Genomic DNA, 107,023 nt, shown 5'->3' with positions numbered 1-107,023 from the left:
TTTTCCGCAAATGCTTTTAACGGAAATGTTTTTCCGTTAAAAGCATTTGCGGAAAAGAGCATCTAGATTGGCATGGACGCTTTTCCGCAAAAGCACTTTTTGCGGAAAAGCGTCCGTGCCAATCTAGACGCAGTTTTGCGCAAGAAAGCCCCGATCGCCATTTTCGTGAACGGGGCTCTTTTGCGCAAAACAATACCGCGTTGTCTACACTGGCCCTCTTGCGCAAATGCTTTTGCCCAAACGGGAGCAGCATAGTATTTCCGCAAGAACACTGACAATCTTACATGTGATCGTCAGTGTTCTTGCGGAAATTCAAGTGGCCAGTGTAGACAGCTGGCAAGTTTTTCCGCAAAAGCAGCTGCTTTTGCAGAAAAACTTGCCAGTCTAGACACAGCCATAGAGTGTGTGCTTATACATGTACAGGTTCACCTGTATGCTAGCTCTGATTTCCACATGAATGGAGCGCTACTATTTACAGATGAAAGAACAGCCACAAATCCATTGCAAAGTCCCCCAAAGTTAAATTAATAAAATGTACTTAATTTTGAGTTGGTTGTGGAGTCAAACGGGACCATCTCACCTTCATTTTTCTTGCTGTATGCCATGAAATATACAAACAAATGTACCCAATATGCACAAATATATTGTGCTTTATCTTAACGACAATTCAGTACTTGGATTTCAAGACGGGAGACTTTAGCAAACTCAATGAGTTGGTAAAGTAAGAGCCAAGGGAAGCAACATTAAAGGAAAAACAGTTTGGGAGAGTTGGCAGTTTTTCAAAGAGACATTATTAAGGGGACAAGAGCTAAATATCCCACTGCATAGAAAAGATGGGAATTATGGCCAGAGATCACCCTGGCTTAACCAAGAGGTCATCGGTGAACTGACATTCCAAAAAAAAAGAGAGAAAACTGGGTCACATGACAAGGATAAATATCGACAACACGAGTATGAAGGACAAAATTAGAAAGAGCTAAGCACATAATGAGATTAACTAGCTAAAGACATAAAGGGTAACAAGAAAAGTTTCTGCAAATATATTAGAAGCATGAGGAAGAACAAATATAGGGTAGGCCCTTTACTCAATGAGGAGGGAAAGACAATAACAGAAAATTTAGAAATGGCAGAATTACTAAATGCTTTTTTGTTTCAGTTTTCACCAAAAAAAGATTAGCAGCGATTGGACAACTAACATAGTGAATGCCAGTGAAAGTAAAGTAGGATCTTAGGCTAAAATAGGCAAAGAACAAGTTAAAAGTTACTTAGACAAGTTAAATATCCTCAAGTTGGCAGGGCCTGATGAAAATACATCCCAGAACACTCTGGATACTGACTGAGGTGATATTGGAGCCATTAGTGATTATCATCGAAAACTCATGAAAGATAAAAGAGATTCCAGAGGACAGAGAAAAGGCACATATAGTGCTCACCTATATAAGGAGAATAAAGACAACCCAGGGAATTACAGACCAGTCAGCTTAACTTCAATACCCAGAAAGATAATGGAGCAAATTAAGCAATCAATTTGCAAATACTTTGAAAACAAAATTTGTCAAGAAAAAATCATTCAAACTAACCAAACAGTTTTCTTTGACAAGGTAACAAGCTTTGTGGGTGGGGAGAAGTGGTATAGATGTGATATATCTTGACTTTAGTGGGACTTTTTTACAGTCTCTCACAACCTGCTAAATGGAAATACAACGTATATCGGGGTGGACAATAATTTTTGCCTGGGGGCCACTTCAAAAAATTTTGAAGTAGCCCCAGGCTACCCTGGAAGGGGTGGGGCCTAAACAGGAAGGGGCGGGGCTACCCCACCCCCAGTCTGGGGGTGGGGGAGCCCCTTTGCTCCCCCTTCCCACTAGGCACCCATGCCCTGGAAGAGGCTGGCATGCTCCCCCACCACCGGGCCAATCAGGGCCTGGGGGTGGGGGAGCACGGAAAGCCTCCTCCCACCTTGCGAGGTGCCACGGGCTCCTCGCAGGACCGGGGCAGGGCGAAGGAAACCTCACTCAGTTCCCCCGCCCGTGGGGGTGGGGGAGCACGTGAAGCCTCTTGCACTACCCCCTCCCCTCGCGAGCAGCGTGCAGCATTTCAAAGCACCACATGCTGATGGCAGGGTAGAAGGAGGCTTTGCGCACTCTCCTGCCCCCAGCCAATTAAGGCCTGGGGCGGGGGAGCAGCAGGGCCTCCGCAGGCCAGATCCACCCTCTTGTGAAGGCCCTTTTGCCCACCCCTGATGTAGATGGAGCTATAAGGTGAATACATACCTGGGTAGAAAACCATTCCCAGATAACAGTTTATCAGTGGTTCACAATATTGCTTGGTGTTCCACAAGTATCAATCCTGGGTCCAGTTCTGTTCAATATCTTCATCAATGATTTTGATAATGGCATTGAGAATACATTTATAGAGGTTGCAGACAATACCAAGATGGGAGGGCTTGCAAGTACTTTGCAGGACAGGATTAAAATTCAAAATGATGTGGTCAAACTGGAAAAATGGTCTGACATAAATAGAATGAAATTCAATAAGATCAAATATAAAGTACTCCACTTAGGGAGGAACAATCAATTGTACACTTACAAAGTGAGAAATGACCGCTTCGGAAGGAGTACTCCAGAAAAGGGTCTGGAGTCATAGTAGATCACAACCTAAACATGAATCAACAGTGTAACCTTGTTGCAAAAAAAAGCAAACACTATTCTCAGATATATTATCAGGAACATCATAAGCAAGACACGAGAAGTCATTCTTCCATTCGATTCTTCAATGCTAACGCCTCACCTGGAGTATTGTGTCCGTTCTGGATGCCACGTTTCAAGAAAGATAAGGACAAATTGAAGACGGTCCGGAAGAGAGCAACGAAAGTGATTAAAATCTAGAAAACATGACCTATGAGGGAAGATTGAAAAAAAGGATTTGTTGGGTCTCCAGAAGAAAAGACTGGGGCATGGGAGGGCAGAGATACAACAGTTTTCATTTCAAATACATAAAAGGAAGAGGAGAAATTGTTTTCCTTAACCTCTGAGGATAGGACAAGAAGCAATGGGCTTAAATTGTACAAAGGCCAGTTTAGTTTGGAGGTTAGGGAAAAAATACTAACTTTCAGGGTGGTAAAGCACTAGAATAAATTGCCTAGGGAGGTTGTTTCTATGACTGGTTACTTTCAAGAATAGGTTAGACATACACCTGTTAGGAACGGTCTGGTTATTACTTAGTCCTGCCTTATGTGCAGGGCATTTGACTAGACCTATTGAGGTCTCCTCCAGTTCTACACTTCAATAATTCTATACCATTAAATACATATGCTATTTGTATTGTTTTTTCCCAAATACAATCTATGAAAATTGGAGCTTTCATAAACGGATTTCACAGTCAATGAGTCACTTTGCTGACTCAAAATATAATCATGTTGCCTATCTGAAATGACCCAGCCTCAATGACTCCATACTTTGTGGGATAGATTGTGGCCTCCCTCATTAAAAGGTACTTTAGAGGAATATATCTGCAAGGATTCCCTCACAGAGACTCCCCACAAACGGTCCCATCACAGGTTATGGTTTGACCCTGCAAGAAAGAAAGTGTGCAGGGTACATAAACCTTGTGGATCTTAGGGGGCGTCAGCACCAAAATGGCCAGCAGGCAGCACCAGTGTGGTGAGTGGAGCCATGTCACATTCCCCTCTTCTACTGAAAGAGGCCTCCACAGCATGCTGTCTTTTCGTGGTCCAAGAACTTTGCTTGGAAAGGATGTGAAAACTGGGCAGACCAGGTGGTCAGGTTTAGGACGGATGCAGATTATCCGACACCCCATCCAGCTTTGTGGACATTGTAGGAACATGTAATTAGTCCATAAGTGCGAGAGACAAGGCCCCATGGCCACAGCACCGTCCTTAGTCTCAGCAGCCCATCTTCTAGAGCTCCTTCTTCCTTTCCTGGGTTCCTGCCTGCACTGCTCTGTCCAAGGTGCTGCAGTTGCAGGCTACTCCAGACACCTTCCTCCCTCCTCAAGAACCAGGTCACTACTGTGTGCTCTGCTCTGCAACTCTTCTCATATGTGCCTGCTTGGCCCTCGATGACTGCTCCTCACAGAGCCTTGCCTATTGGTTGCTTCCTGCTCAGCCTCCATTGGGCTTTAACAACCCAGTGTGGGGCAGACACCGCATCACCGGGCGATCTACTCATGGAAACCCCACACATGAAGACTTGCAGATTCATGTCCTGTCTTTTTATGTGGGAGAAGAGAAAAAACGGCAAGAGAAATGGAAGCTTTGCTGCTACAGAAAGTCACACCATTTGAAAATAAAAATATATGGCTTTTACCTTGCAGGCCTCACAGGCCTATCACTACAAAGCATCAGAGGGGTAGCCGTGTTAGTCTGGATCTGCGAAAGCGACAAGGAGTCCTGTGGCACCTTATAGACCAACAGATGTATTGGAGCATAAGCTTTCGTGGGCAAAGACCCACTTCGTCAGATGCATGCAGTGGAAATTTCCAGAGACAGGTATAAATATGCAGGCAAGAATAAGGCTAGAGATAACGAGGTTAATTCAGTCAGAGAGGATGAGGCCCACTTCTAGCAGCTGATCTGGAGGTGTGAACACCAAGAGAGCAGAAGCTGTTTTTGTAGTTGTAGCATTCACGGTCTTTGTTTAATCCTAAAATGATGGTGTCAAATTTGCAGATGAACTGTAGCTCAGCAGTTTCTCTTTGAAGTCTGATCTTGAAGTTTTTTTGCTCCAGGATGGCTACCTTTAATTCTGCTACTGTGTCCAGGAAGATTGAAAGGTTCTCCTACAGGTTTTTGTATACTGCCATTCCTAATATCTGATTTGTGTCTGTTTATTCTTTTACATAGGGACTGTCCAGTTTGGCTGATGTATATAGCAGAGGGGCAACGGATTTTTCACCTTCAGTCCATTTGGTATGATGTTCAACCATTTGCAGTCCATTTGGTATGATGTCCATCCGTACATGGTGGCACATGATGGCACAGCGTATATTACATTGGTAGATATACAGGTGAATGAACCAGTGAAACAGTGATGTCTGTTTATTCTTTTACATAGGGACTGTCCAGTTTGGCTGATGTATATAGCAGAGGGGCAACGGATTTTTCACCTTCAGTCCATTTGGTATGATGTTCAACCATTTGCAGTCCATTTGGTATGATGTCCACCCGTACATGGTGGCACATGATGGCACAGCGTATATTACATTGGTAGATGTACAGGTGAATGAACCAGTGATGGGGGCTGGGAGCCAGGGCTGTGGCTGAGGGCAGGGCCAGAGCAGAACTGGAGGCAGAGCAGAGCTGGGTGTTTCTACATCCCTGCCTCATGTGGAGGCAGTCATGGGCCCTGCCATGTCCCCAAAATGTTCCTCTGTGCCCCACAGTGTGAGGCCCTCTGCTCTAGCTACTGGAAAGCGCACTGACTAGCAGGGTTGGTACAGGCGGTAGAATCAGAAACAAAAGGCTAGTGAACCAAATACTCCTAGTCTTATAATTTACTGTTTAGATGTCCCCTTAACATGCCTTGCTTGCTCTCCAATGAAAAATGTTCTGCTGACCACTAATTCATTGTCCACTTTGCTTCTTTTAGAATGAACTGAAGGAAACCCCTGGAAATTATAGACTCCTGCTCATTTCTATCATCCAGCATACACCCATTAAAACTTTTCCATTAAGAGCTTTTGCGGAAAATCATGCCAGTCTAGACGTAGCCTTTGGGTTTTTCATCAAAAGTTAATTGATATTTTTCTTAGCTGATTCTGGGCTGTACAAGACCACGTGCCCATTGCCTCTGAGTACAATTTGGCTACGTATCATTACTTCTCACCTGTAAGCAAGCCAAAGCCATCTCTGACGCTGAGCTGTTCCTCCTAATAGATTTTCCATGACTTTTGCATCTCTGACTAGTCATAGCAGCACTGCAGACAGATCTTCCTGTGGAGCTGTGATCAGTCCCACGCTTGTCATGGCCAGGAAGAATCACTCTAGCCTGAGTCTTTTTACCTTCCTCACTCCCTTTTATTCTTCCTTTGACCAAACTGTGCACAGAAAGCCCTACCACAAAGCATAGTGCTGCATACATGGCAGGATAGGGTCACTCAGAAGAGCTATGAAGAGCAGAACTTTTCAGTTGATTGCAGCAGCGCAAGGCTGGAAATTAGTAACAGTCCAAGCAGTGACATTGCTCATCACAATTCTTGGTTGATTGCGTGCAATGCCCATTGGAATTAAGTGAGAAAGGCAGCTGGAGTCGTGGGGATGCTGCTTTCTTAGTAATAGCAGGGATATTATAAAAAAAACTCACTTTGGAAGCTTTTCTGGGGGGCTCTTGCAGGTCCTGAGATGGATACTGAGAGTGTTAACTGCATCCTTTTCACGGATGTTGAACACACTTCCCAAGGCACTGTGCTATGTAGTATAGGCAGCACTTGGGCCCTAAAGCGGTTGATCTCCAGACCAAGGTGAAAATCTTAATCATACATTTCTTTTGTCCACACTACAATCCCACCAGAGTTGATACATTAAATCCCTCAGTGAATACTCATTTTCTTCTTTTCCCTGATGACTAACGTGCTCAGCAGACTCCTCCAGCAATTGCTCCAGCAGGGCTCGTGTATTGGCTACACTATTTCATTCAGCAGTAAGGGTCTGGGTCCCACAGTGGCGATAGCTTCTCCTTTCCCTGGAATCAGAGACACCATTCAGAACTGAGCCAGTCTTGAAGCATTTGTTCCATGCAGCAAGAAGCAAGTGCACTCTGCAAACAGAAATAACTTCTGCACTATAAAAGAGCCACTCCTGGAGGAAGTCAAGCGGTATAGTCCAAGTGGTTTCTCCAGTAATCAGAATAAGTAATGACTCTGATCCATCCGTGAAAAGGGGTTGACAAAGCAACTCACTGCCTCTCATCCCTCGATGTCTGTGTATTAAGAAAATGAAAGCAGATTAAAAGTCCAATCCCCACCTATGCCATTGGTCCATGTTAAATTGCTGACCTAGTCTATTTATTAACATCTATAAGGATCTTCGGCTTTCTCCTGCCTTAGACAAACAAATGTATATTGGTTTATTTTTATTGGAGAGGTTGCTCTTTTTCTTGGTAATGACTAGATGATGACTATTATTTGAAAATCTACATAAATAATGATTATTTCAGTGATGTGTTTTCTCACCAGTTCAAAGCTGAATGCCAGGCAAATCTTTTCCTTTGGTCATGCACACCCATCCATCGTGTAAACAGAGACTCACCTGGAGACAAGTTTACCTTTGCACAGATGACTGTCCTGGGAGGCACAACTCAGTGGAAAAAGACAGTACGAACATTTCTCAGTTCCAGTTACACCATTGTAAATCTTAGCAACTCAACGGACTTCTAAGGTGCAACAGGTACTCGAGAATTGTGGATCGGGGTGCTGCTTCTGGTGGCATCTGTCCCTCTGATGCCCACTGAGAGAAGCACTTCCATTTCTGTATATAGATTTTGCAGGTGGATTGGGCTTGCCTATGAAGTGGAACCAGCTGAACTGGTTCAGGGCATTCTAGTTCTTGAGCAGAGAACCATCGAGGTACCATGCCTTGAGGTGAAGCATGGGTAGGCTGGGGTGCTGTGTTGTTATCCCTGGTTGCTAGAAGAGATCAGGGTGGGAGGAAAGATGTTTGGGGGAAAGACTGACATCTTTGTGAGGAAGGGATACCAGGGTTGCCTGGGCCATGAGGGAACTATGAGTATGACTCTTTGCCCTGTCTGATTGTCTGTACTATTTTGTTTAACAGTAGGATGGGTGGGAAGTGTATAGTAGGTGGGAATTCCACTTGGGGAAAAAGGCATCTCCTAGGGATCCCCATGGTAGAGCAAAAGAGATTGCACTTTTTGTTGTAGGTGGTGAAAAGATCTATTGCGGGGTGACCCCAATGGTGGAAGACGGATTTCAGAATATCATCATTCAGCTGCCATACGTATTCCAGAGGCAAGGCTCTGCTGAGAGTGTCTGTGGTGGTATTGAGGGCTCCTGGAAGACAGAAGGTATTTATGGTGATCTTGTGTGTGAGACACCAGTTCCATAGGGTGATGACAGGCAGCCATGAAGCACAGGGGGCTCCAAAGCACATGGCTGCAGCGTGTGCAGGGGCAGGGCAGGCAGGGAGGCTGATTCAGGAACCACTGCTGTCTACTAAGTCTCCTGGCAGAGCCTACCTCTGGCACCCCAGTCCCTTCTTCCCCCAAACCTCTGCCCCCCACTCTTGCACCCTTTCTGTACCCCAATTCCCTACTCTCGGTCATTATCCAACCCCCTCCAGTCCAGTCCTCCAGGTCACAACTGCCTCCTTCACCCAGACCCTCTCCCTTACCCAAATCTCCCTTCTGCACCCAACCTCCCCCCTTAATATAATGGAAGTGTGTGGCTCTCGACCACTTTCCAAATTCTTGGAGTGCCTCCCTCCGTCAAAAATTATTGCCCAATCTTTATGTAGGTGGTATCAAAAGCTTTCATGGGCACAACCCACTTCTCAGGATACCATCTACATATTTTATTAGTCTCTAAGGTGCTGTAAGACAACTTGTTGCTTTTTAAGTTTTTCCAGTTACAGACTAACTCAGATACCCCTCTAAACCCAAAAGACTGTTATACATTACTAAGGTAGGAAATGTATTCCTATTGTTAAGACTGCCTTACAAAGCATTCAGTGATAAGCTAATACTGGGCTCTTCCATTGCTGACAATATTATAAAATCACTCAAATACTAAATAAATAAAAATGTTATTTGTCGTGCAAAGGCATCTGTGTCATGTAAATACCAAACCTGAATTTCATCAAACTAAATGATAAAAAGCCAAGGAGAAACTCAAGGAAGTTATAAGGAACATTAAAATATAATTCAGGAACTTTCTGATGGTTATAGACACAACTGTTTTGTGGTAAGTATAGATTGTAAAATAGTCAATAGGACACACTATAAGGAAACCCATTGCAAATAGAGCAAAAATGCAGCATGATACGGCATGGAAAATAAACTGATTTATAAAAGGTTTCCAACAGAAACCAAACTTTATGGTAAAATCAATAGCAGTGGAGATAATAAATGCTGCTACAGTTATCCACCTTATTCGTTTGTCAAACTGATCTAGAAGGTATATCATTTCTAAATAGTCCCATGGAACATCTTTAGCTATACAGTGAAGAGAAAGTTATCAACAGATCACTAAACAGAATAATGCTAAATCCCCAAGAATATATAGAATTACCAATTATATTAGGATTACCATATATTGTTACAGCCTGAAAACTTAAGACCACCACAGTCACATATTTATCAAAAGAAATGCCCTGCTTATTTTTCTTTCTGTTGGCAATGTTATTCAAAAGTTCTGTAACATCTTGACCATGGGCACCATGTAACCTTTCATTTCTACCAGAAGATCCCAGGGAAATTTGTGAATCAATAAACAGACTGGCTTTTGTCTCAGTTTACTGTCTACTTCATACCATTCAGAGAAAGGAGTAGGAAGATCTTATTGTTCAGATGAAGCAGAAATACTTTCAGAAGGCTTATAGGAATAATATAACTGAGAACAATAGGAAGTTCATAGTCCACTACGCTGAAGTTTGAAAAATCTGCTAATAAATTGGTCTTGAGCAATGTTCCTCTAATTTTTTCCCTTCAACATGTGGAATACATTTTGGTATGTGCACCAAGACATGCATAGATGTGCACCAGCAGTAGAAATACATGCTGCCATATGCAGGCTCTCTACTAATCAGCTGGTTGACATTTGAATCTCTCCTGGGTGGTCACTCAAGCACTCAGCTTACAGGGAACACTGGCAAGGTATTCCTGATATGTAGAGAGAGCTAAGGCACAAAGACACTGGGCAACATGAACACAGAGGCTATTATAAGTAGAGACGACCATCTTTACATGTTCATTTTAATAATCAGCGTTAGGAAAAACGGAAGCAGAAACAGGGAAGGCGTTTGCCTAGTCACATGACAGAGATATCCAAACTGTAAAGGGTGGAAACACAATGGCAGGAAAGAGACCAGAGACATTTTGGCAGCTGTCAGGAAAAATGAAAACTCTCTCATAGCTTTTACTCTTCTTGCAAGTCCCAAAGCCTTCCTCCCTGGCTATTTTTGTTTATATTTTCCTGGTCTGATTTAATATGATTAACCTCCCCTTAATGGGAGTACAGACTTCTTGTTCTGTGTTTTCACCCTGCCTCTCTGGCAAACAGCTCATTTTTCTTCTCAACTCCTGTTGGCGTGAGGCCATTTTAAAGTTTCCACTTAAAATACATAAAGTAGATCCCAAGCTCCCATGAGCTGGGAGTCAATGAGGAGCAGTTTCGCCTTCTTTCCCTTGCAAGCTCAGGGGCTCTGAGGAAACACAGGGTCAAGCTGGGGTAGGGGCCTGAACTGCGTTTGACAGGATTTCCTTCTCACCCCCGCCTTTCCTTCTGAGGCGGAGGTGGGGTTGAAGATGGAATAGCCTGAGGGAAAGCTGGGCTAAAAACTTTTCAGTGACTGCTGCCCCCAAGCAGTGCCCTGCCCCGGGGAATGCTGAACAATGTGGGCGGGGTGTCAGAGAATCTCGCCTGCCCCGTGAGGGCGGGATGGGGGCAAGGACGTTATTTTGGTGCCTTATCAGCTACCAGCGTAATGACTAGTGGTCAAGGCGTGAGCTAGTGGGGGACGAGTCCGCCAAAACCAATCTGAGCCCGCGCTCCTCTCAGCCGTGGAACATCCAACGGCTGCCCTGCCAGAGCGCGCGTTCCCCCCAGCTGTGGAACATCCAACGGCTGCCCTGCCAGAGCGCGCGCTCCTTTCGGCTGTGGAATATCCAAGGGCTGCCCTGCCAGAGCGTGCGCTCCTTTCGGCTGTGGAATATCCAACGGCTGCCCTGCCAGAGCGCGCGTTCCCCCCAGCTGTGGAACATCCAACGGCTGCCCTGCTAGAGCGCGCGCTCCTCTCGGCTGTGGAATATCCAAGGGCTGCCCTGCCAGCGCGCGCGTTCCCCCCAGCTGTGGAACATCCAACGGCTGCCCTGCCAGAGGGCGCGTTCCCCCCAGCTGTGGAACATCCAACGGCTGCCCTGCCAGAGCGCGAGTTCCCCCCAGCTGTGGAACATCCAACGGCTGCCCTGCCAGAGTGCGCGCTCTTCCCGGCTGTGGAATATCCAAGGGCTGCTTGAGCGCGTGCTCCCCTCAGCTGCGGAATATCCAACGGCTGCTTGAGCGCGCGTTCCCCCCAGCTGTGGAACATCCAACGGCTGCCCTGCCAGAGCGCGCGCTCCTCTCGGCTGTGGAATATCCTAGGGCTGCCCTGCTTGAGCGCGTGCTCCCCTCAGCTGTGGAATATCCAAGGGCTGCTTGAGCGCGTGCTCCCCTCAGCTGCGGAATATCCAACGGCTGCCCTGCCCCAGCGTGCGCTCCCCTCAGCTAAGGAACATCCAACGGCTGCCCTGCCAGAGCGCGCGCTCCCCTCAGCTGTGGAACATCCAACGGCTGCCCTGCCAGAGCGCGCGCTCCCCTCAGCTGTGGAACATCCAACGGCTGCCCTGCCAGAGCGCGCGCTCCCCTCAGCTGTGGAACATCCAATGGCTGCCCTGCCAGAGCGCAGTCCCTGGCCTGAGTGTGAGGCACAGCTGACAGTACTTGAAAAGGCAGCTGCTGCACAGTTAATAAAACGTGACATTCCCAGTGCAACACCAGGTGTCTGACATGTATTGGATTACTTGTTAAATCAGCCCTCACCAAGGAAGATGCTTTTAAAATAGTACCTCAAAATTTAAATTTAATCATCAGTTTGGGAGCAGGTGGCTCTCTAACTCCCTCACTACCAGAACTGGGGCTGTTTGACTCATTCAAGTAATTGAGGACCCTTACCTCCGGATTAGACATGTTGGCACCATTCCCGATTACCTATAATGTTGATTTCCCCCAGGTCCCTGAACAGTGTTACTTGTGGCTTGATCGCTTGGCTTTGCTTTGCATTCCCTGCCTTTCAGCAGTGAGGCTGAGGCACTGCAGACTGTAGGTTTCTTTCATCAGCTCTTCCTTAAAGATTAAAACAATTTGAATGCATTTTAGCTCCAATGGTCTTTTAATGAATAGTTCCTTTTTATGTGGACAGCAGAAGTACCTCCTAATCTATTGTGATTAGAGTAAAGCATTATATGGTGGCTGGGCTGTCTTAAGAGTCTTGCTAGTTCTAGGCAAACTAAGCAGCTATGGAGTGCGAGGGCAGTGAAGGAAGCAACTACACAAGGGTCTGGTGTTTCTGGAGCTCCTGGCTACCACCACTGCTACTTCAGTGGAAGTACTTGCTGTGGAAGTGCCACGGCTTCAGTGGCCACACCTGCCACTAACGCCTTCCACCTTGCCCTGAGGCCTGCAGTGGCTGTCGGCTCTGCTACAAGGGGGTCAGATTTTGTATAGGGCAGCAGGAATGGCCAGGCCAAACCTGAGGGTTGCTGGGATCCCGTGCAGCAAATTGTAATACTACTCACTCAGAAACTGGACAAACCTGAGTGAGTTCCACTGAAACCCTGATGCTCCCTCCCCCTCTTTTCTCCCATAATCACAGAACTAATCGAAGGCTTAACGCACCCTCCACAGAAGGTTCAACATGCCCCCTCTGATTGAGAACCTGTTCCAGGAAGTAGGATGGGGTGTCCTCCTTGAAGTTTTGCCTAGCAACACAGGTTGTCATGAGCAGCCGCTGGTCCATTTTATTTAGGGTGTGTCTAGACTAGAGTTTTGTCGACAAAAATGGACTTTTGTCGACAAAACTATACCTGCGTCTACACTACCGCTGAGTTCTGTCGACATAACGTCGACAGAACTCAGCAGTTTTGTCGACGCTGGTAAACCTCATTTTACGAGGCATAGCACCTTTTGTCAACAGAGTTCTGTCGACAGAAGGTGTTATCGCATCTAGGGTTGTGTCTAGACTACAGGGTTTTGTCGACAAAGCAGCTTGCTTTGTCGACAGAACTGAATGTAGTCTAGACACTCTTTGTCGACAGAAGCTTTGTCGACAGTATCTGTCGACAAAACTTCTGTCGACAAAAGCCTGTATTCTAGACGTACCCCTAGACAGGTAAATTTAAGAATTCTGGGTGAACTCTTGAGCTCGCTGGCTCTATGGTGGTGGTCACCAACCAGTAGATCAGGATCTACTGGTAGATCTTGGAGCCTCTGACAAGTGATCCTGTCTAGTTTGGCTGGGAGGCTATCAAGTGCCGGCACGTCAACTGCCCCTCCCCACACTGCCTGCTACTTATGCTCAGAGCCTCAGAGCTGCCCCCTTGGAGCCTACTGTTTGTTGTGCAGGGTGGGGGAGATAGAGGCAGGAGGGTGCTGATGTCACTTTGGCCCCCTTTCCTGTACCTCATCTTCACAGAGTAAGGAGGGTGGGGCCTCAGCAAAGAGGTGGGGCAGGACTTTGGCGAAGGAGTGAGTCAGGGGTATTTGTGTTTGCGGTAGATCCTGGACTGACTTAAATTCAAAAAGTGATCTTGTGCTTTAAAAGGTAGGAGACCACTGCCTATGGTAAATTTTACCACAGAACTTCTTGATTGCACCCGGTAAGATTTTCCCTTCGGGTGCTCACAAGAAGTATGGTATAAAGAGTCATAGTTCTATGACATATGTGTAGCACTAGCTAGGGGTTGCTCCCTTCATGTATTTTAAGTCTGAGAAAAAAAAATTGTCGTAAAAGTTTGCACATAAATTTGTTTTGTTGACGTATAGCAAATTAATAGACAAAGCTAAACTAAACAGGAATTTTAACACATTTTCTGTTCCTGAAATGAATCCACACATGTTGAACAATAATCTAAAAGTTTAATGAAAATGCTTTAGAATATGAAAGCCACTGCAGCAGATGGCATATTATTCATTTAAACTATCCTTATAAACCATATCAAAATATATCCAGCAATCAAAACCCCATTTTCACTTACAGGTTTTGCACAGATTTCCTCTTTTGACTTTTTAAATGTCCATATAGTGAAAAAATACTATACACTTTTCACTAAAATGTTGGAAATTGTAAAGAATGTACAAGAATGTGCAATGTTAAGAGCAGTGGTGACTTCAGCTTTACTTGTAACATATCTGAGTTCCTTAAATGTGCTGATGTCTCTAAGAAAGTGTAACCATGATGCTGCTAATCAGCACTGATATTTATCGCTGCCCCTCAGAGAAGCCCTATATATTCTCTGAGGACCATTCTTGGAAGCATTACAATAAATTGTGAAGGTTTAAGGTAAAGATCAATCATTTCATATGCATCTTCCCCTGTAAAAGAGGCTCTTACAAGTGCCATCCTACTTATTTAGCAGCATGGTCATTCTATACTGGAACAGGTGAGCTCTGCACCAGTAATTAAAGCACGAATAATTGCTGAATGAGTGAAATTACATTTTAATACATTTTGGAATTGCTCCACGTAGCAAACCGTGGGGTTTTTTTCTTTATGCAAAAAGGAAGAGAAACGTTGTGTTCAACCCAAATGAAATTTCTTGGTTCAGACACTGAACAAAGAAATAATTTTTTTTTCAACTGAGTCCTGACCACAGAACTTTCTATTGGCTGAACATTGAACCAAAGAGACAACAAGCACAGCTCAATATTACAATAAGCATTGTGCAAAGCAGTAGCCTGCTTCCTTATAGGCAAAGGAACTGAGATCCAAGTAAGTAATATAAAAGAATTGCAAAGATGTTATTAAAAATGTTGATAGGTGTGAAACCAAGCTGTGTTCATATAGTGACACGCACACCACTGACACAAAGTCCATGTTTGTTTGCATGTCTGTCTTCTGAACTTGGGAGAAGGCCTGTCTTTCGGGTTGATATCAGTTATCCTATTTTTTCATTAATATTATTTTGAACCATGTTGTTTTTTCAGTTATTTCCAACATCATCTAGACGACCTTGCATCAAATGGAAATGTTGCATCAAATGTTTTTAGGAAATTATGAGTCACATTAAGGGGAAAAAACTGCAACCTTAAAAAGGGGATGCATTGATATTTGATGCAGTAAGACACTAGCCGTTCAGAACTGTAAAAAGCCAATATTCATTACTGTAAGGCTCCCTCACTGTCAGGCTGGCTGGGGAGGCTAGAGGGTTGGCCAGGTATTTAGTGGGAATGTTTATAAAGGAATTCAATAAAAGTTGACTTCCAGGGTGCAGAAGTTTTGTACAACTCTAGGCCCCATGGCAAAGAGCCTTATCCACTGCAGTCTCGTGGTGCAAGTACACAAGAAGGCAGAGCATACCAAGCTGTCTTAGTGAGTGAAGCCTCTAGCCATTGCACAGAAATTGGTAGCCAGTAAAAGCTTCTATAGGATATAGTTGTCCAGCTGAAACTCATGGCAGTGGCTTTCTAGGAGGGACAGGGGACAAGTGTTTGTTTTTCATTTCTTTTCTTCCTTGTCTGAAACCTCCACAGAAAGAACCTGTTCATTGCTTTGTGGGATAGGACTCATGCGAATTAAGACTGAGTTATCTGGAGACTTTGAGATGATATCCTCACCAGCTGGGTCATCTGATTTGCAGGAGGCATTAGGTGAGCGACAGTGGACTGGTGATTTTGGTGGAATTGGAGTGGAACTGGAATTCTGGAACACAAATAAAAAAAAGTAAACATGATGGGGCCCTAACCGATGACTGGAATCTTTTGGTACTACTACAGTATTTGTTAACCTGATTTAAAATGTCTGACAGAGAGGGAGAAGAGAATTTCAAGACATTTTACTGTGTCCAAACTTATTATCAAGATTTCACTCCACTATCATGTTTTTCGTTTTAGTAGGGGAAGGTGAATTATGTGCTCAAGAAACAGCTAGAGATCAAAAACTCTCAGACTTTAAGGCAAACCACAGCCAATGGGAACTGTGAGGTTCTGTGGCTGCAGAGCCAGTAAGTAAACAAACCAGAGCGGCCTGGTAGCAGCTTTCTGCAGACCACTTTCAGAAACACTGCTCTAAAAAACATAGGCCTCTCCATTTTACATCAATTAGCTGGAAGCAGCAACAGTCTCCAAAAGTGCTTTACGTAGACCAGCAACTGGAGAAGAACAAAGACTGAATGCAATGCCTTAATTATGGAATTCATTCTTCATTTCTATCCAAAATGTGTAGTATAAGTTAGCATCCATATTTTCTGCTGCTTTTAACTATTCTTTAATCATTCTTACAACATTTAAGTATAAGAAGCCTTGTTATTCTTTTATGAAGGACATTAGAAATACATTTCTTTGTTCTGTGAGTCTTTCTAGGTACTTGTATGGCCCTCTTTACTATTATACCTTAACACTACTAGTAAGCAAACACTTTTGGTTATGATGCATTTCATATAATATACTGATTATAATACTCAAGTATAACTAATTAATAAAAGAAGAGCCTTTTATTATATTAATATTAAGACTTATACTTTCTTAAATTCAGCAAATCATATGCAGATAGAATCACTATGGAATTTTGGAACATGACTTCTGCTACAGTTATACGGATACAAAGTTGCACCGATAGACTTCCGTATGAATGCTGGATGTCTGGCTGTGTACCTGTCGTCACTTTCGCATAACATGGGTCGGCTCTATGAATGTTATACAGTACAGTGGTTGTGTAATGTGAGTATACATCCACTGCAGACTATAATGCAACCTAGTTTTTTCACATAATTACAATCTCCTCAAGTGAAAAACTAATGTGTTCTCCTACTAGGCTACACACCAAGTTGATGAATTAGCTCACTGGCACTGGATTATGATGCCTTTCTGCAAAGGTTTCCTCAATCCTTCGAGGACCACTTTTCCATTTATTCCATATTTCTCTCAAACTTAATTGTACTTCATGTGAAATATTTGGGTCATCTCTGCTGATTTCCTTCTGAACACGTCATTCTTCACATAATCACTATGATTCCCACCGTAGATAGTCCCAGCAGCAAATGAAAGAATAAATTAACATTTGGATTGGGATCAACCAGTGGTTTATTATTAGTCAGCTGAAATATGGACTCTATTCTGTAGAAATCTGGACTCTTCGTTAAGTCTCCATCAACCATGGTGCAAGATGATTGTTTCATTGGGAATAAAAGAACAAAACTGTCAATCCTTTGTCCTTACCTGCATATCTTGCATATCTTGCATTGCTTTCAGCTCCTTCAATTTCCATCTGAGGTGGGCAAGCTTTCCTTTGCCTCCAGTCTTTCCTGCAGCTGCCAGAGCAGCTTGAAAGAGTCTAGGAGTCCCAACTTTTGGAGGAATGATAAGCACATCTTTTGACGTGCCTTTTCCTTCTTTGGGTTTATTGTTTTTTTTCAGCATTTTCCTAAAATAAGAAAAAAAAACCCTAATTGTCTCTAGAGATAGGCAATTTAAGAGTGATTTTCTAACACAGACAGTTCACGTTTTGCAGCAGTTAAAGGCACTCTCGCAACCTTAGGCTTTGTTGAAAAGAAGAGCTGAGAAAATATCGAAAAAACCCCCGTGATTATTTTGTTCAAATTGTTGAAATGCAACAAAGACAAATGTAGGAGAAAGCGCACCAATACAGGATGGGGCGTCAGCAGCTTGACAGCAGCACTGCTAAGAATGAATGGGGAAATGTAGTGGATCACAACCTCAAATGAGTCAGCAATGCAATGTTGTTGCAAAAAAAGCAAATGCGATTGCCCTGCAAGTCATGGGAGGGGATAGTACTGTGTTACTCAGCTGGAATACCATGCCCAGTTTTGTTCACCAATGTATAGAAAGGATGTAGAGAAACTGGAAAAGATCCAGAGGTGAGTGACAGAGATAATCAAAGGGATGGAATGAAAGTCATATCAGCAAAAGCTAAAGGAACTAGGAATGTTTAGTTTGGAAAAGGGGAAATTAAGAGGAGACATGCTAGTGGTCTTCAAAGACTTGAAAGGCAGCCATAAAAAGGTAGAGAATGGTTGGTCTGTCTTGCCACAGAGGGTGGGACTAGAGGCAATGACATCAAACTACAGCATGGCAGATTTAGTTTCAATCTGAGGGAAAAACTTCCTCGCTGTACGAACATTAGGATAATGGAACCAACTACAGTAGACTTCCGATAATCCAGCACCTTTAGGACCTAGGGGGTGCCGGATTATCAGATATGCCAGACTATCAGAAGGGGGGGGCTATGAGGGGACTGGGGTGGAGTGGGGGGGATGCGCCCCTTGGCTCTGCGGGACCAACCTGGCAGCACCCCAGCTGCTCTGCCCCAGGACTAGGGTAGTAAACAGAGAACTGTTCTGCAATGGCAGGGTGATAAACTAGATGCCCTACTCAGAGATTTCCATTCCTGAAGTATAAATGATACCCTGACAGGCCTAAGATGAAAAACAGCAATAAATTAGGAAAGGACATTTATAGCATGTTCCTCAGCAAAACTGATAAGAGAAATACATCTTACACTACGGGTGGGATTTCTAGGAGTCAGAATCTTACGACGTAGGGCATTCAATTGTTCCACCAGCCCCAAAGAAGGATAATTATACTGCCGCACAAGCTGAACAGGAACCAGACTGTGCAAGGTATCCTTCTCTATATACCGAATACGCAGTTGTGTAGGGCACCCACATATTCGAGGCCATATTCATGGAGGTTAGGTCCATCAATGGCCATTAGCCAGGATGGGTAGGAATGGTGTCCCTAGCCTCTGTTTCTCTAGAGGTAGATGACAGGGGAGGGATCACGTGAGGATTACCTGTTGTGTTCCCTATCTTTGGGGCATCTGGCATTGGCCACTGTCAGCAGACAGGATACTGGGCTGGATAGACTTTTGGTCTGACCCAGTTTGGTCATTCTTATGTTCTTATGGGCACCACTAGGCCTTAATGTCCACGAGCCCATCTCTTCCTATCCCTGCTCTGTGGCCCTGCTTCCTCCAGCGAGGATCTAGTTAACTGAAATGTGACAAAGCTTGCCAGACCTATTAGCAGAACACTGACTCCGTGAAAGAGCCATTCAAGTGGTAATGAAGCTCTTTAATAGGCGTTTGCCAACCCCAGGTCTGTACTGCCAGTTTCTGAATCGACTGTATTAGTCGACAGGACCTTAGTTTACAATTTGCTTTCAAAATATTTCATTGGTTTGTTGCTGAAAGTGATAATATCACATCTCTAAAAAACTGTCGCCCCCTCTCCTTCCGTTGAGCATAGGGACACCAGTTCAATATTACTATGTGGGGCTCTATAAATCCCAAGGAGACTGTGATTCTGGAAGTCTTCCTCCCTCTTGGTCCCAGAAGAGGTGGGGACAATCTGCTCCAATCCTATACACGGTGTGGATTACTTCCCCTTGACACGTTGGATCAGCTGCACGGGCCAGTGCATAGGTTTGGGGAGCCGGCTCTGCTCACTCCCCAACCGTAAGTGTGAAACAAGAAGCAGAGGCTGCTCACCCCAACCTCTGTGTTACTACTTGTGATTTGGGTTGTCTGTGCTGAGGGGAGCAAAGAGATCCCTACATTTCCTGAATGGTAGTGCAGCAAGTGTCACAGTTTGGCTTTTACACTGCAATTTGATCGAGGCAGATACATTATATTTTCTTGTGAAAAGTACCCTGGGAGTTTTTAAAAGACCACAAACTATTACGCCTCAGATTAACATCCCCTCTGAAAAACACCAATCCCAGTAGGAAAGCCATTAGTTCAATGCTAACTCAGAGGGAAGAGCAGAATTTGCTGAAACATCAACAATTCCCATAGCACCTATATTTTTCATTTCTATCTAAGTCCAGGTGAGGCTCTCAAGTCTGTTTCATTTAGAGAACTGCTGTAACGGAGGCAAAAAAATAAATCTATTTATACTCTAGCATGCTTAACATTGAACATTTTCCTTGAACGCTTACAGAGCAATTTCTGTAATGTGCAACCCCAAAGACCACATATTCGTCAAGAGATTGAAAATTGTACTACATCTGCATGTTGATGATAAATGACATTTTAGCAGCATCCTGTCACTCACTTAGCCTTTCTACGCAGCAGCTTCTGGGATTCTGGATAATGCACCAAAATTTCATTCAAGTCTTTCTTATCCAAGATGAAAAGGTTAGTAAATCCATGGGCCACAACATTTGCCGTGCGACGATTTCCACCTCCCACTGACAACAAGCTAATGAAAGCAAGAAGTATTAAAATTATTGTATATAGGATCAATACAGCTTTTATTATTTAAAATCTGTGCTTTCACGCGGTTTGATGGCAGAGTTTGCTTCAGGAGTGAATGTACTCAGAGCTCAGCTTTTGCTAACCATGGCATTTTACACATCAAATTTTAAGTATTTTTATGTTACGTTGGCATGAAAGTCACTACATAAAAACGATTTCATTGTAGTCATTTTATAATATCGCTCTTTAAAAAAAACAGGCTAATATAGACAGAAATGTACTCACCATCAGTGTGTTACAAATCACTATTGCACTCTGGGTAGCTACGCACAAGTGTAGGATATTAACAATAGTAGTGACTCTGCTTGACATATTAATGTAATAACCCACTTTATTTAGGATATGCAGGTCAGCATTTTAGTTCCACCCTTCTTAAGTAGACTGCAGAATATGTAGATCATGGCCAATAGGAATGCATAGATTTTTTAAACTAAAATATTCCGTTTTCATGTTTGTATCGCCTGGTCTTTTTTCTGCTTTGGGATCAGATGACCTGAACAGCCAACCTAACTCATTATAAATAGATTATCATCTTGATAATAATGAGCTGTGTTCTCTAGGCGTTGCTTTCACTGATCCTCACCCATATGAATAGAGCTGTGCATGGATCAAAATTTGTATCTGAATCCACATCCATATCTGCAAAAATGAACTGCAGATACCCATGTATGTAATGCGGATATCGGCAAATTTTCAAGGTTCTTGATATAAAACTTGTATCGTCATCCATATTTGCCAAAATGAGTCACAGATCTCTGCATTTACACATGAATTCCCTCCCTGAAGCCTTATCAACAAAAGTCACAAAAGGCCTAGAACAGAAACCGTGCTATGATTTCTTTTCACTCTGTTGGTATTGGAAAGGCATGATCCAAGTTGGAATAGTGAGTTTTCTCCATTTATCTTCCACTTATTTGAAAATCAACAGTATAGTTTACTGATTGATTCAGGATGACTATCCCTGTTGGAGGCCTTTGGTAACCCCGTTTTCATCTATTTCCAACCATATTGTGGTCAGCGATCCTTTCAGCTGAGAAGCACTGCCAATGACTCAGACCCAGGCTGTTTTATCAGCCAGGATGGTTGTTGTTGACCAAATATAAAACACTCGTTCCCTTTTTTGTCTTCCCCAAGGAAGAGTGGCCTTTGCAACTGTCATTGGACAACTAAATCAGTCCATACTGTGTTTATTGGCATAAAATAGAGGCAGAGGGACAATGACAATCTGAAAGTTTAAAATTAAAAAGTGGAATTTATTTGTATTAAGAGATCCCTGTGTCCCTTTTAAATTACAACACCAGATAGGTCCTAGTAATGGACACACTTTCCCAGATCTTATTTCCAAATTTTGTTTCTCTGCCCTTCTGCCTTATTTCCCCAACGTCCTTCTAATTTCATCCCCTGGCTTTCTTCTCCCAGTTCCCCAACGATCCTTTCTCTGACCTTATTTCTCCAAACACAGATCCAGCTTTCAGAGTCACAAGCACAGTTTTGCCATCAGGCCCTCCAAGGACCTGCACCTGTCCAGCTTGAATGATGTACATCTCTCGGCCAATTTCCCCCTGCAATAAAGATTAGAACAAATTGTGCACTGCTCACCCCAAGGTAGCCCAGAAAGAGGGGAAAAAAAAGTATGGAATATATAGAAAGTCCCTCATCCTCCAAGTGAAATGATTCAATTACTCCATTAATAAGTGCCCACGAAACTCATGATACCACCTATATGTTGTCATGATCATGAGGGTTAGCCAGCAGCCTGGGGACTAAGGGGTTAACTGTGTCCCTTACCTAGCCAGGTGGAGTGGCCAATAGGAATGTAGGTAGGAATTTCAAACTGGGACAAAGGAATTTTTGGTTTTTCCCTCCTTTGTTCGGGGCAGTTCTCTCCAGCTATTGAGGGGGGCAGACGCTATGTTTCCCTCCAAGAAAAGATTCTTTCTTCACTTTCTGTAAGTAGGGCAAAGTTTAGATAAATCCGTTAAGTTTTATTGTTTATGGGTTGGGTATGAGATCTGCTGTCTGTGCACTTTTTAAAAGATGTTAGGCTTCTCTTTGTAACTAAGTTCTAGGCCCATGGAGTTTCTCCATGAGTATATTATTTGTTACTCTTCCATCTAGTTATTATGTTTGCAACAGGAATATTGTGGTGATAATAAAAGTTTTCTCTTTTCTTTTTATTAACCTGGTATTGGTTAATAGGGTGTCCTGGTTTGTACTTTAGGGGTAAGATTTCCCAGGTGACCTTTCCCCTTATTTGTCACATCAATACTTGGGTGGTGGCAGCGGAAGTTTTATTCCCAAAATCTAGGGTTTTAAGATTTGGGGGGGAAGTTTTATACAAAAGCCTGGTAGATAAGGTTTTGGGGTACATTTGCTGGCCCCCACTTCTGCATTTATCATGCCAGAGTGGAAAGGGAGCCATGACACATGTTTTGTTAGTCTTTAAAGTGCTACCAGACTATTTGTTGGGTTTTTTTAAGTTTATCCTGTACAGACTAACTTGGCTACCCTCTGTAGCTTCCATTAATATTGTTTTGTTCTGTTTCGTACAGATCTTTTCATAGCTTTCATGACAAGAAACTCGAGGTTCCAAAATGGGGGAATAGATTTTATCATCTGTGTATTTTTGTTAAAATGCTTCTCAACCTTTTTTTTCTAAATTCGTTCCTTTGGTTGTTGTTTAGTCCTGTTTATTCTGCCTTCCCCCTGTACTTTTTTCTATTAGTGTTAATGCTGCACCCATTTAAATCAGCAGAGGTCACTCTTTCCACAATATGATCATTATCACCAAAAGTGATACAGAGAACGTTTTTTGCTTCGAAACTCCCTTGCACAACTTAATCAGCTCCTGATTATCTTCTCATTGCTTGAGGGAACTCTCAGGAAGTGTAGCAAAGGAGGTGAAACACAGGAGTATCCAAAAGTGTCTATACTGTTCTGGGGACTGTTGTGGCTTCTGGCATAACCTGGATGCTGCCTTATTTTCCAGCAACATTGTACGACTGCCTACAGCAGGAGTCAGTAGCCTTTCCAAAGTGGCGTGCCAAGATTTAACCCTCCTTCCCTGGGCTCTCCCAGGATGGTAGGAGGGGCTCTCTCCACCACCCACCCCGTGGACCACCTGGGTCAATGCAAACCTTTCTGCGGACTACCCGTTGCTAATGGAAACTCACTGTTAATTACATAATTACACCCGAGCCATTTTGCTAGGGCTGCAGCTGGGGAGAACGGTTTAATTTAAATTATTAAACAATTAAGTGTTTTCATTTTCTCATGTTAGTCGATCAAACTTCATTTCAAATAAAGTTAAATATTATGTCCAACACAAAAGGTTTCAATGTTTTCTTTATTTATGTCAGGGGTGGGAAACCTTTTTTGGATAGGGAGTCACTGACCCACAGAAAAATCAGGTGGGGACTACACACGTGAGAAGCAAAACAATTCCTCCAACCCTCACTGATGTGGTCCCCAGCTGAGACAACTCACTCCTCTGGTGTTCCAGTCCCCATGGGGTGAGGGGAAGGGACAGGGAGGACTGAGGTTCAGAACTTTCCATAAGCCAGATTTACTTTTCTGGGGTTCCATAGTTAGTGGATTTTATGAACCCCCTTAGGCTCTGGGGTGGAACAGAAAGGAGGGGTTTGATGCGTGGGACAGGGCTGCCAGTGAGTGGGATAGGGATCCAGGACGGGGTGAGGAGGGCAGGGTCTGGAAGGGAGTTGGGCAGCAGGAGAGGGGGTAGGGTGGGGGTACGAGAGGGAGTTTGGGGGCGGGAGGGAGCTGGGGGAGTAACCCAGAAGAGGGGAGAGGGTAAGAACGCAGCCAAATAGCTAGTTGGGGAGGTAGGCAAAGAAGTGGGGAGTAAAAGAAAGTACAGCTTCTGCAAAGTAAAATTGTATCCCCCCCACATCTTCCCTCTGCTCCAGCCTCGTTCCCATGATCCCCACAGTCTGATCCCCTGCATCACCCCATACCCCTCAGTGCAACCCCGCCCCCTCCCATCCTGCTCCTGTCTCCTCCTCCACCCCCCCCCCCTCACATCCCTGTGCCCCCAAGGCACTCACGGGCAGGGCAGCAGCGCTGGTGCAAGGAGAAGTGGGGGGGGAAGAGAGAAGGGGGCGGGCACAGTGTCTTCCCTGCCAAGCTCAGCCCCTGACCTACAGGCTGAGGCTCCGGGGCTGGGGCAGGCAGAGCTCAGGGCTGCCCAGATCTGGCTCCAGCCGGGCTGTGCACAGAGGGGCACTGGGGAAGGGGGTCCCTGACCCCACACATAGCCCATGGGGAGCAGCCAGCCCTGCCCCCTCCCAAAACAAGAAGCCTGTAGCCAGGAAGGGGATGGTTAACCCCTTAGCTCCCGGGAGCTGCACACCCAGGCAGGGCAGGGGCAGTCCCAGGGGGACACATATGCTTCTCTCACCCTCCTCCCAGCAGGAAGTTGGAGTTAGTGCTCCAGCCTGCAGCTATGCGGCTGAGGCTGGAACCACTGTACAAGCTTCCAGCTGCATGGGGGGGTAGAGGGGGAAGGAGAGGTGGGGCTAAGCTCCCACCCAGCATGCTACGGGAAATCAGCTCGCATGCCACTTGTGGCACGCGTGCCGGGGATTGCCGACCCCTGGCTACAGGCTGCTCTACAGCCCAGAACAGGCACAACACTTTGCATGCCATCCCCTCCCACTCTTGTCCCCCACATAACTCTCTGGCTCCTCTTCACACCCTCAGTGCACACTTACCAAGAAGCTGTACAGCAGGGAAGCATGAAATTGCAATGTAAGCCAACCCTACTTCTGCACCGGGAAAATTTCCCAGGAAGCCTAAAGGTTTCTTTATGCCTCTGGGTGGTTGTAGTGGCAACCACAATGTGGTCCCTTCTCTCATTTAGCCTGGTGTATATCCTTGCCAAATGCACTGGCAAGCAAAATCCATATCACTCAAACAATGAGCTTTCACATCAGGCCCTACCTCTTTCCCAGAACAGAGAGAATCACGTTATGCCAGGTCTCTAAACAGAATCGAGGGAAAGAAAATGCTTGTTACCTTCTTGCACACATAGTCATTGGGTAAGTAAACAACAGATCTGAGCCTCTTCAACATGTCGAAAATCATCTGCCTGTCGCAGCCCTGAACCCAAAAGAGGAAGCAGAATTACTGAGTTTGCAGGCACCTCTGAGGAGTCAAGTAATGTATGACCTGAGAAAGCAGACAGTACCTGAAAGAGCGCCACCTTGCTAACTATCTCATAGTTCACATCAACAGCAATATCCAGCCGCATCTTGTCTGGCAGCTGCGCCATCAACTCCGATTCGTCTGTTAAAAGGGGAAACGTAACAAAGAACTTGCCACTTACAAAAATGTACCTAGCTTTCTAATATGGAGCTCAGTAACAAATCAGTGCAAAGACGAAGGGTCAGACTGTGCCTTTCCCCAGCCGGATGAGTTAGCGGGAATTGCAGGTTTTTCCTACACAAGAGGCTGTAATTTGGCCAATTATCTCAATTCAGCTAACTTCATCTATCCTGGGGGTTGCATTGTGATCATGCTTGTTCACAAGCAGACTAGGAAATTGAATTCTGGTAGTGGCGTAGTGTACTGCATCGAAGCATCAGTAAAACAAGGACGAAATATAGTGAAATAAATAAAATGCAAAAGGAAATAAAACAATCCCACAAAATCCTTAAAGTTAGTGGCTTATTGTTGTTCTGTCACCCGTTTTGCAAAATGATTTCAGTGGCTTTCCAAAACTCAGAAATGCCTGCTTGAATGACACATATCTCTTGCTCTAGACCATCTGTAATTGACAACTGATAACAGGTGACAACATTTTGTAAGCTGCCCTCTTACACTGATATAATGTTGATAGACCAAGGTAAAAATATCAGAACTATGTAAACTTAATGCCTTATAAAGACAATAATCCTAAAAGCAGCGAATGCTTACCTAACATGCCTTGTGAATGCCATGTGTATTCATACCATGTTTTGACCCGATTTTGAACGGATTTGGGGATTTTGTAGAAATTCATGTATTTGACGGTGCTGTCCATGCAACTCCGATAATAAGTTTGTCCTGCGGTAGCAGCACCAACAACATCTCTCATCTGAGTTGGAGAAGGGAAAGGAACAGAATGAAGGGAAATAGCTATTTATGCATCATTACTCATAGCTGTTAAATATCCTAAACTCTATTAACAACTAGCTTCTTAGACTGAACATAAATTGTGTACAGGTTAGACCTTCCTGGTCCCGGATGAGGGTTTTGCCACACCAGGGGAGGTCATTTCTGGCCCCCCTGCCACTGCCTTCCCCCCTTCCCCACCCAATTGGGCTTTCCGACTTTCTTGAGCAACCCATCTGGGTCACGCTGGGCTCCCATTCCCTTGCCCCCACAGCACACTGGAACTTTCTGATCCTGGAACATCCATGGTCCTGCTGGACCACAAATGTTGCCAGATCAGAAAGTCCCAATTGACAGAGGTGCCACTTGTATTATGAGAGAGGTTTTTTAGCATCTGCGTCCTCAGACTTAGAAAATGTGTCATGCAGCAGGTCAGGAGACCGTTTATGTTAATAAAATAAACCTTAACATAATGTAAGAATGCACACTGATGGTATTGGAATTTTTCAATATATAAACTGGGAAAGCACAGGGGATGCTATTTAGGAAACTGAAACACGATTTCAGAAAGATTACATTAAAAATAACAGACACTGTGAACCTGTCCTGCATCATACAGAAGGGACGACAGAATGATTATTCATTTACCTGCCCGATCATAACAGAGAAAGCAAAGACCCCAGTGAAGTAGTTCAGAAGCTGGAAGACTATCTCAAACAGAGTTTGAGGGTCAGGCAGACCTCCAATAGTAATCAGAGTCTTGACAGCCCAGTAGTAACAGCGAATATAACTGCAAAGGAAAAAAAGAACAACTTTCCAACCAGTTTCCTTCACCTGAAAAGTCAGCATCTGTTTCATACCATTAGAACTACTCTGACACAGCCACCAAGTGACAACTTGGAAACTGCATGAACAACAAGAAGTCCTGTGGCACCTTATAGACAGAACAGATTTATTGGGGAGTAGTTATTGTGAAATAGACTAATGCTATTTTGAAATATATGTCATGCATCTGATGAAGTGGGTCTTTGCCCACGAAAGCTTAGGCTCCAATAAATCTGTTAGTCTATAAGGACCCGCTATTTCGATTTTGTTATTTCAGGAGTTATTATTTCAAATTGAGTTATTTAAAAATAATTTCTTAGTGTTGACATGCCCTTAGTAGTAGGCAGGGCTGATATAATAAATCAGGTAATGATGATACTGTACTGGAAATGTTAGGCTTTTGACTCATCGATGAACTCGGATGTCAAAAGTCAGGTATTAATTCAGCCTTGGCTGTATCCAGTCTCTCTAAAGCTCCTAGTCTGTTGCACGTGCCTGTTCCAAAACAGAAGACATGCATACTAAGTACCTGTTTCCCTCCCCGTCGTAGACCCAACTGGTGGAACGCAGTCCCTGGTATGATGATGCCCAATAGTACAGGCATGAGTTTATGTGTAAGCTGAATAGTAGATAGGCTGTGGTCCTTATCACTCTGCAAAGCAAGGCAACAATGAAAGAGGAAAGATTACCATGAACCTGATCATGAAAAACACTTTCAACCCCCACCCCCAAAAACATCATTGTTAAAAGTGAAAAATAATTAATGGAAAAACAGGACAAGCTCTGATACTTGTAGTCTTAATAGAAAGAAAAAAGGAGCATTTAAAAACATTTGACACTAATTATTCCAAGATACTCCCCATCAGTTAGACAGTTAAAGCTCTGTACAACGCTTTGGAGAGTTTCTCTGGGGTAAGTGTATTTTTACCTGCTGCTTTACTCTATTTATCCCTATCACTCCAGCACCAAATTGTTTGGAAACAAAAGGATCATCTCGAATAGCGTTGACAGCATTTATTACATGGAGCTTGAACTAGGAAGAGGTTATTGACCAAATGCTATTATTAACAAAGACCATTTTTCTATCAACTTAAAAAAAAAGAATAGTCTGGTAACACTTTAAAGACTAACAAAACATGTAGATGGGATCATGAGCTTTCGTGATCATCTGAAGAAGTGGGCTGTGCCCATGAAAGCTCATGATCCCATCTACATGTTTTGTTAGTCTTAAAAGTGCTACCAGACTATTTGTTGTTTTTTTAAGTTTATCATGTACAGACAAATTTGGCTACTCCCTGAGGCTTCATTTTTCTATAGTCATCTTTCACGTAGTGGAGGAGACATATCCTGGAAGCAGTGCCCTCTAGGTAATAATGCAGAAGATAAGACTTAAGAATGACTGAAAAAGAAGCTCTCGCTTCTTGGCTAAGACGACCTGAAAACGTGACATCTTCTGATGTGCTATTAGGGTCAGCCTGCCAGGAGACATTTTCAGCCACAGCAGAAATCACTACAGTGATAATGATTTATTCACATAGGCGGACAAAGAGGAACTACATCTCCACCAAATTGCACCTCTTTCCCCTCCAATAAAAGATCAATCCAAACATATCTCCCTCCGAAATAGAAATGGATGTGTAGTTTGTCTCACCTGTAAACATATGCCTTGCTCAGGATAGCTTCAAGCCGGTTATTAAACTCAAAGAAAGCCATGTACTATTAAAGAGAATGATACATGTGCATTAACTTTCCATCATTCACAGCTGACAACTAGTTTTCAACAGGGCTTGAATGAGAAACTTTTAACTCAGTGGCTCTCAGCTTTCCAGACAACTGTACTCCTTTCAGGAGTCTGATTTGCTTCACCTACCCCAAGTTTCACCTCCCTTAAAAACTCCTTGCTAACAAAATTAGATATAAAAATACAAAAGTGTGACAGTGCAATATTACTGAACAATTGCATCTGCTCTCATTTTTTACCACATAATTATAAAATAAATTATTATTGTTGGTCCATTAGCCCTGGTCTAGACTAAGGCTTTATTTCAAAATAATCCCCTTTAAGTTGAATTAATAAGCGGAGCGCCCACTGTACCAAGCCCGTTATTTCGAAATAACAGGCCACTTATTTAGAAAACTGTACTCCTGCTTTCCTCAAGGAATAACACTAATTTAAAAATAGTTATTTCGAAATAGTGGTAGTGTGGACACTCCAGTGCTGTTATTTTGAAATAACTACTCCACAGGGTAATTCAAACTTATTACTCCTCCAGTGCTTCCTGCGGCTCTAGGTTGAGGTTGCACATCCACATTAATGGAGCCTGACTTGGAATAATTTCGAGGCTTCCCCGTAGTGTGGACATACTATTTCGATTGTGTTATTTTGGGAGTTATTAAATCAATTTTAGTTATTTTAAAATAGTTTCCTAGTGTAGACATGTCCTCAGGGACCATACTGAGACTAGTGACTCCATCCATCCATCAAATCTTCCAGCTGGAAGTAACTTTCATGTGCACTCTTGTTGCTGCCCTGAAATTTTAAAGCATTATTTTACTGTCATTTAAAACCTCAATTGCTTGAAAAATTTTCTCTGTTTATATCAGATCTCATTCTAGCAATAAGGAAAATTTATAACCCAGTGGGTGTGTCTAGACTATACCTCTCTGATGACAGAGAGATGTAGATTAGGCACGTCAAAATTGCTAATGAAGCTGGGATTTAAATATCCTGCATCTCATTAGCATAAACATGGCTGCCGCCTTTTTTCAAAAAGGAGTTTTTTTCAGGAAAAAAATGGCAGTCTAGACGCAGATCTGTCGAAAACAAAGACTTTTTTGACAGATCCGGTAAACCTAATTATTTGAGGAATACAGGATCTGTTGAAAAAGGCTTTATTTTTGACAGATCCGTGTCTAGACTGCCATTTTTTTCAAAAAAACTCAATTTCGAAAAAAAGCGGCAGCCATGTTTATGCTAATAAGCTGCGGTATATTTAAATCTCAGCTTCATTATCAATTTCAACGTGCTTGATTTGCATCCCTCTGTCGACAGTCTAGACGTAGCCTATGATATGGAATTCATTCCTGTTGCAACTGGAATCAATGGCAAAACTTCCATTATCTTGTATAGAAACAGGATCAGACCCTTAGTATGAACTCTGACAGTTCCTTCCCCACTAAATAAAATAAATTGTGATGCTCCTAATGACAGATAAAATGTAGGCAACTTTTAATATCTTCAAACAGATAAACCTCTTTTCTTCCCTGCCCCCATGTACTGTCACCTACACTTAATCTATTTCTACAGACATAAACAGTCATAAACTGTAATCATAAACAGTACAAGATTCTGTTACATTAATTAAGAATGTAGGTGTCTCTCCCCCACCCCCTTGTTTTTGTACCCTCCTGACTTACCTTTAGGCATCTAGGCAAACGCAAGAGAGAATTTACACCAACTTGGAAGTAAAAGAAATCCAGAGGAAGAAGGCAGATCACATCCATCTAAAGCTCACGTGTCAGACCATAACAGAAAACATGGTGGTGAATCGAAATGATCATGAGCTCTTTTCCTTCTACCAATACTCAGGCAAGGGTATTCTGGAGGGACCCAGTGCTGACTTCATTTAGTAAGCAACTTCCATTGAAATCAATAGCGGGTATTCAGGGGAGCAGTAGGGTAGGCCAATGGAAATAAAATTCATGCTCTATGGACATAATTATGAACAATCTTCCATAAACTTGTGCCCGTAACAACCGGGGCACTGGTGAAGCCAACACTGCAACAGGAACTCAACCATCCTTAAATTGCTGCAGCATGCTCTCATGCTCACCTCCAGTTAGCACTATTCTTCCTGGCCCTGTTTGAGGAGGCTACTGCTGCCAAAGCACCTGTGATCCCCAATTATATATGGCTAGCCCTTGTCCATACACACACCGAGGAGATGAGGAAAGGCTCCTCGCCTCCTTCCCGTTCCTTTCATAGTCAGCCTGGGCCATCCCAAACGTGGCCTACCTCTGTCAAGGTAACTATTGCACCTATTCAGAGGTGGGACTATTAACAGGAGGATATGGATTTCAAAATGTCCATTAAATAATAATAAATACACATAAACATCAAATAAAATGTGTCAGACCTTGAAGCGTCGGGATTTCAGGTAGTTCTGCCGCATGGCCTTTTTATCAGTCTAGATGAGAACAGGAAACAGAGAGAAATATCACTGGTTGGCAGTGAGGTTTACTGCCCTGAACCTGATTGAAAAGGCAGAGAGGACGGCATCTACACAAATAATCAGATACTTCCTTCCATTATATAGACACAGAGGAGAAGAAAAGTCCTAATTGCATGGGAAAAGAATTTGGATGGGAAAGAGGGGCAGAGGGAAATGACATCCCCTCCCCCCACATACACCATACTGCTATGACCTCTTCGCAGTGAATATGCTAGATCTTGTGTATGAGGAAAGCATGGGAACGTGGCTTAATAGAATCATAGACTCCTAGAACTGGAAGGGACCTTGAGAGATCATTGAGTCCAGTCCCCTGCCCTCACGGCAGGACCAAGCACTGTCTAGGTCATCCCTGACAGGTGTCTGTCTAACCTGCTCTTAAATATCTCCAGTGATGGAGATTCCACAACCCCCCTAGGCAATTTATTCCAGTGCTTAGCCACCCTGACAGGAAGTTTTTCCTAATGTCCAACCTAAACCTCCCTTGCTGCAATTTAAGCCCGTTGCTTCTTGTCCTATCCTCAGAGGCCATGGAGAACAATTTTTCTCCCTCCTCCTTGTAACTCCTTTAGATACTTGAAAACCGCTATCATGTCCCCTCTCAGTTTTCCCTTTTCTAAACTAAACAAGCCCAGTTCTTTCAGTCTTCCCTCATAGGTCATGTTCTCTAGACCTTTCATCATTTTTGTTGCTCTTCTCTGGACCTTCTCCAATTTCTCCACATCTTTCTTGAAATGTGGTGTCCAGAACTGGACACAATTCTCCAACTGAGGCCTAATCAGTGCAGAGTAGAGCGGAAGAGTGTGTCGTGCTCACAGCACTCCTGTTAATGCATCCCAGAATCATGTTTGCTTTTTTGCAACAGCGTCACGCTGTTGATTCATGTTTAACTTGTCGTCCACCATGACCCCTAAATCCCTTTCTGCAATACTCCTTCCTAGACAATCACTAGTCATTCTGTAAGTGTGAAACTGTTCCTTCCTAAGTGGAGTATTTTGCATTTATTAAACTTCATCCTGTTCACCATTTCTCCAGTTTGTCCAGATCATTTTGAATAATGATGACCCTATCCTCCAAAGCACTTGCAACCCCTCTCAGCGTGGTATCATCTACAAACTTAATAAGCATCCTCTCTATGCCATTATCTAAATCTGTATTGAATGGAACCGGTCCCAAAACTGCGAACCCTACTTGTTATGCCCTTCCAGCATGATTGTGAACCGTTAATAACTACTCTCTGAGAACGGTTGTCCAGCCAGTTATGCACCCACCTCAGAGTAGCCCCATTTAGGTTGCATTTCCCTAGTTTATTGATAAGAAGGAGGGCAGAGGTGTTGAGACACATTCTTCTCAGGACATGGAGTAAATTGCAATTCCAAAAGCCTCTTGCATAGCTTCTCTGCACAGTGGATAATTTCACTATGCGCCCTGTGTCTCCCATCGGTTGACTCACTAGTGCACTGCTAGATGAAATGAGAGGACGGCAGCACAGCAGGCACTAGAATACAGGCAGTCCTCTGCATGCTGTGGCCCAGTAGCAGTACTACTGCACTTGCATAGATCTGCAAGTTTCATTCTGCCTGTTCCTAGGCTGTCAGCCCTGTGCATGGTTTTCTCAGTCATTTCTTCCCATTCTGTTCCATGACCAGCATTCGAATTCTGAAGGACTGCTACAGCATGATGTCAGGACCCCTAAAGCCACAGATCTTTACAGGCAAAACCTCTGCTTTTGTAATTTTTATATGTAATAGGAAGAATATAGCTGTTAGATACTGTTTAGCACAGCTCATTTAGTTGAATATAGGAAGTAAATCAAACCTATCAACTTCATTCTGCATCTCAAGTGCACAATCCAAACCGGTTTTGTTATCACTTTCATCATATTATTACTGGCAGTTAATTTGGGTTTAAGGTGCACTTGAGAAAAAACAACAAGAGAATGTATGGTGCTTTCAGCCCTCAGCTAGGGTTGCCAAGTGTCCGGTATTGAATCGGACAGCCTGGTATTTGCGCCTTCCGTCCAGTAAAAAAAATTCAGAAAATACCGGACACGTAAAATGCCTGGTATTTTCTGTTTTTCCCAGATCAGATGGTAGGAACATGCAGCGCAGCTCGGGCTGGCTGGGGAGGGAGGAGAATGGAGTGGGCCAGGAATTAAAGGCCCATATTTCGGCTCCGGTCAGTTTCTTTTTTTTTTTTTTTTTGCTGTGCTTTTTTTTCCTCAACAGAATTTTTTCCCCTTTTTGGGGGGAGAGGGTTTGATATGTTTTGTTAAACCATTTGGCAACCCTAACTACAGGTAATAGAGGATGAAGGCTTTTCACAGAAGCTTGGTTGGGGAAGGGGAACATTTAAATATACCATGATGCTGAACAGCACTAGCTTATCTGTGGATATCTCTGTGCCTTGCGGAGTAGCTCTGTACTGATGAGTAAAAAAAATTCACTCAGGGCCAACTAAATAAATAAGGGATGTAGTCGAAGAGCTGCCTTTTTGTTGTATTTTAACCTCCGACATTTGCAAAAAAAAACACACCCCACAACACTTTTCTATGGACTTCAGAGGAGGAGGTACTCAAAGCAAGTGAACGTCCTGTTTGAAACTTTGCCTCAAGAGGGAAGCGCAACTAGCTGCCACTTACAATTATGTCGCCTCCTTGAACAAACTGCAGGCGGACCTGAAAGACAATGATGTCCAGAAAGTAGATGAGGTCACAGAGATAGTCTACAATTAGCCAGCAATGGAGATTTTCAGGTGTCTGGTATCGAAAGGTGCAGCGTACTGGAATTAGCCAGCAGTTCCAATTCCAGGCCAGAACAACAAAGAACAGCCACAGCACATACATCAAATCTAAGCAGAGGGAAGCACAGGTCAAAATTAGTGAGCAGTTGACAGGGAATAACCACATATTATCAACAGGGTTGATAGTAAGGATGAACAGAAGACGCTAAAAATTAAAGGGAACAAAACTTCCTAAATTTCAAGCACTTTATGTTAAGCTACCTTTGCTCTGCTTCCAGAATATATTCCCTTTTTTCCCTTCTTCCTTGCACTTTGAGACTACAGTGAAATAGCTGCTGGCTTTTGAAAAGAGCTGACTCTGAATGAACCAGATGGTTAAGAAAGGGGCCAGGCAGAGTACCTAAAAGAATGTCTCTCTTCCCTCTGCTCTTCTAAATGAAAAAAATCAGTCATAGACAAGAGCTAAATCACTCTTCTCTTCCGATGTCCTTTCCACTCTCTCTTTTCTTTCTCCTCCTTTCGTTCCATTCCATTTCATCTTGTACCATCCTTTTCTCATAAATGGAGCAGTAGCATTATCTCAAACAATAATCTTTTTCAATTACTTACTGGTGAGAGGGTCTATACTGCTTGGGAACCGGTAATTTTTTACACGGTCTAACCAGGGGCGGCGTTTGAATTTGCAGCACAGCATCTCACAGTAATGTTCTTCCACTTCAGCTTTCGCGGCGTCAGTTGCTTTTTCTTCCGCTGGTGGTGGTTCTTGAGAGGTTTTCTTGGAAGGAGCTATGAACATTCATAGAATTATTGAGAGCGGTGCACACTTCTCTGACAGGCTGAAGTTCTCGAGTTTGTGCGTGGCCTTTAATTTTTTCTCTTATTAAAAATAGCCACTTCACAAAAAAACAGTCTGCATTACTAGCTAAGGGTGTGTCTACACCGCCACCCTTGTTCGAACTAGGTTGGCTAATGTAGGCATTCAAACTTCCAAACGAAGCCCGGGATTTAAATATCCCAGGTTTTATTCGCATGTTCCCGGGCGCCGCCATTTTTAAATGCCCCGTAGTTCAAACTCCCTGCCCGCGGCTACAGGCGGCACGGACTAGGTAGTTCGAATTAAAGCTCCTAATTTGAACTACTGTTATGCCTCCTGCAAGGAGGGAGTTCGAACTACGGGACATTTAAAAATGGAGGTGCCTGGAAACATGCAAATAAAGCCCGGGATATTTAAATCCCGGGCTTCATTTGCAACTTCGAATGCATACATTAGCCACCCTAGTTTGAACTAGGATGGCAGTGTAGACATACCCTAAGAGTTTTGTTAATGTTCATGACTTTCACTATCTCTTCACCGATTGGCCTCTCTTAGAACATAAGAGCATATGAACGGCCATAACAGGTCAGTCAAAGGTCCATCTAGCCCAATATCCTGTCTGCCGACAGTGGCCCAAAGGGAGTGAACACAACAGGTAATCATCACATGATCCCTCTCCTGTCATCCATCTTAGACTATGTCTTGGGCTATGTTTACATTGCAATGCTATTTCAGGACACTGGAGAATCCTGAAATCGCTATCTTGTGTCTTCACAGCAAGCCCATTATTTCGAAATATAACAGGCTCGCTATTCCGACGTCCCTGTAAACCTCATTCCATGAGGAGTAAGGGACATTTCAGAATAGCAGGTTATTTCAAAATTTGGTGCTGTGTAGACAGCGCCAAATTACAAAATAAGCTATTGCAAAATAAGATTGAAATAAGATACCCAATTTGCGTAGCTCAAGTTGCGTATCTTATTTCGAGCTACGGTGCAGTGTAGATGCACCTCAGGAGTCTGAGTATCTGCACAGGATTTGTGCCAGTTAATTCCTGTGTCCTTCGTAATTAGTCATAGTATAATAGTATAATATTCTTCACTTATACAGCTGTACATTTTCAAAGCATTGTCCAACTATCAGTATAGTTACCCTCATAACACTCTGTTGTAGTATGGAATTGTAAGTTTTCCATTTCACAGATGAAACAGCTGAGGAACAAAGATATTAACCTCAATTGCCCAAGGTCACACAATTCCAGCAGAGTATGGAATAGATCCCAATTCTCCTAAATCCCTGCCTTTTGCCTTAGGCAGAAGACCTTCCTCCCTCCCTTTTTATTAGGTAAAAGATCGCTGTGGTTTTTGTTTGTGTGCAATGTGCCTTTTTTTTTTTTTTTTTTCATAAGGAATTAGACTTTTGTTTGTGTGCAATGTGCCTTTTTTTTTTTTTTTTTTTTTTTTTGCATAAGGAATTAGACTAAAATCACTGAGGACCTTACAATAGATTTGAACACCACTTTAAGAGGGCTGCTCATGTCCACACACTTCTACTCAAGAATTCTGTGTTGTTTCATGTCCCCTTTCATTTTTCTTGAAAGGCAGGTATGTTGTTGAGTTTCCAGGTTACAAAACCAAATAATAATTTTTATTGCTTGGGCTTTTATGAAGCCAGTTCCTCTGGCTCCATAACTTCTACCTCTTGCCCAGCACTCTGCCTGTCTATAGAGAGGCCCTGCACCCAGCTGTAACTCACATGCCACAGGGGTGTCGTCATCATCATCAGAAGTAACATCTGGATCAATCAGTTTCTCTTTCACTTTCTCAGTCCTTTCTTTAAAGAGCCTCACAAGCTCCTGCAGCCGGTCATTGATGACTGTACTGTTCTGGCTTGCTGATGACCCTGCTCGCTCTGGCGAGCTGCAGAAAAACCATCACGGTGTATATAATTGTACACGGTCAAGTGTGACAACATGGATTACCATCAATCAGAGAATCACAGAGCTGGAAGGGACCTCAAGAGATCATAGCCCCCCCCCATCAAATTTACCTTTAGACCATCCATAACAGGTAGTTATCTAATCTCCTCTTAAAATTCTCCAGTGACAGGGATTCTACCACCTACGTCATGGTAACTCATTCTGCTATGTAACTATACTGACCGATAGAAGTTTCTCCTAATATCTAACCAGAGGTTCTCAAACTGCATTGTGCCACGACCCCCTTCTGACAACACAAATTACTGCATTACCCCAGAAGGAAGGACCAGAGCCTGATCCCCAGCACCCCGGTCAGGGGGCCTGTAACCTAGTCCTGCCACCCAGCCCCAGGTGCTGGGTCTGGGACTCCAGCTTTGGCTCCAGCCCCCGCAGCTCTAAGCCAGCCCAGATGACCCCAATAAAATGAGGATCACTTTGGGGTCCTGACCCACAGTTTGAGAACTGCTGATCTAACCTAAATCTCTCGAGCTGCAGATTAAGCTGGTTATTTCTTGTCCTACCTTCTGTGGACATGGAGAACCACTGATCACTATCCTCTTTGTAATAGCCCTTAAGGTATCTGAGGAGTTACCGGGTCCCTCCTGAGTCTTCTTTTCTCAAGATTAAATATGCCCACATGTTACCCTTTCCTAGTAGATCACATTTTCTAAATCGTTTAATATTTTTGTGGCTCTCCTCTGAATTGTCTCCAGTCTGTCTACGCCTTTCTTAAAATGTGGCACAGACACAAAACTGACCACAGTACTCCAGCTGAGGCCCTTGTGTGGAAGGAGCGGGGAGCAAACCCTTTCACCCAGTCAGAGCCGGTCTTAGGGGCGGGTGAGCTGAGCAGTCATTGAGGGCCGCCATTTTCACGGGGCCGCTGACAGAGCCGGTCTTAGGGGAGCACCGCAACCGCATTTCAGCCTGACCTCCCCGATCCTCTCCCCAGGTCTCCCTGGTTACTCCCCAACCCTTTTTTTTTTTAAATTTTTTGCTTGACAAATTTTCCTCAGCTTTTTTTTCCCCTCACTCATTTACCCCCCCCCCCCCACTCATTTACACCGAACGAAATCCCAGGTAGCCATCCATCTATCCATTTCTCTGTTGTACGTTAGGTATTTCTTAGGCACCAGTCACTTTTGTATCTATGCACCAACATATAAAATCCTAATAACTACATCCAGTGCTTTTTTTGTTTAAAAAAAAAAAAAAGGTGCCGGTACTCCAGAGAAAAGTTGTTGAGCTCTGACTGGCGGTGCTAGTACTGCGGCTGGAGGTGCCGGTACTGAGTATGAGGCAATGTCATCACAAAAAAAGCCCTGACTACACCGATTCATGAAACTGGACCTCTCATTCTCGCAGGATACCCAACTCACTCTTTTCTCTCGCCAGGTGAGGCTCTGTCTGGAGACTCAAGTGGGGATGGCACGATTAAATCCTCTAGGCTGTCGTCCTGGGAAGGCAGCTTCTTCCTAAAGAAAAATGAGTAGCTGACATTAGTAACAAAGACAACCAGAAAGAAAATTCAGGAGGTAGCCGAGTTAGTCTGTACAGGATAAACTTAAAAAACAACAAATGGTCTGGTAGCACTTTATAGACTAACAAAACGTGTCGATGGGATCATGAACTTTCGTGGGCACAGCCCACTTCTTCAGATGACCTAAACTCAAAACTCCGGTCATCTGACGAAGTGGGTTGTGCCCACGAAAGCTCATGATCCCATCTACATGTTTTGTTAGTCTATAAAGTGCTACCAGACCAGGAGGAAAATGTTCTTTGCTCCTTTCCCTCCACACACACACACACTGTCTGTCTCTGTCTCTGTCTCTCTCTCTCTCATTCTCTCTCATAAACTTCCCCATAAGGTTTTAAAAAAGTAAACCAAATCAGAGTAATTTACACTGTAAAATAACAGAATTTCAGAGAGAGCTTCAGGGTTGTCTCTTGTACTTCAGCAGCTCACGGTGTCGGACGCCATCAAGTGGTCACAGGATGTCTATTTAGAACATATCACTGAACGCTGGCCATACGAGGACAGATGAACGGGAGTGCCAGTGAGACCTGAGGTCAGAACAATCATTGAAATACTTCTCTGATGGATTGTAATTACTGAGAGACAATCCTCACTCATTGCTATATTTACTTTGCATAAGCTACCTTTAGTATAATGTTTTATGAGGAATGTATCCTGATAGTTGGATGCTAATATCTAAACTGTATCATTAAATATATTCACCTAAATTTGGGATACTGTAGATTATGTACTGCCTGTATTTTATGACTTCTAAACTAAACTTTGTATTTTGGGATAATTTAAGCATTATACTCTTTCCTTAACCTGTGTACTGTACTGTATTTGATCGTTTTAACATTAGCTTTAACAAAAAATGTGAAGTCTGTTCTTAACTCATATCTCAGCTACAGAATGCACTTAGAACTAGGGGCTCGGATTGCTATTGAGATGCTATTTCATGTACATAATAAATACATATAATTATAATCATAAAATAAAATGAGCCTCTCTCAGTATCAGTTGGCTGTGCACAGCCCTCCCACGCAGGAAACTCTGGTTCGAGAGTTGCCTTGGGGATTCTTGCTTATTGTGCAAGAGAAAGTTGTAATCAACATACAGTGGGCAATGTACTAGCTCTGGGTATGTCTACACTACAAAGTTAGTTCGAACTAACGGACGTTAGTTCGAACTAACTTTAATAGGTGCTACACTAGCGCTCCGCTAGTTCGAATTTGAATCGAACTAGCGGAGCGCTTAGTTCGAACTAGGTAAACCTCATTTTACGAGGACTAACGCCTAGTTCGAACTAGCTAGTTCGAACTAAGGGCTGTGTAGCCCTTTAGTTCGAACTAGTGGGAGGCTAGCCCTCCCCAGGTTTCCCTGGTGGCCACTCTGGCCAACACCAGGAAAACTCTATGCCCCCCTCCCTGCCCCGGACCCCTTAAAGGGGCACGGGCTGGCTGCGGTGCCCGTGCCAGGTGCAAGCCTGCCAGCACCCAGCTAGCAGACCCTGCACCTGGCACGGCACAGAGCCACCCACCCGATGCCCCCCAGCCCACCCCCTCTTGCCGGGACCAGGTTGGCGGCTCCCGGGAGCTTGCCCTGGACCACAAGAGGCGGGCACCTTCCTGGGCTAGTGCGGACATCGTGGACCTCGTCCACGATCTCCGCACTAGGCACAGGAAAGTGGCCGTCTAGGGCAGGAGAGCTGCCAGCCTGGCCACCCAGGACCAGGTGTGCATGAAAATCAAGGGGGTCCACTGAGACCCCCGACACTGAGCCCTGAGCTTACAATGGCCGTCCTGGGTCAGACCAAAGGTCCATCTAGCCCAGTAGCCTGTCTGCCAACAGCGGCCAACCCTAGGGACCCTGGAGGGGATGGACCGAAGACAATGACCAAGCCATTTGTCTCGTGCCATCCCTCTCCAGCCTTCCACAAACTTTGGGCAGGGACACCACTCCTACCCTCTGGCTAATAGGACTCCATGGACCCAACCTCCATCACTTTATCTCACTTCCCTTTAAACTCTGTTCTAGTTCTAGCCTTCACAGCCTCCTGCAGCAAGGAGTTCCACAGGTTAACTATTTGCTTTGTCAAGAACAACTTTCTCTTACTAGTTTGAAGCCTGATACCCATTCCTTTCCTTTGGTGTCCTCTAGTCCTTCTTTATGGGAACTCAGGAAGAACTTTTCTGAATGCACCCTCTCCACCCAACCCCTGCTTTTAGAGACCTCTATCCTGTCCCCCCTCCGTCTCCTCTTTTCTAAGCTGAACAGTCCCAGTCTCTGTAGCCTCTCTTCATCTGGGACCTGTTCCCAACCCCTGATCATGTTAGTTGCCCTCCCCTCTCCCAGCCTTTCTCTTCCCCTCTCCCACCTCCTTTTCCCAGTCTCCCCCAGTTTTTTCCAATAAAGACAGAGTCAATGTTGGAAGAAACGGTATCTTTATTTTGTACATCAATAAGAAGGGGGGCTAGGGAAGGGTAAGTGGAAGGAGGTGAGGGAGGAATGGGGTACGAGCCCCCGATGGGGAGGACTGGGCTGGCTCTGCGGGCTTCTGGGGGTGGAAGCTCTCCTGCAGCCCCCCAATTACTCCCTCTCCCCAGATGGCAGCCTGCGGCAAGTGCAGCCGGGCTGATGGCCGAGTGGTGTGATGTGCCCAGTGTGGGCACTCAGGGCACTCCAAGCCAGAACTTCTTTGCAAGCGGGGCACCCCTTAGAACTGTGTGTCCGGGGTGGGGGTCGGGACCCTTTAAGCGCAGCCCTCGGCTAGCCTGAGACAGTATCTCCATGCTCTAAGTCCTCCTTTTATGCCCTGCCGGCACTGCTTCCGGCCATCCTTAAGCCCTGTTCAGAGTCCACTCAATGTGGACTTACTAGTTCGAACTAGCAAAACGCTAGTTCGAACTAGTTTTTAGTTCTAGATGCGTTAGTTCGAACTAGCTTAGTTCGAATTAACTAATTCGAACTAAGTTAGTTCGAACTAGCGCTGTAGTGTAGACATACCCTCTGAGAGTAAGGGCTGGTGTGTGTAAGTGTCGTTTGCACCTACAGCAACAGCCTGAACATTAACATTGGCAACTGGGAGGAGGTTGCTGGACATCCTAGGTACACACATGGTTGGTTTGTTTTTACATGCACCAGGTATGTGAGAAATGTGATTTTTGTGGCAAAATGGAAAACACATAAATTAGTCCTGGGTCTTAATAGCTATGTGGTATACCTGCCAACCCCTCTTTTTCAGAAACTCCCTCCTGGGTTAGCCTTGGTCAAAGGTCAGTCTTGGTGAGCCTCAGTGAATCCCATACACAACTGATTACAGGAAATCAAGGACCAAATTTTCCCCTTAGCTGATTTCAACATGCTGAAACGTAAGACAAACACTTCTCTGAACTAGCGCCTGTCTCTTGCACAACTTTTATGACATCAGACATCATGCAGTTGATAGTTATAAGCAAAGCTAATTCATCAAATAGAGATCTGAACCCTGACTGCACTGTACTGGACTTAAATTTTAAATACAAGACATTCCACTCACTTGGTCCTGGAATATCTCATGTAAATTGTCGCTGGCTTCCTTATTGCATAAGGATGTCTTGCAGTCAAAAAATGAATTGACATTGCACTTAGTAAAAGACAAATTGCACACATAGAGATTCCAACATTTTTTCACTAACTGCATTGGTCCTTTATTATTCAAGCCCGCATGTTTACAAGAACGCGAATGTTATAAACCTGTAAGTCTCGTACAATGGTCTGCAGAGTTGGTCCAAGGTGTTTTTGAAAGTAGCAGTCATTCTTTAAGGAAAAGCGAGCATCCTGCGTTGATGGAAGAGTACAACCCCCTCTATCCACTTCCTTAACTGACACACTTGAAAGTTATCCTTCCCGTCCATCAGCATATGCAATCTGTTTTTGTGTCTCTCACATAGTTTGGAGGAAATGCCTCTAAATTTACATTCAAAGTAACAAAAGTGCCCCTTAGAAAGAAAAGACAGAGAGATCTGTCCGCTGAATGTTTGGTGATGCTATGTCTAGGCTACGTAGAATTTTCGAAAGAGGATATGCAAATTCCGCGGAAATTTGTATATCTTCTTCCGATCTCACTTTCGAAAGAAGTGAGTAGTCTGGTCGCAGTTTTTTGGGGGGAAAACCCCCTTTTTTGAAAAGCACACTCTTCCTTAAAAAAGGAGGTTTACGCATTTTTTTTCAAAAAAGGGGGTTTTTCCCGAAAAAAAAAAATACGTCCAGACTACTTTCACTTTCAAAAGATCCTCTTTTGAAAGTGAGATTGGAAGAAGATATCCAAGTTCCCGCGGAATTTGCATATCCTCTTTTGAAAAAAAAAACCTAGTTTAGACGTGTCCTCAGGGACAAGGCTTATGACAGGCTGCCCTGGGGCAATTTGCCTACTTTCCTGGCACACGTTACAGCCAGAGGGAAAGCAACCAACCAAGAAAGAAATTGAAAGTGCAGCTGCTCATTTTGGAATCGAAAGGGATGGAAAGTTCACTGCTCCATTTGCCTTCTCTACGGCAGCCAATGAGGAGGTGAGGGAGCAAGGTCACTGATGGGGAGGAGAGGGGCAGCTGCCATGGGATGGGACAGTGATTTAAAAGGGCCCAACAGACTCCCCGTTACCACAGCAGCAACCTGAGCTCCACGTCCCTTAAATAGCTGCTGGAGCTCCAGGTGGCATGTGCTGTACAGCACCGAAGGGCTGTCTGGGAGAAGCTGGCCCAGCCCTGCCCCAACTCTACTAGGGGCCTGTGGCCCCTGTACCAGGAAGATTTTTAAATTACTTTCACTGCTGGATTTCACTGCTAAATACCTTGCAGATGAGTATATGTGTGTAAGTGGGTTGAGAAAGTTAGTACAGGTTGATCCTCTCTAGTCCGGCACCCTCGGGAACTGACCGGTTCCGAACCAGAGAATTTTCCGGACGATGGGAGGTCAATATTATCTAGCAGCATTACCAACTCTTCCACTGCTTTTGGGGCTGTTAGAGGTAAATGAGAGCTAAATAACAGCATAGAACACGGAGCTGGGACTGGTGGTTGTAAACAAACTTTATGGGACCGTGGGAAACTTGGCCACACCTGTGAAAAGCGGACATCCGGCTACCTGAAATAATTCTGGACAATGAATGTTTCCAGAGTAGAGAGTTCTGAACTAGAGAGGTTCAACCTGGACTTTCCTAACAGGTCTCAATGTCTTAATTGCCTGAGAAGGAAAAGACTCTCTGTGTGATGCTCTCATTAGAACATAAGAGCAGTCATCCTGGGTCAGGCCAATGGTCTATCTACCAACATTGGCCAGAGCCAGATCCTTGAGAGAGAAAGAACAATACAGGACAATTTCAAGTCCCAGCTTCTGGCAGTTGGATGTTTAGGGATATGCAAAACATGGAGTTGTGTCCCTGATCATCATGGCTCATAGTCATTGATGAACCTCTCGTCCATGAACAGCTGATTATTTTGAACCCAGTCATACTTTTGGACCTTCACAACATCGCACAGCAAAGTGCGATTGACATTTTGACTGTGCACATTGACTGGGCATTGGGTGAAGACGTTCTTCCTTTTGTTTATTATAAACTTGATGCCTGTTAATTTCACAAGTTGATCCTTGTTTCTTGTGTTATGTGAAGGGATAAATAATGCTTCATTGCCTCCATACCGTTCATAATGTTATGGACCTCTATCATATCCCCCCTTAGTTGGAACGTCTCAGTCTTCTTAATCTCTTCTCATATTGAAGATGGTCCATATCACTAATAGCTTTTGTAGCCTTTTTCTGCAAAACTCTATGGGCCACTTTTACCCTAAAATACATTATGACTGCACCTCCACTAGAAGTCAATATGCAATATGTCTCGGTAGCAGAGGTCAAACACGGGATATAAGGCCAACCCATTAAACGAAGAGCGCCGAAACAGCGGTAGAAAAAATGCGAAGAGCTGCCTCAGAATTGTTGACCAAAAAAAAGGGGGGGGGGGGCTGGTGGGTCCATTTATAGAGGCGCAAGGGGCAGCTTCATGAGCTGCAGGTTGGCCACCCCTTAACTAGATTCAAAGCCTATTAAAATCCATTTATCTAAATAGGACTTGGAACAGGTCCTACGTATATGGCTAAGATGGCATAACTATTTAATGGGGAGAGGGTTGTATATGAAGTAAACATTAAACATGAAAGAGATTAAATGAATAATCAAAGATACAAGCTTATTATATTATAAAATATTGCCACTTATTGATTTATAAAGTAGCTTTCACAGTGCTGTACCAGATGAAAACCAAGCCCAACAGAGCCTTGCAGCCATGAATCTAAAAATAACTGAAGGAAAAGAAGATTTTTAAGACACGGGGTGTGATGAGAGGCAAGATATGCTCAAACCATATTACACACATTTGAAGGAACTGAGGTATGAAGGATTTTGAATACAAGTAATAAAAATTTAAATGGCATCTGCAAATTTACCGGTAGCTAAAGTAATTGCCTCAATAAAGCCACCACTTGAGAAATGTGAAGTCTTGGATACAGGGGAAGAAAGGAGTCATTCATTTTGAAGTGTTCTGAAAAGATTATCTGCAGAAACTTGACAAGGCAGGGAAACCAATAAAGAAAATTGTTGCAATGCTTTGGTGAGGAGAGAGCAAAAGCACGAACCAGAATTTCAGCAGGGCCAGAGATATTTCCACTGAAGTTTAAAAAAAATATATTAGCAGAAACACGACCTAGTTAAAGTGTCAGGTTGCATTTCTGCTAGAAATAGATTACCTATTTCTAATTCTAGAGCGGTATGCCTAAAACCAACTGAGTTTGCCCAAATGGCAAAGCCCTTGTCTTATATTGATTGTATACTAGAAATCTGATTGTTTTTTAAATTTAGCTTTGCTATTTTTTTATTGCACTGTGCTCAGATACTTTCGATAGGCACCTTGCAAATATATCATTTGTATTTCTGTAGCAAGAAACACTCTAACCAAGATCAAATAGCACTGTTATAATAGACACAAAATGCAACAAGCAGAATGGGAGATAGTCCCTGCCCTAAACAGCGTACAAGTTAAGTAGAGAAGAAAGACAAAGCCCTATATATTGATCCCATTATATTTTCATGTGACACGAAAATTCACCTCCCTTTCTAAAACTGTTCACAGAGAGACTGTACTGAATGCAAACAGAAAAAATATTATTTTGATGCTATTAATCAGCCTTATTTTATAGGTCGAAAACTAAGACACAGAATGATTAAATGATTTGCTCATGTCTATGGTAGCTAGAAACAGAACCCATAAGAATGGCCATACTGGATCAGACCAAAGGTCCATCCAGCTCTGTACCCTGTCTGCCGACAGTGGCCAATGCCAGATGCCCCAGAGGAAGTGAACCGAACACGTGATGATCAAGTGATCTCTCTCCTGCCATTCATCTCCACCCTCTGACAAACAGGCTAGGGACACTATTCCTTACCCATCCTGGCTAATAGCCATTAATGGACTTAATCTCCATGAATTTATCTAGTTCTCTTTTAAACCCTGTTATAGTCCTAGCCTTCACAACCTCCTCAGGCAAGGAGTTCCACAAGTTGACTGTGCGCTGTGTGAAAAAGAAAAAGAAAAATAACCCATATCTACTGAGTCCCTATCCAGTGCTTTAACCACACCAACACTTTTCCCCTCTAATAAGTATATAAGTAAATATAAAACCTGCTATTGGTACATATGCAGGATCCTGTGAAGGAGAAAGGATGAATGCAGTTCTCTCTGCTCTCTGGGTCCTATTTTACACCTTCATGAAAAGCATTTTGAGCAGTACTAGAAGACTTTTCACACTTATCCTCAACAGTATTTTATTAAACGGTGTCAAAGATCAATGAAATGCTTGACCGTAAGAATCTTCATGAACTGGTTATCAGAGAGATTCAAAGCGAGAGAGAGGCCATCAAAGAATGAGACTTATGATCACTCAAGCAGCTCAGATAGTCCATGAAGGATGAATTTTGCTGATTTTTTTAATCAGCTCAGATAAAACAAAATTTGCCTTGTCATTGCTCAATGCATTACTGGGCTGTCTTTTAGTGCATTAGCCAATGGCCCATGAGGGACTTAATGGACAATGGCAAAGAAGCAACAACAAGAAAAATGTATTAAGATGGGAATCCAGGGATCTAGGACCTGCCCATCTATAAGCACATCTAGATATTTATACTGCTGTCTTCTCCAAAGTAGAGGAACTCATTATAATCCAAGTACTGTTCCTGGGTATGCAACATCCTTTCTTTGGGACTTTGAACAAGTCACATGACATTCTTGTGCCTCAGTTCCCCACATGTAATACAGATAACAATACTGCCATGTTTTACAAGGCTGTTGTTTGATTCATTAAGAGCTGTAAAGTTAGTTGAAATCCTCTGGTGGAAAGTACACCGTGAAGGATCTCGCTGTTGGTGAAAAAGGGTGGGGAGATTTGGGAACATTTTCAACTTTGATATTCTCAACAAAATCCCACCAAATAACTGACACATAGAATCATAGAGCTGGAAGAGAACTCAGGAGGTCATCAAGGCAGGACCAATCCCAACTCAATCAACCCAGCCAGGGCTTTATCAAGCTGAGACTTAAACACCTCTAGGGATGGAGATTCCACCCCCGCCCTAGGGAACCCGTCCCAGTGCTTCACCACCAGCCTAAGCAAATAGCTTTTCCTAATATCCAACCTACACCTCTCCCACTGCAACTTGAGACCATTGCTCCTTGTTCTGCCATCTGTCAGTACTGTGAACAGCCTCTCTCCATCCTCTCTGGTACCTCCCTTCAGGAAGTTGAAGGCTGCTATCAAATCCCCCCTCACTCTTCTCTTCTGCAGACTAAACAAGCCCAAATCCCTCAGCCTCTCCTCATCAGTCATGTGCTCCAACCCCCTCATCATTTTGGTTGCCCTCCGCTGGACCCTCTCCAATGTGTCCACATCCTTTCTATAGTGGGGGGCCCAAAAAGGGACACAATACTCCAGATGTGGCCTCACCAGTGCCGAATAAAGGGGAATAATCACTTCTCTGGCTCTGCTGGCAATGCTCCTCCTAATGCAACCTAATATGCCATTCGCCTTCTTGGCTACAAGGGTGCCCTGTTGACTCATATCCAGCTTCTCATCCACTGTAACCCCCAGGTCCTTTTCTGCCAAACTGCTACTTAGTCAGTCAGTCCCCAGCCTGTAGCAATGCTTGGGATTCTTCCGTCCCAAGTGCAGGACTTTACACTTATCCTCATCAGATTTCTTTTAGCCCAATCCTCTAATCTGTTTAGGTTACAGTGGACCCTATCCCTGCCCTCCAGCGTATCTACCTCTCCCCCTAGCTTAGTGTCATCTGCAAACTTGCTGAGGGTGCAATCCATCCCCTCATCCAGATTACACGGTATGGGGGGAAGAGATAGTTGTTGTGAGGCCCAACCATTCAAAGGGGCACAGGCCTCCTGGCCACCACGCTCTAGGTGGCCGTCTCTCTAAGAATAAATGGGTCGGAGCCAATATTTGGGTCTGATTATTCCTGAACTTTGTGAGGGTTTAGAATCTGAGCCCAATTCTGAAATTTTGGTCTGGTTCTTATCTCGACAACAGCACAAAACTAAACCACAGATCCGAAAGCCTGTGATTTTGGGGTGACTGAACACTGTGTCAAAATTTTGCATCGCAGTCTATCTTTAGTTGACTCTGAATTACAAGCACTAGGAATACAATCCAGGTTTTGGAACGGCTTCAAATATATGGAAGTATCTTCAACTCTCGTCCGAAGCATTAGGTCTTGTTTATTCTAGTCCCTGTTGCTGTGAATCACTGTTAGCAAGGAATATTAATATCCCATGCTAACAATAGAGATCAGCAACAGGTGCAGCTAAAAAGAGATCTGAATTTGGTTTAACTGCAATTACAGGTTCAGCACTGTTTTAGAAACCATATCAGCTTGCAATCAAATCATGTAGGCTACATCTAGACTGGCATGATTTTCCGCAAATGCTTTTAATGGGAAATTTTTCCATTAAAAGCATTTGCAGAAAAGAGCATCTAGATTGGCATGGACGCTTTTGCGCAAAAGCACTTTTTATGGAAAAGTGTCCGTGCCAATCTAGACGCGGTTTTGCGCAAGAAAGCCCCAATTGCCATTTTCGCCATCGGGGCTTTTTTGCACAAAACAGTCCTGAGCTGTCTACACTGGCCCTCTTGTGCAAAAACATTTCCGGAAAAGGGCTTTTGCCCGAACGGGAACGTCAAAGCATTTTCGCAAGAAGCACTGATTTCAGACTGTAGAACGTCAGTGCTTTGTGCAAATTCAAGCGGCCAGTGTAGACAGCTGGCAAGATTTTCCGCAAAAGCAAGTGCTTTTGCGGAAAAACTTGCCAGTCTAGAAGCAGCCGTACAGTATTAGTTCAACACCACTCACTGCTCTGTCATTGCAACAGATTCTTTTCCTAGCTTAGACAAGCGTTTAGAAACCTTTGAAACTGAGTGCCTTCCTTCCTGGTTCATCTCAGTGTTTCCTCTGCTGTGGCAATGTAGCAAGAGAAAAAAGGAACGAGAGTTCTCTATGCTACTGAAGGGAATGGGCAGAGAAGAGCCTTTTCTGCAGATTTTTGTTAATGACATAGGAGCTGCACACAGAGGCTTTGTCTACACTGCAGGGTTTTCATGCAAGAAGCTGTGGAAGAAAACAAGTCCTCACTTTGAGTTTGTTGAAGCCTTTCCAGAAGAGTTCTTGCACAAAGACTTCTTGCGCCAAAGCGCATCCAGACCTCAAAGCGCATCGCAAAAGCCATGTGCTTTTGCGCAAGAGAGCGTCCATACTGCATGGACGCTCTTGCACAAGAAACCTCTAATGGCCATTCACAGAATGGCCATCAGAGCTCCTGTGCTTTTTTCCATAAGGGTTTCTTGCATAAAACCCCCTACAGAGCATTCACACCTGCCTTTTTGTGCAAGAGCTGTAGTGCAAAAAAGAGTTATTCCTCTTGGGGAGAGGAATTACTCTACTGGAAAAAGCCCTCTGTTCCGCCGATTTACTTGTGCAAGAACATGATTAAGGTGTGGATGCTCCGCTGGTTTTTGCACAAAAACCTTGTAGTGTAGACATAACAGAGACAAAACAGACATACGGTACAGGACAATGAGCAAATAAGCAAACCAAAGCCTGGCACACTCGACAGCGTCCATGCAGCTGCTTTTGCAGAAAAACTTGCCAGCTGTCTACACTGGCCGCTTGAATTTGCACAAAAGCACTGACGTTCTACAGTCCGAAATCAGTGCTTCTTGCACAAATGCTTTGACCTTCCCGTTCGGGCAAAAGCCCTTTTCTGGAAATGTTTTTGCGCAAAAGGGCCAGTGTAGACAGCTCAGGACTGTTTTGCGGAAAAAAGCCCCGATGGCGAAAATGGCGATTGGGGCTTTCTTGCGCAAAACCGCGTCTAGATTGGCACGGACGCTTTTCCGCAAAAAGTGCTTTCTGTTTCTGTTAAAAGCATTTGCGGAAAATCATGCCAGTCTAGACGTAGCCATAGTTATTCTCTCTCAAAAAATTATCCCGTTTTCATTCTCCTAAAAGATGAAAAACTCATCCAGGCCAGTTCATTTAACGTGGCACTGATTGCAGCAGGACTATCTTTAAGGTCCTTTTCATTAGCGCTCCCTGGAATTAAGACCAAAGGTAGAAAAGACTACCGACTACAGAAGCAGCACTTGCATAATTTTTTCCCCTGCAAAGCTGAACTTCTTTCACTTACCAGTTACTCAACTCAGCATAGAGGTTCTATTAATCTGTTGTATTGGGGTTTTTTAACCACATGCTGATCTTAAGGCTGTTCAGTGTCAGATTAATGTCACTGGCTCTAGCTGTGATGGGATTGTCACCCAAATACCTTTGTCCTTAGGCTAAGAGAAAAATAAAATCCCCATGTAGTGAAATCCAGTGACTTTTTAACAAGAGATCTTCATAATGTTGTCAACCAATGGCAGGTTGGCTTTTCACTTGATACTCTTGAATCTATTTTTTCCCAATTCTATAAACCTATTCTGTAGACTAGACAAGAGTGATCTTTGCTCTTTCATTGTGGGCAGTCTCGGGGCCTAGAGAACAAAAGATCCATTTAAAGTTAGGACTACAATATGTTTGGTTTAAAAGTGACCTATGCAAGGAAAACATGGTTTTGATGTATAGTGGTCCTACCTTAAGTAGAAAGACAGGGAATTTCACCTCTTTTTTTAAAAGGAAGGTTTTTTCTGCTGCTCTTTTAGGTTGGAAATATCAGACCTGTTTTTGGCGGGGAGGCTAGAAATCTGAAGTTGGGGCTACCTTCCAGTAGACTGAAACCCGAGCTGCAGGTCCCGCACCCCTCAGTTCAGGAGGCAGGGGATATTGTGTCACAGACTGTCTCAACTGAGGCTGAGAAAGGCGCATCTTAGCACGAGAGGCTCAGAGTTGTTACTAGCCCACTCCAGTCCTCCAGTAAACAAGGAAGTGAAGACTGCTGGACTAAGGAGCTAGGCCAGTTTTCACCTGCTGAGGGGATCTGGCCTACTGTATCTGGAGCTGTCCAACCAAGCCATTGTGAACAATTAAACAGGCCATGTCTTCAGGTACGGTGCTATGTTGTAGCTACGTATGAGGTTAGGTCAATCTAACTGCATCGCTGAGGGGTGTTGATTTTTCACACCCCTCAGCGACGTTTCCCCTTAGATCCGAAGCGTAAACCTGGTCTCAAATCTGATACTTTTTTCTGTTCACCAATCATCCAGCAACAGACAGCATTATGCTGACATTGTTAGTCATTGTGCAAGAAGTGGTCTTTATGGCCATTTTAGGGCCTGTGGAGGTTCCATTAACTAGTCAGCATAAGTATCCTTTTGAATATTTGGCAGTCGGAATTTGGAGTTTGAGCGGTGTGACTGGGCACCTCATGTTTCTGTTCCCTGACATGATGCTGTTGCTTGCTGCCCTTTCATTTCTCCCTGGCAATGATGATGAGATTTGCAGCCCTCCTCCCTACCGGCAACCTTTTGACACCAGGCCAGAGGGAGCCTTCCTGACCATACACATGCTCTGTGTCGTGTGCGGTGATGGTTCCAAAAGGGAGTTCCAACCTTCTCAAGAACTGTTCACAGCATAAGCGTGTTCTGAGGCTGGAACATGTTCAGAGTAGCTCGGGCAAAGGATTTCTTTCTGATCTTCGTCTCACTATTGCTCATATCGATGTGGTAGTTGCTGTGGGCTCGTCTACCAGGGGAAATTTACTGGCATAACTGTACTGGTATAAGTCCCCATGTGGACACACTTAAGCTATGTCTACACTATGGGTTTGTCCGGAAGAGGCAATGCAAATGAAGTGCTGATTAGCATTTTCTCATGCTTCATTTGCATAATCTCTTCTGATCCGTTTTTGCAAGGGGGTTTTGCCCCAAAGTAAGCAGGGTGCCCTAGAGGGAGTGAACCGAACAGGTAATGATCAAGTGATCTCTCTCCTGCCTTCCATCTCCACCCCCTGACAAACAGAGGCTAGGGACACACTGGGACTCCCTTTTTGCAAGACCTGGAGCATCAGGATTCCCACACAAAAGATGTTAGGTGATAGCAGAGGTAGCAAGAGGTTCAATGAGCAGCAGTCAAAGGCTATGTCTACACTGCAGGCCTCTTGCGCAAGAAGCTTTTTGCAGAAGAGATCTTCCGCAAAAACTTCTCGTGCAAGAGAGCGTGCACACCGCATGGGCGCTCTCTCGAAAGAAAGCGCTGATAGCTATCCACAGAATGGCTACCAGGGCACCTGTGCTTTTTCCTCTTTCCTGGTTTTGCGCAAAAAAACCCTGTTGCCCGTCCACACACACCTTTTTGCAGAAGAACTCTTGCACAAAAAGCAGTTATTCCTCATAGAAGGAGGAATACCTACACTGGAAAAACCCCTCTGTTCTTTCATTTTACTTGTGCAAAAACACATTTGAGGTGTGGACGCTTCGCGAGTTTTTGTGCAACAACAGCAGGTTTTGCACAAACACTCTGTAGTGTAGACCTAGCCTGAGAATGTATTTCCCCCAAACCTTCTAAGGTCTACTGGTTTGGTTGTCCTGACTTGTGGACCTACTGGGGTTTGCAAGAACAGAGGTAGATACGCTTAAGGGCAGAGATAGGGTCCAGAGTGACTTAGACAAATTGGAGGATTGGGCCACTAGAAATCTCATGAGATTCAACAAAGACAAGTGTAGAGTCCTGCACTTGGGACGGAAGAATCCCAAGCATAGTTACAGGCTGGGGACCAACCAGTTAAGTAGTAGTTCTGCAGAAAAGGACCTGGGGGTTACAGTGGATGAGAAGCTAGATATGAGTCAACAGTGTGCCCTTGTAGCCAAGAAGGCTAATGGCATATTAGGATGCATTAAGAGGAGCATTGCCAGCAGATCCAGAGATGTCATTTTTCCCCTTTATTCGGCTGTGGTGAGGCCGCATCTGGAGTATTGTGTCCAGTTCTGGGCCCCCCACTACAAAAAGGATGCGGAAGCATTGGAGAGGGTCCAGCGGAGGGCAACCAAAATGATTAGGGGTCTGGAGCATATGACCTACGAGGAGAGGCTGAGGGACTTGGGTCTGTTTAGTCTGCAGAAGCGAAGAGTGAGGGGGGATTTGATAGCAGCCTTCAACTTCCTGAAGGGAGGTTCCAAAGAGGATGGAGAGAGGCTGTTCTCAGTACTGACGGATGGCAGAACAAGGAGCAATGGTCTCAAGTTGTGGTGGGAGAGGTCCAGATTGGATATTAGGAAAAACTATTTTACTAGGAGGGTAGTGAAGCATTGGAATGGATTACCTAGGGAAGTAGTGGAGTCTCCATCCCTAGAGGTGTTTAAGTCTCGGCTTGACAAAGCCCTGGCCGGGTTGATTTAGATGGGATTGGTCCTGCCTAGAGCAGGGGGCTGGACTTAACGACCTTCTGAGGTCTCTTCCAGTTCTATGATTCTATGATAAGGGGATGGTTGGATGAAATAACATGATCTTGGTAACTAATTGACCATTCATTATCAGTTCGAAATAGGTCAATGGAGGGGATAGGAGTTGCTATAGGGAACTTTCTGGGTGTCTGGCTCGTGAGTCTTGCCCACATGCTCAGGGTTTAGCTGATCGCCATATTTGGGGTCAGGAAGGAATTTTCCTCCAGGGTAGATTGGCAGAGGCCCTGGAGGTTTTTCGCCTTCCTCTGTAGCATTGGGCACAGATCACAGCTGAAGGACTCTGCATGTTGGGGCCTTCAAAGTATTTGAAGGCTTCAATATCTGAGACATAGGTGAGAGGATTATTCTAAGAGGGGTGGGCGAGATTCTGTGGCCTGCACTGTGCAGGGGGTCAGACTAGATGATCATAATGGTCCCTTCTGACCTTAAAGTCTATGAGTCTATGAAAACACTGCAACCATTTACACAAAATTAAGGATATTCTTCTACAAAACTCCTTGTTCTGGTGAGGTTAAAGCTTCAGGCCCACAGCAGAGATTTGGTACTTGAAATGCAGAATTAAGTCTCCAAACAAGGTACCAAAACTACCTTAACGTTCCTAACCTTCCACCATCCTTTTTTGGTTGTTTGTTTTTGCATGTCATTTCACATTCATGCACCACCGGACACTGGTTTTCTAATCTATTTCCTCTGATGCTAAGCGAGCTACCTTGTCACTTACTGACGTTGGTTCTTCTCAGATAAGCACGTAACTGTATCGTCTCTCCCAGATGGAGTGTGTATCTGGGAGACACTCCAGTTGGGTGGAATATTGGCAGCTACACCAAGTTAACGTCTCCTTAACAAAGTTCTTTGTCTTGATATCTATGACTCTCAAGCATGGAACTTGTGGGCAGACTTGCGGTAGAAAGCAACCCAAGGTAACTGGTTTGAGGTGCTTGTCAGAGGGGATAGTCCCTGGAGTGGAAATCAGGCAGAATGTGATACATTGAAGATATTTCCCAGATCCAATACCTCTTTGGAGCCACAGACACTCCTGGTACGGTGAGAGTGTGGGATTTAGTCCAGGAGATCGGGGACACGGGCGTGACTCGTTTCTGCACCCCTGCAGAGCTGTTTTTGGTGACATCGTCTTTGATGCTTACAGTGGGATATCCATTGGACGATGGCTCTTGGAGAGAAAAACACACACATAAGCAATCAGAAAAAGAAAAGGGGCACAATTCCTTGTGACCAGTGTTTCTGCTCAAAGTCCAAATCTATCAACCTGTTACCATAGAGGTCAATCTAAGCTGTCTCCAGGTCTTATGCATGTACTTATGTGTTTATACTGATATCACATGCAGAAAGGAACTGACAGTCACAAAATTCAAAGTTAAGGTCCATCTTGAAAGGGGGGGGGGGGAGAACAGGCCAGATCCTCAGTGGATATAATACAGCAGATCTTCACTGGCCTACATCAGCTGAAGATCTGGTCCAGTAAGCCTGACACCATGAGTTGGACGAGAGAGGCCAAGTGCAGGATGGGAGAAGTGGGAGGGGGGCTCCCTTGAGGGCTCCAGGAAGTGGAAGAGTCCCAATGCTCACCAGCCATGCTAAGACCTTCTTTGGTGGTTGGGGATGACCAGTGGCCGTGTGTGTGTGTGTGTGTGTGTGTGTGTGCCCGCGCCTCAGAGATGGCAACCCTACCCTCATTGTGATCTCTAAAATTACAGCCAGCAAGTCCTTGCAACTTTACAAAAGGTGAAAATTCACTAGTGTATAGAGGGCAATAGACCACTACCCTCAGTGATTGGCTTTCTGCCCAGGGATGACTGTCACCCAGAAAGCACAGGAGAGCGTCCATATACAAACAATCCCATTCCAACCTCTCCATTGTTTACCGGAAAAGATACTCAGCTAGAAGTGACAAAGCAAGAAAACACAAGAAACGTCACACAACAAACACGACAGAGCCTTAATGGGCCATGAAGGGGCAGGTTCTGCCACCCTTACTCATACAGAGTGGTGAACCGGAATGCCATTTTTGTACATGTGCCAAAAGTAATTCCATTCATTTCAGCGCAGCTGTTTGTGGCACATGCTAATGTTTGACACAAGAGTGGCAGAACCTCACACTTTCATTGTGAAACAGAGCCACAAAAGCCAGGTTAACACATACGGACGAAACTGCTTATCCTGGGGGACACCAAGACTTCCTCGTCCCATCCCTCTGTTTTCACTAAGCCTGGATGGGTGCATCTAGACCAGTGTTTCTTAAACTTTTTAAGACTGAGGAACACCAAACAATAATTTTTTTTATGAGGAACACCAAGGATTTTTTGCTGAGAAAAAAAGAAAGCCGGGAAAAAGTTATTGAGCAAAAAAAAAAAAAAAAGGTCGCCTGCCCCTTTAAGGACAGCCATTTTGAACTCTGTTGTTCTCCGCGGCACACCTCCAACCCCATACCGGTGTACCGCGGAACACAGTTTAAGAGACACTGGTCTAGACTACATTCCTTTTTCGAAAGAGAAATGCAAATGAGGGAAATCAAAAATGCAAATGAAGTGCTGATTTACAAATCTCGTGCTTCATTTGCATAATCTCGCCCGATCGCTTTTTTGGAAGAGATTTTTTCGGAAAAAAAAAGCAGTCTACAAGGGGTTCTTTCGAAAAAAAAAATCATTTTTCGAAAGAACCCTTATTCCTGAAAAAAGGTGTTTTTTTTAAAGAACCCTGTCTAGATTGGTTTTTTTTCGAAATAATCTCTTCCAAAAAAGCAATCGCACGCGATTATGCAAATGAAGCATGAGATTTGTAAATCAGCGCTTCATTTGCATTTTCGATTTCCCTCATTTGCATTCCTCTTTCGAAAGAGGAATGTAGTCTAGACACACCCTGTGTGTGCATGTTAGTGACAGAAAGAGTTATGTGTATTGAAGATGGAATCCTTGAACAATGGATTTGTTTTTGCAATTTTTGATCCGTGAGGAGTGGTGGAATTTTTGTTGTTAGTTTTTGATGTTTGGGGTGTTTATTTTTTTTTACAACCCAGACATTTTTCACATTCTTTGTTATTTCCAATTGAGAATACAGTAATTGTGATACAGTGGTATCAACACAAAATAATACCACTATGTTGCAACATGGAACATATTTAAAATATAAACAGCACCAGAAAAGACACACACAGAGATAAACGCCCATGCCCAAAGCCATGCAAGCACACCAGAAAAGCCATCTTCTATCCTACCTACAGGATGAGAAGGGGACCGTTCCTCATTCAAAAAACTGGGATTCACCACACCAGACTTTTGGTTTCTGGAGGTGAGGATTGGGACGTGGGAAGCGCTGGAGGATCGGTAGCTAGGAACATTGGGTAGCTGCTCTACTATGCCTTGGGAGGAAGGGGAGGCGCTCCTGCGGTCAAGCGGCTGATCGTGCACCAGATGATCTAACTCAACGTCTTTAGTTTGCTTGGACATGCTGCTAGGAGGCTAGGCGCTTCAAGCAAAGGACTGGGCGTCTGAAGCTGCAACAAGAAACACAGAATCATGTGAGACTGTTTTGTGCTATTTCCAGATGAACTGTTTCCTTAACAAGAAATAGGGCTGGAGGGGATTGTGGTTTGTGTGATCACAAAGGCGAAAGCGAATAGCGCTGGTTAGAGCCAGGAATGGAGCTGGCAAGTGCCATTCCTTACACAACTTCACACACAACTTCCTGATGTTCAGCACCCAGTGTTATTTCAATTCTAAACAGAGAATGACAGTCATCACAAAATCACAATGGCAAATGATGCTCCCAGATGGACCAGCTTGAACCCAGAACCCCAGGCTTTCCAGGCTAATGCCCTAACCCCTAGACAACCCATCGCGCCCCACCTCACCTCTCAAGCACCCCTTATCCAGCCTTCCTAATGGGGCACCCTGGAGGTGACGCTCCCCGGTGGGTGGGTCTCAAACCCAGAACCATCAAACCCACATCTCCCCTCTGAGCCAAGCAATGTTCTCCAGAAGCGAAAGGGCAATGAGCCCTTTCCACTGCTTCACTTCTGCCTGACAGCTCAGAGCCGGTAGCTTTCAGTGTAAGGCCTTTCCGGAGCTAACGTCTCTCCTTCGTTAATTGCCCAGAATGTGAAACAAGCCATCTCCAAAGCACAAGTTCCAGTGGGATACGAATAGTTTCAGTCTGAAGAGAAGACATTCGAGGCAAGACCTATCTGTATTCATGACAAGACTTATCTGTATCACAGATACGTAGGGACCCAACGATTAAAAGAAACGCTCGAAAAATCTGTACATTCTAGGTGCCCCATTTTTGGAAGCCCACCTGGAGACACCTGGGTCTGCTGCCACCATTGGCTACCACAGCAGACGGGGGTACTCACCACTTTGGAAATCAGTGCCTAGATCAGGGCTGGGCAGGATGCGGCCCTGGGGCCAGATCCGGCCCGCCTAACACTTTGATCCGGCCCACGGGCTGCATCTGGCTGTTTTCTATTTATGTCCTGCTGCCAGTGCCACCTAATTAAAATTCTGCCCTAGCTGCTCCAGAGCGGACCCCAAAACCTGAAGCAACTGGAATTAATGGACACTTCTGAAAACTTTGGAAGACACGCGACGCTCCCTGTTCTTGTTGCATGGGCGGTAAATTGCAGGTGAGAGAGGTCTCCATCCCTACTCTCGGCCATGGCACGTGTTTTTTAGGGTAGAATAATATGAGTTGCAGCTTCATTTGTCTCTTGCTATGCTATCCTCCTCCACAATGATACCAAACCACAATGTTGATATCACTTTTCTGTTCTTTGGCCTTTTCATACAACGTACAATGGCCATCCACAGTCATCTGCCAACACACTGCTCTTCTCCCACCAGGCAAAAGAAATATGGGCCATGCTGAAGCCACATGGCTCTAGGCGCTAAGAATGATCCACATGGGATTTTATTTTAGAAAAACTAACTCGCTACAAGCAGAGAGCTGCATTCTCTGCTATGCTGAGCTTCCCCGAGACCAGGGACATCACAGAACCGGTGGCAGACCTCGGCTGCCAGGTCATTGGAGTAAGAGGACGCACGTTAGTCATGTGTGTTTCCTGTCCCAAATACAACCCCTGTGCCAGGGTCTCTGCAGGCATTTCCCAAAGGGGACTATGTGGAGAAGAGAATTTGGCCCATAATTCTGGTTAATGGCTACTGGTTTTGAATTCAGATGGTTACCGCTTTTATGTAGAAGGAAGGCCTAAGGAGAATTATTTTGAAACGATCCTTAGGGGAAATTTCACTGAGATGTGGATGCAATAAACTTTTTAAAGCTCTTACTGCAAGGTTTCTGTGGATTTAAGTAGTGCACCGGGACTTGCGAACCACCGAAAAGACATGCCTGTTGAACTGCAACGTTGCAGCTGAATTGTATAATGTTGTTCTGCCCAATGTCACTGCAAGAACACACACTTGGCAGTTAAAAAAAACTCTCAGAAAGTAATAAGGGCAATGGGACACTCAGGTAACTGCACTGAACTCAATGGAGTTATGCCAAGAATTAGCTTGAGCCAGTGCATTTAAGAGAGTTTTATAAACCAAATTCCCCTCTAATTTGTGTTACCAAACTATCATCTCCTAAGAAGTTAAATTAAAATGCATTTTACGTAGCCACATATTTCCCGGCTACAACAAGGTAGCTGAGAAAAAGCCTCTTTTCTTCTCCGTGTCTCCTTTAGCAGAAGAAGAAATTCTTATTTCACAGCAGGGATTACTTACTCAGTGAGATTAAGTGCTGTGTAATACTAGTCTCTGATATGTGGGCATATCAAACAACGCCATTCAGGGCTGGATTACCCAATAGCAGACTAAGCATGTGCTTAGGGCACCAGCAAAGCAGGGGCACCAAAAAAAAAAAGAGATTTTACGGTGCAGTATTGTTTTTATTTTGAATTACATGGGGGGGGGGGGCACCACACGCTTTTCAGTGCTTATGGCCTCTAAAGGTCTTAATCTGGCCCTGACGACATTGCTGCTGTGTTGCTCCTACAGCCAACCACTCACGATGACAAAATGCCTTTATCTCTAAATACCTTAAATACGAAATTATTTATAGTAGGCTACAGAAAACGTGAATACAAAGCTAAAACATAAGGGGGCGTGTATGACAGGCAAGAAAGGAAATATTAGTCATCAAAATCATTCAACAGATTAAGCACTTTAAATGTAATCATGTTAGTTTTCCAAGCTACATTTTAAATAAAGTAAAATATTAATTTATGTTCAAAACAAAAGGTTTCACTATTATCTTTATTGTGAGGGTGGGGGACCGTTTTTGGTTGGGGGCCAACGACAAACAGAAAAATCAGTTGGGGGGCCACACAAAGGTTAGAAAAAAACTCCACCAAAAAACCCAAAACCCAAACCAAAAACCAACATCATTCCTCACTGATGTGGCCTCTAACTGAGACACCTCGCTCCAGCTCCACAGGTTCAAGGCTTCCCGTAGGCAAGATTAACTCTTCTGGAGTCCCAGGGCTAGTAAATTAGGAGTGCCACCTCTATGATCTGGGGTAGGATAAAAAATGAGGGCTTCTCTGTAGGGATGTTACTATTAGATTAATCAACTAATCGAATAGTCGATGGAATTTCCATCAACTATTCGATTAGTCGATAAGGGGGGGCTTCTGCTTTTGGCTGTTGCTACATTTCAAAGGCGGAAGTGCTGTGTGGCACCCCAGCGGGGCTCTTGTGCATTTCAAAGATTGAAACGCCTCTTGGAGTCCGGGGCCAGTGGGGGACTCTGAGTCCTCCGCTGGCCCCAGGCTCCATGTGGTGCTTCTGTTTTGAAATGTACAAGAGTCCGGGGACTCTTGTACATTTCAAAGCTGGAACCCCGCTGCAGTGCCCTGCCCTCTCCCACTGAGCTGGAGCGAACTGGGTTTTAAGCCAGCTCCCCCCCAGAATCCCCTTCTCTTCCTCCCCTTGCTGCCTCTTTCTGATAGAGGCAGGAAATGGGCATGGAAACAACTAGTTGACTAGTGTGTTGACCATCCGATAGCTTTTGCTTACTGGACAGTCGATTAGTCGACTAGTCACGTACATCCCTACTTCACTGTGCGGGAGGGGGCTGCCAGGGAGAGGGTTAGGGATGGGGGTGAAGAGTCTCTGTGGGAGGTGGGGATGCAGGAGGGGGTGAAGGGGGGTCTAGGCAGGTGGGGGTGCAAAGTCTGGGCAGGAGGGAGGGTGCAGGAGCAGGGAGGGGAAGCAGCAGCGTGTGGAACTGCTTCCTCCCCTCACAAGCCCCAGATCCGGCCTCAGAGCTCTTCCCCCCACAGCAGGAAGCTAGTGCTGGTGCTCTAACCTCTTGGGGGAGGGGAGGGGAGAGCTGTGGGGCTGGAACATCCATGCAGGGGAGGGTGCCCAGAGTCCACGGCTCATCTGCAAGATGATCATGGCCCATTAGTTGGGATTGGTCCTGCCTAGAGCAGGGGGCTGGACTTGATGACCTTCTGAGGTCTCGTCCAGTTCTATGATTCTATGATTGCAAATGAAGCGGGGATTTAAATATCCTGCTCTTAATTTGCATAAAAACAGCCACCGTTTTTGCCGACTCAGCACTTTGTTGGCAAAAATGGCAGTCTAGAAGGGGGTCTGTTGAGAAAGAGCCTTTTTCAACAGATTCTGTAAACCTCCTTGCAGGAGGTATAAGAGATCTGTCAAAAAAGGCTTTCCTTCTCGACAGATCCCCCTCTGAACTGCCGCTTTTTGCCAACAAAGTGCTGAGTTGGCAAAAACGGTGGCCATTTTTATGCAAATTAAGCACGGGATATTTAAATCCCCGTTTCGCTTGCAATGTCTACCTGCCTAATCTGCATCCCTCTGCCGACAGAGGGATGCAGTCTAGATATACTCTTAGAAGACATTTAGGGGTAAGTTAGAGCTAAGGATCAGCACAGAACACCGGCTAGGACTGGGGGCTGCAAACAAACTTTATGGGGCTGCAGGAAACTCGGCCACACCCATGATAAGTGGACATCCAGCTCACTCAAATCATGCCAGACCACAGGTGTTGCCGGACCAGAGAGTGCTGGATGAGAGAGGTTCAGCCGGTAGTAACAGACTGCAGAAAGCAGGCCCTTCATGCAGAAGAATCACTTGTTTGTTTCTGTCAAGTAAGAATTCAAGAAGGCGAGTCTATAGTTTATTTTTCACCAGACCTCTCATTGCCACTTTCTAGTTATATAATTTCATGCCATTCTGCATTATATACTGTACCTTCAGCATCAGTTCCAGCTCCTCCACCTTTCTCCGCTTCCACCTTCACAAAACAAACAAACAGTGCTACAGAAAGCCATCCTATTCTGTTTCAAAAAGGGAAACAGGGAAACAAGCCTTTAGACAGAAGGGCTGCATTTTAGTATCGTTTTAGTAGCAAACTGAGGGTTCATCTCTCTAGCCCAGTGTTTCTCAACCAGAGGTACTCGAGAGAAGTCGGGGCGCACGTCAACACAACTGAAATTTGGAGAAAAATGAATTTTTGTTTTAAGTTTTACAGCTCTTTATTATTGTTGTATTTTTTACACCCAAAAATTTCATCGCCTGCCCGGATATGATTAAGTTGTTTAAACAAATGTGTTGTAATGGTAGAAAAAAAATTGTGTGCCTGAAAACTATAGATACTGGGGGTACTTATAATTTTTTTTTTTTTAAAAAGGGGGTACTTTTTTAAAAAGGGGAACTTTATAAAAAGAGGGTGAGAAACACTGCTCTAGACTATGCTGACAAGTTCCCCCTGTATCTGGGGAACAAAAGACAGAGGTTGTCTGTATGATCAACATCTCAGCTGTAAGCTTCTTTCATACAATCCATTCATTTTAGAGCAAAATGTCTTCCTGAAGGTTGTGACAACTTTTTTTTTCCTTTTTGATTTTTTTAAAATACTGTATCATACGCCAGGGCCATGTTGGAAATACTACTACCATGTGATGACCATGAAGTGTATAGATCTACAGTACCCCAAACACAGCTCTGTACATAAATCTTTATCCTTTAATTATGCTGCTTTTTTTTAAGTGGGGCAGGGTGTGGAACCTGTATTGTTTTATAAAATGAAATGCTCTTTATATTCTAATTCAGTACTCTGTGTCCATCCTTCATATCTGTAGTTTTCAAAGTTTTTCATTTTCACTCTGTCTAGCTGCCATATCTTTAGCGTATGTTAATAAAGTAAATAACTGAGCCCTTTGCTTTGGTATTTCATCTGCTCACTTTCCTTTGGACCTTCTGAGTCTGACTTTCTAACTTCACTGCTGAACTGCTCTCTCTAAGGGTATGTCTACACTACAGTCTTTTTCAGAAAAATGGCCATTTTTCCAAAAAAAAAACCCTTCACTTACATCCACACTGCAATCGCGTTCTTTCGAAAAAAAATTGAAAGAACTGAGGGGTTTTCCCGACATTGCTAAACCTCTTTCTACGAGGAAGAAGTCTTTTTCCAAAAGAGCTCTTTCAGAAAAAGGCATGTGTGGATGGGGAAGAGGGAGTTCTTTCGCAAGAAGAGGAAAAAGGAAAAAGCACAGGTGCATTGGTGGCCATTCCACCCATAGTAATCACAGCTTATATGCGAGATAGCATCCATTCAGTGTGGACGCTATCTGCTGATCGCTTTTTCGATGTGCTTTCGCAGTGTGGATGCTTACTTTCGGAAGAAGTTTTTTCGGAAGAGCTCTTCCGGAAAAGCTTCTACCGAAAAAAGCCTGCAATCTAGACATAGCCTTTAGCAATTAAAATACACTCAACTTCTTGGGCTTTCTAGCTTTTCCTTTCCAAAGCAAGTTCACCAAGGCAGAGGAATGGATCGCCCATTATCACTGCTTCTTGCTGCGTGGACGTGTGTTCGTATTTCTTCTATAGTTGCAAAAGCAAACCCTAAATATGGACCCGGAGGCAAATCCTGCTGAAGGTCTGGCACACAGTGGAAGAGCGATGGGCTCCACTCCCCAGAAAAGGGGCTGGAAACCCTTGCAAGACGTTTACGACCTTTGCACATCTCAGAGAACGAGGACATAGGGAAAGCGACCTTGGAAACTACTGCAGCCCACAAGCTGCAAGAATGGCTCAGCTCCTTGAGCTACTTCTCCCACAGCCTGCGGAAAAGAACTGGCAATCTGCCCCTCTCAGAAGCTCCCCGAGCAGAAACCAAAGCTCCACATCCCCATGAGGATCGCCCATACACTTGCAAGTACTTGTCGCACTCCCGGAGAGGGCGGTTAGCAATCTGCAACACCTGCATTGCAAGCATTAGAAGCATTTTTGTACCTGTAGCAAGGGGCCCTTGGGAGCCGTCCACAGGTCTTCTACCTGCTCAAAACCCAGGTCAGCGGCAGCGAAGGCGAACTCATCCTGCACACCACTGCAAGCCACAAAAGGGGAGTGAGGTGGGGATCTACGGAAGGGGAAACAAAATCAGTGAAACAAGAACAGGATTTTTCCAGCCATTTCTGAGTCTGTGTATATTACAGGCAAGAGACATGGGGAGGGGGGTTACATGTCAGGTTGAAAGACCATTGCTTCATAAGCTACCTATCAAAGCCCATTTGCAGATTAATGAGAACACACGACGATGCCAAACACATAATCAGGGGGCTGAAAGGAGAGACCACGGAAATTTTAGCCATCTGGAAAAACCCCCACTCTCAAGAAAATAGATACTGATTAATCCAAAATTTTGACAAAGCACCTAAATAGATGAATATCAACTAAATGTAATTTGTGGGATGAAAGTTTTAACTACAAGAGACTTTCTTTTAATGTTGGTAACAAAAATAAATGGGAGACCAGATGAAAATATCAGAAAGTGTGTAGATCATTTGCAGAAAAATAAACTCATCCCACTATGCTAAATCCATCAAACAACAGCCGAGAGCCCAATTTTCCAACAGGAACACCTGTAGAGCACCATCTAAATCCCTCATTTCTACATCTAAATGATCAATAAAACACATAATGTTCATTTTCTGTTCCAACTGCCAACTTCAGGGATGATGTAGATCGTGCTTGGTCCTGCCATGAGGACAGTGGACTAGACTTGATGACCTCTCGAGTTCCCTTCCAGTTCTAGTGTTCTATGATTCTATGAACTTGAGCGTGCAAATACAGAATCTGTATGTCCTCCTCCACCATCCATATTTGATAAATCAAGCCCACATGATTAATGTTATTAGTTTAATATGCCTGATAAGTTTAAGTAAAAAAAATCATCAGGTGTCCGTGGTTGGTGATCACCTTACTCAATGCTCAGAAGTCACCCCCAAAATCAATATGTTGGTTGTTTTGGTGGCAGTTTTGTGCGTTTGTCGTGGGGTTAATTTGTGAGGGAAAATTGGGATAATTAAGTAAATAAATAAGAAAATAATTAAATAGGCGAAAATTGAAAAGCCCATGTTATCACATATTGAATAGCTCCTTAGCTAGGTAAATGTGTAATCTTATATCTGCATCTAGTTATTACTGCACAGAAGTTGGGTTTTCATTTGGATTAATTAATTATTCAAAATCCAGTCTCAAATCTTTTGATCATATCCTACAACCATTCTCAACCTCTCTCTTTTCCAGTAAAAATCCAAATAGACCGAAACTTAGAAAAATGGCAATCAGACACGAAATATACATTTTCCTAATAACCAATAATAAAGGATTTCACCAGCATGCAAAGTTCACTCAATTACAATGCAGCAGTTACTGAAAAACAGTGTTTGATTAAGTAATAAGCAAAACAATTAAAGTGTAAACATTGAACAATGACACATTTTCAGTTTCCAGTTGAAAATCTAGGAGTTTTGGTTTTTTAACTAAAAAGCAGAGTATAGTATTACAGTAGTCGTAGTATACTAGATAATAAAACTCCAAATGTTTGCACCATGTGGAACCAAAACAAACCACTCAGCTAACCAAAGAAGATTTCTAACGTATTCCTTCCCAATTAAACCATTTATAAAGTTTGTGGATACATCAACCATTTCCTACAAAAGAAAAATGATTTAAAAATTCACCTACTTGTATTAAATTCCATTTCTGGCTCTAATACACAATCCCATCTTTAAATCCAGCTCCCCTATATTCATAACAATCCCGTCTGCATTTTATTAACACATATTTTTTAGAATGATCTGAAACTACTTTGAGACCAAGATTTTTTATTCTCTCTCTCTTGCTTTTGATGTCTGCAGATTAGTGCAAAATCCCATTTCCTGTTAATCGGATCGAGATGTTGTGCAGAGATGGTGCTGCAAAACCCCCTGTGGGAGGGGGTAACAGTTTAGGGTCCAAAGGGCTGCAGTTGCTAGGAGAAGCTGAGCGGTTGCTAAGAAAGAGAACATGTCGCTAGGAGATACTTGCTTGTTACTAGGTACCTCGCGTCATCGATCCGCCAGCCCTTGAATAAGCCAAATTAGCAAAAGCATCCTTTCCAGGCTGGGCTGTAGCAATGATCTCTGAAAATGCTGTCTTCATGAGAGGTCAGCTAGTCCAGTCCCCTGCACTGAGGCAGGACTAAGGATCATTCTAAACCATTCCCTGACAGGTGTTTGTCTAAGCGGTTCTTAAAATCCTCCATTGATGGAGATTCCACCACCTCCCTAGGCAATTAGCTCCAGTGTTTATCCTGAGCTGTAGGAAGATACGGCCATGTCATGCAAAGAGCATATCGGTTGCTACCCGAAAGGACACTAGAAGTTGTGAACCATTTGACCTGAATTCCAACCACATTCAAATTTACGCTGAAGGTTGCATGAGTGCTGCTTTTGCAAACCTGCTCTGGTTCACATGAATTCTGTCTGTGGTTCTAAACTTGCTGACGCATCCAGACATACAAAATGTTTTTCTTCTCTCTGCAGCTAGTTGTAGGCAGCTGTTTGTCACTGCCTTTCAAGTTCAAGTTACAGGGGGAGGTCTAGGTTGGATATTAGGAAAAACAATTTCCCTAGGAGGGTGGGGAAACACTGGGACGGGTTCCCTAGGGAGGGGGTGGAATCTCCATCGCTAGAGGTTTTTAAGTCCTGGCTTGACAAAGCCCTGGCTGGGCTGATAGAGTTGGGGTTGATCCTGCTTTGGGCAGGGGGCTGGACTCGGTGACTCCTGAGGTCTCTTCCAGCCCTAGGATTCTACGATTCAAACAGTGTTCTTGGCCTGTCCTCTCTTCTGGCAAAACACATAACCCACCCCAAAGAGCATGAACCTGAGTCTTGCCGGTGGGTTTGCAGGGAGATTTGGCTTCTGACAAAACCAAGTTTGTTTGAACCCAAATTTGTTAAACTCCCACGGCCCGCAAACTCATGCAAATGATTCTGACATAAAATCATCTATGCACACTGAGTCAAACCGGAAAGAAGTCAAACAATTCTGAATAGCATTTAAGCCTGGTCTACATTACAAACTCAAGTCAATGGAAGCCACTTTACCCTGCGATCTTTATTTCTTCCTCCTCGTTACCAATCTGGGAACATGATGTCTGCAGCCTTGGAAAAGGAAAAGTTTCTTGTATGATTTGTTTGATGCATATTTTGAAAATGAGGTGGGAATTGGAAATCCTTAGACTATAAAAATATAAGTACTTCTCCGAAACTGCAATAAACTTCAGTTCCCCTTTGGGCAGAGGCCAGGGGTATACCTGCTCACTGCCACAAAAGAAATATCTGGAGATATTGGCTTTCTTTCCTCTCCATCATTTGCAGGTTCTTAGTGGGGTATAGAGAAAAGAATGCAGAATATCTTCCGAGGAACAGAGTGAAAATGTTATAAAATGGAGAAACATAGCCCTAGGCACTAACAATTCTACTTGCTCTCAGGAAGCGTGGCATTTTTATAAGACCTCATTGATAGTGGCATTCCCCCTTTAAGCACAGGAAATCAACTGCTGGCCAGGTGGAAAGGTTAGCTTCTAGGACACGGGTGGCCAACAAATTTAACAAAGAGCACCGAACAGCAGTGGAAAAAATGTGAAGAGCAGTACCAGAATTGTCAAGGGGGAGGAAAAAAGGAAAGCTCCCCAGAAGTGTCAAGCCAAAAAAAAAAAATGAGGCTGTCCCTTTAAGAAATGAGCTTAGGCTTTTTGGCTATATCAGGCTCGATGACTGCCATCTTGGGCGCCATTTTGAATTGCCGGCCCGGTGAGCACAGGCGAGCCAGGCTATTGGTGGGGGGGGGGGGGTAGGCGCGCGCAGGAGTGGCTTTGCAAGCCGCACTTTTGGGGGAGAAGAGCCGCATGGTGCTCATGAGCCGCAGGTGGGCCACCCCTGTTCTAGGACTGCACATTAGAAAAAAATGGTGTAATGCATTAGAACAAATCCATAACTATATTTTCTGGATGGTGGCAGGAAACACCATTAAGCAGCAAGTGAATGAATGGAATTCTGTGTCTCGCTGCCTGTTAAGCGCCATTGTTTAGTGTAAGGAAAGCTAAATCATAGAATCCCAGGGCTGGAAGTGACCTCAGAAGGTCGTCAAGTCCAGCCCCCCGCCAAAGCAGGACCATCCCCAACTAAATCAACCTAGACAGGGCTTTGTCAGGGAGAAGGCAGGGGATTCCCAGCTCTAGAACATCTATCAAGAACTGTGCCCTCCAGGTTACATTCACAGAGAGAATTCAGTTTCTCATTTCTGCACTAGCCATGTTTAAACATAGTTCTGGGAACATTGGAATTGTTATACCTGAAACCAGTTTCACTCCCAGGGCATGTCTACACTAGGAACTTATTTCAAAATAACTTAGTTCAAAATAATAACTCCCAGAATAACTATTTCGAAATAGCGTGTTCATGCCACCAGGAAGCCTCAACATTCATCCCTTAAAGTGGACGTGCTACCTTGACTTAGAGTCCCAGATATACATTCCCCCCTCGCCCCCCAAAGACCCATCAGCAAGATGGTGGCTCTGTGGACACTGGTCAGAGTCCGTTCAGGATGGGAATGCATTCAGCATCCTGTTCAGGGGTACCCCAGCTCCCATCCTGAGATGAACTGCCCAAGAAGAGTGAGAACCGAGTTAGCCATCAGGCCTCTGAGGAGATACAGAGACGCCTATCCCTGCCCAAAGCAAGCTGCTGAACATCCTTGCGGAAGCACATTTTAGCAGCCATGTGCTGAAAGGCAATGGAGATAAGGTAAATGCATCTTCTGCAGGTTGCTGATATCCGCTGGCCAGCTAGGCACATCCCACCTTCCCTGGGGAAAGCCAAGAGTGGTAACGTATTGCCACCCCAAGAAATACAGGTCAGCTCCCTTCCTTGTGCAAAGTGTCCAGTTTTCTATGGCTACGCCAGGGCCATGCATCACAGGTACTGGATCCTCTTTTCCTAGCTTCCTCCCGAGATCTGTCTCCAGGTCCTGCCCATTTCTGTTAGCTTGATGTATCCAATGAGAGGTCCAGCAGACAGACTCAGATTTTGATTTTCCTTTGTAAAACCGTCTTTGTCTCATAGGATTAAAAATCCCTACCCAGTCTCTATCCCCATTAGAAAATGCAGATCCCACCTGGTCCCAGAGCTGGCCTCTCCTGCAGCCTTCAATCACACTTGGGTGGGTGGGTTGATTTCCTTTTGTTCTTGTGCAATACGAGCTATAATTTTAAATCATATTTATTCTTGCAGAGGGAAAATTCTAGGGATTGAATCCCTAGCCGCATGGGGCCACTTCCTGCTGGGATTTGTTATTTCGCAATGCTGGTTTACTGAAAACCCAAAATGCAGCACTTGCATGACTTAATATTTTCTCACCACCTGGATAGACTGTTGTTTAACTCCAAGATACTTGCACAATACACTCACTGGAGAATTTCAGTTGCATCCTGGAGCAATGAGAATACATTGTTTGCCCTTATATAGAAACTTTCACCCTGCCACACACACCCCTCGAATTGTGATTTATAGGAGATAGCCATCGCTTCACCCAGTACTGGAATGCAACCAGTTCTGGGGATGAACCTGATGGCTGTGAGATAGCTCAGCAGAACAGGAAGTAAACATCAAGCCTCTATGGAAATGTTTCCAGCTGGACTATACTATTAACTGTCTTTCGGATGCCCATCACACTGGCGATGATAGCTGATTTAATTCTAACCATCGAGTCTTTCCAGCCGAGATTTCAACGCTACAGGCTGGTGGAAAAGTAAGTCTTCAGTTACACAATAGCATATGGGGCTGATCCTGCTTCCATTGAAATCAATGACAAACCTGGCAAAGATTTCAGTGACACAAGATCAGACCCAGGGACAATTTTATTTGGAAGAGTTTAGATGAATTATAAGGAGAAATGGCCAAGAAGTCCCAATTTTCACAGGAACTATTTTTTTAAACAAGCCTTTTGGCTTTTTTCAGGGCATGAGCCAATCTCTAATTATGGGAGAGTAGGAAGAAACTCCCCCCCCCCCACCCGGATATGCTCTCATATAACTGCCTACTACAAGGTTTGTTGCACCTTCCTCTGAAACTGTCAGTGTCGGACTCTGTCAGAGGCAGGATGTCAGACTAACAGAACCACTGCCTCTGATAGGATCCAATACAAATTGGAGGATTGGGCCACAAGAAATCTGATGAGGTTCAACAAGGACAAGTGCAGAGTCCTGCACTTGGGACGGAAGAATCCCAAGCATTGTTACAGCTGGGGACCAACCGGTTAAGTAGTAGTTCTGCAGAAAAGGACCTGGGGATGACAGTGGATGAGAAGCTGGATAGGAGTCAGCAGTGTGCCCTTGTAGCCAAGAAGAGGAGCATTGCCAGCAGATCCAGAGATGTCATTATTCCCCTTTATTCAGCTTGGTGAGGCCACATCTGGAGTATTGTGTCCAGTTCTGGACCCCCCACTACAAAAAGGATGTGGATGCGTTGGAGAGGGTCCAGCGGAGGGCAACCAAAATGATTAGGGGGCTGAAGCGCATGACCTGTGAGGAGAGACTGAGGGAGTTGGGTCTGTTTATTCTGCAGAAGTGAAGAGTGAGGGGGATTTGGTAGCAGCCTTCAACTTCCTGAAGGGGGGTTCCAGAGAGGCTGGAGAAAGGCTGTTCTCGGTGGTGACGGATGGCGGAACAAGGAGTACAGTAATGGTTTCCAGTTGCCGTGGGGGAGGTCTAGGTTGGATATTAGGAAAAACTATTTCCCTAGGAGGGTGGTGAAGCACTGGAATGGGTTCCCTAGGGAAGTAGTGGAGTCTCCATCCCTAGAGGTGTTCAAGTCTCAGCTTGACAAAGCCCTGGCCGGGTTGATTTAGATGGGACTGGTCCTGCCTAGAGCGGGGGGCTGGACTTGACGACCTTCTGAGGTCTCTTCCAGCTCTATGGTTCTATGATTCTATGATACTAGCTGGCTTATGCCCTGAAACTTGAGGGCTTAAATCCCTTCCAAAAGCCTTGTTTAGAAAAATAGTTCCTGTGAAAATTGGGAATTCTTGGCCATTTCTCTTTATAATTCATCCAAACACAACCAGCCCTGGGTCTGATCTTGTGTCTCTGAAATCTTTGCCAATGACTATTTTTAAAAAAGCCTTTTGCAAGGGATCTAAACGGGCATTTCCTCTAACCCAAATCCCGGTGAAATCAAAAGGAAAGCGCTTGGTTTGTGTTAGTAACTTTTGGAGGTTGGCGGTGCATCTCACGTTTGCACACTTACACAAATTAGCATCTGCTAACTAACTCGCACAACGTATTGAATGGATACGATGAAAAATGGGACATAACACTCCAGACTGGAGTACCACTTCATTCTTTACAATATAAACCTTCCAGCATCAACCTTCTCTTCCTACCTCTTTTCTTCTTCCTGCATTTCCTCTGTCCGGGGGTGGCTGGGAGGAGCATACACTGTAAGTTCAACTCCATTGTCCCAGTGCATCACTGCTTCTCGGGTTGCATTATCCCAGTGAGTGGCTACCTCTTCCATCGCAAGATCCACCTGCCCCTCGGGGAGGATACAGACTGAAATGGGAAGGGTGGAGGAAGTGGTGAATGCAGGTAGCAGGTTTTAGAAGAACCTATCCACCCCTGGATATCTTCCCCATGTAGAATGTAATATAAAGAGCACTAAACGGAGAAGTATTGAAATATGCCAGAAATTGGAAAATGGAGCTCAGGCTTTGAATCATTTTCTGTCATACCCGACATTAGGTGTGTGTCGTTTTCCCTGAGGAAGAAGCTCAGCAGTTCCATAATGGTTGCAGAGAGGCTAAAATAAGAAGTCATCCTATCTCTGTACTCCAATGCCAGCTACTGGTGTAAATTGGGTGTGAAATGGTACAGAACTGTTGACTTTGCTGTACTTGGATGCCAGCTATTGGTGTAAATTGGGTGTGAAATGGTACAGAACTGTTGACTTTGCTGTACTTGGATGCCAGCTATTGGTGTAAATTGGGTGTGAAATGGTACAGAACTGTTGACTTTGCTGTACTTGGATGCCAGCTATTGGTGTAAATTGGGTGTAAAATGGTACAGAACTGTTGACTTTGCTGCACTTGGATGCCAGCTATTGGTGTAAATTGGGTGTAAAATGGTACAGAACTGTTGACTTTGCTGCACTCGGATGCCAGCTATTGGTGTAAATTGGGTGTAAAATGGTACGGATCTGTTGACTTTGCTGCGCTCGGATGCCAGCTATTGGTGTAAATTGGGTGTAAATGGTACGGATCTGTTCACTTTGCTGTGCTCGGATGCCAGCTATTGGTGTAAATTGGGTGTAAATGGTACAGGTCTGTTGACTTCCTTGGAGTGACACTGATCTACATCAGGTGAGGAGCCGGCCCATTTTTCTTGTCATAATCTGATTGTCCTTGCAAAAAATATGCCATGGTGGGGAAAGCCCCGGAGAGTCTTACTTGCTTGCACTCTGCTACAAACAGCCGTTGGAATCCCCTCCGACTGGGTGAAATACACCCCAGTGCAGACACGTGGTCCCCTTGCCTGCCACGCTGGTTTACAGACTGAGATGTAGGGGACCACGCTAATGGAGAGCAACCTGCAGCCATCAGGGCTCTGTGTGTGGCCCGTGAGACCTTTGTCTATGACTGCCCTTGCCACAGATTCTGCTGGTGTCCTTCTGTGTCGTTTTTTCCTCCCCGCGTGACCAAAGTGACACACATGTAAAGCCAGGGCATGTGTAGGGAGGTGCGGGCTGGTGCCACACAACATTGACCATGAGAACTGTGGCACTCCCACCGCATCCAATCCCAGCGCTGCTACGGTTCAGTGAGCCACCCCCAGCAAATTCTAGGGACAAAAGCACAGGGAGCAAATTACCCTACCCTGGGAGACCGTGTTGGTTACAACAATCTTGCAGCCCACAGAGATGAAGGGGGGCCACCCATGGGGCCCACTCACTAGCCTACGTGGCCTCTCAGTGGACTCCGCTCCACACTTTTAGGACACTTGCCTGTGTTCTCAGAACACCCCCAGGAAGCATTGCTGGGGCAGTGAGCATCCTCACGTATCCCTGCTGAAGTCAGACTTAACCCACTCTCAAAATCTTAATCTCAGAAAAGATCTACTGGCATTAGAAAAGGTTCAGAGAAGGGCAACTAAAATGATTAGGGGCTTGGAACTGATCCCGTATGAGGAGAGATTAAAGAGACTTTTCAGGTTGGAAAAGGGAGACTGAGGTCTATAAAATCATGAGTGGTGTGGAGAAAGTGAATAAGGAAAAGTGTATTTACTTGGGGTCTGTCTACACTAGCCCCCTACTTCGAACTAGGGAGGCTGATGTAGGAATTCAAAGTTGCAAATTAAGCCCGGGATTTAAATAGCCCACGCTTGATTTGCATCTTCCTGGCTGGTTGCCCTAGTTTGAACTACCTGTTATTCCTCCCGTAATGAGGTTTAACAGGTAGTTCGATTTAGGGGCTTTAATTCGAACTACCAGGTCCCTGCCGTGTGTAGACGCAGGCAGTTAGTCCGGACTTTTAAATTTCAAAAAATGGCGACCGTACGGGAAGATGCAAATCAAGCATGGGAAATTTAAATCCTGGGCTTGATTTGCAACTTCAAATGCCTACATTAGTCTCCCTAGTTCGAACTAGGGGTCTAATATAGACATACCCTTGTTCCCATAATATAAGAACTAGGGGCCACCAAATGAAATTAATGGGCAGCAGGTTTAAAACAAATAAAAGGAAATTCTTCTCCACACAGTGCAGAGTCAATCTGTGGAACTCCTTGCCTCAGGAGGTTGTGAAGGCTCGGACTATAACAAAGTTTTAGAAAGAGCTAGATAAATTCATGGAGGTTAAGTCCATTAATGGCTACTAGCCAGGATGGGTAAGGAATGGTGTCCCCAGCCTCTGTTTGTCAGAGGGTGGAGATGGACGGCAGGAGAGAAATCGCTTGATCGTTACCTATTTGATTCACTCTCTCTTGGGCACCTGGCATTGGCCACTGTCAGCAGACAGGATACTGGGCCGGATGGACCTTTGGTCTAAACCAGTATGGCCATTCTTATGTTCAACCCCAAGTTTTAATTAGCCTGAATGATGCCAATACACACTGCACATAGGAACTAGCTTCCATGCCCTCCTCATTCCCCAACACTGCAGTGAAGTAATACTCGACAATCAAATGGTCCTTTCTGGCCGTACATTCGATGAATTTATGTCATGTCTTTTTTCTGCAGGGGCCGACAGGCCCGCTTCCTGAGAAAAGCAGAGAACAGGTCTGATCCAAAGCCCAGTGCAGACAAAGCTTCTGTCGACAAAGAGAGTCTAGACTACATCGAGTTCTGTCGACAAAGCAAGCCGCTTTGTCGACATGAGAGTGTAGATGCAAAGGACAGTGTAGATGCAATAGCACCTTCTGTCAACAGAACTCTGTCGACAAAAGGCTTTATTCCTCATAGAAGGAGGTTTACCGGCGTCAACAAAACTGCTGAGTTCTGTCAACGTTATATCGACAGAACTCAGTGGTAGTGTAGATGCAGGTATAACTTCATCAACAAAAATCCACTTTTGTCGACAAAACCCTGTAGTCTAGACACACACTTACAGACTTACTGGATGCATGCAAGCAAATGAAGAAGAGGAGATTCCACGACCCAGACCATGTAGTGCACAGGTGGGTACTTCTGAAGTCTCACTCACAACTCGCTTCAACAGAACTTGGCCACAAATCATACAGAGCTTACAGTGAGTTTACAAACCAAGCATGCACCAAATGAAAAACTACAGAAAGCTAGAAAAAGGACCATTGTGATCCAGCTGGTATTGCATTTTTATTCCATCATATGTGCACTGAGTGATAGCACAATGTCACATAGTGTAACACCACACATTTCTCAGGGTCTTATTTTATTTTTTTATGGAAGGACAACTATGAAAACATAAGGAAGAAAAAGAGATTTTTCTACTCAAGTTTGCTCTTGTTTTTAGAGACTATATGAAAATAGAGCAATACAGGGCATTCCCCTACCAGATGGGGACATTCTAAACACACAGGGCACGTCTACACTACAAGGAAAATCAATGCTACCATGGCCGATCTTCCGGGATTCATTTTAACAGGTGTAGTATAGAACCGCTAGATCAAACTCAGAGGGCACCTCTGTTGGTTCTGGTATTCCTGCTCCTCACGAGGAGTAAGGGAAACCAACGGGAACGTTGGTTCCCATCAGCCTCCCGCTGTGTGAATGGCACAGACACACAATGTAAGATACATCGACTCCCACTACGTAATTGACGTAGCTGAAGTTGTGTATCATACATTGACCTTCCCATGTAGTGTAGATCAGGCCACAGATAGGACATGCTATTTGGGGTAGTGAGGACAGGAAGGGTGCGTCTAGACAGCGGCGCTATTTCAGAATACAATGGTGTTTTCCGCGTCGTGACAGCACACCTGTTTTTTTGAAATAGTTTTTGAAACAACGGTCGCACGGTTCCGACATCCGGTAAACCTTCTTATCGTAGAATCATAGAATCATAGAACTGGAAGAGACCTTAGAAGGCCATCAAGTCCAGCCGCCTGCCCAAGGCAGGACCAATCCCAATTGTTGCACCAGGATGAAGGGACGTTTCGGAACAGTGCTCCATTTCAACATCTGGCACTGTGTAGACAGCGCCAAATTATAAAAAACGTTATTTTGAAATCAACGTGAAAAAAGTGAGGCAATTTCTGTAGCTCAAATTTTGTAGCTTATTTCAAGCTAAGGGTGCAGTGGAGACACACTCTAACTCCTCATTGAGGCTGCCTACCTTGTAAAGGAGACTAGGGGGGAACAACAGGTTTGCATGAAAAAGAGGCATCCGATGGGTTTTGTCAGGCCAGCCCGGGATGAGCGGACTGTGCATACTGACGATTATCACACAACGGCCCCTCTTGGGAAAACTTCACTGCTAGGGAGTCACCCTGAAAGTTCTTGACACACTAGATCTGAAAAGTGACATTGTCTAGGGAAAGGGCAACAATTACTCAGGCTGGATTTTAAGTTCATCCTTGCAAAGAGGGCCAGCAGCAGGCCTACATGCCACAAATTTCACCTGATAGAATCATAGAGCCGGAAGAGACCTCAGAAGGTCATCAAGTCCAGCCCCCTGCCCAAGGCAGGACCAATCCCAACTCAATCATCCCAGCCAGGGCTTTGTCAAGATGAGATTTAAAAACCTCTAGGGATGGAGATTCCACCCCCTCCCTAGGGAACCCAGCCCAGTGCTTCACCACCGTCCTAGTGAAATAGTTTTTCCTAATATCCAACCTAGACCTCTCCCACTGTAACTTGAGCCCATTGCTCCTTGTTCTGCCATCCGTCACCACTGAGAACAGCCTCTCTCCAGCCTCTTTGGAACCTCCCTTCAGGAAGTTGAAGGCTGCTCTCAAATCCCCCCTCACTCTTCGCTTCTGCAGACTAAACAGACCCAACTCCCTCAGCCTCTCCTCCTAGGTCATGTGCTCTAGTCCCCTCATCATTTTGGTCACCCTCTGCTGGACCCTCTCCAATGCGCCCACATCCTTTCTATGGTGGGGAGTCCAGAACTGGACAATACTCCAGATGTGGCCTCACCAGAGCTGAATAAAGGGGAATAATCACTTCCCTGGATCTGCTGGCAATGCTCCTCTCAATGCAACCTAATATGCCATTAGCCTTCTTGGTTACTAGGGCACATTTTTGACTCATCTCCAGCTTCTCATCCACTGTAACCCCCAGGTCCTTTTCTGCAGAACTACTACTTAGCTGGTTGGTCCCCAGCCTGTAACAATACTTGGGATTCTTCCGTCCCAAGGGCAGGACTCTGCACTTGTCCTTGTTGAACCTCATCAAATTTCTTTTGGCCCAATCCTCTAATCTGTCTTGGTCACTCTGGACCCTCTCCCTGTCCTCCAGCGTATCTCCCTGTCCCCCTAGCTTAGTGTGATAACATTTGCTATTCTGGGTCTCTCACACACACCTAGTTGCTAAAGCAGAACAGCCCTGTAGTGGAAGAGCGAGAATACGAGTTTCCAGAGAGAAGTTACAAGCAGTTATTGAATCAGGATAAGTCCCTGCGGAAGAGAGCTCACTTCAGAGACCAGAGCTGCCAGCAGCTGGCGTTCTCCGTGCTCGATATTTGGTATGTTGTGGCTCTTTAAAACATGTTGTGGTGTCAGAAGTGGTGGAAAGAGAAGAAAATAGGAAGCTCCCTTTTTGGAAGGGCACACGAGAGGGATATTTCATGGGCAGTGATTGTACAGCCACGTGGACCTGACACCTGGCTGCATTCTGAAGACTCCAGAAGCAGAAAAAGTAAGGAAGACTCTCCTCTCCCTTTTACCAAACATAACATATCTATATCTTGCGGCGGGAGCATCGGATTTCACTCTGCAGGAGCATGAAGCTCTATTTCCTCATTGATTGCAATTAAACCAGCTCAGCCTTTAGTTTTGTTCATGGTACAGCTCGAGGAAGTGCGGAGTGAGTAGGAAAGAACTTGCAGAAATATCTTTCTCCCTCTCTCTCTACCCCGTAGTATTTGCTCTTCAGGCTGGTTTCATTATATTTTGTGCAAGGGCAGTTCTCCAAAGTCTTCATTTTCCCTTTGTTTCAGAGGCCCTAAGCCCCTTACCCCCCTGAAACAAAAGGAGAAGAAGAATGACATTAATAAAGGCATTGACTGGTTGGATTGGGAGTAGATTGGTCACTCACTGGCTGCATTTGTTTGCACAGAGCGATTTAAAAGGCCACAGCGCACCAAATCAGAGAATTCACTGCAACAAATCATGCATGGAGGCTGAGGCTACATCTACACTACCAGTTTTCTTGGCAAAAGTATGCTAATGAGGGACTCATTTGCATGAGTCGCAATCTCATTTGCATATTTCCTGCCAATCCGTTTTTGCACGGGGGGTTTTGCGCAAAAACAAGCCGTGTGGACGTTTTCTTTTTGCGCAAAAAAAAAACTTTTTCCGCAAGATCCTTATGCCCCAAAAAAGGAGGTATATCGATCTTGGGGGAAAAAGCGGTTTTTGCACAAAAAGAAAATGTCCACACTGCTTGTGTTTGCACAAAAACCCCAGCACAAAAATGGATCAGCAGAAATATGCAAATGAGATTGCAACTTATGCAAACGAGCCCCTCATTAGCATATTTTTTGCCGAGAAAACTCATAGGGTAGACGTAGCTTGACAGTCTACTCTGTGCACACAGCCAGCGCAGGGCTCCTACTTCACTTAAATCCCACGTAAATAGGCTTTGGAGGGACGCAAGTGGTGCATCAGCCAGTGGTGTTACCCTAAAAGTGGGAGCATAGGATTTGCCATAGCTGGGACCATCAAATATGGTGTCCTGCCACCAACGGTGGACAATGCTTCAAGGGGAAGGCAAATAAAACTCATGCACTGCAATCAATTGAGCAGTGCCTCTTTGAAACCTCCCCATCCGATGCCCCAAGGAGGGGAAGAAGAATTCTCTAGTCATTCAAGCATACGGCATCATTCAGCCATGAATGATGGGATGTCCTGTGTCAGAAAAGACTATAGCAGAGGTAGCCAACCCATTACATGAATAGAGCCAAAACAGCGGTGGAAAAAATGGGAAGACACGTACCAGAATTGTTGAGCGAGGGGGGGGGGGGAAAAAAAGGACACTGCCCCTTTAAAAACCAAGAGTTAGGCTTTTTGGCCACATCAGGCTCCCACCGACCAATGCCATCCTGCCGACACCATTTTGCCACACCGGACGGCTCCCCTGCACCCAGTGAACACAGGGAGCCGGGGGCCGAGGACTGTTTGTAGGGGTACATGGGGCGGCTTCACAAGCTGCGGGGGACTTTCGGGGGTGAAGAGCCCTGACCTAGAGAGTAGGGTTGATGTGAAGTTGAGCTAGTGGTAGCTCTACATCCCCCACACTCCAGCACAACTAGCACCCCCCATTTCACTTGCTGAATAGATGAGCCACAGAAATGTAATAGTTGTACGCTGGGCAGAGAAATCTGAAGTGGGGACACAACTCCTATCTTGTTACCCCAAATTCCCAATTTGGGGAACTACCCCCCGCACATGCACACTCACTGCATGGAAGCCATTTAAAAACAATCAATCAAATTATCACTGATGACAACTAATCAATTAGGACAACTGTAGCATTTGCCTGTACTCTATCCTTCAGATTTGCCACAACATCATAGCATGGTTCATAATGCAGGATGATCCATGCCTATCCAAGACAGATGTCATCTCATTTTGTTAATTACAAAGCGGGACCGTGTAGTTCAGTGCCGGGAGAGGATAATAGCTGGGACAAAGTATTCACATAGTCTGTCTCACTATGGACCCAAATGTGCCACCTGGTGCAAGAATTGCTTTTTGCATTCCTGTGTAGAGGGAGTTTCTTTCAGGGACATTAAGGGAACGTCTACACAGTGGAGATATTTCAGGATACCCATGTCCAAGGAATGCGCCCGTTATTTAGAAATATTTTTCAAAATAATGGATGCGCTCTTTTGCCATCCGAATAAACCTCGTTCTACGACGAGTAAGGGATGGCTCAAAATAGTACTATATTTTGAAATTTGGCGCTGTGTAGACAGTGCCAAATTTTGAAATAGTTTATTTCAAAATAGACTTGAAATAAGCTACACAATTTGCTTATTTCAAGTTTCGGGTGCTGTGTAGACACACCCCAGAAGGCCTCAAAGTAGAGCATGAAGTTAGGCTCATATGTTTACTTAAATAGGCTGTTTTGGAGGGGTTTTGATTGATCCAAATTCCAACAAAAAGGGAAAGAAAGAAAGAAAGAAAGAAAGAAAGAAAGAAAGAAAGAAAGAAAGAAAGAAAGAAAGAAAGAAAGAAAGAAAGAAAGAAAGAAAGAAAGAAAGAAAGAAAGAAAGAAAGAAAGAAAGAAAGAAAGAAAGAAAGAAAGAAAGAAAAGCTCTCCAGTTTGGGATGTTCTATATATTTGGAGAATATATCCACAAAATAGGATTGTCTTTCACATTGGGCACATCTACACTGAAGCGTTATTTTGGAATAACTGACGTTATTTCGAAATAATAAAGTGCGCGATTACACAGCAAGTCGTTATTTCAGAATAATGTTGAGCTGAAGGACTTCTTACTCCAACTCCTGTAGCCCTCATTTCATGAGGAGTAAGGGAAGCTGGAGGAAGCGTGTTCTTCCTACCACCTTCCCGCTGTGTAGACAGCACCAAAAGCTGAGTTAAGCTACGTCGACTTTGGCTACGCCATTGACGTATATGAAGTTGTGTAGCTTCATTCGACTTTTGCCCTGCAGTGTAGACATGCCCATAGAGATTTAGACTGAAGAAAAGGCTCTGAGAATCGAACAAACTCCAACGCTAATCTGTAGCCACCACAAGAACAGAGACTGACATTTACCAAAAGCGTACATCGGGTCGAAATCTGCAAAGCCACCTCAGAAATGCAACCTTAACAATTGAACAATATTGTTCTCGCAGCTTCTCTAACTACATTCAGAAGCTCTACAGTGTGGCGCCCACCCCAGACCAGACCTACTGGGATGTCTATGTACCAAAGCGGAAACCCCTTTCTGAACCAGTGTTAGCAAGAAAGGCCAGTAATATGTGTCAAACAAAATTGTGTAATGAGAAGCATTGGATACTTACTCTCCTCCACTGCACGCAAGGTTGCAGCTTCTGCAGCCTATAAAGAAAAACGGAAACAGTAAAATATGAATTACTGACAACTATTTTGACTCTAGTCTCTCTCTCTCTCTCTCTCTCTCACACACACACACACACCCATTTTTCCACTCTCTTGCTGGCAATTCAGCAGATGGCACCCTTCCCTTTTGAGTCAGACCTGAACCAAGACCCCCGCAAGAACTAGCAATGCTGTGCTTTTAAAAGCCTTTGAATTAAACACACAACCAAAGCCCCGACTAGCTGTACAGGTTGGACCTCCCTGATCCGGCACCCTCAGGATCTGACTGGTCCTGGATAAGGGATTTTGTTGGACCAGGGAAGGTCATTTCTGCCCCCCCTGCACCTCCCCACCCTGCTGCCCTACTGAGATTCCCAGCACCGTTAAACCTCAGCCCAACGGAGCCAGGCCAATGAAGCTGGGAGGGGAGCCCTTTTGAGGCACTAAGGGTGCATCTACACTGCGCCATAGGTCAAACTAAGCTGCGCAATGTGAGCTGCGCAAATTGCGTGTCTTATTTCGATCTTATTTCAATAGAGCTTATTTTGTCATGTGGCGCTCTCTACACAACGCCAAATTGCGAAATAACCCGCTATTCCGAAACGTCCCTCACTCCTCGCAGAACGAGGTTTCCAGGGACGCCGGAATAGCGCGCCCGTTACATTTCGAAAGAACGGGCTCGCTGTGAAGACACGGGATAGCTATTTCGGGATACTCCGGTGCCCCGAAAGAGCGCCGCATTGTAGACGTCGCCTCAGGCTGAAGCAAAGACAAGGGGGCGGCTCTTCCCCAGCTGATTGACAGGTCTGAAGTGGGGCCAGGCTGGGGAAGGTCAGGGACTCCGAGCCAGGAGAAAAGTCTGGAACCTTCCCTCTGCTCTGCTGCAGTCCAGGCCTCCAACTATCTTAGACCCAAATGGAAAACAAGTATCAGGCCAAATCCTGCTCCCAGCGATACCTGTGGGACTCTGGGCTGAAGGAACGACAGTGAATCTGACAGTGCTTCAGATTTACCCCTAGAGTGGTGAGAGCCGAGTTGGATCCTGTACATTCAGCACCGCCAAAGGGTGAGGGTCGGGGGGAGGGGGGCAATTGCTCCACACGGTGCTCTCCGGCCAGCTTTGAGGGCTGGCGGGGAAGGGGGCCGGGGAGGGCTGCTTCTGGGAGCGCAGAACCACCATCCCCCCACGTTCCCTGGCGATCCTGTTGGCTCCCCTGTGTGCATCGGCACATGTGTGTTGCCTATAGGAAGCAGGGCCAGCCCACAACATTTTGGCACTTGTGGTGGGGAGCTCAAACGACGCCCCCATGCCCTCTTGCTTAGGCCAAAATTTTGAAAGGTCTCAATTCTCTGGGTCCTAGTGGCCCCCTCCCCCCCACTGTCTGGCACCTGAGGCAGCCACCTCAGTTCGCCTCATGGTAAGGCCAGCCCTAGCCGAAGACTGGGATTGAAGCTCCAAACATGGTGTCATGCTCCACAAAAGGGGAGGCCCGAGGGACCTCGTTCCCCCTCGCATATCCACACAACTGCTAGGCACAATGGCAGCCCCTGCCCGCAACGCCTGCAGCGCCAGAACTGGCAAGTGCCGGCTGCACTGAGCAGCGGCTGTGTTCCCAGGAGCTCTTGGAGGGACTGTGCCTCTGACCTCACTCCACGGTGAGCACGGCACAGCCTTGCGGTTATCCTGGCGGATTTGGGTTTTGTGCAGCTCGTCTGCTGTCCGATTCACTTAACCACAACACAGGGGTGCGCCCTGTATGACACCTTCAACCAGGAGACCGGGGCGGGGGGAGCTACCGAAAAGCTGGGAAGTACCGCAAGAAACCTCCCCGAACATGTGGGCTTTTCAGAGCCAGTGCAGGGAGGGGGGCCCTGCTGAACATGTTGGGGCTTGGAAAGTGGGCGTGGGCATTACTAGATGTCACACAATAGGAAATGGGGTTGCCAGATGGTTTCAGACAAAATACCGAACAAATTAAAAAAAAGAAAAAAGACCCCGAGGTTATTAAGCAAAAAAAAAAAAAAAAACCCGTGGCCCCTTTAAGAAACATGTGGTGAGGCTTTGGGCTCTAACAGACTGCCAGCGGCCGCCTGCCACCTTGCCGGACAGCTCCCCTGTGGAACTCGGTAAGCACTAGGGTTGCCAGGCTGCCTCCATATTGAGCCGGACAGCCCAGGATTTTCGCCTCCTGCCCAGGAAAAATCAGAAAGTACCGGACATTTTAGGTATCTGGTATTTTCTGAATTTTTTTACCAGAAAGGAGGTGAAAATACTGAACTGTCCGGTTCAATACCGGACACCTGGCAACCCAAATAGGAAAGAACCTTGCTCTGCAGACCAGTCTCTGGCTTATGTCTAATGGAGTCTAGTGTAAAAACGGTTTGGGCTGGGTTTTGAACCTGGACCCTGCTGCTGGGATCTGCTCGGTGGCAGCGCTTTCAGGGCTGGCCTAATGGCCTGATTGGCTTGGAAGTGAATTTCGTTTTAAGTCCCCGTGAATTCCTCCTGGCTTTGTGCTTGGTCCTCATTGACTCCAGCGGGAGCAGGACCAGACCTTCTGAGAGCTGATGACCATGAGGGCAGCTGCCATCCCAGACGCTGGGTCCGTCTAGGTCAGCTAGCTTCCTTCAGCAGTGACCAACGCCTGACGTTTTAGAGCAGGGGTGGTGGAACACGGTGGTGGTTTGCCAGAGATAGCAAACCACTATATTTATCTGGCCACCACCGCTATATTTATCTGGCTGTAGGTACCGGTGATCGAAGCTCCCATTGGCACAGATTGCTGTACTCAGCCAACGAGAGCGGCAGGAGGCAGCACAGTCCAAGACAAAGCTTCTCGCAGCTCCCATTGGCCAAGAACGGCAATCTGTAGCCAATGGGAGGTGTGATCGCCGGTACCTACAGCCGTGCAGACAAATATTGCAGTGGTGGTCCACCAGAAGCTCATCCTAGCAGACTGGATTCGGCCCGTGGGGCAGTATTTGCCAACCACTATTTTGGGGGGGAGGAGAAGAAGCCCAGTTCTCATACTGATTGAAAACTTTGCCCACGGAGGTAAGGGAATATTTCCTCCTGACTCCTGCATGTGACCAGGTTGTGAAATGTTACCTGGGATAGCGTAATGTTGCTAGCCGTCAGAGAATCACCTTGACTTTCATGGCCCCCACCATAGTATTTTCCCTCCCGGGGTACTGATGCGACTGTGTGGAGAAGAGACCCCCCCACACACACCTTGCAGAATTCACCCAACCCCATGTCAGCACATCATCATGGGAGAGCCCCCCCGGATGCATTCACCCCTGTCGTCACCACGTAACCACGTACCGGAGCATCTTGGCCCACGCTGGTGAGAGGCTGCGGAACCACCTTCTCCAGGCCCTGAGCAAACCACTTGAACACCCTGCCAGCCAGAAACACCTGTTAAACTCATCTTATGGGCCTCACTTTCCTCATCGGCGGGGTTTGCATGCAGCTGGAGCCAGGGCAGAGTTAGCCCCACAAAGGCCCACAAAGGTTCACCCTGTATTTCCGTCCACCCTCTGTGTATTACTCTGCACCAGGCAACCGATCAGCCCTCGATTAATTCAATCCATCAGTCGATAGTGAGGTGTCAGAGATGGCTAGACACACACAGCATGGTCACGGGGTCCACCCAGCAAGCACAAGGCTGTACTCAGGGCAGCAGTGGCAAGGGCCAGTGGATCACACCCAGCATTAGGGAACCCAGCCCCGCAAACCCACAGATGGTCATCCAGGCACGACCATGGAACGTTCCGGAATTCACGCTGCAGTACCTGCCACCGTCGCCACCGAGTGTCCGAGGAAAGAGAGAGGCTCCAGGTCCCAACAAGCCGTCCGTAGAGGCCTGCTCCGAGGTTCTGGATACGCTGGGACTGGCTCGCGAGCTTCCCTTGAGTGCAGCCTGGCTCTCGCTCACTTTGCGTTCTGCTTGAGATTTTTCACCGCGCGAGAGAGGCAACACTGTAAGTTTTCTTTTAAAGAGTGGAGTCCCTTCAGGCTTAAGCCACCCTTGGGTAAAAGGCCAGATCGGATGAACATCACTGGAGTTACATGAGTCTCCCCAGTGAGCACCCAGCCCAAGGTCAGACCTAGATCCACTTTAAGGGCAAAAAAGGGATTTAGATTGTGCACTCATAGGTGCAGGATAAGCCCTCTGCCCAGCCTGTCAGACTTAAAACTCAGCGAGATAAAAGCCCTACTTACTGGTGTGTATTGCGGTGACATCTGGGGCCCGAATCCCAGAGCAGGGCCCCACGGTGTCAGGCCCGGGACAAACCCAGAACCAAAAGACAGTCGCTGCACTGAGACGCTTGCAATCAGACTCCCAAAACACCAGTCTCAGCATCACTTGCAGTCACGTGGCTGCATCACCCCAAATCGGCCCCAGGGATTTCGGAAAACCGCCACGAGAAGACGATGGAGGGGAAGCTTCATTCTGTGTTTTCAGTCCTCGGATTCCAGCAGTGGTTTGTGCACAGGGCAAGGCTCACCAGCATCAAAGAGATGACATTGTAAAGGGCCCCGGGTGACGTTTCAGAAGGTGACATGAAAACGGAGGAGTCGCACAACCTCAAGGGATCAGACTTGCCCTTTAGATCTAGGAGTGCTAGGATGGGCAGTAGCCCAATCATTGGTCCAGGACTGCCACATGCTCCTGTTGGACGGCACCAGACCCTAGACCCGACTAGTCATCTACGTCTTTTCACTGCCTGCAACCCCAGGGCTTTGCATCTGGGCTACTGAGAGTAACCAGCAAACTCAGATCCTGGGAAGGGATTTGGCTCTAGCAGACTCCCATGCACCTCAGCAAAAATCACTCACCTTCTCTGACGCCAGCCTCTTCAGACTTGCCCTCCTGCGCCTCCTGTCATACAAGCACATAGGGAACAGGCGGACATGCCAATAGCTGAATTCAAGTGACAGAGCAGCCAAAAGCAACCCCCGTGCCTCCTACCCCATCAGCGTTCACCCTCACACACTGTGGCCTGACAGAGATGCCGGACAGGCAAACAGGAACCAATGGTAATGCACACAAATGAAGGTATGATCTGATTGGCTCCTTCCCAGGCAAACAGCCAGTATCAAAAGGCCTCTGGAGGGGATCCATTTTGGCAAAACGTATCTCCACAGCCCTTTTTTTTGGTTAACTGATTTTACATTTTAAAAAGCAACCACCAAAGATCCTAAGGAGCAATTAAAACTAAACTTCCTGTGTACTTGAGAGCTACGCTTAGACTGAGAATCATAGAATTATAAAATCCCAGGGCTGGAAGAGACCTCAGGAGTCATCGAGTCCAGCCTCCTGCCCAAAGCAGGACCAATCCCAACTCAATCATCCCTTCATAAACCTGTCTACACTCGGGGCATGTCTACACTACATTTCGAAATGACTCCCGTTATTTCGAAACAACAAGGTGGGCGTCCGCACAGCAAGCCCAGGATTTTGAAATTATTTTGAAATAACAGGTTTGTTATTTTGAAATACTAGCCCCTGAGTTTACAAGGAATAATGCGGAAAATGACCTGGGAAGTCCAGTGGATGAGAAATTGTATATGAGCCAACAGTGTCCCCTTGTAGCCAAGAAGGCTAATGGCATATTAGGTTGAATTAGGAGGAGCATTGTCAGCAGATCCAGAGAAGTGATTATTCCTCTTTATTCAGCTCTGGTGAGGCCATATCTAGAATACTGTATCCAGTTCTGGGCCTCCGACTATAGAAAGGATGTGGACACACTGGAGAGGGTCCAGCGGAGGGCAACCAAAATGATTAGGGGGCTGGAGCACATGACCTATGAGGAGAGGCTGAGGGATTTCGGCTTATTTAGTCTGCAGAAGAGAAGGGGGGGGGATTTGATAGCAGCCTGCAACTTCCTGAAGAGGGGTTCCAAAGAGGCTGGAGAGAGGCTGTTCTCAGTAGTGAGGGATGGCAGAACAAGGAGCAATGGTCTCAAGTTACAGTGGGGAAGGTCTAGGTTGGATAGTAAGAAAAAATATTTCACTAGGAGGGCGGGGAAGTACTGGGCAGGGTTCCCTAGGGAGGGGGTGGAATCTCCATCCCTAGAGGTATTTAAGTCTCGGCTTGACGAAGCCCTGGCTGGGTTGATTGAGTTGGGATTGGCCCTGCCTTGGGCAGGGGGCTGGACTTGATGACTCCTGAGATCTCTTCCAGCTCTATGATTCTATGATTCTAACGCCTATTTTGAAATTGCTGTTTCGAAATAGGGAAGTGTGGACGCAGAATGCTGCTATTTTGAAATAACGACTCCCCAGGGTCATTCAAAGTAATTATTCTCTGGTGCTTCCTGGGGCTCTACGTCAAGGTAGCACATCCACATTGAGGGAGCCTGCCTCGGACAAATTTTGAGGCTTCCCTGTATGGTGGACATGCTATTTCAAAATATTTATTGTGGGAGTTATTATTTCAAAATAACTTTAAAAATAACGAATAGTCCTGCAGAACCTTAGAGCAGTGTTTCTTAAACTGTGTTCTGCAGCACATCGGTGTGCCGCAAGGAACAACCGAATTCAAAATGGCTGCCCTTAAAGGGGAAGGTGACTTTTTTTTCCCCCTCAACAAAAAATCCTTGGTGTTCCTTATAAAAAAATTTATCAGTTGGTGTTCCTTGGTCTTAAAAAGTTTAAGAAACGCTGCCTTATAGACTAACAAAACATGGAGATGGTATCATGAGCTTTCACGGGAACAACCCACTTCTTGTTTTGAAACAACCTTGTAGTGTAGATATAGCCTGAGGGAATTACTGATGGCCCAGTAGGCATATTTCAGGCAGGACTCAGCAGGCTGGTTCCGATATCACACAGGTTTTACACCCATATAGCTGAATCAATGCCAGTAGAATGACTGCCGCACGCACCGATGTAAGAGAGAACAGTCAGGCTGCCACATACTGGGCGTGCATGAAAAAGCTGTTTGTTTTCTTTTCTAACGGCTCTCAATAGAAAATCACCAGCTCTTTCCTCCCGAGGGGTATGCGTCTAACTAAGGAGCACGTGTTTCCCTTTGATCGTTCGCTGACCTAAGAGGCAGTGTTTCTTGCTCACTTTGAAGTTAGCATCCCCTGTGTGGACTAAAGCTGTTTCCACAAGCGAATCCTGCGTTTCAATAGAAACCTGTTTATTTTTTGATCCGCCAGCTTATTTGCATGTTGAAAGTAATTCCGTCCCCCCCACACTCCTTTCAGGTCAATGTTTGGGCTGGGCAGGGTTAAAAACAAGCAGGAAAAGGCCCTTGGGTGGATCAGAGGAAGGAGCAGAGCAAAATGGGTTTGTTTCCTTCATCAGAGAGCTCTTCCGGAGGCACACCTCCCTTTGAATTAGCCCTGATGGTTTCACCGCTTGGGTGTTAGAGAACAGCATTACAGTTGTTACCTCGGGCAAGGCAGAGCTACAGGAGTCACTGTCTTTCGCGGCCCACAGACTGCCACAAACCAAGTGGTTCGCTGTGTCCCATATAAACTCCACTGTCTCACCACACGTAAGTCTGCTGCCCTTTGCTTGGCTGGGGCTACTGAATGTGTCAGCCAAATGTGTCAGCCCTCTTTGGCGTGAGTCGGATGCTAGATGCTCTTTCAGGAGGGAGACCAGAGCTGGGGCGGGGCCAGAGGCAGGGTGGGGCCACAGGGGCGGGGCTTGGCTGTGGGGGCGGGGCAGACACCAGCTCCTCCCACAGCTTCACCCTCCCACCCCCCGAAATTCCTCCGGACGGGCCTGTCTTTTAAAGCGGAGTTTTACAGTATCATTTGTAAAACAAGCGGGGGGGGGGGGCGGAAAATTTCGACGTGGGGCAGCCTTGGCTGGAGAATTCAGTCACGTCAAACCATGCCCTCGAGGAGTCGTGCTAACAAGCGGAATGTTAAACGCCATCAAGCAGTCCCGGTTACAGGGGTCATGATACTTAACACCGTGAGTAACACCCGCTACAACCGAGGGCTACAGCCAACCAGCTGACATGCCATTCAACACAACTTGCCCCTGTCTGCGCATTCCTGGCCCGTGTCTCTCGCGCTGCAGGGGCTCCGTCTCTTCTTTGTGTTTGCTGCACTCACCTCAAGCTTGGTCCCGTTCCCCGGCTGCGGGATCATTTTTCCAAACTCCTGTACCAGCCAGCTGATCACCCCGGTTCCAGCCCTGCGGAGAGAGATCGTCCACCATTAAGACGGAGCGGATCCGTTCCTCTCCCCCCGCCTGTGCTCTCCAGGCCCTGGCAGATTGTTCTCCATCGCCAAGAGCCATGGTTTCAGCTGCTGTGCAAAGCCCAGCTAATCAGGGGGGCTCGCAAGGGGCCTACATTGCCGTAGGGCTGGGGAAAAGATAGGATCCCTCTCCCCCGACCGCTCTCGAACCCAGAATCAGGGTACCAAAGAGAAACATGGAGCCTCTCCACAAGGCCCCCAGTGCTAAGCGGAAGCCACCCTCTCCTTCCCTTCTCTGTGGATGTTTAGGCCTGCACGTCTCTGTAGTTCACAGGACCAGGGGGCAGCCATGGTTCACTCCCAAACCACCCCTTTTTCCTGCACGGCAACATGGATTTCTAGAAAAGCCAGCAGGAGCCATTTGATCCCCCAGTCAGACTACGCTGCGTGTCAGAGGCCAGGGAACTGCACCCAATGAACAGAGACACTGACCACGTGGCAATGCCTTGCAGCAGGCACACAGCACTCCAGAGCCCTTCACAGCCAAGTTCAGCTGGTCCATGGCTCGCCAGGCCTGACGCCCCCAAGCAAGGGGCCCTACACCCCTGTTTGTGTTACACAGGTACGAGGAACAGCTGGAGAGCACCAGCAGAGCCTTAAACATGGTTTCATGTGTAGTGAGAGTGAAATTGGCATGACAGACAGGCGGGTGAATGGGGATGAATTACATGAAACGGGGTAAACACAGAGGAGACAAAAGGCAGAATTCTCACCCTGGTCTACCAATAAATCCCAACCAGAGTCATCATAACTCCTAGTGCCGGGCAAGCTGACTTGGGAAAATAAGCCCCATCACAAAACCCCATTGCAAAATCAAACCGCCCACGTCTTTTTCTTGCCGTTCGGACAAGTGCCATTAGCTTCAGCATCGCTGGCTCCTCTGTTTCCCAGATTTGAGAGAGACCAGAAGCGGGAGTTACCAAAATTACAATTGCTGCTTGGGATGCAACATGTGACACACGCAACAACTCTGAGATTTGGTCTCAGCGGGGTCGCCGGGTTGGTCTGCATCTGCAAAACCAACCCGGAATCCAGTGGCACCTCACAGGCTAAGGGTACGTCTAAGGGTAAGTTCGAACTAGGGATGCAAATGTAGGCGACCCAAATTGCTAATGCAGCGGGGATTTAAATATCCCACACTTCATTATCATAAGCTCGCCAGCGCGTTACTCTGCTCAACAGCTGTTTCTAAAGTGAAAGTGCGCGCCGGAACGCGTTAGATCGAACCAAACCCCTTGGTTCAAACTAAAGTTACTCCTCATTTTACTAACATGAGTTCGAACCAAGGGGTTTGGTTCGAACTAACGCGTCCCGGCGTGCACTTTCACTTTCAAAACAGCTGTTGAGCGTAGTAACGCGCATGCTAATGAAGCACGGGATATTTAAATCCCTGCTTCATTAGCAATTTCGGTCACCTACATTTGCATCCCTAGTTCGAGCTAGGGAGCAAGTGTAGACGTGCCCTAACAGATCTATTTGGGCATCTGATGAAGTGGGTTTTTGCCTACACAAGTTTATTTCTAAGTAAACTATTTCAGAATAGGCGTTATTCCTCGTAGAATGAGGTTTACAGATTTTAGAATAAGCCATCCGTTATTTCGAAATTTTTTCGAAATAACACAACGGCTGTGTAGAGCCGCTCGTTATTTCGAAGTAATACTAGTTATCTCGAAATAACGGTGCAGTGTAGATGCACCCTTAGCCTTTAAGGTACCACAAGGTTCCTCATTGTTCTAGGAGATTTATCAGCACAGACAAATACAATTTAAATCATAGACAAATTAATCCACGTCCGTAAGTATATTAGAGGTGAGTATAAGAATCACATAACTCCAGCGAAGTGTTGCCTACTCTGGCTATACAGAGCTTAAATCAAAATAAGTGGCGCAAATTGAGCTACGTCACTTGTGTAGCTTATTTCGAAAGAGCTTATTTCAAAATTGGGAGCATCTACACAGCACTTATTTCGAAATAGGGCCTTTTTCCTCCGACTTCCCTTACTCCTTGTACAATGAAGGTAACAGGAGTCGGAGTAAGAAGTCCTCCAGCTTGACAGTATTTTGACACCATTTAGAAATAACTGCCTGCTGTGTAGATGCAGACTAAGTTCTTTTGGAATAGCGCTGCAGTATAGACGCACCACATAGAGTCTTGCACGGGGCACACCTACAGCCTTCGGAGACGTTAGAAGCAAAGATGGGAGGACCGGTCAGTAGAGCACCTCAGAGAGTTGGGCCTGATTCAGTGTAAACCCTCTGGAACAGTGTTTCCCACTTGGTGCTCTGCAGAACCCCAGGGTTCCTTGAAGCGAAAGTAAGGGTTCCGTGAGAACCCCCACTCTCCCGCCCCCTCTTAAAGAGACAGAAACAAATTGCAGCTGGGTTTTTTTCTTTCTTTTTTTGCTCAACAAATTTTTATCCTAGGGGTTCCTTGAAATTCTTTCCAAGTGAAAAGGGTTCCATGGCCAAATAAAATTGGGAAACACTGCTCTGGACGATCCAACGCACCCAACATTTAGGGAACTCAGTCATGTCTTTTATACCCATTCCCTAGCTATTCAGCTACAGACCCATCTCCGATGTTCTTCTGTGACTATAATACAGTTAGCACCTGCCCATTATGCATATGTGGTATCCCAGACAGCCATAACTACACTGCCAATCACTAGCCTAAGCAATGGGCATCAATCCATTTCTTAAGAGACCACCTGCATCACTATGGTTTAAATATCTATTTACTACAGTGCAAAACAATCTCCCACCCTCACTCTAACATGGGCAACTTGCAGTGTTCCTGTTCTTCTATGGTCACGTGTTTGTTATCTCTGCTAGGAAGGCATAATTCATGACCCAGGCTTGAGTGCTCATTAACGTCACTTACATTTCAGCCTTTGGTTACTTAAAAAGCTTTGTACACCAGGCCTCTCATGAATAAAACAGGCCTTTTTACACCAGCAAGGCCTAGGAACCCAGTTACCTGTGCTCTCCTGCCTGCTGTTCTAGCTCCATTAATAGCTTCATTATCATTTTGATAAACAGCCACTGCCAGGTGGATTATGTTTTACCTAAGCCTGAAGACCCTCCAGAAGGTCCAGTCTCAGCCTTGCCACTGAGAGATCTTGAACAAAGGTTGTGTGGTCTTCAGTAAACCACTAAACTTCTTTGCACTGTCAAAGAAAACGTGCCTGGAGTGGGAAGGATGAAAAGTGTGATAGGCCGGTGTCTGCTAAGTAGCCCTAGGGACTTGGACTTGGACGCCCACCTGTTGAATGGGAATTAAGTGCTTTGCTGACTTAGGTGTCTTGGGAAATCCTAGCCATACTTTATAATGACGATACATGGGCCATGTGGCACAAACATCTCTCCATCATTACAAATCAAAGTAAAAAGAAACTGTGGCCATGTCTCCAGTTATCGAACGATCAACGCTCTGGCGATCGATCTTCCAGGTTTTGATTTAGCGGGTCTAGTAAAGACCCACTAAATCAACCGTTGACGGTCGACACCGGTACTCGCGAGGTGTAAGGGAAGTTGACAGGAGCATTTCTCCCGTCGATCTCCCGCTGTCGGGCCACCCCAGAAAATCGATGCAAGGTACATTGACTCCAGCTAGACAATTCACGTAGCTGTAGTTGCGTATCTTGCATCAATTATCTTCATCAGTGTAGACCTGGCCTGTTATTGGTTCTCTGATGGCACCTGCCTTTCCCATGGTTCTGCTCTCTGCTCTGCATTGTCAGTGAATGCAAGGAGGTGCAAACAAAGCAACATCAACTCCATAGCACGGGACCAACAATGTTAGAACAGAATTACCTGGTCAGCAATGAAGTATATCTAGGGCCCTTCATTTTCAGTCTTTCTTTTTCCCAGGAATTTATCAGCATTTATTACCACCACAAGAAAACCAGGTGACAATCAGTGCAAAAAACTATTAATAATGTTCTCTGTAACAATCAGGCTACATCTACACTGGCCAGTTTTTCCGGAAAATCAGCCGCTTTTCCGGAAAAACTTGCCAGCTGTCTACACTGGCCGCTTGAACTTCCGCAAAAGCACTGACGATCTCATGTAAGATTGTCAGTGTTCTTGCAGAAATACTATGCTGCTCCCGTTCAGGCAAAAGTCCTTTTGCGCAAAACTTTTGCTCAAAAGGGCCAGTGTAGACAGCTCAGATTCGTTTTCCGCAAAAAAGCCCCGATCGCGAAAATGGCGATCGGGGCTTTTTTGCGAAAAAGTGTGTCTAGATTGGCACGGACGCTTTTCTACAAAAAGTGCTTTTGCGGAAAAGCGTCAGTGCCAATCTAGATGCTCTGTTCCGAAAATGCTTTTAACGGAAAAGCATTTCCGGAAAATCATGCCAGTCTAGACGTAGCCTCGGGGTTTATTTTGGTGGACGGGAAGATGAGAGGGAAAGTATTCAATAGATTAACACTTTGAATTCTGTGAATCAATGTGCTTTGCTGCAGAACTGAAACAGAACTCAAAGCACAATGACACCTCTGAGCCTAAGAAAACAATGGATCACTAATCCCCAAAGAGAACTTTTCATTTGCGTAAACAGTTTACTGTTGTAGGCTTTAGAGCTCTTAGCCTATAAATATTTACTTTTAATAACTGGGCCACACCATTTGCAGCACGTACATTCAGCATCATCCTTTTTCTCCAGATTTGGTGCGTTTAAAACTTTTCAGTACTTCTGTCTGTTATTCCAACACTGATTTTCGTTTTCTTCCCATTTTGGGATGGCAGATTGTTAAACCGTTGTCCGCCAACTGCTTGAAATGGTACGTGATGGACGTGAGATTCAGCAGCATATTCAGATGCATATGCATTTCAGAGTTTGCGTGCGTGACTGTTTGTTTGTTGCATGTGTCTTCCAGACTAATACAAACCCTTACTTCAACAGGCAGCTTTGCATATACACACAGACTTCTGTGTTGTGGGAACACATAGATCTCATGCCATGTACTGAATTTTCCCAATAAAACAAGTTATTTTAATATATTTGAGTGATACAAAAGTAGGGCAAAAATCAGAAGAAAAATGAAAAGCCGGTAATTTTTCGGTAAAAATCCATTTACGTTGAAAAGGATGGGGCTTCAGCATCTTAGACCAAAAGGCCACAGTGAGCCACAGGCGCCACAAGCTTCTGCGTTTACATGGCTTTTTAAACAAATCTTCATCACCACTTTGGAGACAGATTCCATGTGGCCCCCATGAGCCAGCGTGGCCCTACAGAGATTACCCTTTATGGAATAAGAAGAGAAATCCGGGCTCCATATTCTTTCACTCCTGGGCACCCACACCAATATGGAAGGACCAGTTTCCCTTATACCCACAGACGAACGGCCACACTGGGTCAGACCAAAGGTCCATCTAGCCCAGTGTCCTGTCTGTCAACAGTGGCCAATGCCAGGTGCCCTAGAGGGAGTGAACAAAACAGGGAATCATCAAGTGATCCCTCCCCTGTCATCCATTTCCAGCCCCTGCAAACAGAGGCTAGGGACATCATCCCTACCCAGTCTGGCTAACAGCCATTGATGGACCTAACCTCCATGAGTTTATCTAGTTCTTTGTTGAACCCTGTTAAAGCCCAGGTCTTCACAACATCCTGTGGCAAGGAGTTCCACAGGTTGACTGTGCGCTGCATGAAAAAAAAACCCTTCCTTTTGTTTGCTTTAAATCTGCTAGCTATTCATTTCATTTGGTAACCCTCCGTTCTTATTGTTATACCAAGAGGTAAAAGACACCTGCACTTTTCAGTTAAATGAATAAACAGGGTTGATATTTTTATCCTTCAGAGCAATGCACTGCCCACAGCACAGCAGGCATGGCCATGTTAAACCCACTCTGGCTGAGAAGCAAGAAGGAAAAAGGCAGACCACTGGGAGTGGCTATCAAATCAGAGTTCCAATGGACAGCCTCATGTGCTTGAAATGAAAGAGGAAAGCAACTTATCCTACGGGCGTTACCATGCTGCACAGCTTGGGGGGGAACTTACCCTTTTTCTGAGGCATTATTATTGTTATCTGAGCTGGACTGCAACTCGCTATGATCCTGCATCTCATCTTCCTCTGGAGCAAGCGTAGTTATCTCTGGAGGGGGAAGGAAAGAAAATGATAGCATGAGAGTTCACAAGCTAAACAACACAAAAAACAATCTAGCGAAAGACCCACGTAGGTTTCACCCACAGCTGACTAACCCAACAGCCACCCAGTTGGTCACTGGGTTTCCTCTGCAGGCGGTATTGGTGGCCTGTGAGACACAGGAGACCAGACAAGAAGACGGGCAGCCCCTTCAGACCCTAAACCCCAGCATTGTTCAATGCTGGCATCAGTCCCAATGGGATGGTTTTGTGAACAGTACTAGCTGACTGGGGAGAAGAGAGATGGGAAAGCTCCATACACCCTGGTTAACCCCAGCAGCAGTGTTGATTTTCTGAGGTCCTGCAGCATCCAGGAGACCTAATCAGGGGCCAGAACCATGTGGTATGGACAGACCAGAAAATCCGTCCCTCTCCCCAAATCACAGCCTCAGTCACCTCAGGCCTGCTCTGTGCCCCAGGACTGGTTTTACAGTCCAGGCAAGCAGGAGCCGTGCAGGGAAACTGCGGTGAGGCTCCCAAAAGAACTGAGACTGTCGCCCAACAAATTTGGTGGAGAATGCTGGCATAACAGAGCCCTTTCCCGGTCCTGTGGCTCGTTGGGAGAGATGGGGCAAGGGCTTTTGTTTTCCCAGCCAGTCTTGCTGCTGAAGGAGATCAGGCTGTGGGTTACTTGCGCTTCTGACCATCCCTGCGCTCGGTATCAGGTCTGTGTGTAGGGAGCTGCCCAGCCCATTCTGTCTGTCAGAATCTCTCTCCCACACACGAACTCCCTGGGGGCTGCTTGGAGCTCTCTGTTCCAGTGGAGTCACACATGGGGTGGGTAAGACAATGCTTTGAGATATACTGGAGGATACTGAAAATACAGATATACCCTGCAGTCCCTCAGGGACCCTGAGAATGACCAATCTGCAGGATGGGTGGGTTGCTGCCATGCCTTGAGAGCCTCCAATAACAAAAGAGGCTATTTCACTCAGTGCGGGCATCAGTATCCATATTTAGGCAGACTGACCGAGCAGATAAAGCCATGGAGTGAGATTTGGGAGCGGTTGGTTCTCTCCTGACTTTACTACAGCCCAGTGGAAGGTGTGGGGCAAGTCCGTGTGCTGAGCCTCAGTTGCCCCATCTGTAAAATGGGAATAATGCCCTTGAACAATTCTTTGCGCTCTCCCGATGAAAAGTGCATTACAAAAGCCAAGTATGAGGATCAAATGATTTATTTAAATTTTTACCTAGTTGGTCCTCATCTTCCTTTATGCTCTGGACTTCTGTCTGCAGAGAACACACAAGCCCATGATTAAAACCACTGGCGAGAACACTGCGGTATGAAAAGCAAACCCCATGACCTGTGATCCTCTTGAGGTGGTTCTGGTACAGACCTGGTCAGGGAAGTCCAGACTGTTCTCGAAGCTCTTTCTGACGGTCTCCAGCCTCCTTGGATTCGGGGCTGGCTGAGGGATGACCTTGCCCAGCTCCTGGGAGAGCCACGAAAGAACCCCCCGTCCGGCGCTGCAAGAGAGCGGAGGGGCTGGGATGTGCAATGCGAATCAAAGCACAGGAGCGAATTTAACCTCATGTGGGTCCTCTTGGGGAGATTCCTCTGGAGTGACCCAACAAAGAAATGGGAATCTTCCCCCCACAGAGCAGACCAGAGGATCCTCTAGAAAACTCATGGGCCCTGTGGAATCTGTTGAAGATCAGGGCTGGTCACAGAGAGCTCTGTGTTCCCATTGGGTCCTCGGCAGCTCCCCGGCAGCAAACTCCAATGGAGCCAGGTGACTGGAGACTCCCCCAAGACCTGCAGACCCCACCCATAAAAGGGGTATCTCCACTAAGGCTGCGTCACCTTTTCTTAAGGAGTTCCTCGGGGCTGGAGAGGTGCTAATGTATCTCTGCTCCATTGGTCTTGCCTGTTCCACCTCAATACACCCTTTCCCCCACTCCTACCCCCAAGAGGACCACAGGGGAGGGGGCCCGTGGTCCTGTCTATATGTAACTAGGGCGATCAAGGGGCAAAGGGTCCCTTCTCCACACAGATCCCCCCGCAAGCTAGATGTCTAGCCGCCCATCTGACGTCAGAGTTCATAGTTATTAAAAGTCCTTTCTCTGCTGGTATCACCAGTCCTAGCTCCACGCTGCCAGTGGGGGGGGGGTGAGAGAAAGTGAGGGGGGAAGGGGACAGGGGAAGGCACCTCTCAGTGGAAGACACAGATGATGGGCCCGGATCTTGGGTTGTGACGAACGACACTTTCTTCCCTGCCCCTAAACGAAAGCAAAACACGAATAACCCCGGGTGTCCCATGCATTACCAAGAGCTGTGAGCACCTACCGAAGACATGGCCCAGAGGCTGTGGGGTGCATTGGACACGTGGGCTGAAAGGCTGAGTGAACTAGGGCAGTGATGAACCACGTAGGCATAATCTTAGAATTATAGAATACTAGGATTGGAAGGGACCTCGAGAGGTCATTGAGTCCAGTCCCCTGCCCTCATGGCAGGACCCAGTACTGTCTAGACCGTCCCTGATAGACATTTATCTAACCTACTCTTAAATATCTCCAGAGATGGGGATTCCACAACCTCCCTGGGCAATTTATTCCAGTGTTTGACCACCCTGACAGTTAGGAACGTTTTCCTAACGTCCAGCTTAAACCTCCCTTGCTGCAGTTTAAACTCATTGCTGCTTGTCCTATCCTCAGAGGCCAAGATGAACAAGTTCTCTCCCTCCTCCTTATGACACCCTTTTAGATACCTGAAAACTGCTATCATGTCCCCCCTCAATCTTCTCTTTTCTAAACTGAACAAACCCAATTCTTTCCGCCTTCCTTCATAGGTCATGTTCTCTAGACCTTTCATCATTCTTGTTGCTCTTCTCTGGACCCTCTCCAATTTCTCCACATCTTTCTTGGAATGTGGTGCCCAGAACTGGACACAATACTCCAACTGAGGCCTAACCAGCACAGAGAAGAGTGGAAGAATGACTTCTCCTGTCTTGCTCACAACACACCTGTTAATGCATCCCAGAATCATGTTTGCTTTTTTTGCAACAGCATCACACTGCTGACTCATATTCAGCTTGTGGTCCACTATAACCCCTAGATCCCTTTCCGCCATGCTCCTTCCTAGACAGTCACTTCCCATTCTGTGTGTGTGAAACTGATTGTTCCTTCCTAAGTGGAGCACTTTGCATTTGTCCTTATTAAACTTCATCCTGTTTACCTCATACCCTATCCTCCAGAGCAGTCGCAACCCCTCCCAGCTTGGTATCATCTGCAAACTTAATAAGCGTACATTCTATATCAATATCTAAATCGTTGATAAAGATATTGAACAGAACCGATCCCAAAACAGACCCCTGCGGAGCCCCATTTGTTATGCCCTTCCAGCAGGATTGTGAACCATTTATAACTACTCTCTGAGTATGGTTATCCAGCCAGTTATGCACCCACCTTATAGTAGCCCCATCTAAGTTGTATTTGCCTAGTTTATTGATAAGAATATCATGCGAGACGGCATCAAACGGTCTAGGTATACCACAGCCACCACTTAAGAGGGACTTCTGGCTGAAACACCGTAGCGAGCTCTGCCGGCATGGCATGAAGGAAGCCCGGCTTTAGAGCTGGGGTCTCCCAGCAGTCAGGCCATGTCGACACTAGGAAACGATTTTGAAATTAGTAAGTTTGACTTCACTCCCAATGTCACAAAATCAAACTGGCGTGTCCACACGACGGGGAAGCCTTGAAATTAATCCGAGGCAGGCTCCGGTAGTGTGGACGTGCTACCTCGCACTCGGAGCCCCAGGAAGGAATTAGTTGGGGAGTAATGAGCTCGAACGACTCTGGGGAGTCGTTTCGAAACAGCGGCACCGGCACGCCCACACGCCCACTCTTTTGAAATAACTATCCCAGCAGCTACGAGTTTGGAATTAGTGGGACTCCTGATGAACAGCGGGAATACAGATTTCAAATTCCGCAGCCTGTTATTTCAAAGTAACGGGCTTGGTCGTGTGGACATGCCGCTTAGAAATTCGACCTTAAGGGGTTATTTGGAAACAAAGTCCTTGTGTAGATCAGGGCTCCAGGTTCCAGGGTGAGTCTCAGCAGAGCTGGCATAAAGGGAGCAAACGCTGAGTCCCACCGTGAAGCCATGTCGGAGGCTGGGACACAGCTCTTTGATGAAACCCACTCCAAATGGCAGCAAGGGGGGAGAGGAGAAAGCAGTAGCTGACCCTACGGCCCTTCCCAAGAGGCCAAGGCACTGACATCTGCTGTTTTCGTTTGTGATGTTTATATGTCGCGGCAACGTCACTTTCAGAAACTCACCTGCTGTCTGACCGCAGGCGGGAGATTCCCCAGGACATGTGAGGTTCCCTTTGGGCAGCTTTAGGGAGGAAAGGAAAAGTTTCAGGTGAAAAGTCACGTGTCACAACATCCATCCCTGTGCTTCTCAGTCACCCCAAGATGATCAGAACTGAATTCAAACAGACATTACTTCCCCTCTAGGCTCCTTTCCTACCATCCGGAGAATGAAAAACAGTCGGGTCCCAGTCCACCTTCGGTTACAGATGGATCTATCTGCTGCGCTTGGGACCACGGAGGCCTTCAGATCAGTGGGCGTAAATGTCTCCCACGTGGTTCCAACGGGAGACTCAGGGGGCTCTTTGTTTCTAGTCAGTTTCACTTCCTCACTCGCATGCACGAACACAAAGTGGGGGCCATCTCGAACAGCGCTAGGCAAACTGCCCGGGTGAACAAAGCTCGGCTTGAGCAGGGCGTTACGCTGCTGGCACGCAAGGTGCAAGCCCCACTCACGCTGCTGGCTGGGATACGTCTTTTCGACCCTGATAAATAATCCGTGTCTTGGCCAGCCGCCAAGAAGAGTCTTATCCACAAAACCTGCATGGCTGTGGGTTGGGACGGGCGTAGCTTGAGTGGAACCCTGCTCTCTCACGAGTGAGAGGGCGTCTCGCGGGATCCACATGAGTAGCAAACCTTGTGTGCCCCACCCAGCAGCAGCCAGCCCCTCAGCTATGCCACCCCATCTCCCCTGCCTGCTCCCCTCTCACCTGCTCTGCGTCGCCAGGCCTGGCTGCTCCATCGATCGCCCTGGGCTCTGCTTTTCTCTCCCCCTTCTCCACTAGGGCTGCCTGGTGAGGGGTGCCAGGAGGCTGAGGTACCACCCTCTCGATCCAGCCAAGCATCCTGTCACCTGCGGAAGGGAGATTTGTATCATCAACTCTCTCAAGAGAGGCCCATTGGTGATGACATGAAGCTGCCAGGAGAAGGGGATGGGGACCCGGCACTGGCTGACGTGGCAGCAGGAAGCATATATCAGGCAGCTGTCCATCTGCGTAATGTCAGCTGTCCCCAAGGGTAGGAATAGGGAGGGCAGGAATAGGGTCCAGAGTGACCCAGACAGATTAGATGATTGGGCCAAAAGAAATCTGATGAGGTTCAACAAGGACAAGTGTAGAGTCCTGCACTTACGATGGAAGAATCCCAAGTATTGTTACAGGCTGGTGACCGACTGGCTAAGTAGCAGTTCTACAGAAAAGGACCTGGGGGTTACAGGGGATGAGAAGTTGGATATGAGTCAACAGGGTGCCCTTGTAGCCAAGAAGACTAACGACATATTAGGTTGCATTAGGAGGAGCATTGCCAGCAGATCTAGAGAAGTGATTATTCCCCTTTATTCAGCTCTGGTGAGGCCACATCTGGAGTTTTGTGTCCAGTTCTGGGCCCCTCAGTACAGAAAGGATGTGGACGTATTGGAGAGGGTCCAGCGGAGGACAAAAAAAATGATCAGGGGACTGGAGCACATGACCTACAAGGAGAGGGTGAGGGATTTGGGTGTATTTAGTCTGCAGGAGAGAAGAGTGGGGACAGGAGGGATTTGAGAGCAGCCTTCAACTCCCTGAAGGGGGGTTCCAAAGAGGATGGAGAGAGGCTGTTCAGAGTAGTGACGGATGCAGAACAAGGAGGAATGGTCTCAAGTTGCAGTGGGGACGTTTAGGTATAACGGATATAAGGAAATGGAGGTGGAGAAGCGCTGGGCTGGGTTCCCTAGGGAGGGGGTGGAATCTCCATCTCTAGATGTGTTTAAATCGCGGCTTGACACAGCCCTGGCTGGGCTGATGGAGTTGGGTTGGTCCTGCCTTGGGCAGGGGGCTGGACTCGATGCCTCCTGAGGTCTCTGCCAGCCCTGGGGTTCTGTGAAGCTGTCGAACGGCCTCTCTAAAGCCAGCGCCCGGCGGACAGCAGCTGGGTCAAGCTGGGGGGAGGAAGAAGTGACTTGCTGGGCCCTCGTCCCCCATACAAATCCCTTCCGTTCACCTGCAGGTTGGGAAATCCGCTCACAGCCTTCAGGTCCCACGGCTAGGTCCTGCCCTGTCCTCAGACACCCCAGTGGAGATGCCAGCCCATTGCTACCAATGGTGGTATCCAAGCGAATGCCCCTGGTCATATCCAATGTTGCCCTGGCCTCATCTAAGCCAGACTCCTCTAGCCAGGAAGGAAGCCATGCCCCGAGGAAGCCCCTCTTGGTTGAGAACATGGCCACACAGATCACTGGGGACACAGCACCCTGGCATGCCACTCTCCATGCCGGCTCCCATTGAGCACAGAAACCAACTCAAGGCTGCTGTCCTGACTGGCACTGGTCCTGGTCTCCTCCAATCTCCCATGAAAGCTGCATTCCAAGGAGCAATAACACTGGCAAGCAGGAGGTGAATGAAAGAGACGGAACCTTCCCCGGGAACTAGGCCAAGAAGGGGGATCCTGCTTCCGGCGGAGCTGAGACTGAGAACTAGCCTGGTCGCAATCCGAGCGAAAGTCACACATGTCATCCAGACTGTCCCCCAGTAATACCCTTTTCTCACACATTCACTCAGAAAAAACACCCCCAGGACTGCCTCTGGCTGCCAGAGATGGAAGAGAAAGAACAGGGTCTTCTTGTAACTTAGGGGAGGTGCACAGGTACCAGGGTCTGCAGATATACTGGGGGAGGGGGCCTGCAGGGAGGGAATGGATGGATGGATGGTGGGTGTGGGAATGGGATGGATGGATGATTGGAAGGAGGGATGGATGGATGGAGGGTGTGGGGATGGATGGATGAATGGTGGGTGTGGGGATGGATGGACGGATGGAAGGAGGGATGGTTGGTGAGTGTGGGAATGGGATGGATGGATGGATGGATGGATGGATGGATGGATGGATGGATGGATGGAAGGAGGGATGGTTGGTGAGTGTGGGAATGGGATAGATGGATGATTGGAAGGAGGAATGGATGGATGGATGGATGGATGGATGGACATACAGAAGGAGGGATGGAGAGATGAGTGTGGGGATGGATGGATGAATGGTGAGTGTGGGGATGGATGGACATACAGAAGGAGGGATGGAGAGATGAGTGTGGGGATGGATGGATGGATGGATGGATGGATGGATGGATGGTGGGTGTGGAGGTAGATGGATGGCTGGATGAGTATGGGAATGGGTGGGGATGGATGGATGGACGGATGGACGATGGGTGTGGGGATGGATGGACAGACAGAAGGAGGGATGGATGGATGGATGGATGGATGGATGGATGGATGGATGGATGGATGGATGGGTGGGTGGGTGGGTGGGTGTGGGGGTGGATGGATAGATGGATGATACAGGGCAGCGTACTCTACTCATTGCTAATATTTAACCTACATTTTCTCCAGTGCAGGGTAATCTGATTCATGGTGGCATGGAATAATTACTGTGTGATGTGCGAGACTCCTATTAACACCAGAGAATACAGCAGGTATTTTTGGTACCAGCAGCACATTGTTTGTTCATCTTTAGGGCATTGCACAGTAAAATGGCTAATTCTTCTCTGTGCACCAGTTCCTAGTTGTATCTCCTACGTCCACAGGAGCCTCTGGTGTTCAGGATATATACGCCCATCTCCTTGGACCTTTTGCTCATTCAGACATGCCCTACTTCCCAATACTTGCCGCTATGCAATATTTCCAAATGCCTGCAAGTCACTCGCTGTGCCTGGCAGTCCAGGAACTCCACAGAAAGGCTGAATCTGGGAGTAAATTCTTTTCCTCCTCCCAGCAGCAGCCTTTGGTTGTAATTTTACCTGTTTGCCAAAGAAGGAGGCCAGGTCACCTGTGCTGATTTAGAAGCATCTCAGAAAAACAGGGCATTTCCTCTGCCATGCACTCTAGTTCGTGTTCTGTCGCATGTGGAACAGGAAGTACTATTTTAAGAGCTATCTGGAGCTCCTTAATCCACACATACACAGTAGGAAGCCAGAGACAATTTCATAGAATCATAGAACACTAGGACTGGAAGGGACCTCGCAAGGTCATTAAGTCCGGTCCCCTGCCCTCATGGTAGGACCAATCACAGTCTACATCATCCCAGACAGGTGTCTGTCTAACCTGCTCTTAAATATCTCCAACAATGGAGACTCCACAACCTTCCTAGGGCAATTTATTCCAGTGCTTAACCAACCTGACAGGTAGGAAATTTTTCTTAATGTCCAACCTAAACCTCCCTTGCTGCAATTTAAGTCCATTGCTTCTTGTTCTATCTTCACAGGCCAAGGAGAACAATTTTTCTCCCTCCTCCTTGTGACACCCTTTTAGATACCTGAAAACTGTTACAATGACCCTCTCGGTCTTCTCCTCTCCAAACAAAACAAGCCCAATTCCTTCAGCCTTCCCTCAGAGCTCATGTTCTCTAGACCTTTCATCATTTTTGTTGCTCTTCTCTGGACCCTCTCCAATTTCTCCACATCTTTCTTGAAACGTGGTGCCCAGAACTGGACACAAGACTCCAACTGAGGCCTGATCAGCACAGAGTAGAGCTGAAGAATGACTTCTCGTGTCTTGCTCACAACCTTTCTGTTGATGTATTGAACCAGGTTCCCCATCAGATTGGCAGTGCCTCATCTGCCATGGGCCATTTACAATGAATATGGAATCACCATCATCTTAGTACGACAACCAAGTTGAGGATTTATTCAAGCGGTATCCTTCCCATACTGTTGTACAACTGTGAAACACAGACACTGTCTACGCTGCACAGACCGGACAAAATTGGAGGCTTTCCACACAAAGTATCAGCATTGTCGATCAACGGTGATGGCCGACTGGCTAAGTGTTGAAGAACCATGCACTACCACCGCCCTCTACCTCAGCAGGCTGAAAATTCGCCCATCTCACTGGGGTTGGAAGCTCACCATCTCCCTTCGCTTAGCACAGGGGTGGGCAACCCGCAGCTCACGAGACACATATGGCTCTTCTCCCCAAAAAGTGCGGCTTGTGAAGCCACTCTTGCATCCCTCCAATGGCCCCCACCCATCCTCCTCCTGGCTCCGCTGTGCTAACCGGGGCAGTGATTCAAAATGGCGCCCAATGGCGGCCATCGACGGGAGCCAAAAAGCCTAAGCTTGTTTCTTAAAGGGGTAGCCTCTTTTTTTTTTTTTTTTTTGCTTGACAATTCTGGTGCAGCTCTTTGCATTTTTTCCAACACTATTTCAGCTCTCGTTATTAAATTTTCTTGGCCACCCCTGGCTTAGCACAAGAGCTTTGACGTGCTCAGAAATCTGTTTACCGTAAACCCACATTGAGGTACCTGAAGAACAGTTCTGTGATTGCCACTGGGGTAAACGTGTGCAGAGTGCAAAAATGCACATTCAATTGCACAACTAAGGTGTGCAAGGAATGCTTGTCCCCAACCAAAAGTACAAGCACAGATTTGGTATTTGTATTATAGATGACACTTTGCTATTATTGGTTACATGGTAGCCGAGTGTTTAGGGCGGCCCAAAATACAGAAACAATTGCTTTCCCAAACCCAAACCCAGCAATCACAGTTTCTTCTGGAGAACCACTGGGTGAACGGGATGGTAGAGAAAACACACAACAGCGTTTTGCGGCAGAGTGATTTAACCCCCAGGATTTTGGGGGTCGTCACGTCCCTCACTAGTGGCAAAGTCCAGAGAAAGCTGCACAACATAGTCCCAATGCGTGTGGATAAGTCACTTTTTAGGACTAGAAGTGAATTCTACTTCCCCCAGGAAAGCCTGAAATCTCTCCTCCCACCCGTCCTGGCACAAAGCCAAGCAGGAGCAGGAGATACTGGAATGTAGGCACCTCGTCCCTGGGGCAGGAATGAATATGGCACCGAGTGGCCAGTGGTTCAGAGAGTAGAAGATGGGTGATGGAGGGTTGGATTTGCACCGGGGGATGAAAGATTTCCCTGCCACAATGCAGGTGCTCCGTGGTTTGGAATGTGAGTTAGACCCAGCAGGGACAGGCTGGGGGCAGTGAGCAGGTGAGATGGTCAAATATGCAGGATAAACTGCAGGTAAATGATCAAGGTGTGCACTTTATCAGAGACATACACAACGATTACCGATGCTGAGCCCAAAGCCATGCTAGGTGCTGACCGGCTGTACGGATGCACTCCCTGCTAGCGAGAGCAGGGGGCGCTGCAATTCAGAGGGGGGTTAACATTCGAGGGTCCCATAGGAAGCTGGTTGTCCGGGGAAACAGAGTCCCCAGAGGTCGATGATTTGCCCGTTCAAGTGACCATTGGTGGAGCAATTGCACAAGCAAAGGAGGGACACGGTCCTGTGCGTGTTTTGGTGCACTCATTTGCACACGCATGTGTAAGGGGACTGTTGACCCCTTACTAAGCTCGGTGGGGGGGTTGGCTGGCTAACCCTCCAGTACCAAAAGGAAAGGGAAGGGATGATGAAAAATCGGGACAGCTCCCAGGAACAACTGGGAGAGGCCAAGACTCCAGGTCAGCCTGATTGGCAGGGAGGGCAGGCCAATGAGGGAGGGAGGAGGCTGGGAGGGCACCGTCTGTGTGAGCTGCAGTGGCCGGTGTCAGAGAGGGCAGGACTAGGGACACAGCAGGGGCCTGAGCGGAGCTGGGGGCAGGACCGGGCCAGCCAGAGGGGCCAGAGAAACAGCCCAGAGGGCTGGGGGCAGAGCAGGAGCAGAGCGGAGCTGGGGCCGGAGCAGCCAGGAGCCGATGCCAGCGGGAAATTGGGGCCCAGCACAGAGAGACGCCCCCCAGGCCTGCCCAAGGAAAAAGTGCCAGACAGGATCGCAGGGGCTGTGCAATTAGGGGCCACGGGTCTCTGACCCATTCTCAGTGGGGGTCTCTCACCTGGGCTACTGTCCAGGCAGGGTTCCTGCTGTCCCTTCACCCACAACCTCGACACCCAACCCAATGCCAGAGGGGGCCCTAGAGCAAATCCCACAGGGTACCACCCCCGCCCCAGCGCTGTCGCCCCCTGCTCAGTTCCTCTTCGCCACGCTCCCTCCGGCCTCTCGGTAACAGGACTTACCCCAGAGCAGAGTGCAGAGCAATGCAGACGGCCTGGTTTTCCCTGGGTCTTCTGCCAAAAGTGCGTGAGAGGAAACTAATCTCGGGGACAGCGTGTGTTGCCTTCTCTGTTTACCTGGTAATCTCTTGCAGCAGCCAGTGAGGGAGTCTGGATTTGTTACCGTTCCCGAGTCACTATAATCCTCGCCAGGGATTAGCAGAGGACACCGTATGAAAATGGGATTCATGGGGGCAGCTGGCCTCTACCCCAGAGGCACAAACCTGTGCAGTAGCACACTGAAGTGTGTGATCATCCCAGAGCCCAGCGACGCTCCACAAAACCCACAGCACAGCTGCCCGACAATCCGGTGTGACCTCCCCTCACATCGCCTTCCGCGCCTTGTATCACCGTGTTTCCAAACCCTTTTTTATACCGCAGACCGGCCGACCAAGTCACAACCTTTGGGCGGACCAGCAACATTCTATTTGCATATTCGCATAGTTATTATGCACATCATGAATATGCAAATAATGTCTTACATGTCCACCAAGATATGTCCTCCAGCCCCCTGAACCTCCGCACAGCAGCCGGCTTCAGCTCTGGCAGCCGCGGTGGCCCAGCAGCCAGCAGTTCGCCACCCGGCGCCGGTCCGTGCATCGGCAGTCGGGAATTGCTGTTGTACCAGACTCGGAGCTCTCTCTGCTTCTTAGATTGGCAGTCTCCTGGCTTTTGCGAATCTGCAGATTCCTCTTAATACCCGCCGAAGCTGGAGACGTTACCCTTCTAAAGCACCAACTCGACTCTGAAATTCAGGGCTCTAGGGCTGTCCCAAACTCAGATACAGAAAAACTATACAATTATCCCAAATG

General features: G+C 46.0%; 2 protein-coding genes across 2 annotated transcripts; both read right to left on the bottom strand.

Annotated features, from left to right (window-relative positions):
- Positions 1–13,860: 13,860 nt before the first annotated feature.
- On the bottom strand, positions 13,861–57,204 carry LOC102447101 (cyclic nucleotide-gated channel beta-1). The gene is made up of 18 exons (XM_075940450.2): positions 56,653–57,204; positions 54,435–54,591; positions 38,300–38,395; positions 36,698–36,861; positions 34,738–34,914; positions 34,028–34,236; positions 31,294–31,344; positions 30,575–30,661; positions 28,809–28,873; positions 27,687–27,809; positions 26,981–27,122; positions 26,156–26,315; positions 25,428–25,525; positions 25,256–25,339; positions 21,665–21,783; positions 20,019–20,165; positions 17,164–17,368; positions 13,861–15,649 (listed from the first exon to the last, which is right to left on the bottom strand). Exons 1-18 carry the CDS (start codon positions 56,882–56,884, stop codon positions 15,446–15,448), a joined length of 2,520 nt encoding a protein of 839 aa, XP_075796565.2. The 5' UTR covers positions 56,885–57,204; the 3' UTR covers positions 13,861–15,445.
- Positions 57,205–74,473: 17,269 nt separating this feature from the next.
- LOC102453084 (cyclic nucleotide-gated channel beta-1-like) lies at positions 74,474–100,348 on the bottom strand. The gene is made up of 12 exons (XM_089781420.1): positions 99,895–100,348; positions 99,152–99,209; positions 97,024–97,093; positions 96,211–96,340; positions 96,064–96,103; positions 94,730–94,823; positions 88,583–88,664; positions 85,341–85,383; positions 84,293–84,443; positions 83,823–83,898; positions 80,461–80,497; positions 74,474–77,447 (listed from the first exon to the last, which is right to left on the bottom strand). Exons 1-12 carry the CDS (start codon positions 100,027–100,029, stop codon positions 77,440–77,442), a joined length of 924 nt encoding a protein of 307 aa, XP_089637546.1. The 5' UTR covers positions 100,030–100,348; the 3' UTR covers positions 74,474–77,439.
- Between the last annotated feature and the right edge of the window lie 6,675 nt (positions 100,349–107,023).

This window comes from Pelodiscus sinensis, chromosome 12 (genome assembly GCF_052426305.1).
Source record: "Pelodiscus sinensis isolate ZL-2025 chromosome 12, ASM5242630v1, whole genome shotgun sequence".
In the NCBI taxonomy this organism is placed as follows: domain Eukaryota; kingdom Metazoa; phylum Chordata; order Testudines; family Trionychidae; genus Pelodiscus; species Pelodiscus sinensis.
The sequence above is the reverse complement of the archived record's forward strand: the minus strand, read 5'-3'. Positions and strand labels throughout refer to the sequence as shown.

What these genes read in the sequence shown, in the direction of transcription:
- LOC102447101 (XM_075940450.2), bottom strand. Translation starts at nt 56,884, where the DNA reads ATGTCCAAGCAAACTAAAGACGTTGAGTTAGATCATCTGGTGCACGAT. An exon ending in TGAAATCCCGACGCTTCAAG is followed by an intron (nt 30,662 to 31,293) that starts GTCTGACACATT and finishes CGTGAGCTTTAG; the next exon opens with ATGGATGTGATCTGCCTTCT. An exon ending in GCATTCACAAGGCATGTTAG is followed by an intron (nt 25,526 to 26,155) that starts GTAAGCATTCGC and finishes CCCTTTTAACAG; the next exon opens with ACGAATCGGAGTTGATGGCG.
- LOC102453084 (XM_089781420.1), bottom strand. Translation starts at nt 100,029, where the DNA reads ATGCTTGGCTGGATCGAGAGGGTGGTACCTCAGCCTCCTGGCACCCCT. An exon ending in AATAATGCCTCAGAAAAAGG is followed by an intron (nt 88,665 to 94,729) that starts GTAAGTTCCCCC and finishes CTCTCTCCGCAG; the next exon opens with GGCTGGAACCGGGGTGATCA. An exon ending in CTCGGTGGCGACGGTGGCAG is followed by an intron (nt 83,899 to 84,292) that starts GTACTGCAGCGT and finishes TCTGGCTGGCAG; the next exon opens with GGTGTTCAAGTGGTTTGCTC.